Here is a 118,954-nt window from a genome sequence, read left to right as displayed (position 1 = left end):
ATATTCAAGATATTAATGCTTTTACTTACAAGGATTTTTTATTCGATCATTTTAATTACACACTTTGTTATTTTCTATTTCTTGATATATATATATATATATATATATATATATATATATATATATATATATATATATATATATATATATATATATTCAGTTACCATTATATTCAAAACTCAAGCTTACAATTAATTTCAACTAAATATTTATTGAATATATTGGCATGTGATACAATTAGTGGGGACAATCCAAATAAATTGCGTCATTTCTTAATAATTTAAACTTGTCAATATTTACTATATTAATATGTATGGCGTAATATAATTAAATATTAAAAATCGACAGGACTCGAAATTGATAATCCATATCGGTTGAAGAGTGTGGAAAGAAGTCGACTCTGACATTAATATAATATTATTCAATATAATCTTTTAATGTTTTTTTGTGGCCTCTTTTACTATTAAGACAAAGATACTAAATTAAATTGAAGTTTCCAGTATCTATCTCACTCTCTTGTCTTATCAAGCATAGAGCAGCAATTTGCTGGTGGAAGCCGCCGTGGCAGAGAACCCTAGGCTGGCTGCATGGAGCCCGAAGAAGCAGCAGTAGAGGAGCAACATCACAGTCCATATGCTTTGAAACGACGGCCCGTCGTTCGAGCCGAGCAGGAGATGGTGATAGAAATGGGCGCTGACGGCAGCCATGGCAGACGTGGGGCGTGCCGCACGCAACCAGCATGAAGATGGACAGGCGACAGGAGAGAATGCCGAAGCAGGTGAAGAAGGCGATGACGACGGTGGGCGCAACGAGCATGACCACGGTGGCGTCGACGGGGGTTGCCGAGACATGGAGGACCCATGTGGGTGAGGTAGCGGGCCTGTCCGACGGCCGTCACGAGCAGCACCGCCAGTAAATGATTTTGCACAGCCAGTAAGATCAGATGTGCTTAATTAATGAACATCTGAAAAGCATACAAATATCACAAGAAAAATCATGTGAGATTTGTTGCAGAGAAGTCTTTTAAACTCTAAACATTAAATCAAGCTGTGATAAGTGAGACGGGAACTGTTAAACATTACGTGTGTCCTCAGCATGCAGCAACCACGGCCTTCCATGCATCAACAAATGATACCTTGACAGCGTCTTCTTCCAAAACCTTAGCATAAATCTATGATGGGTTTTTGGTCACCGAGTGATGTCAAGTGTTCTGATCCACAGATGACTAGCATTTTTCTACTCTCTTGAAGGTTCATTCAGATTGTATATGACATCAAAACAAGTTGACATGTTTCGTCTATGAGAGAGAAACACGAAGCCCTTCTTTAGTCACATATCTATTGCTCTCATGAAGTGGAGGCAGCAGGTGAAGTTGTTCTTCATTTGTAGGTGAAAACATTGGAAAGCACAAAAAAAGGCTCAGTAAGCATGGTGATATGAAACACCAGGAGAGAGAGAGAGAGAGAGACAGCATACTTACATTGTCTATCTCTTGTTCTTTGTTTCTGGTAGAGGGAGAGAGAGAGAGAGAGATTTCTGTGCCCAACAATGGGAAGAAGTGAGGCTGTCACAGCATGACCTAACAAAGACTAACCTCGATGAACACAAACATTGTTATTGCAAGTGTTCTGGTCATTCAGTGTTAGATCATGCTGGCAGCTTCACTCATTCCCCTGAGCACTTCTCGGTAGGCCTCACTGAACCATTTCTCTGGAAAGATAAACAACACATCACACATGGAAAAGAATCTTGATGGAACAATGTCACACCAGGAAGATGAAAATAACAGCTCAAAAAGATCATGAAGGAAAAGGAAAGATCCTAGTGATGGAGAAGACAGGAAGAGAAGCCAAGAAAGAAGACACACACACAACATGGAACAAGCATGTAAAGCACAATGATGAGAAGAAGAGAAGAGACGAGGGTCAAGAAGCATCAACTCCAAGTATATCACACTCATAAGCCCCACCAACTGGATTTATAGAGGGAAGAATGGAGTGGTGGGGTGGTGGTGCAAAAGTGAAGACCATCACACAAAAACTATATTATATGATCCAAAGACAAAACTAAAGGTGGTTGAGACTCATAAAATAGAGAGAAGATCCGAGAGAGAGAGAGAGACAAGGAGAACAGCTAGCACCAGGGTTTGTGTGTTAGCTAGGGAGGTTTAGGGTTACAGTCTCACCAGTGCTACATGTATATATAGGGGAGGTTTAGGGTTGCAGCCTGCAGGTTGCAGGGTGGAATCCAGCACCACCAAAGGGTTGAAGACAGCCATATGTTTGGGACCGTACTCCCATGCGGATTCAGAAGAGCGATTACTGGCTCTCAAAGCCTTGCTATATAACGTACATGGGTAACCACTACTGCAGCCATGGCATGCATCACAAGATACCAACTTATGTTAAGGCTAATATAGTTTATGTCTTCCAAGGGGGATCAGATGGAGCTTGTGTGCTCCTCGTGAACCCCCTTTCAAAGCTTTGGCCATGGCGAAGACGAAGCTATATATGTGTCTTTTGTGGTGTGCATATATATAGTACACGTCCAGATTAATCTAACCCACAACAAGTCACATCGGCCAAGAGAACAAAAAAAACAAAGAAGGGCTCTGCGGATGAGAACAAAACTGAGCTTATGGTGTGTGACAGCATGTTGTTGGATTGAAGAAAGGGTGGTCTCTAAGCTTGTCAAACTGGAGCTGAAGCAGTGCGAGCGAGTTCCGAGAGGCATGGAGGTCGGTAGAAGAATCACTGCTTAAAAGGAGTGATGATATGCAATAGATGTTGCGATAAATTGATGTTGGGAATTCGTCCGAAGAAGAATTCCGGATGTGATTGAGCAGATACGTGTTGCGTAGACAGACGCAAGAAGAAGTCGAAAGATCTATAACCTATTCAGCTCCTTCAAGCATAGGTTGTCAAATCTTTAGCCTCTGTTATCTCATCTAAAAGCTTCAGCTAATGAATTTGTGTATGTCTTATTCTCGTAGATCATAACTAAGCATAATTAAAATTATTGTTTTCTGCGGTATGAAAACATTATTCAAGTATTCAGCACTCTAATCTACTGGAATGTCACCCATCCTATCAGCTTAGTTCACCAAGTGAATCCCCATTAATTTAAGTTCAAACCTTCAGAAATCCTGAACTCAATTTATATCTGAAATGAGTGAAAATTTTCATCCAAATAACTAAATTCCTAATTCCGAATTATGAAAGGAACAAACTGTAAATGCAAGTTAACATTTGCGGTTTACATTGTTGAACAAAATGTTGAAGAGAATAGAAGATAAGAAGAGTTATTGAAGAAGCTTGAATGCATTAACATCTCTCTCCTATTTATACAGATTAAAAAGAAGGATCTCCCTCAACAGAGTAGAGAGATTTCCTCGTATAGTTGGGGAAATCTTATATGCTGTCACAAAGTCTTTGTCCATTAAGCATCTTAAATAATTAGTAATTCCTATATCCTTTTCGACAAATATTTGTCAATATTAATGTCCTATTCTCCGCTAATTTTTTGAGTTCGATAATAGGTTTTATGATGGAAGGTGAAAGTAATTTAAACCAAGAAGACCTTAAAAAGACTGTTGCTTGGTAATTAGTTCACAAAGCACCTCAAATTAGAGTTGGCATACTTAAAATAACTTTGTATCTGTCTTCCATATTCTCAAGTTTACTATTAATCAAAGTCTTGTCAATGGCAAGCATGGGCACTTCCTCATAAATATTCTCTCGAAGCAGTAGTACTTCAACAAGGCCAGATTAATTCCATCAGGTACACAAGATGCATATTTTGAGAAGCCAACCAGCTTAACATCCTTCAGAATTCTTTACTTCGTCAGTAGCAGTTCTCTCTGAAGCTAAAAACGCATAAAATTAATCAAATTATCATTTTATGGATGATGATTGATTGATTGATCATGTTTCGACTATCTCAATGAAACTGTGTGGCATCCAAATCCTATGTGAACAATTTACATGACATTAACATTTCTCACATGCAATACTTGCAGGCAGTGAAGCAACTCGCTGTTGAGTCCTTGTAAACCCTAGAACAAGAAAACCTGAATTCATGGTCCATGCAATAGTAGTCTTCTTCTGCTTTTCTTGTCACCACCATTGAAGTGGTGACACGACAAGCACAAGCATTGCCGGTCGATAGATCAGGCTTCGATATCATGTTAAGACTGCTTTGATCGAATGGATTGGGACCATAATCATCACAAAACCATTGAAGCCTCGTTATCTTCTGCGTCACTTGCACATGCTCGAATTAAGCATGCTTGACCGCTCAACAAAAGTATGAGATGCAGTTTAAGCGGTCAATGTCGTTTTCCTTTTAGTTTTAGATTGAAATCCTACAGTGGCAAGTAAGTTCTCGATGGGTTTCCTACAGCCTCAAGGCATGCTTTTGCTGATAAAAAGAGAAGAAAAAAAAAACCAATATACCGTTTAGATCAAATCCCTGTGGGAGCTTTTAAAGAAAAGGTCGGCATAGGTTATCTCTCGGCTAAAAGTTTTCAGCAACAATCCTTCAACTGATATTATGAGTTCTTCATACCCTATTATTTTTCAACTCTTTTTTGTTATGAGTTCTTCATAATTGGGAAGATTAGGCATCATCACCACATAATTGACTTACTTGGCCATAATTTTGATATCTTCTCCCTAAGATTTACCATCATATTATTAGATCATGTCAATTAGGTAAGATATATTATAGATAGAAAGAAAATTCAATTATAACAAGATTCCTTAAAAGATTATCTTGATGGGAGAGACTCTCCTAATTATGATCTTGATAGGAACTTCTAGAGATGAAACATTAATCATTGATATTATAGTCTATTTTTAATCTCTCTTAGTCCCTAATCCATCGCTTATAGTGGTCTTATGAAGGATAGAAAGAGAGGAGAAGACGAGTCTAATTCTCTTTATATATCAACATCGCTACAGCTTTCAGATCCGACAATGATGTACCTACATATCAAATAAGGACTTTCTGAATGACATCGAAAGGTATGCATCGTATATTTGATCTATCGTTATTTAATTTTAATTTCTCATAATAAATTTTTCTATATAACAATAGCATAATCATGATATTTATTCTTACAATTATTATCAGAACTAAGTTTTTAAATTAAATACTTTAGATATATTTATTAGCACCCTTCGCTTGTGAAAATATATTATTTAGTTTTGATTTATGATGCTTAAATGATTTATTATTGATATCCTTTTTATCTAATCTATCATATCGCTTACTTACGGACGATATAAAGTTCCACGTATTTGAACGATTGACCACCATCAACAACTTGTTGTTGGTAATAATATTGTTGAGAGCGACGACTTCCAATAATCGTTAGCTTAATTACAGGCAGTGACTATGTACAGGTGCTACTATATGTAGCAAAAGCATCGTTGGATGCGAGAGTCGAAGAAGACCACAAGTAACTACAATAGTATCATTTCTTGCTACCACTACCACACCAACAAACCTACCTTGATCGTAAGCGATTACAATAGAACCACTACAGTGGTTGTCAATTGCTAGTATAAGGACAGTTATTATCTCACGTGTGGTTGCCAATTGCTAGTATAAGGACAGTTATTATCTCACGTGTGTTATTATCTCACGTGTGCATAGTCATGCATATATACGATGATCGATGAGGTTATTGATTGATAGTATAAGGATAATCGTAGGTTTTAATTAGAAGGATTTTTATATTATAGTTTTACCCTTATAAATCTTTTTAATTTTAATTTATATTTTTTAATTCTAATTTATATCATTTTGATAGTTATACTTTTTAAAAAATAACTATTTTCATTATATATTCTTAAAAAAATTATAAAATATAATTATAGTTTAATTTGTTAGAAGATACGATCAAGATAGCTTTTGGATGCTTTCTGATTTGACTCGAATTCAAATCTGATGACATTACACCTACGCATTAAATAATTTTTTTTAAATAACATCAAAAGAGACCCAACATTTATTTTTGATCTATTAAAATTCTTTCGTAGCATAACCACACGATAATTCATATATCTGTCATTGCGAGAATTGTATTCTGACGAGCCACACAATCTTATCAACTGGTAAAGGTGTGAATTCTCAAGCTTTCGTTAAGAGCCATGCAGCTAGCGAGTGTTCGGGAGTCACCATTCAACGCATCAGAACAAAGAAACCATGACCGTGCCGGGCGTCTCGACCTCCAATGACGACAGTGGCGGCTCGATCTCCGAAGGGTTCGGCGGAAGGACCTCGGGAGGAGGTTGGCGTGGCAAGATATCCGAGGGCGGCACCGGTATCTCAGGCTCAGGCGGGGAAGGGATGGGCGGCCGTGGAAAGTCCGGCCCAGGTGTTGGTACCGGAGTCCTCGGCTGTGGCGGGTCGACCTGAGGAGGCGGTACGATCTCCGGCGGGATGTCGATACCTGGCACGTCATCGGGAGGGGGCAGAGGCCACTCCCGCTGTGGAGCCCGCGGCACCTCAGGCGAGAACGGGCCGTGCGTCGCAGAGCAAGAGAGTGGTTTAGGTGTCAGCCGTTTGAGACGGGAAAGAGAGGGCTGTAGAAGCCGCAAGTTTCTGCTGCTGCTTCCTGCTCTCACCGAGTAGCAGTAGAGACGGACGTAAACGGTGGCCTTGAGAAGGCTGACGGTTGACGCCATCGCTGCCTTTGCACGCCCTGGGGCGGTAGCTTTTTCAAGGCAATGTTTTGAGTGGTGCAGTGCATGTTGATTGACACGCGTATGAACACAAACAGTGAGAGTACACGTGGTAAAGATTGGAAAAGGCATGCATGAAGAACGCATGGACACCACGTCTAATGATTTCATCATGTTGTTCCCGACTCGTTAGGTAGCCTGTTGAAATAACTCTCACTCGACTAGAACCACTATTTTATACAATTAATGATTCAACTCCCAGACTTCACCGAACTTTCAACAACAATAGATGACAAATGAAGAACTTGATAGAAATGGAAACAGTTCAATTCCTGGCATTGCTAAGATCCAACATAAAAGCTTTATAAAAAACAAACTCAGACAAGAACGAGCAAAACAAAAGTAAACCGAGTTCAAAATGACGTTCCACATATGGCGTTCCTACCCTTTGCCATGACCAAATCGATCGAATCACCTAATTTGATGCAAAATTCTGTCGTAATACTTGTAATAAAATCACCAAGTGCCGACCACCCAAGTCTCACTGTGTCTCACCAAGCCACTTGGAAAAATTCTCGAACTCTGCGTAATCACTGTCGGAGATCATCGTCTTGTACCATGCCCGCCCGGCAGACTTGATTGCAGCAGCTTCTTCCTGAGAAAGAAGAAAAAACAACCGAGCTCAGTGCAAAAGCATCACCAAGAAAACATGGCTAATTATGTACACAATTCTTGGATGCTTTTCAGCTTAGAATTCCAAGCTGTAGTTGGTATTCCTAAGACGAGCCTTCCCCTGTTCAAGTAGAACGCATCCTTGAAAGCCTCAATATCAGAAATATTCAACGGAATCGAATGGATTTACAATCTACATATTATTTAATATCACATGATTGGATGACTGATTTTGGCCAAAATCAAGTGGTAAGTATGACTGCATTTGAAGTACGGCATGTATGTAACAGTATATAATACAGCAATAAATTCTAGTTATTTCCAAACCACTACAGTATAAACAACAACAGAAAAACAAATTGGACTCCCCGAAACAATTTAACCCACTAATAGACACGTCTTAAATTTATTAAAAATAAGAGATATAAAACTAGATGGATGGGAAAGAACTATATCCAAATTTGGCGCCAAAATATCATGCTTCAATTCTATAAGAGAAAGAATTTGAATAAACCAAGGGATAGTTCCAAAGGAATAAACTAATAATTGGTGAAATAATAATCACATTCTAACACATGTCAATGTCAAATATTGGTTTATATGTTGATATATTGCTTATATGTTTTCTTTAATCAACCTAAGCACATCAGAACAGTGGAAATAACTGCAAACAACATAGGCAGGAATTGACATGTAATTAGCTCCAATATAATTCTATCAGCAAACTATTAAGCAGAAAAATACTGACACTATCTAAGCATTGCCAAATAGATTAATTCTCACATACAGAACTATACATGATGACGACGGTATAACAAATGCAATACCTTGGGGAGTTGGGTCCTCTTCTTGTCGAGCTTCTCCTTCTTGGCCTTGACGCGCTGCGCCTCGGCAAGTAGAGACATCCTCCTGGCGGTCTTGGCGTAGGGGTTCAACTTCAGAAGCGTGTAGAGATTCTTCAGTGGGTTCTTCTTCAGCGTGTGCCTCTTCACCTCCTTCTTGATGGGTCGCACAACCGACTGCACCTCATCCGAGTTGATGATCCTCGAGAGATCAGCATTCAGCATCTTCGGCCTCGGAAGCACGTAACCCTTCTTCTTCTCGGACGGCTTATCGAAGGTTCCATAGATCGAGTCCAGCTTCTCGAAGGCTGACTTGGTCCAGATGATGAACCTGCCGATGTGGCCTCCTGGGGCTAGCTTCAGAAGGTTGAGACGCTCGACATTGGCCACATCGACGCCGGGTATGTTACGGAATGCTTTGACGATCTTGGAACCTTCGGTGCCGTACACGATCAGGGGACCCTTGCGCGAGATGTAGCGGCGGTTTCGCATCTTACCCTTGCCGGGGCGGATTCCCTGGGTGTCCTTGGCCTTCTCGGCGTCGGGGAGGGCGCCGATCTGCTTGAGGATCTTGATGGCGGAGGCGGTCTTCTCCACGCCCTCGGCGGAGTCGGAGACCACGAGGGGGATCTCGGGGACGGATTCGATCCGGTGTCCGCGGGCGAGGACGAGGGACGGGACGGCGGAGGCGGCGATGGCAGAGGCGACGGCGTAGCGGCGCATGTTGATGTTGACGCGGCGGTGCCAGCGGCGCCAGGTCTTGGTGGGGGCGAACATGCGACCACCACGGCACATGTTGCCGAAGGCACCCTGGCCGGCGCGGTGGGTGCCGCCGCCAGGTACACGGGGGATACGGGAGACGGCGCGGCCGGTTCCCCAGGACTCGGCAGAGGTCTGGTGGCCGGCGCGCTTGGATACGGCGTAGGGCTGGCGGCTGTTCTTGGACAGATTTGCGTGGGCGAAGCGGACGACGTCGGGGCGGATCGGGGCCTTGAAGGCGTCGGGCAAGGGGACGGCGGCCGGCGCGTCGGTGGCCATGTCGCCCTCGAGGGGCTGCACGGTAACGAGGGGACGGACGGCGGCGTAGGCCATGGGAGGAGGAGAGCGGTGGCGGCGGGATGCGGCGCTGGAGAATGCCCGACTTAGGGTTCAAGGTGACCAGCGGCGGGACGGGTTGGCATTATATAAGGCGTGAGCGGTGTATTAGGGTTCGAGTAATCATGACCGTCCGTTGGGTTTTGATCGGTGAGTGATATGATGAGATGAGAACGCAAGCGGAGACTTGAGTGAAGGCCCATAGATCGAGCCAAGCCCATACTTAAAAAGCTATTTAAATTTAAATTATGGAAATATGTAACATTTATTTAAATTTTCCAAAAAAAATAAATATTGTGATAATCATAATAATTCATTTACAGTTTCGAGTTGCATTTAAATGGTTACTTAAATGAGATAAACGATAATGAAATACATGTATGTAGGTGTTTATATTTTATAATGATATGTATTTAAAAATTAATTTTTGATGAATAAACACCAAAATATCTCTATTTGGTTACTTCATCAAACATAGGCAATCTGTCAGTCGAATGGAGTGGAGGATAGAATGGTGGGTACTAGAGATGACAAGAAAGAGAATTATGATGTATGGAGGACGGCCCCCTACTAGACTATCTAACCGTGAGATCGGTGGAACTAACTAATATAATTTGGTATTTGATAATTTTTTTCAAATATATATTTTTTTCAAATATAATTATTTTCAAAAATAGATGTTGTATTAGAAATGCTTAAATTATGATGATATCTTAGGATAGCATTAGAATTTCAGTATTTTTATAGAATGTTAATATAATTTTTAAAAAAATTTATAATATTATCTAAAATCATAAAATTATAAATATGATTTAGTGAAAAATCAATATGATTTATGTCTTCGATAAGATGATTTTTTTAAAAAATATTATATATTTATATGATTGTATTTTTTTAATTTATTATATATCTAGATTCTATGACTTTTTAAAGATGGTATACATTCATCTATTTATTTTATTTTTATTTTTTCAGTAAATGTTTAAAAATATTAAAAAGATAAATTTATTATATAATATTTGGTAATCTTTTAAAGTATAGTTTTATCATATAACACTCATATCAATACATATTTAAAATATAATATTGATTTATTATTTAACAAATATTTAAAATATTTCACACCTATATGTTCATTCAGATTCTCTACGCACTAAAAACACTATGAATATGTTTTCAAATATAATCTAAATGAAAAATCACAAACTATATATTTATGGGCTAATTATATATTTTTTCCTATAATTAGTTAGTAATTCAATCCATTGGCATCCATATAGTTTGAAATATTTAATCTCAATTTTTTCTTAAGTCGTTGATTTTACTGATAAAAGATACCACACATGTTGGCATAGGTAAAAATACATAAAAATAATAATAATAATAATAATAAATAATTTTTACTTATCGCTTTCTAATCATGTTTGAATTCTACTTTGCACCTCTTCTAATAAAAAAATTCAAATAATCATATGCAAATGTCTCAAACCCCTTAAGTCAACATAAATTCTCATTATCGCATTTAAATTAAATGTTTTGAGAGCATCGCTAAAGAAAAGACGCATGTGTTAGATATATAGATCAAGACGCTTAAATATCCATTGAATGACTTAGATGGGTAGTGTTTGTAATATTATGGAGATTAATGTCTTGAAAAAAATATAATGTGACTCGAGATAGATAGTTAAGAAAAATACTTAGAAGCCAAAGATTAATTGTAATTTGTGATTGTTGAAGTAATATCATCGAAAGCACTCCTTGAGATCAACGATTATGTGAATGTTATAGACACGATAAAGAGGAGTGAGATTGATGATCAAAACTTTTATCATTAGTGACAACCACACATCATTATCGGAGTCGTCGCCAGATTAATCGTCATCCTCCTCCTTAAGGTGGAGAGAGTTTGGTTGATCGCGAAAGCTAGGGTTAGTCATAGTCGAGTGGAAGGAAAGACCTGCCTCTTTGGTCTTTTATTAAAGCGTCTATCGATTTTAACATTTTTATTAGGAACATTATTTTTTATCTATCTATTTTATGTAATTTTTACATATGATAATACTGTCATATTTTTTTTCGATAACGATGATAACGTAAAGAAAATAAAATTAAATATTTTACATGTCAATGTAATCTTTTTAAGCAAATGAGTTAAGATGCTAAAGATGATATTACATGGGCCCATATGTAATTAGCCTCATGTTTACCTTCACTTAACATATACAGCATAAATTACAATACATAAATATTTGATAGCATACATATGTAGTTACAAACAATTAATATATAGAAAAATTATCATTACTTGAAAATATGATAGATTTAAATGAGTTTATTTTAATTAACTCTTGGCGTGGCCCCCACAGTTTCACGGCCCACATGAGTTAATAATAGAGTTATGTACTCCAATCATATTAACCATACATGTGATCATTTAGGAGTTATATGTGATGAGTAAAGTTATTACACACACACATATATATATATATATATATATATATATATATATATATATATATATATATATATAATTAACAAAATAAACATAATACATATATGTTAATATGTATTATATTGAGTATTTGTTTCTCAGGTTTTTTTTTTGTGGGTGGAGATATCAAAGTTACAATCACTTTATTCAAGAATAGAGTAATTGGATTGATGGCAACCTTTTTGATCTGTTTCTATCAAATATACAAGAAAAGTGATCGAGAACAAAATAAAAATGAAGCGTCGATCCCTTAAAAAAATGGGAAAAAATATAAACAAAGAAGAGACGATTCGTCCAAATTATATAAAGGCATTTAGTTTCGACCTTTGAGTGTTCTGGGCCCACGTGGAGAAGACGTGGGCCGCGCTGCTCCGCTGTACGACCCTCGGTATGACGTCAGCCTCTCCAGACGCAAACGTGTATGGATCCCACGCCGCAGTGCTGTAACCACGGTTTGCCCTCGGAGGTCTTCAGGGGTGATTCGGTCGAGCTTGGCATGGGGCCCACACGATAGCCCAAATATCTGGCGGATTGCCACAGAGACGATGAAGATTTGGGGATTCGAACCAAGACAGCGACTATACTTCATTCGAGTGAGCACGGCTTCCGCCGTTTCTCGTGGGACCCGCTTTTCTGCCATGTTAGCTAGCGGAAACTCCCCCGAACCCCGGATGACCTTGGACAGCTGATCTACATCTACCCCTGGCGAACACCGTCGATGTCCTCCTCCCTCGGGACAGGTTGTGCTAAAACCCAAAGGAAGAAGAAGAAGAAGCGACAGAAGAGATGGCTCAAGCTCTCCGCCTCCTCTCTCCTCCCACGCCCTCCCCCTCTCTCCCCAAATTGTCTTCTCTCCCCTTCCCACCCCGCCCCCTTCCCTGCCTCCCCTGTCCCCGCCGCTACGCCCTCCGCGCCGCCGCCTCGTCTCCTCACCCGGATCTCGACCTCCTCCCCTTCGACGGCGATGCCGGCGGGCCGGCCACCACCTCCATCGACGTGGACTCCGTCACCGAAGCGGAGCTCAAGGAGAACGGGTTCCGGAGCACCAGACGGACGAAGCTGGTGTGCACGATCGGCCCCGCCACCTGCGCCGCGGAGCAGCTGGAGGCCCTCGCCGTTAGCGGGATGAACGTGGCGCGGGTCAACATGTGCCACGGCACCCACGACTGGCACCGCGGCGTCATCCGCCAGGTCCGGCGGCTTAATGAGGAGAAGGGGTTCGCGGTGGCCGTGATGATGGACACCCAGGGCAGCGAGATTCACATGGGCGACCTCGGCGGCGCCGCCTCCGCCAAGGCTGAGGTGAGGTTCTTGGGCCAGCTACACTGAGGCCGCTTCCTTTTATAGGATTTGGATTATTTCCTTTTTCCCGTTTTGGAGTTTAGACAAGGCATGGAACGAAATTAAGTTATGGGCATCGCAGGCTTTGGGAACTAAAGAGTTGAAATGCATCTTTGCAAGTTGACAGTGAAGAACTCTGTTGATGCAAACCTAACTCGTATTCTTTTCCCCGTCTGTTTCCTCGGCAGTTCTGCTACAGCACGAGTGAATGTGTTATGTTTAAGTTCTTGCTTATTTTATATTCCAACAGTGATCGTCGCTTCTCTTAGTTCTTGCTTATTTTATGTTAGCGTGTAACTTTTAGATGAATATTGCAATAAACAATATAATGTAGTCACTTGATTTTACCTGAATAGGATAACTTACTTTCTCTTTCTTTTTCTTCTAATTTTTAACTTTCCTATTGGTAGAGAACCTTCCTCCAACTTCACGTTTGTATGAATTTATTAATAATGAATTCCAAATAAGCATTTTACTTGTGTTTAATTCATATTAAAAAAGACAAAAAATAACTAGATGAAGTATTGTAGAGAGGAAGTAATTAATGCAATTTGGCTACACTGTCAAATTTATTATCATATTCTGTATACCCCAACTTAAGTCAAGCATCGGCACAAGTTGTGCATTTTAGAACCTTGAATGCAATTTATATTACATTGTAGTTTTCCTACTTACAAGAAAATAGTGTAACTCTGAAACTAATGTTGGACCATTCTTGGGTACTTTAAGATCAGGTTTTTGTGCATATGTACTGCAAAATATACACAAAATATAGGTAATTGCATAGATACTCTTTGAGTGACTGCAAACTGGATGTTTTGATGGTGAATGATATAGGCAACCTTGCCAAATTGTGAAATGTTGTTGCTAAATTTTCCTTAGTGATTAACGCTGAAGGTAAATGAACTTTTTTCCAAGGTCCGTAATACCGTACCGTACCGGAGTTTCGACCTGGGCTCGGTACCGGTACGGTACGGTATATCGAGTGGTACACCCAGGTGTACCGCTCGGTATATTTAGGCGTGCCGAGCACCGTAGCAGTGCTGTAGTGCTACAGTGTTGCTACAGTGTCGAAACGGTAACCGATGATCCGCGTACCGGAAGCCTGTAGGACCGGTACGTAACGGTCCGGTACTGCAGACCATGCTTTTTTCACTCTTGATGGCTTGTAAACAGCAAAAAAGTTTGCAATATTAGGATTTAATGCTATGTGAAGGATGGGATTAGTTTCAATTGTTCAAATTGGATTTTGTTGTGTGAATGTCCACTAAGAATCAACTAGGTTTTGTTGGAAATCATCATGAGCAGCAGGAACCAATAAAAAATGGTTAAAATCATATTGAATCAGTTGATCAGTTATGATGTCCAATTCTGGTAGATTTCATCAGAGTCTGTGGCCTAGTCTGGCTAGTTCACTGAAAGATGAAGGAGCTCCAGCATTGGTTTTTGATGGGCGGTTCTTGTAGACCTTGGATAGATATAAGAAAGTTAAAACCAGTGATTCTCTATTGGATAAAATGTCAATGTTAATCCTTAATATACAAAAAATGATATACTCTTCCAGTACCATTTTATATATTTTGACTTTGACCCTTTCCTTATCTTATGTAATGAGGCAAAAGTTTTTGAATCTTAAAAGAAGTTTGTGTTAAGTCAATCACAAGTTTTTTTCATATTATTCATTCAACTAAGAACTTGTGTTACTTATATCTATTGTCATTCTTTTTCATATTTTCTCTTTCCTTTTTTGTTCTTTCTGTCATTATTGCATAGTTAGATTAGCATGTTTGGAATTAGCAAAGTTCATGATTTAAAAGTTGTAGAGTTCCAGATAATTGTGGGCATGATGAATTTAGGAAGAATGACACAATAGTTGAGCACCAACTCTCCCCCTCACTCCGCCTCTTCCTCTGTTTCTCTTTGAAGGTTTGATAAATATGTGAGCGATTACTGTTTGTACGATACATGAAGCAATCAATCTGAACTTTCTTGCATGTCAAGCGTACCCTCACTAACACTATCTTATCCAGGATGGTGAAATTTGGACATTTAGTGTGAGATCTTTCAACTCACCTCTTCCAGAACGGACCATCAGTGTGAACTATGATGGCTTTGCTGAAGGTTGAGGATTGAAAGCTCGTCATTATATATCTTTTTTTCTGAAGGAATCTCTAAATTTCTTGTCAGGCAAAAGAACTGTTTTAGTTATCGTTTGTTCTCTAAAGACTTCTTTCACCTAATGTAGATGTTAGAGTTGGTGATGAACTTCTTGTGGATGGAGGAATGGTCAGATTTGAGGTGATTGAGAAGATAGGGCCAGATGTAAAGTGTCGTTGCAATGATCCTGGGCTGCTGTTGCCACGTGCTAATCTTACTTTTTGGCGAAATGATAGGCTCATTCGAGAACGGAACGCCATGCTCCCTACAATTTCTTCCAAGGTTGGTGCATCCTTAAGCACTAAATTAATGTGGTACCCTTAAAAAACTTCCAAAATCCAAGTATATGTAGATCCATCATGCACTTTATAATCAGGATTCTCTTATATTATTATTAAATTTTGAATTGTACTTAGACTGAAATCACTTGCTTTACAAATGCTGCAGATTGCAAATTTTATCTTCCTTCATTTTAATGTTAATGTCATTACTCAAACTTGACTTCTTGATGTAATGTGTACAAATTAGAATAACAATCTCAATTACTAGAAGGCATGTGCGGTATCAACCTTGTATAAAGATACCGAATCCTTTTCTGGGACTAGGGAAGCACACATGAAATCTTTTCTATTTCTTGTCAATTATATCAGTCAATGTCTTTTTTTTGTGGGCTTTTTGTAATGACAAATGTCTTATTAATCTTTCTTTTCACTGTATGAGGCATTTTCTGGAAAATTTCCCAGTCTCTGCCATGGGCTCGAATGATTATGTCATCAGCTGTTATGCAGAATTTGCACATTATTAGATTATCTCAATTTAGTAATAGTTTCCTTATGCTCCTTGATGGATTGCTATTTCCCAATGCTGTTTTGTATCTGATCTATACTATGTTAATTGCAACGTCTAGTCTCATTCCAATAGAATATCAATATACAATGATTAATAATAAATGTTCTCTTGGTATTTGTTGTCTTCTAGTTTTGCTTTTGATACAATAATAAGTGATATTTATTAAATCAAGGAACATTATGCGATTTAATTTAGGCACAAAAATATATCTGATGAGATTTGCTGGTCTATAGTCTCTTGCTTGCAACTAGAATGTTGAAATAGGAATATCTATGGTAATGGGTAGCTAGAACTTTTATTTGTATTGAACTCTAATTGAATGTGAATAGCTATGTGTACGTTTACTGAATAATCCAACTGATCCGGTGGAATGAAAGAACAATTTGCTTTGTCAAATCCTATCATTAAACTGCACTTAATGCGCCCATGATTTTGATATATGCAGGATTGGCTTGATATTGATTTTGGGATCTCCGAGGGTGTAGATTTTATAGCAGTTTCCTTTGTCAAGTCTGCAGAAGTCATTAGTCACCTCAAAAGCTATATAGCTGCACGATGCCGTGATAAGTAATATAATATCCTTTTCTTTTTTCCTTTTTGTAAATTGGTTAATATTTTTCATTTTACAGACTGGAAATTTCCAGTTAACTTGTGTAGCTGATGATACAATATATATATACAGATGCATTTTATCTTATCAAGATGATCTGATACTTAATAACTTTTGGGCTAATTGAAGTAATATTCTTTAAACACCATGCTTGATCAGGTTCCGCATGTTTGTTTGCTCATATGCACAATTGTACTAAACTTTTTAAATTGTGATAAAATCCATTATTTTGAATCTACTATATTTGACTCTTGCAAAATGATATTGACATTGTTGTGGAAACTATATTTGCCCCTATAAATGAATTTACCCTCTTAATAGTTCAATAAATTAGAGGGGTATATTGGAAATTCGAAAAAAATAAAAATATTAAAATAGGCGGTTCCAATTCGAAATCGGTTTCGAAACCAAAACTGGAACCGGTTCAGTTCCTGCTCCAAATTTGACTGAACCGAAACTGTCGGTTCTGGAAATGGGCTAAGGACTAACTTTAAATCCAAGATTCTCAGACCATATGAAATGGTTGAACACAATCAAACTATTATTATGATAAACCAAAACTAGTATTAAACTCAAACCAAATCCTATGTAAGGTCTTCAAATTTTGAAGTTGATCAGTTAAAAATCATGGGCAAGTCCTACCACTTCATGGTCAATAAGCTTCTTTTCTTTAGCATCACTGATAAAAATATTCTAACAATACTGAAGTGTTGGTGGATTTTTTTGTGTCATCGCTTGCCTTTGACAGCTCTCCTTCTCTGCTCTTCTCTTCTTTGTCGTGATCGCAGGCGAAGGTGCTAGCTAGTGTAACTAGTAAAGATTTTGAAAGTTTATCATAAGGTCCTGGGTTCAAACATCACCTTCGACACTTACTCTTTGCAAAAAGAAAAATATGAAAGTGTCTGTTTCACTGCTTGTTGATGATCTCATCTAATGAATAACTAGGGCTCCTAACTCATCATCTTCTGATGATATTTTGTAAGACAATTTTAGAATATTATTAATTTTTGAATCACTGGTTTTTCTAGTAAAGTCAACTATAGTGTACCATAAGTGTTATGAATGTTTTGGATGTTGATGATTTTATGTAGGGTTCTTGACTTTGATTTAAGTTGTCATCAACTTCCAGGAATATAAACTGGATATAACTGAATGTAACAATTTTTAGTACTTCGTTACATTTTTTTAGTTTTCTTTCCGTATGTGCAGCCTCAAATTCCAAATAGGTGTGGCGACCAAGCCTTGCTACTGTCTTGTAACTTTGTCTCCCACCTCTTTCCATCAATAGTGAGGTGACAATAATGATTATGAGAAAACAATCAACAACCATATTGTTTACTTATTTAAAAAAATAGATTTATCATTTCCTTCTAAAATCTCCTTGTGAACATCTCTCTTGGCATGAGACCAGTTTTAACTGAAGCAAACCTGGCACATTCTATAGTTCAGTTGTATGTTGCTTCTTTTTTTTAAAAGATGAAAAAAAATTTGCAGTCTAGTCATTTTCTGAATAAATTTTACATGTATAAAAAAAAAATGGCGTACCCAGTACACAAAGCTCCTGCCAATGCGGGTCTGAGGAGAGTCAATGTATGCAGCCTTACCTTTAAATATTTAAAGAGGTTGTTTCCATGACTTCCCTGATTTCCCAGGTTGCAAAGGAGCAACCTTACTATTGTACCAAGGCCCGCCCTTTTTTTACTTGATTATAGATTCACTCTTGGTTACATTCTTATGTCATAGCTAATGCTACGTGTTCCAGGGAAATTATGGTGATTGCGAAGATTGAGAGTGTTGATTCCTTGAAAAATCTGGAAGGCATCATTCGTGCATCAGATGGAGCAATGGTAGCCAGAGGAGACATGGGTGCTCAAATTCCACTGGAAGAAGTGCCTTCAGCTCAGCTAAAAATTGTCAAGTTGTGCAGGCAGCTAAACAAGCCTGTAATTGTGGCTTCTCAGCTTCTGGAGTCTATGATTGAGTATCCTACACCAACTAGAGCTGAAGTTGCTGATGTTTCTGAGGCAGTTAGGCAGAGGGCTGATGCTCTGATGCTCTCAGGTGAGTCAGCTATGGGTCAATATCCAGAGAAGGCATTGGCTGTACTTAGAAGTGTAAGCCTACGCATTGAAAGGTGGTGGAGAGAGGAGAAGCGCTATGAGGCAATGGAGCTTCCAGATATTGCATCTTCTTTCTCTGACAAAATTTCAGAGGAAATATGTAATTCAGCTGCTAAAATGGGTAAGCATTTTCATGTTCACTTTTCCCCAATATATATCCAGTTATTGCTTTATTGACCTTTCCAAAATTCTGGCTGCTAATTATTACTTTTTACTTCAGTGCTTAGATACATAATCTTGCATATATTTTGGATTAATTTAGTGATGCTAACTTTTTTTGGCTTTGAAAATTATTTGCACTTGGTTCCACACAACAACCGCAACAACAAGCTGTAATATTTTCAACTATTTGGGATTAACTATATGAATCTTTTGTGTTATTGAGCTTCATGAAAGGTTATATTCTTAACTTAAAAGTATTTAAAATTTTATTTATAGTTTCTAGTAGTCTTTTTTAGGTCTACCTCTACCTTTCCTTGAATCATTAACAATCATTGTTTTATCTTTTCTATCTGTAAATGATCTCTCAAACAACAATGTTAAATAATTCTTTCTCATTTTATCCTTTATTGACACTATACCTAATTGTTCACAAATGAAATCATTCTTTTTCTTATCTACATGGATACATCTTGGTCTACGTCTTCGTTTATAAGACTTATAAATCCACTTGAGATGTAATATCTACCTGAAGGAAACTAACTATTTTTAAAATTATGAAATGATATTTTTGTTCATCATTTCTTGATCTCTATCTCATACTGAACATCTCCTTTCAGCTATTATATTGATCTTTCTAGTTCTAGTTCTTAATTTGTAATGATCTATTTCACTTTTGGTTTACCACCTCTTTTTGCCCTTCAATTCTTTAGCTTTATAGGTCTTATTTGATCTTATCATGTTGGTATTGCTATCTTAGTACAAAATGAACTTAGTTTCGGGAAACAATTTGGAAAAGCGACCTATTACTAAATACCAATTTGCAGCTGTTCATCCTCACTAATGGTTATGACAGAAATTTCAAATGTATATTTGAAAGTACCGAATCTAGTTTCTTCGTGGCAGCTCAGAGAATCATGATAGGTTTCAGGATTAGCCATGATGTAATCTAGGGCAGTTAAGGCCACAACAACCTGAATAACATATTGGCTGAACATAATTAAAAATCAAGAAAAAAATCATAAAAAAACAAAATATTAGAAAAGAGTACAATTGAAACAAGAAGCTTGTGTGAAAAAGAATATGTTTATTTCCCTTTTCCATTGGTCCAAGTCCATATTAACCTTTTTTATTTTTTTGAAATAAACCATATGGAAATTTGATCAGCGACAGTTATTCCTTTATATATACTCTGGTCTGTGGTAACCCATGTGACATTCCTTTAGTTCAATAGTCATTATTGGGCATGATGCTTGTTGGAAGATATTCCTTAATTGGTTAATACACCTCATTTGCAAGGATTGTGATGTTATTGACTTTCTTAGCCAAATTTTAAGTGCAACAGTTTGCCCTTTACAAGAGTGCTTGGTGCTTTAGTTTTGCTTCCCTTGTTTGTTAGTAGTTGCTGTTTATTTTTCCTGACCCAGTTAATTGTGAATTGCAGCTAACAACTTGGGAGTGGATGCACTCTTTGTCTTTACAAGGACAGGTCATATGGCCTCACTGCTTTCACGCTGCCGCCCTGATTGTCCGATCTTTGCATTTACATCCTCAACATCTATGAGAAGACGATTGAATCTTCAGTGGGGTCTTATACCCTTTCGACTTAGTTTCTCTGGTGACATGGAGAGCAATCTTAACCGCACCTTTTCTTTGCTCAAGGCCAGAGGAATGATAAAGTCTGGTGATCTAGTCATTGCATTGTCAGATATGTTGCAATCTGTTCAGGTGATGAAAGTACCCTAGGAGGAAGTTTGCCTTAGATTGTATCCGCTTTATGAAAAGTTGCCTAAGCTTATGGCAAGCTTGGTGGATTTGTTGTCTGCTTTGCTGTATGTCATGCTATTCCTTTCCACTGTGCAGTTGCTGTTACCATGCCTTTATCAGTAGCGTCAAGTGCATAAGGTCAGTTGTGCAGGTTCTGTTTGTGTGTCGTCTGCTTATGATCTGGTTACATTGATCTGTTGAAATATAATATCATGAAGATCAAGAGCTTTATTTCACCTTGATCTGGGAAACAAATTCCTTGCAATTTTTTCTGAGATTTTGTTTCTAAATGTTTTACTCAATTTGTGTAGTTACTTTTTTCTATATCCCTGATTTGTTATTATTTGTGCTCAAAACTGATGCAAGAGACACCAAGATTGATGCACTCTGAGGTCATCTTCAAGAATTTAGATTAAATTATCTACAGTTCCGAGTCAAGTTGGATTAATGTTTTTTTCTTTTATGTTTCTAAATCTTTGAATCAATTTGCAGCCTTGTTTCTACTTGCTATCACAGAATTTTTGCAAGGTCATTACCAGAGTTGTATTTTGAACTTTGAGGCTTGACTTCTGCTGCAAGTCAGATTAGGAACATTATTCCAGAATTGAAGTTTCAAATTACTTACATGATTCGTGATCATAAAAAATATAGGTTTTTCACTTTTCCTATTGTAGATCCTATATGAATGCTATAATTCTCTTGATGTAAAAGAGTGTGAACCAAGTTTCTCAAAATTTAGTGAAATATGGCTTCCTTTATTGAGTATTGTATGATAACATATCTCTTTCATGCATGAGGTCAGTGGAGTAAACCAAACACTGTTTTTGTCTTTTAATTAATTGTTATGCTTTCTTGACTTTGAATACTTGCTATTCGACAGTAGAACCTCTACAAAGATCTTTTGTTCTGCATACATTATCTTTTTGCTCTCTTCAGCAAGCCATTGGAATCATATTTGGAATATTACTATTTTGTATTCACATGGAAAAGTCCACATCAGTCCAATAGCCTTTTGGCTCCAAATCTATCATTTCCACTCATCTTTTTCTTTGGAATACAGCTTCAGACATAACTGTCCTAACAACCAAAACTTTCATTGTTTCTTCTTGTAATTTTCACTTCTATCATCCACTGTATTGCTAAATTGTGGTCTGAAATCAAAATTCTAGCAATCACTCTTCTATTGCTAAACTCTTCAGCATACTTTTATCTCCATGCAAACCCACCTCTCCTCATAATCTGTAGCATCACTACATGTTTAATTCTTATGATACATGCAGCAGGTCTACTACAGCATATGAAATGCTGTTCATTTGAGTGTACCATAGCCTAAAGGACTCCATGAAAAATATTTTTGCTGTAGGTAAGTCACCCTCCTGGAGTAGGGTGATTGGTTATAAATTTAAAGTACCTTTCATTAAAATTCAACCTTGAACAAATCCATGTTTTCATCACATGTCTATCAAAATTTTTTTCCAACATCGTAAGCATTGCAAAGTAAACATCCTTACCATGATTAATCTTTTTACTGTTCTAGCTGGATTTTTCACTTCTACAAAATTCCATTGAGCACTATTGTTATTTGTCAATTCATTATTGAGCTTAGATCTCCAGAGAAGCCCACTTCTGCTCATGGTCTACATTGTACTAAATCTTACATGTACTCCATCGATCCTCCATGTCCTTTTTCCCCGTAGGAAGGTACTCCTACCATCCGGGTGTACAATACATGATGTGCTCCACTAGGTTACAGGCAAGTCACCTTGCTAGAGAACAAGCTGGTCCAAGGTGGTTGGTTGTAAGGTAAGGAGGTGCAACTGATTGATGTTTCTGTATGCAATTAGTGTTTTTCTTTGCCAAATGTTGATGTCAAACTCTTCTTGTTTAATCCAGTTGTGAGTGGACTAGGATCCTAGCTTATTTGTTTATGAACTCAAAATCATTTTATTTAACTCGTTTAGTTAACAATCAGACTGTAACACATCTTCTTCTGAATTTTACATGTTGGAAGGAGCTGCTACTGCAGTGATCTACGGCAGCGGTGGATCGAACTGTTGGTGGTCGAGGAGGATCATCCTGGAACCTGCTGTCACTGTAAGATCTGACACTAAACCTATGATCTATATTTTCTTTTTCTTCTTTTTGCAATCAATTTTTGGATGCTCTCATAAATCCGGCATGGTTCTTAGAGGAAAATCCAGGGAGAACAAACGAATAGATACTGGAAAAGGGTGAACACAAATTGAGAATAGATTCATTAGATATGATACAAGGAAAAAGACAGAAATCTTGAGAACAGTGAGGAGAAAGAAAAAAATAAGTCGAGGACAATACAGTGATACATAAGTCCAAGTCAAACGACTACAACTGTTTATGTGATGACATATGGTTGATCTAGGAGAATCTCTTAAGACCCTATTTGATAGGAAGATTTGGAATGTTAAAATTCCTATGTATATTTTAAATAGAAATTCAATTGTCAGGGATCAAATTATAAAGTTTGCCACTAATGCATTAAAAATTGTAGCATAAAAGCTTATTATATCAAATTTAAAATAGTGCCATGTCTTGAATTTATATTCTATTTTGGTCCTTCCAACTATATTGTATCTTCGGGGGGTTTTACTTACTTGTTCTTGCATAGTCTTAAAACAGCATATTTGCCCTTATAAGTTTTAATCTTAATCACTACTAATTGTGATTTCAGTTGAGAAAAACTTGTTTTAAATATGAAACATCTAAAACATCCTTATTGTTCTTACTACAACATATATTAGTGCCAAACAAAGTTAAACAAACAGTCAAATGACTATCAATTGATTGACAAATTAAATATTAACAATAGGCAAAAATCAGAGTTCTTATGTTTTGTATATATAAATCTTACGCTTAGTTAAGATACATTATCAAAATTGCTGACTTCAATTTTGCGTCTTTCATGTATGGATTTCTTCATGAATAACCATAGCAAAGTTTTTCATGGTTGAAGAGTGGAATCACTTGGTAACTTTAGTGTGCATGCAATGCCATTATAGTGAGATAGACACTCTAAATTAGCATTCACCATATTGAAAACGTCTCTCTCACCGCCCCATGATCATGTTGGGATTTTAAAGCCAGAAGAAACAAGGATAGGGTAGGAAGCTTGATGCTTTCCATGTGTGACAACTTACTGCTTGATAGAAAAGAAATCACATTAACAGTATGTGAAAGCTGACCACCAACTTAAACATGATGAAAAAGAAGTACAGATTTTTTTAATTTTATTTTATGTTAGTGTAATTCCTTTCCCATTATACCAGCACCACTAATCTTAGTCTACAGAAAACACATCTTCTGCAGATCACGATCACAATCAGTGGTGACAAGAACATATTAAATCATGCCTCATCCCATCATATCTCTGTCCTTATCAAGCCTTTGCTCGATCGATGGAATGCCTACTTTGTTCCCATTGATGTCTACACAAGCAAAAGTTGTCTTGCAAGAAAAAAGTAAGTAGACAACAGATACGGTGGGTTGATCGTGTTGTCATATGCCTCTAAGCCTATGAAACAAAGTAGATGATAGACATCAGAGAAAGTTGAATGCAGATAGCCTCATTTGGATGTCGGACATGTGCATCATTTTCCTTTGTGTCATCTCTTGTATAAAGTTTAGGATTCGGTGGACAAAGTATAAGTTTAGCTACAATAGATATAGGTAACCTGTCCTAATCCTTTATTTGATCGGCATAAAGCTTATCTTAGAAATTAGTTTATAAGGTGGCAACATCATCTTAGCCTTTATTGATTAATTTAAGAAGCACTGTAGATCATGACATGTTTATATATATAATTTCTTTGAGGGATCTAATATGGGAGACTACTACACTGCTTCTTTCCCCCAAACCACATTTTGATGCGAGTTCTAAAAATCTGATGGTAGTGAAGACTGCATCCACATATTGTTACTCGAGGGCAGTCAAGTGTCCCCATTGTGCTCTAAAGTGATAGCTAAAGCGAGAGGGTCCACTATCACATCAATTTCATTGGTGATTTGAACCACTGCAATCGATGCTTGTAATGTGGCCCAAATGGTAGGGAACTCATCTTTGAGTGGTCAAGACCATGTTAACATGACTTGGGCCCTACACAGCTCTCATCTTTTAAGAGTGGCTTTAGTATGTAGTAGTAGTAGGGATCTGAATGAGGCATATGCTAATTTATGCTAAGTTAGATGTTTAACTTGGCAAATATTATGTGGTGTTAAGCTAAGAACGAAAGCTTGGGTCCAACAGATGATGGTAATTTTGCACAAGGATGAAACGATGAAGGGATGAATGGATCGACCATTCTAATGGATAAAATGTTCTACATTATTCATTAATGGATAAAGCCAATCCAGAAGGCAGTCGATCAAACATTTCCTGCCCACTCATCATCATCACCATCATCCCCTGTTGGAATATTCCGCGTAGCATTACATTAAGATGCCGAGATCAGGACGCGGAGGGATGTCGACATGGTCACCTCATCCTCACCTTGCCCCACGCCATCACCGCCGCTCCTTCGTTGGTTCGATCCCCTCTCATCGGACGGCCACCCCCGATGCCCGCATCGGAGAAGGCGCTACAGGCTTTTCCGTCCCTTGCTTCCCGATATAAGTATGATTCCTATTTTGTCTTTGATTTACGATGGTGCCACTTAGATGAAGGTGCCTGGTTTAGCGACCAGGTCCATCGTGGCGTGCCTGTAAATAAGGGCTTCGATGAGGGTGGCTTGGGAATCGGGAGCGACGTATGTCGTGCGGATTTGATTTTCCATATTTACCCTTCCGACGTCCTCCAAATGCGATGCCCGGTTCGTATAACGGCAGGGCATTAGATGAAAGTATCTCTGATGATACGGGTATTATGGGCATTGATGTAGCACACAAAACGACAAAGGAGGACGCACACGCGTCGCCATCGAGGACCGGGTTCGAAACCGCTCCATGAACCGCGCCACGTAGCCGAGCAGCAGTTGGTCCAAAGTAACCTTCTCTACTTATCCTGCGTCGACCCAGTTTTCACCTTCAATGTTATTGGACTTCTCCTTGGCCCACGTACAGGTCATCCGTAAAAACGGGGTGAGAAGTCCGGACAGACTGCGGCTGGGCGTGAAAAGGCGACGGTTTTGGGGTGGGGGGGTTTTATCCGGGCCACGTCGATCACACTCCTCGCTCGTTTTAAACCCCGTCCCCTGCTTCTCGACTTCTTCCCCTTTTCTCCAGAGCAACGAACCTGATCTCCCTCGCTGGGAGCGATGGCAGAAATCGCCTCACCGGCAGCATCTGCTGCAGGAATCGCGGCGGAAACCTGATCCTCTTCGCCGCGATGATCTCAAGGACGCCTTTTTCTCGAGCTGTCGTCGTGATCATTTCGAATTAGGAAAACGAAAGGGGAAAGGGCGTACCCTTGTGCCCGTCGGGAGAGCTGATGCACCATTAATTGCAGCGAAAGCAGCACTCTTTAATGACTTGGTGACCGCGATCGATTACTGTCCTTTGCTTTCCATTCGGGAAATTTTTGGGTGTCGGTTTTGTTTGGCGATATCAGCTGTGTTGTTGTCTTGCTTGGTGGTTTGTAGCTTTGGGGTTTGATCTCGATTTCGTGGACTTTTCTAGCTCGATTTGGCGTTTTTTGGTCGGGATTTGAGTGTTGTTGGAAGATGGATGAGTGGTGATTGGCTTGCGATTTGGAGGGAGAGGAAAGGTGGGGTTTTGATCTCCGGCGCGATGCCGTTCCAGATGAAGGTCCAGCCGATCGACGCGAAAGGATCGTTTAGGATCGACGCAGCGAAGCCCGCTGCCAAGTCCCGGCTGAAGCGACTCTTCGAGCGGCAGTTCCCGAGCGTGCTGCGGATCTCCTCGGCAGAGAAGCCCGGGGATGGGAGGGAGAAGGAGAGGGAGGACGACGGCTGCGAGGTGGAGCCGAGCTCCGTGTGCTTGGACAAGATGGTCGTCAGCTTCATGGAGGATGGGGGGAATGAGCGGCCGCAGCGGAGCCGATGCAACTGCTTTAATGTTAACTACGATGATAGCTCCGACGACGACTTCGATTTCCGTGGCAGCGGCGATCCTCCAGGCGCCGGCGACGCCGCCGAGTTCATCGAGGTAGTCTTCGTTGTCGCTCAATTGGACAAACACTCGCGAAAAGTCTCCATCTTTGGCCCCCCTTTCTCTAATTTGAACTAAAATCCTGGGTTTCATAGGGTTTGGTTCTTTGCGCGAGCATCGCCGAAAGGAATCTTTTGGCCGATGCATCGAAGATCATGGAGAAGGCCAAGAATTGGAATGGTAAGAGCGAATGCCGGAGGATCGTGGTCGACGGACTGCAATCGCTGGGCTACGACGCTGCCATCTGCAAGTCTCGGTGGGATAAAAATCCCTCCTTTCCCGCCGGTACCACTGCTTTCCCCTCTGCCCAATGTCTAAGCGTCGTTGCGTCTCTCCCTCTTCCGATCACGGCCTCTGATGGTTGGGTTGTCGGCAGGGGAGTACGAGTACCTCGACGTGGAGGTCGACGGCGGGGAGCGCCTCCTTATCGACGTCGACTTCCGGTCGGAGTTCGAGATCGCCCGGTCCACCAAGTCGTACCGCGCGGTGCTCCAGCACCTGCCGTCGCTCTTCGTGGGCCGGAGCGAGCGGCTGCAGCAGATCGTCGCCGCCGTCTCGGAGGCGGCGCGGCAGAGCCTGCGGAAGAAGGGCCTCCACGTGCCGCCATGGCGGAAGCCCGAGTACATGCGGTCCAAGTGGCTCTCCCCCTACCACCGCACGTCCACCGCCAAGCCCGAGGCTGAACCAGCAAATGATCCCCGTTCGACCTCGGCCACGGAACCGATTCCCGAGCTCGAGAGGGCAGTGGAGGCACCGGGCGACGGCGACTCCAAAGCGGGGGAGGAGGGTAAGGCCGAGGCTGTGGCGCAGCCGTGGCAGCCGCCGCCGGCGAGGCCGAGGTCAGGTGTCAGGGTCGTCGCCGGCTTAGCCGCTGTCCTCTGAGAAGCCTTCCTTATTTTTGTTCCTTTTTTCTTATTTTTCCAGTTAAAAAAAAAAAAGCGAGTGAGTGAGTGATATATGACGTCTTTTAAGAGTCCAAATCATCACTAAGCGTAATATATTCTCCTTTTCTTTAACCCTTTTAAAGGTTTTTTCTTTTTGTAAGATTTTGGGGAAAGGAAGCTTATTCTACTACTGTCGAGAAGAACAAATAATATATGAAGCATTCATTATATGAATTATATGTAGGCGCTTTGATGTGCAAGTTGGCAGTGGCCGGTGGTGGTGGTGTCTGAAACAGAGAGGTAGGTGGATTGCAGGCAACAAGGTGAAGAAGTGAGATAAATCTTCGCTCGACTTCACCTTTCGTCCGGCTCCGAAGAAAAACCTGGGATTTCTTCTTGTTTCACCATCTTTCTAAGCTCTTCTTCTTCTTCGAAGAGCAATGAATGATCAGAGTCTTTTCTGTCACTGACTTGTGGCCAGCAGCAGAGGCCACTGCCCTAACCCAACTTTGGGGTAGCAAAGGTGCCAGTTCTCCAGGTTTTCTGTGCACGGCGAACTGTGGGGGTCCATCCCCACTTTGGTTGGGGACAGAAGACGCGAAAGCATGGGTGATTGCCGGAAGGCCCTCTCACTTGGTTTGCCAAGTGTCTGATGTGGTTTCTTGAGACCGATGCCCCACGATAATGTCAACAATTATCATGCTTGCTTCCCGGAAAGCAACTTCCTACCGACGCTGCTGGTTTCTTTCGAGTTGCTTACCGAGCAGCTGTTGCTGTTGTTGACATCGCAGCTGCTGGTTGTATTGTGGAAGTCTTCTTCTTCTACACACAAAGATTGATGACAGCTTTCCATGCCGTGTTCATGAGAGAGGTCGAATTCATTGCACTTCCAATATTAGCCGAAGAATATGTGGAATGCATGTCTCTGAGCTCCATGATTGAATCATAAAGCTCAAGATGTTCAAGATGGCAGAAACTGCTCATTTTCACAAGCACAATCCAACCATTAAGCTCAGCTCAAACATTTTCATCTCGCCTTACTAGAAAACTTCTCTTCAACGAGTAAGTAATCAGTCTGAACTCATTGCAGTCGTTTCTATTACGCTCAATTTTCTCTGTGAATATGGTTGCTCGGAGATCCATGAAACCTTGATGCATTTGGGGGCCTGTGTTCTTCTTCTTCGCATGAATCGAGAGCTTTTCCTTGGTCAAAACAGACCATTCTTTGATCTTGACTAATCGCACTTCTTGTGATGCTTAAGAAATCTCGATAATTATCGAATAGATCCTATCCTGTCTCTTCCACCCGCTTAACCATTTAGATAGATCGATGATTTCTCGATCACTACGACTTCGACTACAATAAAAAAATGTTTTGTTGGAGCATTAGATGGACTTTTGGCATTGTCATGATCCCAATGGTTCTGAATCACTCAACCAAGAAATGAGCTCATGGCAAGCCCAATAATAATTATAGTGGTTGAATTTTATAAAGATTAAAAATATATATATTTATTTTTTATATTTAGTAACATTATTTAAATTATTATGGGCATGAAAAAAAAAAATTTATTTTTATTTGTTACTCTTTCATCTTCTTAATATATTTTTTCAAGCTTATATTTTTTGTTATATTGAAAAATTGTTTTTCTATTTTTTTAATATAATATATAATTTAATATATATTTGCATATATATATATATGTATATATATATATATATATATATATATATATATATATATATATTCAAATAATAATTTGCAGCTACTCTCATGTATTTTATTGCTAATTCTTTTAGATCATCTGATCCATGTGAGTAAAATTGCTAACTTTAGACCTCATCTACTTTCAAATTATGCTCTAACTAATTAAATATATTATTGATGGCACTTAATCTTTTTGACATCTTTGTAGCAAACATGTCATAATAAGCTTTTTTACTAATGGATTTTTTTCTCCAAAAAGAACAAAAAATTCAGGTAATTCATACTATTATTCTTAATTTCATCATTTTTATTTTTAATTTGTGTGATCTTGCAGCCACATACTGTGATATATTTTCACCATAAATACACATCTTTATGGAGACCAAAATGAATGTAAAATAAAGCTCATACCCATCTATTTTGCATCAAACTATAGAAACATGCATGGATTGGAAGGGTACAAAATTTGTGACATTATTTCCTTCAATGCCTTTTTTGGGACTGTTTATATTACTTTGTTAATCAATCATTTGCCACTCCTAATTTTTGATCCCCCACCATTTATGACTCAAATGATTTAGTGTTATATGTGGCATCAAAATCATGAGCAAAGTCAACTTTCCTAAATAACATCTTCTGTAGTAGGATTCTCATTCAACAACTCAAATCATGCATATTATATTAAAACATGATTTAGTTTCGTTTGACAATTAGCCAAATTTGTCTGCTAAGCCGATTGGCTAAACCAAATCAGCTTTTCTTGATGACATCAAATGCACAGAACAATAATATTAATTATATGTGATGTTATTTTCATTCTGACAGAGTCTTTCTGTACAATAATTGCTTGCTTTGGGAGGCATGAAAGGTAATGGACTAAATACGAAGCCTCGGCCTTGTGCGTCCACAGCCGTCCATCACTTTGAACCCGAATCTTGAAGAGCAAGAACACCGTCGGATTGCCGTCGGGTTCTAATAAGAGGAAGGTTAACGTGGCATCAGAACGGTTCAAATCTCGAGACCTCTCGCTCGCTCCCCCTTCGACCAAGTCCTCGTTGCTCGTTCTTCCCTCCGACGCAAGGATTCCTTCTCCTTCGATCGCGAACTCGCTTTGCAGTTCCCGGATTGGAAAGGGAAAGCGATGCCTATCTTGTAGCTGGTGGAGATCTTTACTCGTGGAGCGCCTCAAAGGGGCGGCTTCCCTGATCTGGTAGCTCGGCGGGATTCGCTGTCGGCGTGGCCCGAGATTGGGGGGTACAAGGGAGGAGATGGGGGCGTCCTTCCGAAGCTTGGCGTTTTGGGTGGTGGTCCTGGGCTTCTTCTTGGCGTCCGCTGCTGCTTCTGATCCGGACGATTTCCGCCGAGCGTAAGTGTGATCTGCTCTCTCGGATGTTCGATTTGCGTTGGTTAGGATTGACCTTTGTGTGCGTGCGTTTGGTGGAAAGGAATAGTTTTGGTGGGGAAAGATGAAATCTTGGAGCTGATTTCTGTTTGTGCTTGTGGATTATAGCGAATGTAATTTCGACTACAAGGGCATTTTTCTAGAGTGAGTTGATGACAATGGTAAAGGAATATGTGTAGTGGATGCATAATGGATGAAACTAGGAAAGAAAAGCCTCTTGTTAATTGTCTAGCTCTCTTTTCTAATCTACTTGAAACAAGTACCAAGGCCTGGAGTTCATCCATTCTACTTATTTGCCCCGCAGACAGAGAAATGTTAGAGATGCTACCATGCACGTGTTCACTGTCCTCCTCAGCCTCCATCTGCAAATTTATCTCTCGTCGCATTTTCGTTTCCGTGCTGTAGACCAAATTCGCCAAAACGAGGGAACTCCGGCGGTTCCTGTCACAGCTTATCAAGACTAGCTTGACGCAGAACACATTGTGATCAGCAGAATTCTATCCTTCTCTGCCACCTGAACCCCTCCCTATCATGATCTCAGCTATACCATTTTCGTTTTCTCCACCCAAGTACATTTCAATCCCTTCATGAACAATATTACTGCACCAGGACTAAACCCCACATTTTCAATGGCCAGGTGTTGCAGTGTTGGGTTTTTTCAGTGATATTGTCTGTAGAAGCTGTTGATCTTTTCTAGAAAATAAATTCAACATTAAAAATTGGTGCAAGCTCAAGACAAACATGATTTGTTTCAGATTAGTGCAACTGTATCTTGTTGATTTTCCTTTTCTTGATCCATTACATTCTCATGTGACTCTGCTGTTACATGGAAACCTCTGCATGAAACTCATCTATAACCAAACTTATGTATGCCAAACACTGGATGTGAAATTAAGTTTGGGTGAATCTTGGTCCAATTAAATATCAAATGCAACAAATTTGCTTAAATTGTTGCATGCTGCAGCCCTTAAAATCCATGAATGATTTTTTGCTTAGACTCACTGATGTCATAGTTTTGTGTACCATGTTATTATCCATTTCCCTTCATTGGAATTCGATGTATTTAAACATATATATTTAGTCAAGTCACCATCTTATGCTTTCTTTACTACCATTATGGTTCAGAATGGTACAATATATTCACATAAGAATCTTCCTTTCAGGTAAGCTCGGATTTTGCTAGTATGCATTTTCATCTTTCTAGTACCAATGTTGGTGCTTGAGGTTACTTTCAGTTTTCAGTCATATCTGCTGATTAGCATGCGACATTGGCCGGACCACCTTGATGGCTAGGTCCTTTATATATCCCTTGACACTTGGGGGAAATAGTAGACATTTTTGTTGCATCACGAAAAATTATACTGTTAAACTTTGAAACGCCCCTTCTGGTTGAGTTAGAAGGAAACTGCAAAGCTTCTTTTGCCTTTGGTTCTATCTTGATAGCTGTTTTTGCAGGTTTCCCATTGTGGAGCCAGATTCTGAACATACTAAAATCCGTCTTGCAAGAGAGGGTTTGGAGGCAATCCAAAGAATCACAAACCCTATAGCTGTTGTTGCTGTAAGTAGAAACTTTATCTCTAGACTCCCTGACAAATTATAAGAAGTTTGAGTTTTTTCCCTTGGTCGCATGGTTCTTTGTATGCAGATAGAGTCATGCACTTTTTATTTTTTCTTATTGCATATGTTCATTCTTATTGCACTCAAGTTCATATTACATGAGTTCGTTATTTTTTAACCTCTATGTTCTATAATTATTGGAGTGGTAGGAAGGGCCATGATAAGGTTATATTTTCCAACTTTATGTATTTCATCTGTGTGAATGTTTCGGCTCTACTTCTACAATACTTGGTCGGAAAACATCTATTTCTTCATATCATTTAGATGTGAACAATTAATTCTCGGTTCTTGATTGTTTTTAGATGTGGCTAGTTAGAAATGTTTGCTTTGGTGAACAATTACAGTTAGTTTTGCCTGATGACAAAATGTGGGGAAAACGATTTAAGATGGGTTGGATATGTCCCTAGAAGACCTTTAAATGCACTGTTTAGCTGCACTTAGATTTGTGGCACAAGATATAAAAGGATTTTTTCATGAAAAATATAACAGGATTTGCTGGTTCTTATTTTGACTAGTTATTGCATTCAGCAAAGCTTAATGGTGGAAAAAGTTGTGTGATTAACACTGACAGTTACTATCACCAACTTGTGTTTAATAATTTGTAAATTTTGAAGTATCCGCAAACTCCTTTGTGATATCTTTATTTAGATCATTCGTTCCATGGTTCAAAATTGACTGGTCCAGGCCAGGGTCGGCCATGAGAGATCTGATCTTGGTTGACATGTTGGACTATGGTTGATCCGCTAGAGGAAGATGAGGCACCTTCTGCTTGTCATAACTGTAGAAGCTGGGGAGGGAAAGAAGAATACTAAGAGTGGGAGGCAGACAAAAGAGAAAGCAGAAAAATGCCTGATTTTGACATCACTATGCAACAGGACCTTTGTGTTCATCATCCACCACCATCACATCATATATCATCTATCAATGCTCCGACTTTTACCATCCGCTGCCACCAAGTATGCATCTGTTCGGAGGTTTCTGAGTCAAGACTGTGTATGTGTGAGAGGATAGAATTATTGTTTAAATAATATACAAAATTACCATTTAGATATCTATTAGCACACTAATTTTATTCTTTGCTTTTGTTTACATAAATTGATTATATAAACTAATAAATAATATAAAGTTTTTATAACTATTTAGAAATGGCTTTTTAGCACACTAATTTTATTCTTTGTTTTTTCTAACTTGAGAAGTTTCTCTATTGTTAGCATATCATGCTAGCTGACTCTCCTTCAGTAAGGTCACATGTTCCTTCTCCTTAAATGTCCTATGGAGAATTTATGTTCTCCCTTAGACAGCAATCTTGTAATGGGTATTAGGATGGATATAACTTAAAGCTTTTAGACGAAGTCATCATAATAGTTTGGTGCTGCGGCAATATTTCCCCATGTAATTGTTAGCTGTCATCATCTTAACTAGTCTCATCATGATCTCCTTTTTCTTCTTGTTAACGTGATCATGATTGCTATCATAGGTTATTGGACCATATCGCTCAGGCAAATCCTTTCTTCTCAACCAACTTCTCTCCCTTTCATGTGATGAAGGTGCATTTCTTATTATTATTGCTTTCTCTCTTTTGATAAATGACTGAAGGCTAAGATTAATTTTTCAACACAAATAAATAATTACATGCAGGTTTTGGGGTTGGACATATGCGTGATACTAAAACCAAAGGTTAATTACACTAATTTTTTTAATATTTGTCTTTCCAGTCTTTATTAAGATTTGTCTTATTTCCTTATAGTAGTCGTCATGAATACTAAATTCACAATATTTCTCTTGTTCTTTTTAAGATTTAATATCCTTCTGTAATCAAGTCTCTTTTGGTGTAGGAATGTGGGTTTGGGGTACACCAGTGGAGTTAGATGTTGATGGAACAAAAGTATCTATCTTGTACCTTGATACAGAAGGATTTGAAAGCGTTGGAAAATCAAATGTATACGATGATAGGTAATATTTAAAATTCATTTATTTTGCCATTAGATATATTCATGTTCATTCTGTTCATATTCTACAGGATATTTGCTCTGGCTACAGTTATGAGCTCTGTGCTCATTTATAATCTCCCTGAGACGGTTTGTTCTCTATCTGGTGGAAATTTTATCAGCCTATAATTGGCACTAGTAACTTCTTTAATATATTCTCGATTAGATTTATTCCCTTATGAATTCATCTAAGATTTGTTTTTGGTGCTTCATGTTGTAGATTCGTGAGGCTGATATATCTCGGCTATCATTTGCTGTTGAAATTGCAGAAGAGTTTTATGGAAGGTCTTTTGAGTTCTGTTAATACAAAAAATTGTATTATAAGTTTGTTGGTTTTTTCCTTTCTAACTACTTCTGTATTTGCTCATCTGCTGCTTCTTGGAGATCAGGGTAAAGGTAATCTACTGATATTATGTTCTTAATGTTCTGGAAAACTAGACCTTCTTATAATTATTGACAATGTTGGGTATTTATACAGGGGCAAGATGTTGCATTTGAGCCTGCTAAGCTTTTGTGGCTTATCCAACGGGATTTCCTGCGTAAGCTGATGTTTTTCTTTGCCATGTGCTTGGAAATAGTTTGAAGTATCGTTAATAATACACATTTGTAATTGTGAACGTGTCTTAAAAGGCTAATAAGTAGGCAACAACAGCAACAATAAAAGATAGGCCATAAGGATGAAATAGTAGTAATTACAGCAAAAAATAAGAATATGAGGCAATAAAATGTTTTGCCAAGAATATGAAACAACGGAATCTTCTGCCGAGTACAGTGTACGGTAGGTAATCACTTCTAAGTTTTGTAAACTGAAACACCCTGTATTAGTTTGCATTTGTAAAATCATAATTATATGTTTTACTTGTATTGGCCATAAAATAAGGCATAAAGTTAGAAAAGAAAATGGCATGTCAAACAGCCTGAGATAATAAGATCAAAGGGCATCTCAAAGAGATTTTATTTCAAGTTTTCTGACATCTCAGCTTTTGTTTGATATAGTGTTTTGACACAAATTTTCTATTTGGAGTAGTCCATTAGGTTGTACGCCAGTTAATATGGTTGCTGCTTCCCAATGCCTGTGGGATTAATTTTTCTCATTTTTGTTACATTATGTAGCTTGAATTTTGAGCACCACTCTTTTGTTGATCATAACTTTGTGATATTGTTTTGTCCTTTCATGTCTGCATTTTCTTTACAATCTTTTCACGCTATGTATCATTAATTTATCTATTTCACCAAAATATATTTATTATGATTACACAGAAGGAAAGTCTGTTCAAGAAATGGTGAATGAAGCCCTTCGGCGGGTACCTAACAATAATGGTCAGTCTTAGCTGATATTCTCTTCATCTGTATTTGATACATATAGGAAACTTATACAATGCCTACTAGTTTAAATTGAAAATTCTTCATCAATTTCAGGAGACAGAAACATTGATCAGGTGTGGCCTTCGGTCAAACTGTAAAGTTAGACTTTTATGCATGAATAAACAATATTAGGATATTGTTCTAGACTAGCAGTTTATGGGCTTCGCGCCCATCTTTATTATAAAACCTTTGCTATCCTTTTCCATTTGGTGCATCAGGTTAACCAAATTCGAGACTCCTTGGCAATAATGGGTGACAATAGTACTGCCTTTAGCTTACCACAGGTAAACTTGGTTAACTTTTCTTGTCAATATCACAGTTGATCTTACGTCAATAATTATATATTAGGAGATTCAGAGATTCCAGAGAAGTCTTCTTTGGTATGCCTTTGTCAACGTTTGTTTTGGCCCAACAACATGAGAACTTCATGTTTGCTTTGAGGGCTTTAAAGAATTTTAGGTTCAAGAAAACTTTGCACAGAGCTATTAAAAACGGAAGAATTACTCTACTATAGAACATCCTAGCAGGAATCAGTGATGTGGATGTTTTAATGCACAGAAAAATATCCTGCTATATAAAACATCTTCTCAACAACTCCAACAGCAAAAGGAAAGATATGAAAAAATGTCAGTATGGTTGTTGATACTCAATAGAAATGTAATAAAACTGCAATGCCGTGGTAAATGCCCAAGAAATCAGATGAGTACCTTATGTCAAGAAATAAGGTAGCAGAGTGCTTATTGCCTCTGGCAGCAATACTTGTCTACAAAAGCAGCTCTTCGCATCAAGATGCTTACGTAAGGTGTATGTTCCATTGTTCCACCGTTAAAAGGTCAGCACACTTAAAAAAAGGATAATCCAATAGTTTCATGAAACTCTCCCCTGATAGCAAAAAGCATGTCTGTGTTTTTTCAATAATTAACTAAAAAGGGCATCTGATGAAGTGTTGAACATGCGTCAAGAGGTATCTAATATTTGAGTATCTATTCCAATGGACATGGTGTGCATTTTGAATTATCCATGTTTCATGTGTGCCTTAGCTTTCTCAATATTCGGGAACTTACAAGCTCTTTTATTTATCTTCTGTTGTTATTTTGTTAGCTGAATTTGGATCCAAAGTTCCATAACCTGGGTAGCATATCAGCTAAGGTCCTATTAGTTTATTGTTGTAATGTGCATCATAATTGTGTTACAATGCCCACACTTGGAAGTTATTTTTCTAAGTTTTTATAAGATAACATATGTGCTGATATTCATTTCATGCAATTTTGCCTTGTGGTGCTTACAAGAGCCTTGAACTTATGACAGCCTCATCTTCAAAGGACAAAACTTTGTGACATGAAGGACAGTGAGCTGGATCAATTGTATGTGGAAAAGAGGGAGCAGTTGAAACAACTTGTTGCAACCATCATACGTCCAAAAATTATCCAGGGAAAACCTCTAAATGGAAATGAGTTTGTAGCTTTCCTAGAGCAGGTGCTTTTGCATAAATTTCTCTTCATTCCCTAAATTATTGATTTGATACTGTCATTATCCTTGGTTATTTGTCATGGTTTACATGCACAAGTTGAGAACATCAACCTGAATTTAAAGTATCCAGAAGAAGCTCATATGCATCATGCTTAATTCTGATTATTGTATCCATTGTTTTTTTTTCAGATTCTTGAAGCCTTAAATAAAGGAGAAATTCCATCCACAGGTTCTATCGTTGAAGTATTCAATAAGGTGATTCTTGAGCGTTGCTTGAAATTATACAGTCAACGGATGGACATTATGCGGCTACCAATACAAGAAAACAGGCTGCAGGAAGTTCATGAAGAATCAAAGGCTGAAGCAGAAAAGTTGTTTGATCGGCAGCGTTTTGGTCGGCATCATGCTGAACAATCTATTGTGAAATTTGATGATGAAATACAAAAGGTACAACCATGTGTTCGATGTTAAAGTTTTGCATTGACGAGTGGTACCAATTGAGACCCTTTAAGAGCGACACTAGCATTCTTCTTCACTTTACAATCATGGATAATAAATAGGTGAAAACATCTATCAACAAACAATAGTTAGAACTGCAAATATTTTTTTAGAATTCTGGTTAATGTTTAGCAGTATAGGAGAGGAGCTGCGAGGAATATCTTTGACCCTTAAATTATGTGATTGGAAGGTGCTGCAATTTAGAAGTGCCAATATCGAGGATCTTTGAAATCTGCATATTAGTGCATACAACTTTAGATTGATGTATAGGAAACCTTTTTTTATATATAAACCATTGTATATGTTAGTCCATTGAGTTAAAATAACCATAACTATATGCAATACTAATACTTTTTTGCCATGGTGAAATCTTTATTGACAAAAATTTCTCTTTATTCCGTTGGAAAAATAGTTCCTGCTATTTCACAAAAAAACCTATGCTTTGTAGTCTTCCTGTCTCTTTTTTAGATCTCTGTTCTCAACTCTAATCCCATAAAAAGCTCTAGAAGATGGATAGGTGTAGAATACTAAACTTTAAGACAGGAAACAGAGTATAAAACTGAAAACAAAACGGTCAAAGGTATTTAAGTAATTGTTGTCTTCATATTTCTCTTGACAATGCTATGGTTTGCTTAAATAGGGACTGGGTACAAGTAACTGAACTTATATCTCAGAGGTTTAATATCTGCTTTCTTACTGAGGGGACTGCAATTGATCTTTCAAAGCAAAAGAAGAGACGAGCACTTGGACCAGAAATCAGTGTTTTGAAATTGGACTTTTGGTGGTGATACTAAAAATATGCTAGAACATGCTCTGAAGTGGATCTGGGTATAAGTAGGACTTGCCTAGTCTGCATCATGTGAAATTTTCAACTTGTACTAAATGAGATAGAACTTCTCTCTGTTCAATAGTGGTCCACTGTAGATATTCATGAATACCTGTTTCTTAAGGATAATCTTTCTTATTTTGATTTTAGGCTTGGATCTTCTGTCATGCTTATTATACTGTTTTTGTGTTTACTTGTTTGAGCACTTATTCAGGTTTACAGAACGTTTCTCCTGGAAAATGAATATCAGTCATCAAAATTATGTGAAGCCAAATACACAGAGTGTGAGGATAAAATGGATCACCTTCAAGTCATGAGACTTCCTTCCATGGCAAAATTCAATGCTGGTTTTCTTCAGTGCAATGAAACTTTTGAAAGACAATGTGTTGGACCTTCGAAAGAATTATATAAACAGAAGATGATGAAGGTTAGATTGCATGCTTTTTCAATCAGTTTTCTCCTATTTTGTGTCAATAGCATTGAGGCTTGGGCGAAATATTGAATGTGACTTGATTGTGTCAGGGAAAGAAAGTGCCATGCTCTCTTGCTTGCATGAGATAAATCTTCCTGGCATCCAACCTAATCTTGAAATGACTCTGAATCTTGTCAGTGAATTAATGAATTGTTTCTGATCTTGATTTCCAGATGCTTGGGAAATCCCGATCACTTTTCATCAAGGACTACAATGATAGACTCTCAAATTGGTTGGTGATTTTCTCACTTACTGTGGCTATGGTGGGCCGGTTTATCATCAAGTTTTTTTTGTTGGAGATTGCTGGCTGGGCGATGTTTATTTTCTTAGAAACATATACAAGAATGTTCTGGTCATCGGAATCAATGTATTATAATCCTTCTTGGCATGTAATCGTATCTACATGGGAGACTATAGTTTACAGCCCTTTTCTTGATTTGGACAGGCAAGATTTTCTCAATTCCTTTCTCATATTGTTTCAACCGAGTGTGCATCAAACCTTTTTCACTGGGCTTTTTTCAATAATATTTTTATTATTGGAGCAGATGGGCAATTCCAATTGGTATATTGCTGTTGGTCCTGCTCCTGTATTGGCGGTGTTGTGGTAGTAGGAAGCCTGGATCTCATTGGCTCTTGCCACTGTACAATAACCGCCATAGAGATGGTGACAGTCGTCCAAGATCAGATTAAATGAAGACTGAGTCCCCATGATGCTCAACTGCTCGGCCTTCCTAACCCAGTGAATCTGTGCACATTCACAGTAGACAGGCTTTCTTTTGGTGAGCCTGGCCTCACATCATTTCTGGCATGCAGAAGAAGGTGGCAGATGAAAAGCTTCAAAGCATTCAGTTACTCAATTTGCAGGTCACTTGACAGATGAATGTTTACTGTATATTCACCATTTTCGTGCTACCCTGTATCCAAATTCTATCATCTTTCTCATTGTTATTTTCATTATCTGGAACCCTGAATCATTTGACATTTGGACTAAGAAAACTAGCTAAATCATTCGGTGGCTGCCCCATCGATGGCTGCCTGGGAAGTCCACAGCAACTGTCAACTGTCGAAGCTCTTCTTTCGGCATATATCTGTATCTGATTTCAGTTAGAGGTTCAATCTGTATGGAAACAACTCGAATTGCTGGACTTTCTTTGTGGAAATGTGAACCCATGCCAAAGTGTACATTGGTGAATGCAGTTCTAATTTTCTCTGTAACGTTCATTTAGACATTAACTTGTTTCAATTGGTGGACCTGAGCAAATGTTTCTTTGTCGGATTTATTTATCGCCAGTATGACAACCTAATCTGCATTTTTAACATCAACCAAGTTAATTGTTACGAGTTTGTTCTCTTATATATATTGATCTGTGAAATTGCATGTTTATTTCTATAATTTTCTCCAAGTCATTGTCTGCCCTTTTTGTTTTATTTGTTTGATTTCAAATAGTTGAGACAGTTACATTTTCATTATTGTGTTATACTAGAGAGACATTTATCTAAATATAAATTGATATTATGATGCATATATCAAGTTAGAGGGGCAGTGCAAAAACATGTGTATGATGAGAAGTTATATATGCAAAAATAAGATTTTCTCTTATTTGCAGTCCATAACATGTTTTTGATTTTATGATGTTTGCTTGAAAATTTTTTGAAATGCATCGACCAACTAAAAAAAATGAAAATAAAGACCAAATTGATCAAACTGTGTGTTTGATAAGATAAACAAATTTCTAAAGAACTATACATGAAAGTATTTTATATTTTATATTTCCTTCTTTCTTTCCTATAATCTTCTCCTTTTTTTGTCTTTTTCCAAAAGACTATAATATCCTCGACAAAGGAATAAGATGACTTGGAACCTAGGGCTTTTAAGTCATTTTGATGATAGAACCAGAATGATTCGGTTTGATTTGGCTGGTTCTTACGGTTTCTATGAACCAGATCGGCCATGGGCGGTTCAATCAGTCCCCGGACGACGACGGACCGAGTCAAGGTCTTGTTGATGGTGGTTCCGGTTCGACTCAGCGGTCCGATCTGTTTCTTACGACGAAATCGGTTGATCCGGTCCATTCGATCAGTAACCCACTCACTCCAATGGTAAGAGACAAAACGAGGAAAAATATCAAGCGTCTTGAAGGCGTGAGTGGACTCCGATACGGAAGGAGCGAGCGAGCTGATCCTAAGATGGCCGCCATGGCGTTTCCTTCTACCTCTCTAATGGCATCCACGCCTCGGGTCCTGAGGAAACCCTCCTCCCTCGCCTCCTCCAGCTCCCTGTTCCTCGTCTCCGGCGGAGGGAGGGCGGCCCGCGCCCCCCTTCTTCGGCGGCAGCACGGGGGCGGCGCCCTCGGGTGCCGCTGCTTGTTCGGACTCGGGGTCCCCGAGCTCGTCGTGATCGCCGGAGTCGCGGCGCTCGTCTTCGGCCCGAAGAAGCTCCCCGAGATCGGGCGGAGCTTCGGTAAGACCATCAAGAGCTTTCAACAGGTTCTTCTCGTTCGCCTCTCGAGCATTTTGGTCGCTGGATTTGCTTCATTTCAGCTTTATTAGTTTATGTTGTTTGACATTATATATTGTAGTGAAACCACTCTGGGATCTGCCGGATCTTGATAAGACCATTTGTTAGAACTAGATTTGGGATGCTGGAACGACTTACAATGAGCGATACACCTTATGGTCAATCGTCAATTGAGATTGACGATGAGGGCATATGGTCGTTCTTATAAGTTGAGCAGACATCTTGATCAATACTGGAGTCCGATTCCCGTGTACAAGTTGCATAAACTAAGCTTGATTTTTTAGTCAAATTAGGAATAGTTTAAAGTAGTCTAGATCGGCCAATCTCTTAAACCTTATTTGGTTAACCTAATTTATTGTTATTGCACTACTGTAATCTTGTGAGTACTCTATTACAAGTGAGTGGTTATGGTATTGGTAAAACTGATGGAAGTTGGAACATGGTCATGGATCATTACTTGACCTTGACCGTCTGAAATGCTACTTTTAGTGTAGATGAACTACTGGACTTGTGGCTCCTGGACTGTAATCAAGTCATCAGAGGTGTTTACAAGGGGGCTTTGTAGAGACTCCTAATGTTGTAATGTGAACAACTAAAGGTTGGTTAAGAATGATATTTTTCTGGCACTCCAAACCTGTGCCAAGAGAAACTATTTGTGGTTATGATATCGTGGCAATCAAATACGCCTTGTGCATAAAGGAACCAATTGGAAGCTGGAACTCTAAGGAGATTGGTAACAGCTGTTAGAATCAGCATTTCGAAAATATCAGAGGGGAAGCAAAGTTGGAACATTGTCAAATGTTAGAACATAGGTACAATTTTTGTGAGCTATATGGGATTGGAAATCAGGTTTTTGGTCATAAATTATATGAGGCATCAGAATTGATTTGAATGAGCTTATAACAAACAAGCATTCTCTGGAGGTGATTGCTCTTTTGGTTGAATTTGTAATTAATTATGAGTGCTGATGATGTAACTGTACTGTACAAGAAGGAACATTTTCTTATTTAATAAATAAATATAGTGAGGTGGGTTGGAAATGAACACTCGATACTGCTGATATTGTTACTGTACTGCACGAGAAGAAGCAGACGATGGCTTAAAAATTTTGGATAAAGTGAAGTGAGTTGGAAACCAACAGAGCGAAAGCATGTTATTGTTCAAAATTTCTTCTACCTGGAAAGCAAGTATTTATCTGTCTGGTTTTAGAGTTGCCTGAGCCAGCAACATTCGAATCAAGGTTAATTGTGATGCAGATGTGACATCCTTTTATGATTACTAATAGGAAGAGACTAAATAGTAAAAAACAGTTCTTTATTTATCAGAAACATTAACAATCAAGCACCAAAGTTTGTTCATTAGTTTGCAAAAGAAATTCATCTGGAACTTTCATTAAAAGATTTGATGAGGCAAAGTAGCCAAAAATCTCATCAACATAAACTAACTGAATCTGAAGGATTAGAATAGCTCAACACTTTTAATGTTTACGTGAGGGAAAGTGGTCAAACACTCCTTTTTTTGTTTTAATGGCTGGTGAATAATTAATAATTTGTCAACATTTTTCTTGGAGACACCCATCCAGGGATTTAAGCATTTATCAAGACCAGGGGATCTTGGTCACTGGCTGGCTCATGACTTCTCATGGCATGGGTGGAGAATTGTCATGTCACACAGTGGTTGTAGGGAAGCCAAAGAAGAAGAAAGAGCACAAAGACAATCAATAACAATAAAAAAATAAAGAACGCATTTTTCGTCCCCTTCTCCAGCCTTCTCTTCCGCCTCCCCCATCCTTGCAGCTGTCTCAATGATGTCTCAGTGGTACCTGTGTGGTTGTGTGCTAGAGGCATCAGTAGGGCTTTTACATAGCCAAGTGAAGTTCTAATCGGTCTTAAAAAATGAGGTGACTGGAGTTTAAAGTTAAAAGAAGAGCCCCGACCACTCCAGTTCAGTGCCTATATATCACTGCTTTGGAAACTTAAATTCCTTTTTTGTTACTTCTTGTCAACTGTTTCCAGAAGAGCACCGGAAATGAAATTATTTATTTTTTGGTTTAGTTAGTGCATACCTTAGACTTGAGTTCTAATTTTGTGCTGCATCTTGACCATGAGTTAGTTATTTCAGTTGAGTGTGAATTTATTGTGTTTCGTGGGTTGGTTTTAAGAATTTATTGATGTTGGTCTCCCATAAAGGCTAAAACTTTTGTCAATACAATACCTTTATGGACCTTTTAGAACATTGTCAATGTTTCCTCTGTCTAATTTACATTGATGATAAAAGTGTAGGGTTCACTATGAGTTATTTTGTTGTATCTTATCTAATAATGCAGTACTTGGCTTTCTTTCTTATCAGAGCTGCGTAAGTCTACAATATCAATATTTATAGTGTTGTTTTCTATAAATTATTGAAGCATGACCTTTCAGCTGCAGTCTGTTTTTACTTGGTTTCCTCGAGAAGTTGTGTAGTTTTTTTTGTGATTTGTCTTGGTTTCCACAAAAACACAGTTGTTCCAGTTATGAAAGTATACATGCAATTCGTGTAAGTGCAACTCAGGCTTTGTTGATCAAGGACTTGATTCACCCAGCATGTACTGGGTAGATGGACCACTTTTTGCCATCTCTCTCTGATTTAAACATGACCTGATTCACAAATGTCTCTGATCCATTTTTTCTTAATTTTTAATGACTATCAGTGTCACACCCAGAGACAAAATACAAACAAATACCAATTAGATTTAATTGCCTTCAACTAATATATTATGATGATAGTAAATTTTTGTGGGTGCTGTACCAGAGACTTATTTACTTTGCATATAGAGGTCCTCGAACAAGGTTGGGATTCTAAAACTGCAGAACTTTGCACTATAATCCTAGGGTCTGTTTTAATTTATCATGGATAGAATAGATGCTGTAATATTACAGCATATCCGAGCTGGTTTTAAGTTTGTTTCCTTCTGAGAATCTTTATTGTGAGTGCTATGAATATAAGCATTTGTGTTGCTCATGGACTGACCATTTATTGTGAGACTATGGTTACTACACGCAAGCATTGTGTCTTTGTGGTAAAAGATATGAATCCTTGAGGGCCCACCTCTGGCTTCTCATCAGTAGTAGTCTTGTTGAACATAGGTGAAGCAGGTGAAATGACTGAAATCCATTTTCTGTGGTTAAATAGCTTAAGTTTCCTGCTAGTAGAAGGTAGTATTCAAAGTCTATCAAACATTTTCAAACTGATAACACATGAAGGAGGGGTATCATCCACTGTAACAGCAGGAAACTGCATAACTTGCACAGTGTGGAGATTGAAAGTCAGGCATTCCACCAGGAGAGTAAGATGACCTACTATCTAAAACAAGGGACGATGGCTAACGCTTCAAGCATATTCCTTCCATTTAAAAGTGTGATTTTCTTACCCATAATTTTTTCTTTTTTCTAGCTTGATTAATGGTATGCATTTCTTTTGTTCATGTTCCACGTGCTATTCTTCAGTTGCCAGATTTCATCAGATCATTATCCATGCAAGAATCACGTGCATAGAGTATATTGCTTTCGATGTTGAACTTCTGTGATCTGTCATACTAAACACCCTATCTTCAATTTTTGTACAGGCCGCAAAAGAATTCGAAACCGAGTTGAAGAAGGATCCTGAAGACTCAAGTAATCCACCTTCGGTGGAAAGTCCCAAAGCAGTTAGCAGTGAAGATGACAAGAAGGAGCTTGAAACCTCAGGCACCAAGGACAGTACATAATGAGCTGTTGACAAAGACCATTCTTGTTCCAATGCTGTATCATTAAGTAGTAACGGGGTTCTTCTCTTATGCAACAGACATGGGACAGTAAGATTTAGCCAAAATTACTTGCTGCATTTCTTGTGCTTCACTAGCTGCTTATATTCCTGCAATATTATGAGTGCCTAGTGATGTATTGCTATTCTGTTAGCTTCTGTTCTTGTCCATTTCAAGTTTGGACTTCTAAAACTCACTGTTGACCTCCAGAGAAAAACTGAGACTCATATCCCAGGATAGAAATTGCAAGACCAATTATGCAGGCAGTGAGACATGGATGAGCTTGTCAAGTAGGTAAGATTGGAGTGTAGTCTACTAGGCTCTTATATCTAAGCCATAAATTGGGCTTAAAGCCTTGATGGAAGTGTTGATTGATGAATAGATGGTTTAATGTCTGACTAAAGAATATTAAGAAGATGATTTGACCACATCAAATGTGTTAAGTAGGATTAGGATAATCATTTGACCTTGTCATCAAATGTGTATTAACTGTTTCCATGGGAGGATTCATGCTCTGCATTGCACACTGCACATTTTGAGAGATCAAAATTAATCACGTTTTAATTTTTTTTCAAGAAGAAAAAGGAGAGGAAATAGTTTTCTTTTTTTTTTGGTTCAGAATTGGAAGTTATATATAGACGGGGTGAATCACCCCTGGAATTTCTTTCAGGGGTGATTTATCTCCCCGAAATAGCACTAAGATTTATTTATGCACCCCCTAAGAAAATGATATTTCATATCACAATTTAGAGTCATAAAAATTAATATCAACCTTTACTATATACAAAACGATAACCAAAAGATCCGTACAGTTACCTGATAATATTTGATGGAAGGGTATATATATATATATGTGTATATATATATATACATATATATGTATATATATGTATATACATATACATACATATAATATACATATATATATATATATACAATATATATATATACAATATATATATATGTATGTATGTATATATATATATATATATATATATATATATATATATATATATATGTGTGTGTGTGTATATATATGTATATATATATATAATATAATATTCCCTTTCAAACTTGCTTTCCCCCTCCTTTATCTCCATATATAATAATAAGAATGATATCTCCAACATTCCTCCGTCTCCGTCACCAAACATAAGCCGTATTCCGCCAACACCCCCACACCCCCCCCCCACCCCCACCCCCATATGGCGAACCACCAGCCGCCGCCGCCGCAGCAGCAGCCCGAGGGCATAGTCGACGATTTCTTCGAGCAGATCTTCTCCATGCCCTCGTCCTACGTCGCGGCCGGGGACACGGGCCTCGCCGGACCCGACGGCGGCCTCGCGGGGGTACCCCTCCACCGCAACTCCGCCGACGCCGCCGGCGGAGGGGGCCCCTTCTCCCTCGGGCTGAGCTTGGAGCAGGGCTCCTCCAGCGGCAAGCGCCACCGCGAGGACCCCGAGGGGAAGACGGTGAGCCCATGATTCTATTCTTATTCTTTCGCTTCCCGCTTCTCCATGTGTTCGTTAATTTCGTGGATTTGAAGCAGGAGAGGGATACGTTTCCGTCGGCGGGGTTGTTTGCTCCGGGCTTCGGGCACCTCCAATCGTATCAAATTCGACCTAATCCTCCTCCTCAGGTCCGTTATATTCTCAAAAATGCTTCCTTTCTGATGTGTAATCCTCCAATTTTATTTAGGTATCCAACTGTAGTTCTTTTACAGGACTATGTTCGAGTTGCCCTTCATCCCCATAAATCTTTAAATTTGCATTCATTTTTGCTTTTACAAGTTTTTTTGGATTTGTTTCTTGCTCTCTATTAAGCAAGAAACAAAGAAAACCCTCTCTTGAAACCTTTGAAATGATCAGTAAGCTGAAAAATCATTGATTGCAAGTCAACTTTATGTTTGATACCTTAAGAAAAGCTTCTATAATTAAGAAGCCTGGATCCTATGTTATCTTGGGTGACAAAGAACATGCAAGAATATGGACTGAGGAAAGCAACTTGTTGTAGCAGGTGCTTGCATAGATATTTGTTCCTCTGATGCTTATTCTGTGGTGGTTTTCATTTCTGAAATCGTTGGGGGATTCATATGTTAGTCATCTTTGTTTATTTGAGGTTCTATTTCCAAATCTTGTAGGCTTTCCATGGTCAAGCAAAGCAAGGTGGAGTTGCTTCGATGCCACAACCTCCAGCGCCACGACCAAAGGTGCGGGCAAGGCGCGGCCAGGCCACTGACCCTCATAGCATTGCTGAGCGAGTAAGTTCTGACATCTCATCAACCAAACTCTTCCTTACACTTGATGGTGAAAAGATGTTGCTATTTATTGAAACTTATGTGATTTTTCCATATCCATCAGCATAATCATCTTTCCTATGTGGGAAATTGTTTCACTTTTCTGTTCTCATTCCTAGTGAAGCCTTATTCTTGAGACACAAGGCTGCAGTGTGTCGTTAATGTCTCGTTGTCAACATCTGATCCTATGAATCTTTGTGAGACTCGAATAACCAAGACCTAAACACTAAGTGTTTAACTTGTTTGTTCGTGTGGTCATTATATACATTAAGTTATTGAGTTTTTTATGGAATTTACTCAATCTTGGTTTATTTTCTCTATACACTACCGAATCAAGTTCATAACTTTTTGTCGATTATATTTTGTACTCTGTTTGGAATTAATGTTTTCTCAGTACATAGGGAAAATACTGTTCTTAAGATGCTATTCTGTTCGATATTTCCTATATGCATATTCACACCTGCCCTACTGCATTTAATTTTTTCCTTTCTGAGTGCAGCTACGTAGAGAAAGAATCGCAGAAAGAATTAGAGCATTGCAGGAATTGGTACCCAACACGAACAAGGTAGTTAATATGAGAATTGTTTACTTTTCCTGTTCACAGAGTTTAGAATATGGACATCTTATTTTGGTGCCATATTATAGTCCTATTCACAAATTATTGTTTGAGAAGTATTGTTTTCTTTAAAGTTCCTCTCAGTCTCAAAATCTGGTTCAGTTACTGCATATTCGGGTCACATAATCTGTCTCCATATTCTTAAGTTTCTATGGGACACAAGAATTTTGACCTTTGTTATTGTTTGTGTATATTGCAAAGGGAAGGACAAAAAAGGTGACTTTTACTACTGAAGCTTCTTCTTCAGTCCACTTGATTTTTTTATGCTTAAAAAATCATATTTGAATAACTTTATGGAGTTATTAAGCTTCTAAAAATCCTCCTTCCAGGTCCATCATCAGTGCATATAACAATTTATCTATTGCTGGACAACTTGCATACACCCCATAACATTTCATGCTCTTCCTTAAAGTAAGCATACATCTCCCTTTCATTCCTGTCTCTTAAAGTTTTGTCTCTAGGTTGTGGGCCTTTTCTGGTTTGAAATACTAGTTTCTTGTGGCATTTGTGTCCCTTGGATTTTGTTCTCCAAAACAAAGATGGTTGATGATGTTTGGTAACATAGTTAAAATTGGAACAATCTGTACTTTAGTAAAAGTTCAAATTGGAACCATCCTTACCTTAGTAATATAGATAAATTGGAAACATTCCTTACCTTAGTAATCTGGGATATTATTAAATAAAAGCTGTATCTCTTTTATTGTTGGATATTAACTAGTATTGTCCATTGTGTATTTCCTGCAGACAGATAGAGCAGCCATGCTTGATGAGATTTTGGACTATGTTAAGTTTTTGAGGCTGCAAGTGAAGGTAAATATATATTTTTGGTAATACTTAGTTTGCTGGAAGCAAAAGTGATACTCATGTTTGAATTGAAGTTGACTAGTCATTGCTTCTTTGAGGCTTGAACTTATTTTCACTAAATTAGTGTAATTTAAGAGTTTTAATGAATAATCATCAGTTGTACATACTTTGATGCAATCTTTCCTACACGGTTGTCTCAAGCAACCATTTATTTCAATTTAGCTGCATATGCAAAAATTTATTGAGTTTCCCTTTTTAGCATATACAAAAATCCTTATCACACATAGCTATAGCTACCACTCTCCTCTCTCTTTCTTTTGGATGTTCATCTGATAAGTACATCACCTTGACACTAATAGCTGAACCAAAAATTATAATTTTCTTCATTAGAAGCTCCTTCCACTTGCTTTATGATTGGCCTACTAAGTTGTGGATTTGGAAGTTGGTACGAAAAATTTTGAAATATTCATAGGTGATAGCACCTAGTTTCTATGAATTATATTTTGTCTAGCCTTTGCCTTACCAACTTTCTCTTTTGAAGTTCATGAAAGTATCAGCTAGTTTAGCTAATAAAGATTTTGACAATTTATCGCAAGGTACTGGGTTCAAATCTTGCCCTCGTCACTTAACCTTTGCAAAAAAAAAAAAAACTCTCTTTAATTGCCATAAAATATGAATTAGCCTATCATTGTCCAATGAGTCAAGATGTACACATGAGGTGCCTTATCTCATACCGACTTTATCAACGCAATTATAATGGATCTACTGATGACTTGACACTTTTGCTGACTTTCTCTCATGTCACTTTAAGTCCAATATGAGTCATTACACTATGCATTAGTTGCAGCTCATTCCAACTTTATTAATGTAATTATAGTAAATCTATTGATGAATATAAGTTGTCAAATATTTCTCATATACAGCCAATACTCAAAAGGCAATGCTAATGAAAAAATAGCAACAAAAAAAGCAAATGCAGCCACTTAGGTTGCTGGGGGATTAATCCTGAATAATAAAAATAGGTTGGTTGTCTCAATTTGTATCATTCAGGGTATGGGTGATGTTCTCAAAGAGGCTTCTAATGGAATGGACCAGTGGTACTAGTCCTCTTTGATGTATGCCAAAACTTGAGTGTTTTCACCATTATCCTGTGGGGTTTTATATACCATTTTAGCAATTCATTCTAATGGCATGCTTCTGGGCTCCACTGATAAAATTGTGTCATAGTCCTATTCATGAAGTATTTCCCAGTAATTCATAGTTCTTCACCTGCTAATTAGAACTATGCTGTTGTATCCATATGATCTATTGACTACTTTCTTTTCAAAGTGCATTTTTAAACTCATCTGATCTTTTTAATGAAAGGTTCTAAGCATGAGCAGGCTAGGAGGTGCTGGTGCGGTGGCACAGCTGATAGCTGATATTCCACTGTCAGTTGAGGTATGGAACCAATACCTGACTTCTTGTAAGATAAAACTTATTTTACTTTTGCACGGGCAATCCTCTTTCAGTTGGTTACTCTGTGTTTTGTATGTGCTCTTGCTTTATATGGCAGCTAACAAAACAATCTTGAATACTTGATGATGTTTGTATGTAATTTATTTATGTTATTTAGTTCTTTCTCATATATCCATCTGTGCATCTTAGTGACTCTTTTCTTTGTTTATGTGATGCTGTTGATGCATGCTGTGACATCTTACTGATTCAGTTCATTTGTTAACATAATGTTTATGTACATTAATGTTTCTGTAATTATGAAGGTGTATTTTTTGATCTGATAGCCTTCCTGCTCAACTTTCATCAGGGAGAGGCAGGTAGCAAGCAACAGGTATGGGAGAAGTGGTCGACAGATGGCACAGAACGGCAAGTAGCAAAGCTTATGGAGGAGGATATCGGAGCAGCAATGCAGTTCCTTCAGTCGAAGGCGCTCTGTATGATGCCAATCTCACTCGCGATGGCAATCTACGACACGCATCAGCCCGAAGCTCAACCAGTCAAGCCTGAACCCAACACCCCTTCATAACAGACGCAATCGACTGCACCAGTCTCATCATTGTGTTAGGAAGGAAGTCACATTCTTGGATCCTCCTAACAGTATGTAGATCATGACCCCAAAAAGTCCCCAGTTTGCACATCTCTCAAATGATGTCTTCATCCTCCGTTTCTCTCTCTTTGGGTCAAGGGTTGTATAATTGCAAGCCTATGGTCAGAAAATATTCTACTCGTTTCTGCTAATATGCTCTTGAATGATCAAAGAAAGTCTGGGAAAGTTCTTTTCCTGCTCATATTTGTAGTGCACTGACCATGCACTCTGTTGTGGGGGACCGCTTTTTCTGTAGTGGGAGGTGGGACTGATAAAAAAGGGGATATTGATAGCTTTGGGGTACTATGAGATACCTCATAGAAATTAAAAGTTGAAATGTCTGTTGATGATGATGGTGATGGTGATGGTGATGGTGATTGTGATGGCTTTATTTCTCTCAAAGTGCTACTCAGAAAGATTTAGTCAAAGGATGGCTGATATGATCATGCACTCAATCTGCTCTCTAGTGGGGGTGTGTCCTGTAAGTGGCCTGTACTTTTTGTGTTTTGATCATGCCATTATGGAAGGCAGAGACTTTTGCCAAACTCTCTCTCTCTCTCTCTCTCTCTCTGATTCAATTCCTTGTTTGAGCTTCAGCTAGGCCTGTACTTCTAATATTTTCTCTTGCCATTATGGATAACAGAGGTATCTGCCATCTCTCTCTCTCTCTCTCTCATTGATTCAATTCCTTGTTTGAGCTGTGCTCAGCTAGGCATGCTATGTGAACACTGATGCCACTCGCACTAATTTACTTCTCTTGTTGGAGGCCCCCACAAGCACTTGACACAGAATAGTGGGGGCGGAGGATTGGGTGTGCTTGGTGGTGTCAAAACTGCTGACTTCTTGGCAATAGGATTACAATGTTCGGAAACGCGTTGAGTAGTCGCAGTGGATCGAAGTGTTTTCCATTCAGCAACTGCACCAGCAAAATGGATGATGTGTTTCTCTCCACTGCTGCAGGTGCAGATCTGGCTATTGTGACTGCTGTGGTGGGTGCCCACCCATCCATGATAGCTGATGAGTGAGTGCATACAATTATTGCTCCACGTTCACCACTCAAACTGCAGCTTCTCACAATTATTGCCGGCTGTTCACCAATCAGCTACTGGTGCTCGAGAACGACCACCAACTCCAATACGCGTGCTCGATAAACAAGGCTCTCGTTACTTCTAGATTTTACGAGAATATTATATATATATATATATATATATATATATACTTTTTTCAAAGGATAAATGATAAAGATGAAATTTAATTCTAAGATTTGCTATCATTGGTTGATCACTTTACCAACTAAGTTGATTGACATCTCAAAATTTATCAAATGAGGTTTCAAAACATCATAAGTAGGTCTAATACACACCGCTAGATCAATGCTAGATGTATAAAATTTATCGAATAAGATTTCGAGTCTTCAACTCTTAATAAGTTGATCTAGTATATCATCATTAGACCAATACTTTAAAACGCATTACCACTATCACTCGACATTAAAGATTAATCATCTAGATAGTAGAGAAGCAATTTTGCAAAAGAGAAAAAGTATTTGATTATCTTCCATTTAAGAAATACACCATCAATTTGATGTTCACTTATTTTTTTAAACTAATTATTTATTAAACATATTGTTACAGGTTTCTCTTAAAAACATGAATCTAGGAACATATTAAAGTTTCTAGGAAATTAAGATTGGCAATTGAACTCAGCTAGAAAGATCTTCACCAATGTGATGTTCACCTAATTTTCGAACTCTCTGTTAAGGATAATATTACAGCTTTCTTTTAGAAACATGAATCTAAGAACATATTAAAGTTTCTAGTAAATGAGGATCTAGCAACTAAACTAACTACTTCTAAATAGAGACAAAGTTTGTTTGATGAAGTCCAAGAACAATTATCTCAATGCCAGTGAAAACAAATGAATTCCTTGGAAAGATCAGATATCCAGGAAAAGAAAAATTCCAGGGAAAACACTTATTCCTGAAGAAACATTTGTCCATAATGTACAGTTCAAAGAGATAACCAATAACAAATTCTCAATGATTTACTCGAACAAAGTAATTAGTGTAAGACATAAATACAATTGGCTTGCAATCACAAAATGCAATGCAAGAAAGTGAACATGGCAAGCTAAGCAATTGAAATCGGTTAATTAAGCATAACTTTCTTTTTTCCAGTCAGAATGTTATCATATTTATTCCTCTGAAGAAAAAATGTCCACAAAAAATACAGCCTGTATCTGATAATGATGTGCAAGAAAAAGCTAACTAGAAGGCAAGAAAATGTCCACAAAAAAATACAGCCTGTATCTGATAATGATGTGTAAGAAAAAGCTAACTAGAAGGCAAGGCGTGTAAGGAAAGCTGTCAGCACCAATTTCACTTCATTCCACCAAGGTAACTCACTTTGCGATGATAATGTTGCTACTGCAAACGAAACAATCGCATAAAAACTAAGCAGTGCAACAAGAAATCTTACTTGAAACAATGGAAGTGACTTGTATACCCAGAACTCCTCATCGCTGATCACAGGGAACCTCCTGTGTCAAGGCCAAGTTACCAAATTGTTCCTAATGTTCATGACAGTTCCAGAGGAATTCAGCAGTAATCTAGATACTTGCAAAGGGGAGGTTTGGGTTCTCCGAGCAAGGTAGTGCTCCCCACAGCTAGTCCCCTCATCCGATTTAGATTTTGCATTCAACCTACATAAAAATAAAAATCATTATCAAGCAAGTACAGAGATCAGCAAAGGATTACTTTCATCACTGACCACTTGCGGTTTTTCTTCCTTTCCCTCAACAATTCATTTTGGTGTGACATTTTCCTGGAGAAACATGACAGGAACTACGATGTGAAAATAACGCCCATAAATATCAGTCACTTGCTCACCTGACAATGACATGATGCACAGAAAATTAATATATAAACCACTGGGATTGTAACTTAATCTGATGTAGATCATTAGATCATTTGCAGTATTGATACTACTTGTAATTGTGCTGTAGCAAAGTTAACACAAAAAGGAAAGAAAAAAAGCAAAAAAAAAAAAGGGAAAGAAAAGAAAGGAGTTTTGTGTAGCATGCAATGAAAAATCAATAGTACCATAATTTAACTGTGACCTGAATTCTTATTACTAGCCCTAGAAGAGCTAAAAGTCAGAAAAGACTTTCATGGTACCCAAATTAAATTCAATGAAAATTTCAGGTTGATGAAAAGGTACCATTCAGCATCCTAAAGTAACTCTGTTTAAAGCAATCTTCCTATTTATGACTTTCTCTATGGTTGCTAACATAAACATGCTCCAAAGTTACCGCACCATCAAGATACCATCCCTTGCAGGTCTGGGAATGCTGTGTGATACAAGTGAACTTCCTAAATTGCAATAGTTTATAAAAAAAGTCAAGAAGGTGAAAAGTGCCGTTAATATACCATGTTTGTTAATGTTTCCATGGAATAGAATGAAGAAAAAGATAGGAAATTTCATATAAGCTTCACAAATATATGATCACATTCTCCTATAGCAAGAATAGTTGGAATCATATTGGTGGTGGCCTTCCACATGAGCTCCTAGGATAGTTATCTCCAACAAGTCAGAAAAGAGTGAACTCGGTACACAAGGCCCCTGCTAATTCAGATCTATACATAGCCTTATTCTTCTATGTAAATAGGTCATTTCATGACTCAAATTGTAGTCACCCATATTGCAAAGCAGCAAACTTAATATACCGAGGTCCTACAAGCAGAGAGACTATTTCACGTCTAAAACCTTGGCCTCTCTGAATCTCCGATCATAAAAGACTAATTTACCATTAAAACAACGTAGTCCTCTATAGCTATCGCCAACTGTTGTTTATTATTGCATGACACTATGCCGAAAACAAATTCATTATCAAGCGGTAAGCATGGATCTTTCGGAAAAAAAAAAAACTCCTGACTGATGTGTAGAATTCATGCAAATATAATCCAAAATTGCTTGACACTAGGCCAAAAACAAATTCATACATCAGACCTAGAAAGTAAATAATAAATTCTCCAAAAGTAAATATTATTGTCACCAGATCTTAAAAGTTACAAAATTGGCAAAGACCTTTAATAAAGACAATAATGTTTTCTTCTCTTTCCCAGGAGTCATTACTCACATTCACTAAAAATTTCTATACACTCTCCTTTACCAAAAATGAACACACATATCAAACATAACAAGAAAACTACAAATACTACAAAAGGAAGTAGATAGTACCATTGCTGGGACATCTAGTTGCCTAACAAGATTAAGCTTTACTTTTGTGGCCCTTGGCACCAAATTTTTGCTAGTGGGTGTGATCTCGTGAAGAAAGATTTATACAATCCACTTATTTATGGTGTAACAGATATCATAATACTACCATGCATGTAATTCTTGATTGCATTTGCACTTCTATAAGAAAGTATGGAAAATTGGTGCACTAAGATCCTGCCTCAATGCCATAGAGATAGCCCAAACCATGATACAAGGAGTTCCAGAAAAGCTGAAACAGGAGTAACAACACAAAGTAGAGGTTGGAAATGTGGGCAGCATAGAGGGAAAGGAATAGATTGTATAATGGAGAAAATGGCCAACTGGATAATATGAAACAAGAGACAGACTTTGGTCCAACAGAGTTGCAGGTTGTTAAAAAGGTTCCATCATCGAATGTTTTTATAAACTAAATCTAGATGGTGCCTGAAACAGGTAAACTGAGGAAGAAGGCACAGGGGTAGTAGTAGAAAGGAACAACAAGGGAGCCATTACTGGGGTAAAGATGAAAAAATAACACAATGTCTTTAGAGTTTCACAGGCAGAGGCGATTACTATGTTAATTGATTTTTGCAGATGATGTGTGTCTCAGGAAAGCTACATTTGAGAGTGATAGTGGTGTTATTTATGATGAAGGCAACAAACTCCAAAAATGAAGATGTAAGAACTGGAAATCCTAGATGAAGAACACAAGATGCAGCAACTGCCCTTCAACCGAAGGGACATTTACCTGTACTTGCTTGCACTCATCATGATTATGAGTCACTGATTGTCAGATCTTAGTTCATAAAATCAGCTAAGACAAAATGCTGGACCAGAATAATTTGAGTTATCCAGCTAGGCTGCGACTAGTGATCTATGTTTTATACCTCTGGGTATGAAGATTTACTAATGCAGCACCTTTATATTTCCTAAGATTATTATTAAATAAGTAGAAGATGTTTGTAGACAATTCTTGTGTTCCGGTGCTGAATAGATAAAAACCATGTGGTGGTTGACTGGAATTTATTGTCTAAGCCTTTTAAAGAAGGTGCCAGTGTATTAAATCTTTACTGGCACGGGACACAACAGCTGTAATGAAGAACCTTTAGTTATGTTCATATGAAGCTCCTTCTTCTAGGTAAAATGGAATCTAATAATAAATTTAAATATAGAAGTATCCGGAGTGATATATCTCCTTAATTAGTCCGGGAATAAACTGCTGAAACTCGGACGGTCTTTGGCTATGTATTGGTAATGGTCAAAGAGTTTTGTGTATGAAAAATGGTTCTGTGAGGGTGCTCTGATGTGACATGTTGATATTTAGGTACCATTGCAGGCTATCGTTTCAGACGTTATCACTAATGGTCACTGGTTTCTACCTACAGCTATCAATCATGAAACTGAAGTTATTTGGGAAGAATTAAGGTAGATTTCAGTGAGAGCACTGAAGTTAAAAAATGTATGATAACCTAATAACAAATGGGTTTTACAATAAAGAGGCATTGGAATGTATCTGAAAGAAAGAAGATTGTGTTTGGCAGTGTTTTCTTGCATTCAATTTTTGATAGCTGTTAGTAAACGAGGCTATCCTCCAGTAGGCTTGCTATGTTTTGTGTCAATACAATGGAAAGAATATTTCAGATCCATCATTTTCTTGTCTTTCAACAGCTATATCTGTAAAGCTCTATTGCAAGATTCCAAGATCACGCTTGGAGGAATTGATAAATTGGTTTTAGTGTTTTACAATAATGTTAACAGCAAATATATGATCAGTGATTTGAGGTGTCATTGCTTGTATTGTCTACTAACCGCGGGTAAAAGGAACATTGAGATCTTCAGAAACAGAGTGAGTCTGATTAGATAGTTATTCATAGTGTTACCCATACCGCTAAAGCTAAGTTTACAGTGGAGACTAAGGTAGCTGATAGTAACATTAATGGGAAACAATTGGAGAATTTGCAACTGTAAGTAGATGATATTTAATAGTGTTTTGTAAATGAGAGTAAAGATGGTCCGTACTATAATTTGTCAGTTATAACATGTATTCACTGTGTGATTTGGAATAAAATGCTCTAAGAAAATCGTAGCCTAAGCCACTCAACCATTTTGGAAGACAAATAATATTATGTCTTATGCTTAGCTGGCTCTAAGCAGTAACCATAAAACAAACAGCAAACTGTAAATATATTCAAGATTCTTCTTTTTAAGTAAAGAAATCCATTAGAAGTTTTACAGGTAAGGAAGGACAAAGAGAACTGACATAGTAATTCTACGAGTATTCTTCTGAGTGCTGGCTCCAGTCAGCCAAAGAGATCATAGGAGCATTTGCACAGCAGCCCTGGGTGAAATCAAGCCTGCAATCAGATAGACAAGGACAGAGAAAGGGAGCATTAATTGTGAAACTTTCATATGGTGGTTTAGGTTATTCTCGATTTAAACAACAAAAAATGAACTTGGCCAATCACTAAAAGAACAACTTAAGTGGTCTACCAAACGAAGCAAGTCAGAAGCACTTGCAGTTGATATTGAATATCAACAGCAATCAAATATAAAAGTATCTGGTAACAGAATCATCACTATGCACTCCATTTTTCCAACTGAAAACACTCTTCCCCTTGTCACTTTTGCAGATATTATGAAGCAAGGATAGTTCAAAGGTAGCATTATAAACCCTGCCCATTGTGCTTCACTCCCAAGTACTTCAGTAAGGCTTTTGAATTCCACGAATCTAGCATACCAATCATGGTGTTGTTCCACAAAACCAGAAGATAATTGCCTACCTGAACCACAAATAATTTTACTGCAGGCAGGAAGCATGCAAAAGTAAATATGATGGCTAAATTGCAGTAATATAGGGAAATATCAAGCAGTTTGAAGCAGGGCAGGATGTTTGGAGAAACTAATAATCTCACATACCTTAATGCAGCGATTTCATACACATGAATAGGTATCACAAATTGAAAACAATAAATAAAATTTATAATTTAAAAAAAGCAGAACATTTTGAATAAAATTGTTCTATCTCAGTGGCAAAAATATAAAGCACACAGAAATCATCATCTCGTTACGAACTATCCTACTAGCCAATGTTGATCGTATATCGTTCACATAACCACTTCAAACATCCAAAACATATTCGCGATTATATATCGAATAGATTTGTCTTTCAGAGGTCTCACCTACTTCGGCGCCGTAGAAAGGGATCTGGCGATGGCAGCATCGTCGGAGTACGACGCGATGTGGAACAAATCGAAGAAGATACCCCTACCGACAGCGACGAAGGCAAAGCTTCGCGATCTCCTGCAGACGCTCGGTCGAGCCGGGCCGCGGCGAAAACATGGGCAAGGTGAGCGATCGGAGAGGAAGCGGATGGCCCAACGAAGACACGGGATAAAAAGGCGAGGTGTTCGAAGAAATGTCTTAAAAAGGAACATATTATCCACCTCAGCAAGCCAACCTGCTCGTACGCTCAAAGGGAGAGATGTGGGCACCATGGACAAGTCCCACGATGCCCCGCACTTCCACCAATCAACGCAGAGGTATAAGACTAGGGTGCCGATCGATTCCCAAAACGGAAACATCGCCATGGTTTCGATGGTTTTGTCCCGCTTACGTTTTTACCGTCACGAGAGGCCGGCGCCATGGACGAGTTCTACTAGGCCCCGCATGATTGCCAATCAATGGACAGGTAAAAGGCCGGGCTAATGAACAATATGTTTTTTAAGTAATTTTTAATAATTACGAGGAGTAGTATGCAAATAAACTTTATCTTCCAGTTATCTCTCGCTTTAAGGGCCCCACTATACTGCCCAATCAACGCACAGGTAAAACGCGAGCGTGATAATGGAGTTCGCAGAGAAAATAAAACCAAGGTTTCGATATTTTCAGGAAAGACGAGGGTTAATGTGCAAATAAATTTCATTATAAATTCGAAATTAGAAATATTTGCACACATAAACTCGTGAGTTGTGACCTAAAACTTTGGTAGATGCATTTTGATTTTTCTTCTTAATCTCGTCGTCGTGATAATAATATTTTCATGTGTAGCCTCAAATAGATAGAACTATTATATCTTAGTAGTTTCTATTATAATCCTTCCTATCCATGTTATTTTCTGGTGTTTTTTCATTTACTTGTACGTTTTTATTAACGTTCCACCGATATCATTGATAATGGTTTTAAATCGGAATGAAAATGCAAAGAATCAAATAGTTTTATCTAAACAATTAATTTTAGCATTATTTTCAATTTGTTATCATCAAATTTCATGGTTTGTCCTTTTAATATATTTTGTTATATCTAAAACTATATATTTTTTTTATATCAATATATAAAGTCTCTTCTATATTTTGAGAATTTTTATTTTATTTTATTTTATTTTTATTTTATCTAGTGTTTTTCTCATAAGCCCCTTTTTTTCGTGTTGCTTGAATTTTTTATAATGATGAATTTATTCTTGTTGATAGCTGAAATTTTCCCTCAAACCTAATTAGGTTCGATCAATTTTCTAACCAAATCAATTTAATGATAAAACAAAATCAAATCGAGTGATAGTGTTTTTAAAAAAGATTTATAATAGCTTTTGCATCGTATAAAGGCATAATAACTCTATCTAAAAAATATTACAATCGGGCTTTAATTGATTCAAATATATACTTATCTTAATTGTCAACCTTGTTATGGGTTTTAGTTCTTTACTAATTTTCTATGAGAGTTTAAATGATCAAAATAAAGATGACACATCTTTATTTTATTCCACTTAAGCTTAAATTTATATCTCTATATTTTGGAAAACATTAGAATATTATTGGTAAAAAAAATCACAACAAAAAGCAAGACATTACCCATTTATTTTAGTTGTAATGGGCTTAATAGTACTTTTCTAAATACTGGATTTTGGTGAACTGATGTGTCATGGGCGATGAGTTAGTTCAGCTTGATCTACATGTCGATGTTAGGAATTCACAATCAGTTGGAGGAAGTGTTGAAGCCAACTATATTAGGAAGTTGGGATGTGGACGCCATCGGAGGAAGATGTCTCTCGGTCGGGATGTTGACTCCGCCAGTGGGAAGGCCTCTCTCGGTTGGGACGCTGACACTGTCTTCCGGGAGAGAGTCTCTTGATTGGGACATCAACACCGTCTTCCCAGGGTGGCTAAGCTCCTACACAGAAGGCCCTTGTCGGGGGTTCCCGACTTTGGCCCCTCGTAGCTTAAGTTAGTAGTTGCCTGTTTCGCTCTCTTTTTTGTCGTCCCCTGGCCAAATGCCCCTCGTAGCTTTTATACTGCTATGCGAGGATCAGTCGTACGCGAATTTAGCGCGACGATCGATCCCCGAGTGGCAAGTTAGTACATTTGTGCGCCCGTTGCCCGGGATGCATGGAACAGTGCCATACGGCGTTGTCCCGAGCTTTTCAGGACGGGACTTGTCGAGGGGTGCCTCTGGTACGGACTTCGGCTCGATGCGGGGAAGTATCCCCCTCGTGCTGATTTGGTGGGGCGTGATGCGACGCGGGTTGTGACGTTGCTGGAGTCCAACATATGTCTTATCACTAGATTAAGACACTAAAACTAAATTTAGAAGAAAAAAAATAGATCGACTCCGTCTAGCACTGAAATAAATTTAATAATTTAATAATTTTTCAATGAGCAATCCGACATTAATGATTGTTCGGGCAAGTATAATTTCATCATAAATCTATGTTAAGGTATCTGATTGATTCATTACATATGTGATAGGTATCGGACTCAAATCTAATTTACATTTTTCTAATATATATATATATATATATATAAGTAAGGTTTAATCAGAAAATTCACTTTATTTTTATCGGGGATCCTTTGGGCGGATGCCAGCGAAAACCCGATCCGGTTCACAGCTCCGCCCCGGTTCACAACTCCGCTCTAGTCTCGCCCTGATCTAGTCTCCCTCTCTCTCTGCGCTCTTGCTCTGTCCTCGTCGTCGTCGTTTGAATCGGCTGAGAGCGCTCAAAAGGAGGCGAAATCTCGGGCCTCTCCTTGCATAGGGAGGGGATGAGGTGGAAAAGCTTGTTTTTTTGGGTTCTACAGCTGATGGTCTTTTCCGCGATCTTCCCTCCTGGGGTTTCTGCGGACGGTGTAACCCCTGCGGAGGCCAAAGAGCTCAGGGACGAGGTACGTGTCGTTGCCGTTTCCTTTTCGATCCAATACTGGATCTTGTTTTTCTTCTTTATTAGATCTGGAAGTGGTAGCCGTTTCTTGGTAGAGTAAGTTTGGGTCTTGAACGAGGATCCGGCTGCCCAGATCAATGCGAAGTTGAAGAGGAAAACACATTAGTTATTTCTCTGTCAAAGATGTGGTTTTGGGTTAGTGGTGAGATTCATCCGTCTCTATCTGGGCAATTGAACTAGACAACCTTTTGTAAAGCAGTGAGGCAACGACGAGGAAAAGGAAGAAAACTTTCGGTTGGAAATAACATTATCATCTACGACTTTGTGCAAGGTGAACAACTTTAAGGTTTGCCATTTGAGATCAACGTCTGGTTTGGAAGGAAAGAATGACAGTTATACTTCTTTATGTATCACAGAGAAGAGAAAGACTGTCATCAGGTTATATCTTTGGGTAGATATTTGCAGGAAGGAATCAGGATTTTTTACTTCTTATCTCATGCAGTAGACAACTTAGGTTATTGATTACATAGTTCACAGGATCTGTAATAGAATTTGGATTGACTAGACATTAAGATTGGGATTGGCAGTATCAGTTGAAAAGGATTTGCAGGATCTGAATCAACCAAGAATCTAATTTTTACAATAAAAATGTAAAACTTGCAGAACAGAGCAAATTACTACAAGAAACTGTAGATTAAAATTATAGAATATAGTTCTTATAATGCTGAAGGATTCTTTCATGTTTCATATTTCATAAAAGCATATGAAGCTGAATTATCAAATATGAAAAAAAAAGTAATGATGAAAATTAATAGAGGATAATTCATGGAAAATAACAATTATCACATTGTGTAAATGATTATGTAAAGATCCAAAACCTATCAACTCGTAGCTTCTATGATAACTACAGGCCCCATTTTGACCCTAATGCTTCTCTAGTCACCAGGCAATTGAAGTGTAAGGAAACTCAGTAAGTGTATCCCTATTTAATAAGAGGTTAAGCTCTATTCTCTGACTAATAACAAAAAGGAAGAACAAGGAATAAAAATTGGCTAGGAATTACACCGTCAAGTATAATTAAGATTTCTTTTGGCCAAACTATAAATTACTTAGGTATATTCAGAATAGTTCATGTGAAAGTAGATGTGTTTTCTTTATTCTTTCGGTTGCTAATTCATATCATTTCTCTTTGATGGAGATTGTGATTCGATTATTGCAACTAGGGAATGCGAGGTTGAATGCTGCTTGAGAATACAATGGCAACATCTCTTTTTTTATAGTAGATGGGTGATAAAATAAGAACATTGCCAAATAGAACTACTAAATTGATTTTTTTAATTCTTTATTGTCACAATTATACTAAGTATACTTATCTCGTACATGTCTGCATATTGACCATGGCAATCAATGTGGATTGATACGTTTCACACCAACGTGAGCATTGGCCAACCTAATGTTTGGTGGCAAAATGCCTGACCTGTCTGTTTCTGTTGGAACATAACATAATTCATGACAGCATGCTATTAGCATGGCCTATACCAAGGTACTAAATTTCTTGAAATGAATAACTCTTATAGGCTCCACATTGAGATCGTCGAATGTTCAGTTAGGAACTGTCTGACGATTGTCACTTAGTTCTGGTCAGTATATTGCAGTGGAGGACTATCGAATATTGTGCTGATATCCTCGAACATTCCTATCCAACATTGGCTATCTTATTTATGCACCCGTATCACATAATTAGTCTTAAGGTAGTGAAGGAGTTTTTGCATCATGAGAAGCTGGTCAGTTTTTCTGGATCATGTCATTGTCAGTGGTTCAGTGCATATCTTGTATGGAGAATGTTAAATATAAAAGGAAGATTGCATTATCATCATCTTTGTCTTTTCTCACAACATCATCATCTTTGTCATTTCTCACAAGGACATTTCAATATAATATACGGATGACAATAGATGGCTATATGGCATTTTATGTATCTAGGGCATGTTTGGTTGCCTGTATTTGCTGATGCAACTGCATAGACTCATGCATGCTTCATTTATTCATTTCTCACAAGGGCATGTTTTCTTTTTTTTGTCTCGAGGTGTGGAATTGAGCATATGGTTGTTAATATTCCAAAGTGTTGCAGCCTTAGTGTCAGGACATCTCAAAGCAAGAAATTATTGTTTCAAGGGCACATAAGGAAACAGAGTAATTTGCCAGAAGTGGCCAGAAAGTGGCTCCAGCAGATAATTGGACTCTTTTATGAGATTATTGTTTTGTTTATCAACAACATAGAGTCCTTTATAGTTAATTTACTAAACAGCATGGGATATTGTCATATTTTACAAAATAACATGACTCATTTTTTGAAGATACCACTCTTTGGATGGCAAAAAATTGTAGCAAAACCAATCTCTTGTGAGAATAAGACCAAGCCAGGCTTGGAGTATCTTAAAAATGTAACTGTGTGTTAGCCTTAAACCTGATAAAAGAGTGTCATATATTGAGGAACTCATTGAGTCTTTGTGGAATATATATTTAGTAATGTTTTCTGATGGAATTATAAGATTCATGCTCAGACGACAATGGAAGAATTGGTTGCTTGTGGTTAATCTTGATCCAAAAATCAAGTTCACGGCAGTTTGCTTGTGCATGGATCTTGGCTTGAGTTGGTTATGCTTGTGTATTACTTGGCTCTCCACAAAAGTCTTAGATACTAAATCAATTGAAGCATAATTCATTACTTGACATCAGTTATGAAACCTGAGCTTGTTAACTCATGGAAAGGTCAACAGGCCCCATATCTGTTTGAAACCATAATAAATATTGGATTACTTTGAAACATAGGCATTTAAATGATGCATGTGCACTATTTTCACAAATTAACCCTTTTCTTAAATAATGTTCCAATCCTAGTAAAAGAATTATGAGTACGTGCTACATCTAATGGTGAGCAATCAATGTGGAGCAAACACTTTCTTTTTAAGATACTTCAAAATTCTTCATGAACAAACTTCTATGTGTGACACTTGGTCTCTACAAGTTGCATCAATTTGAAGCTTGTTATTGAAGTACCTTTTATTTTAAGTTTATTATCAATTGCATCAGATAATAATTTTTCTTTTATAGGTGCGTGATATGTTCTATCATGCCTTTGATGGATACATTAAACACGCATTTCCTCTTGACGAACTAAGACCCTTAACATGTAAAGGAGAAGACTCGCTTGGTGGATATGCCCTAACACTTGTAAGAGCTATTGGCCTTGACAATCTTGTTCAATTTGGTAATTAATATATTTTAATTGTATCATCACACCTCTTTTGTTTATTTGTTCTATCGAGCAGATAGACTCCTTGGATACATTGGCTTTGTTGGGGGATCGTGAAAGATTTAATGCAGCTGTTGATTGGGTCTCTGAAAATGTCCGATTTGATATTGTAAGTGTAATGTTACCCTTATATTGTTTGACTTAATTTCATTAGTTTGGTTATGAATTATGGTGTTTAAATAGTTTTCTTCTTATTTCCAAGATATGATAGTTAAGAGTATGTAATCTCTGCAATAACTTTTACAAATGTAGGATAAAACAGTTTCAGTGTTTGAGACCACAATCCGGATTCTTGGGGGTTTGCTCTCGGCTCATCTTATTGCAAGTGACTATGCCACGGTATATCTTTCCCTTCTAAAATTCAGCAAGGTCTGAGCCTTTTTAAGTTGTTTATCACTGTTACACTTTATTGGTGTTATATGAGCAATGGTCTCCTTGATGGCTATGTGTTGAAAAAAAAATCTTTTATTGACCAGTTATCAAACTAACTATACATTGTGCATCTGCATATTGCATCTTCTGTACTAGATCTTTCAGACTGGCAACTTTTCTAGGATTCATACAAGGAGCCTGCCTTGGCTTGATCTATGGCCTGAAACTAGGAGATCTAAAAGAGTCCACAAATCCCAAGGATCCATAGGATTGGATTCACTATGGTTCAGTACAGATGATAGAATCATTAAGTTGTGTAGCCTTCGATCTTATTTTGTATTTAGATCTTAGTATAATATATATGTAGGTAAGATCTGTATATATGAAAGATACATGCAAACATAGTGTAGGAGGCTCATTCTTTTTTTTACTAATTTATTTGGAAATTTGCTCAAGTTTCCTGGATATGCTTATTTTCCTCTCATGGATATGCTTATTTTCCAATATGGTATTCATTTGCATCCTTAATTTTGTTCACAATATTGCAAGAACAAGAAAATATTGAACTAACAGAGTTCCTTTTTCTGCTTGACTTACTGAGCTCTTGTATCTTTATGTAATATTTGCATGAATAGGTCTGTGTTAGACAATTCATTTTTAGATTGGTTAAGACTTGAAGATCATTATCTAGAAGGATTTTAAAGTTAAATATGTTCTGGAAACTTGAATCTTTTTAGTCAAATAGCTTCCAAAAATTTTCACAAGTTACTGAATATCTTTTTTGTAGCAGTAGCAAATCTGAAATTGGGTGCAGTACTGCTTTCCTCATGTGCCAACTGCAAATAGGAGTTCCAATATAAGTTCTGTATTTTGATTTACTTTGGGATATGGTAAAAAATTTGGATTATGGTGGAGAGTTGGGATGAAAACATTACAACGGAATGAGTTGGACGAAAACATCACAGAAGATAGGATCTGCTTGTTGCAGTGATCTGTTTGACTCCTGAACTTCTTATGTGTTCCATTGTTGTAGGGTTTAGTAACAGGATATTGGAAGATGGACCTTTTGTTTTCTGAATTGACTTGTTGCAGCAAAATAGGATTCCAGATAAAAACCAATTCAGTATAGTATACCAGGAAAGGACACTCATAAATATAAGCTAGGTTGGAATTTGATTACTTATATTTAAAGGTAAATCTTTACTTTGTTTTGTTTGTTCGTCCAATTGCTTCGACGTTTCTCATTCCAAAGTTTAAAATAGGAACTCTTGAAAGAAAAGTTTCGGATGTTGAAAGTAAACAATAGATAGTTTTTCACTTTTGTTGCCATTTATGTGATGCTTAGAAGGTTTCCATTTATTAGAAATATGGTTCTGTATGTAAGAAATGTTACTTGACAGGGGATGAAGATCCAATCCTATGATGACCAATTGCTTCATTTATCTGTGGATTTGGCCCAAAGACTATTACCTGCCTTTGACACTCCCACAGGTCTATAACTCATCCATCTATGTTTATGCAATTTCTTGTATGGTTGCTATATGGCTACATCTCTTTGACCATGGAAGAGTTATCTACTACTGAAAGCTTGGATTCTTGTTTAAAACAACATTGATTTTATCTGATAGTTCAACATAGCTTTTGCCATTCCACTATTGTAAAATTTTTTAAGTGTTTGTCTATGAGTATTTGTTTTCTTCCAAATGGAATTTCACAATATTGGTATCCTTTTGTTTGTGCTTCTCTTTGGATTGCTTTCAATTGATAGTTTCACATAGAGGCTTTTTTGTTATTAGCTTCTGAGTCTTTTATACCCAGAAATGTTTAGTGTTTGTTTGTGACAACATCAGTGTTATAAATAACTTAAGCTCATAGAAGTTTTTGGAAGTAGCAAATCCTTCTGTGTTGTGTTTGGTATCTAGATTTCAGTTCCTTAAAGATGGAATGTCACTGTTAGAAGCATGGTTTTACTCGTGGTACACTCCCACACTTGTGTTGTACAGAAGCATGTGTCATCTCATATGCCCTTGGTAGGACAACTTGTCTATGGGTAGACCTTTGGCACATTCCTTAGCCGTTGGCTCATGTCTACTAGCATTAAATTCATGGAGCAGACAATTTATGTTTGTTAAATATTCTGGCTCTTTATTCTTTTTAGGATCTTTCAGTTTTGTTCAACCGTGACACATTGCAATTACTAGTGAAAGATACTATGTTGCATGGTCTGCAGTACCGGACTGTACCGCCCGGTACGGGCGGTACGTACCGGTCTGACAGGCGTCCGGTACGCGGACCGCTTGTTACCGGTCCTGCTCGGCACGCCTGAATATACCGTTCGGTACACCTGGGTGTATCGCTCAGTATACCGTACCGTACCGGTACCGAGCCCAGGTCAAAACTCTGGTACGGTACGATATTGCGGACCTTGCTATGTTGAACTACTTTTACTCTTTTGTAATAGAATGCTAAAGGGAGAAAATATTTGGCTAAAGAAAACCACTTGCTCACATACTTTGTGGGAGGATGTTGATAATCCAAAATTAAGAAAAAAAGGGGAATAAGAGTATGAACGTTCATGTTTATTTTCATGTCCAAAAACTAGGGATGATTGACCATCCACGAGTTAGGATAATTCAAGTATAACCACGTATCTTCGAACTAACTCAACCTATTCAACTTGTAATTATTCAAAGCAAAATCATACATCTAAATCACATGATACTGTTGGACATCGCATATAAACAAGAGACTAGAAGTAATATACCTAATAGTTTGAAGGGAATAAAAATTAAATAGAAGACCATAATTAAGATGGGATTTGGGAAGATTGTGATTATTTGTGTGAGTAGTGGTAGACTTTGGCATGAGGGAAACGGCGCTCAGGCCTTACCTAAAACCTTGGTGTAACAAGACCTTCCTATTAAGTCCTTGGCTGTCTCTGGGCTTGACCGAGGTGCCACCCTTCTCACAATACATCTTGGGCTGAGGTGCCACCTGTCTTTCAACAGTTGTGGCCCTCACTCGGGCTGAAAGATATTTGGTTTGGCCTAGGAGTAAAATATTTTTTCAGAGACATTGAGGATGTGGCCTCACATGGTCCAAAGGTGTGTCGGTTGCTATGATGAGTAAGACAATGACTGGTTACAGAAGAAAAAGCACTAGATTGGCGGTTCTAGGTGTGACATGCATCACAATTGTGACTATTCCATCCTTAGGCTGTTGTGCCATCCGTGTTCTATGCCCATTGTGAAACATGATGTATCGGTCTAACCTCTATAAAGGTGCTTGATGGGACCCCTCAAAACTTCCTTGAAGCTTTCTTCGCCTTCCAGAAAGAGAGTCTGAGAACCTTACTTCAGGTGAGCGAGACTTGGGCGTTAGATTTACTGGGGTCCCTAGTTGTTAACTAAATGATCCCTCAGAGCATTAGGCATGCCCTTTTTATCCCTTCTCTTGTTTACTTGTACTTTTTTGTTTGTCATGGTTTCTCACCTTTTTCCTGTTTTAATGTTTTTGTTTTTTACTTTGTTTCTCATGCACCTTTTTGACCTTGAAGCCATGAGGATTCCTTCTCTCATGGTGACCGGCTCTCTTCTAGTGTGATCCTAGGATTATTGCCTCAATTCTTTTGGGTCCTACTTCCATTGAATTGACCAATTTCAAGTTTATTAGCACATGCCAATACATGTGTTCTCATAGAATCTTGTGTTTGTCATGCATTAGTTTATTCATGACCTCGAGTAATTGCATGCTGATATTCTTGAGGCATAAGCCATAAAATACGCAAGTTTTTGTCTTGTGCAATCGACCACACATATGTTTGCCTAACAGACACTATCTGCTCACATCACAACATGCCTATAATGGTTTGATGTGCAGTGACATCTTAATCATTCTATCATGGAGATGCCTACCACAAGTGTGTTAGAATTTACATAATGTTCTTGAGGATGCAAATGCCTATTCTCTGGTCAGTGAGCTCCTGTCTTATTTATAACATGCAAATCATGCGTAGAGTTAGACTAACCATGTGACCCTCTATCCCCTAGAAAGAAAATTGATCATTAATGGTTGTCATGTCTTTTGTGTCACATTTCATAGGCATGTTGCTTATTTCTTCTATATATATTGTTTATCTTCTTCTGCTGATGAAAATAAAGAATGTCTTAATTGAAAGTATTCATTCTGTATTGGGTAGATCATTGATGTTTTAGATCATTTAAAATTTTCTTGCAGGAATCCCATTTGGATCTGTCAATTTGTTGCATGGAGTGGATGAAAATGAGAGCAAGGCAAGTCATTTTATTTTGATTGATTATCCAAACTTAATTATGTTCAGATTCATGGTAAGGCTAGCAGTGAGTAGCTGAAAAAGTGTACTGGCATCCATCATCTTTTTTGCTAGATGGACATGGTTTTTTTGTTCTAATCATGTACGACTGTCTACTGGAACATCTTGTTTGTATCATTATTTTATGACACTATGTGAGCTTCAATCTTCATGCATAATTATACAAGGTAGTTCTTTAGTATGTGATCAGCCGAGGGATCCTCTGATAAGAGAGAGCTTTTATTTATCTAATAATCTCTTATATGCAATATTACATTAGAAGTAGATGAGACTAGACAACTGGTTTTAGGAAGCTACATAGTGCGTCTAGTGAGGTTCATTTGCCTTACCTCAGATGAAGTTTTTCTTTTAGTTGATGAAAAGCATTATATGAAAAAGATATAATGACATGTCAATGATTAGCATAAAGGTACAATTTAGATTGAAATTGATGAGGTAGGTAGATGACATGTTTCTGCACCAATGTCTCTTCTAGACATATATGGTTAGCTCCTTTTGCTTTCTTTTATTTTGGGTTTTTTTTCAGGCAAGGTTCTGGAAGTTGACTTTTGTATTCTTCAAAACTTCTTATTCAAACAAGGGACGGAGTTATGAAACTGGTTCCCTTTTTTTTTTTCCCTCAATGACACTCATATGTCAGCACGATGGTTTGTCATGCTATGTTACTAGCATTTTCCATATCAGCCATCGGCTAAATTCTTGGTGCCACCAAAATTTGGAAACTTGGTCTCTGAAACTATGCTGATGTCAAGCCACGGTTTGAAAAATTATGGTACTGAAGCCCATGCCAATCGCTGATTGGACTGGTATGCATCCGTTACAGACTGGCATACAGGCACACAATATGTACTGGCATACTGACACGTTATCATCCTGGAATAGTTAAATTTAGGACATAGCTATAATCTGGTTGTCATTTGATAATTTTTATATTTTCATTTTAATCTTGGTGTTGTTCATTAAAGTTGTTTTTAAAATTTTGGAACTGGTTATAGATAACATCAACAGCTGGTGGCGGTACTTTAACCTTGGAATTCGGGGTTCTGAGTCGTTTAACTAATAACCCAGGTCAGTGGATTTATGCTATTTCCTTAATAAGAAAAAAATCTGTTTTCATAATAAAGAAATAGAGCAGATATTATACTGTCACTGATCTTCCATACCTATGCTACCCCTGCCTGGGTTTTGATGGTCACTTGCATACTTCTGGTTTAACTTTAACCTGCATTTGTAAATTATACATGTATGATACTTTCAGGAACCTTAATGACTTCTTAAATTTCATTATTTCGATGCTATGAGTTAATGACTTAAATCTGTAATAAAAATAATGTTTATCCTATTTTTATATATCTGATTGCTAAATTTGATTAGCCATCTTGCAACCTACTGTGTGAATAATATCAAAATGAACGACATGCTTTAATTTTTCCAGAGAATGTGTGTGGTGATATGTTCATCTAAAGAAGGCTTGAGAAGATTAATAAATGACTCAATCAGGTCTTGCTTCATTTTCGGTGTTGTCCGGATAAAACTGACACAAAGTCCCATACCACAATTAATGCATTACCCATTGATGGTCGATGAGTTTATGGCTCTTTAATCTGATATTGATATCAATACAAATAAACCATGTTATTAGCATCACTGGTTCACTTCTATTTTTTTTTAATCAGATTGTAAACTTCTTTTGGTTAAGCTCATGTGATGACATTCTCTAGCTTTGTATTGGTTAACTCACTTGTTTTTCCCTTTTCATCACTCTGTTCCTAAATTTTTTAGATTTTCAAAAATTCAAACTTTATTCTTTTGTGTCATACTGGATTTCCTGATGTCGTCTCTGCTTAACTCAATTAACCTGTTGTGTCTTATTTCACTGGAGTTGCTTCATTTATGACCATACAGTTTTTGAACAAGTTACAAAGAATGCTGTTCGAGGAATATGGGCTCGTAGATCAAAAATTAACCTTGTTGGAGCTCATATCAATATTTTCACTGGTGAATGGACTCAAAAGGCAATTTCTCTTACTTTTTCAATATCAATAAACAGTGGACTTAAATTTATCATTTGTGAGCCGTATATGATGTTAAAATTTATTCTAGAAGACAATGTGGTGCCCTTGCAGGATGCTGGTATAGGAACAAGCATCGACTCTTTCTATGAATACCTTTTGAAGGTAAGTGACAACTTTCATCTGTATGATATTCGTATCATGATTCGTCTTACCGGTCTGTACCGGTCTACCGACTAGTTGTTAGTATGGTATATATCGAGTCGTACCAAGTGTACTGACATATGGTATCGACGGGCATATCAATGTATCGCCCGTACTGGTCCCCTGTCGGATTGGTATATACCATCCGTACCGAGCGGTATGTCTCCGTATGATGAACCTTGATTCGTATAAGTTTTGAATTTGTAGATCAGAATGTTTTTATATCTCTCAATTTCCCTTCTCTTAAATTGCTCCTTTCAAGCAGACAATGCTTGCACAACTTCATTTTAAAAATCCTTGAATATGTCAATATGTGAGGAAAACCAGAAGTTCACTAACAAGGGCCTCCACAAAATTAGTTGTAAAAGTTGTTGGTATTAATTTACTACAGCTATGAACTACCATGACTTAAGCTTGTGTGGTAACAAAGTAAATGCAGTAGTAGGGCCAATAATAACTCAAAATCCATTATACAAAATACAAATTATATGTTACCAAAAGCTGCTTTCTTGTGCTGCTACCATCACTATTGGTTTTCTTGTTCTCAGTACATTAATATACTTGATAGTGACTTTTCCAAGTCAAATAATAAATTCTGATAAAGAATATCATTTCACAGTCAGAAATGCTTATTGATAAGTACATCTAGTCCCACATCCGAAGCAAAACCTTATAAGGACCCTCTACCCTCATAGTTGTCTTTTGGGATTCACTTTAAAAGGACAAAGACGTATTGGGCCCACACAGAACCATCAAGTTCACATGAGTTCATACTCATACTGATAAACACAAATAATGACTTATAACACCTATTGTGGGTCCCAATAGTCTTCGGCTCCCCTAGTGGGGCACTGATAATAATTATATATCAGTTGAAGCATGGGAACCAAAGTCTTATAAGATTAGTGTCACCTCTATCCTCAAAGGCGTCTTTAGGGTCCACCAAGAGGACAATTCCTCATGAGCCGATGTGCTCACATCAATGAAGATAAATGATGACTTATCACTCATTATGACAGTCATCCCATCCTACTATGATGTAGTGAGGTTGGGATGACCTTTTCCAAGGAGATAAACTGCACAAGCTTGTCATTCAAGGTCATAGTTTTAACAGTTCATTTTCATTTTCTTGAAGTTAGGTCCGTGTTGCCTATTCATGCCGGGAGAACTAGATCATGCTCACTTAGTTTGCCTTCTTGTCCAAGGTGCATAATTTTCATGCCTAACATAGTGCTACATGGAGGGACACTTCTAGTTCTACGGTAGCCTATGTTCAAAGCTGAAATTCTGTAATGAAAAGAAAGCTTTGTTCCTCAAGAGTTAGGAGTGTTTATTTCTTATAGGATTTTGAAATGAAATAACTTTGTAAGTCTCTGATTCCAACGTAGAATGTAGTCTCACCATGTTACTATCCATTAGGTGCTGGCAAGTTTTCTTAAGGAAACCTGAGTTTACTTTTGTCTCCTGAAAATTCATTATTTCTGTACTGTCAGTAGTAAAATGAGTCATTCTTTCACTTGATAATATCTCTTGGTCTACTATTGAATTGCAACTCCCCTGGAACCTTTAACAGGCATATTTGTTGTTTGGAGACGAGGAATACTTGTTTATGTTCCAAGAAGCTTACAAGGCAGCTATGCGCTATCTCCACCATGATCCTTGGTGAACTATAAGTTGCCCCTTTCCTAAGAGTTTTTTCGAATAAAAAATATACTTTGACCTGTAATTTTAATTTCCATGATTTTATGGTTCTATTTGAAGTTTGGTTATGGTTTCCTACGGATTTTGTAATCTTTTTATATTTTCATGTTTCTGCTATTTCATTCTTACTATTTAGTGTTGCATTGAATTCTATTGACTAGTTTTGTTATCCAATTGTAATAAAATATAGGTATGTAGAGGTGAATATGAACTCTGCTGCTACAGTTTGGCCATTATTTAACAGTCTGCAAGCTTTCTGGCCAGGGCTTCAGGTTTAAATTTTCATTGATGGTGAAAATATAGATTTAAATTTCTGTGACCATTGCTGATGGTGTTAATTATAAGGTTTTAGCTGGAGATGTTGATCCTGCTATTCGGACCCATGCTGCTTTCTTCAGTGTCTGGAAAAAGTATGGATTCACCCCTGAGGGGTTTAATCTTGCAACCATGAGTGTGCAGGTAATTGATTTTGTTGATTTTCTTCCTGTTAAAGCATGTTCGGTTAACCTTCTTAGTTTGAAATTTCAGCATGGTCAAAAGAGTTATCCTCTGCGACCAGAATTGATTGAAAGTACATATTGGCTCTTCAAAGCTACAAGAGATCCTAGGTATGTGTTGCAGCTATATGGAAAGTTTCTTATTCATTATTTTGGTTAAAATATCAATGCTATTCTAGAGACAAGATTTGTTCTGGATCAAGTTACAATAGTTTTGGCCAATCAGAGTTTTTGATGTGGTTCTTTGATTGAAAGATATGAAAAGTACGTAGATGAAAATTGATGGGGCATGGATTATTTTAAATTTGCAGATTTAGTAGTTACGGGTTAAAAGTTAAAACTACTGTTGGACCAAAATTAAAACTCAAAAATCTTGTTAGGGACAATGCTTGCTTAAAATACAACAAAATAGCTTAAGGTATCTTGCATTGTTATCGAAAAGTCTTCATACATCGTTTCACATGGGTGATTATGATTATAATCCATGATGAACAGTAAATGGATTGGGTCCAAACTGAAGAAAAAGGAGGATGAAAGAGGACTGAAAAAGAAGATACAAAGATAAGAAAAGGAGAGAGGCAAGGATAGCTGTAGAGATAAGAGGAAGAAAGTGAGAAGACACAGAATATATGTTCTGATTGTGTTTGTGTTGCAGTAATATTCCATCCACCACAAAGCAAAAACACTGCACATTTCAGAAGCCCATGCCTGGCAACCTGACATAACCCAGTTGAATGTGTAACCTTGTGAGTTATTAGAAATAGATAAATGAAGATTAAAAAGAATTCATCATTTGTTGGTTGTCTTTTATGTCTTTCTTCAATATGCCTTTTGTTATCTCAACTCTCAAGCTTATAGATTTATGAAAATTATTCATCTCGAATTATTGTGTGTACTGACAATGATAACTGGCATTTACTGAGGTAGAAGATAGACTAAGGAGGCAGAACCGTCTCCATTGTTAAGATATGTCTTGTCACTATACACTGTTTCTTGTAGCCAGAACTATCCATTCTTTGCCTTTTTTTAATTTTGCAACCTGTTCATCCTTCATGCCTAAACTAAGAAATCTAAGGGTTATTTAAAGGTGCATATCTTTCATCTTATGGGGCCTACACTAATAAATTTAAGAGTTCTGTAGATGCCAGATGGTAAGTTTTTCTACAAAAAGCATGACATATGTCACAGTGAATTAAATGGTAGCTGTGCAGTTATTGCCTCAAAATGAAACTGACATTACATTTCCTTGTAACTAGTGTTGATTTATTTTCTACAATTTAGCTATGTTTAAAATTTCAGATATTAATGCAGGTATCTTGATGTTGGACGGGACATTGTGGCAAGTCTTCAGTATGGTGCCAGGTGTCCTTGTGGATATTGTCATATAGCTGATGTAGAGTCTCACAAGCAGGATGATCATATGGAGAGTTTTTTCCTTGCTGAAACAGTAAAGATCGGCTCACTTATTATTTTTAGCATAAAGGATGATGGTGCTGGTGAAATATTGGAATATCATGGCAGAAGCCAAATTGGGTCTTGTGGTTTAAGAATAGCCTTCTGTGCTTAATTTTTTGTCTAACCTTAATCGGCATCTCCAATGAATATTTGCTTCATGGATCTACACTTCAAACCAACCTTAGTGTGCATTACAGCCATTTCATTGATTTGCTCAACTTAATCTCTATGTAGAGAGTTGCCCCTTTACATCATTTCTGACAGTAATAAATTCCAGGTTAAATATCTTTGGCTGCTTTTTGATTTATCTGTGGGTCCGGACAACATTGTTGAGAATGGGCCATATAAGTAAGGACCATTATCTGCAGCTTTCATATTGTAATTGAAATCAAAGCTTAGCTTGTTAACAAATATTGTTTTCTGAAGTGCAGGTACATATTTAGTACAGAAGGTCACTTCTTGCCTGCAACTCCAGAAATATCTTTGGTCAATGAACACTGCTCATATTTTGGAGCATTTTGCAAAGATAGTGCAAACAATAGATATGGCGTCTTTGAGACATCATTTAATCATCAGAAAACAAATGACACTCATTCTCATGGATTTTTTAGTTCCTCAGTTGCTCAGCCCAAAATCCAGGATTCTTTTTCAGCTTCAGGTTTCGTCAAGGTATGAAGACTATAATCTAGAAGCTAGGGTAGAAAGAGGGTTTTGATCTTTAAATAAGTTGTCACATTAATTCCAGTCCTCTTAAAGTGATATATATGGTAGATCCGTGGTGAAAGCTTAAGATTCTTAATGTCATAGAAGTTTTGTTACTGTTACATGGCATATAGCAATAACAGTTGTTTCATAACATATGGCATGCCAATATCTTTCGGCATGGGATGGTGCCATACCCAGAAATTCCCATTCTAGCATGGCCTTGTGTTGGTATGACATGACATATCACAATGTTATCTGTCATGGCAATGGCATGTCTAAGAAATTGAGTTTTTCTGTATTACATAGTGTGTTAAAATAATGACAAAAAAAACTATATTAACTGACAATGCAATGTGGTTCTCTCAGGATTTGTTTGGTTTCTTTCCATTGTGATTAAAATTGCACCTGATGGAGTGTAAGTGCCTGTACAGGAAAGGAAACCCTTTAAATCAAATTCTTATCACATGTTTGATTATAGATGGAAGAGAGGTGAATGGAGTAGGAAGAGCGAGACGAGATGAAGAGGAGAGGAGCAAAGGAGGGAGATATATACAAGGGGCTGCCAAGGGAGTTGGTGGCTGTAGTATTAAGTGGGGAGGAGGAGAGAGGACATACCTGGGCAAGAGAAGAAAGAGTGAGGCAAGGGACCGTCTCAGTGACTGACCAAGGATTGTTCAAATCTGAGGAACAAAGACGGAGAGGGACTGCAATGGTGGTGAATTGTTTTGGTGAGGCATTTGAGGGGAGAGCGGAGTGGGTTTGTAGGGGGGAAAGGAAATAGATAATGGGGCTTGAGAGATTGCATTTACAGATTTCAACGAAAACTATGAATCCTTCACGATGGATTTGGTGAACATTACTTGGCCACCTATTGTGACTTCTAGGGCACTCTTAACATCTACAAAGAATTCCTTGTTCAAGAACATTCAAGTACCTCACTAGCTGAAAGAAGTGTGACTCTGACATCCAGGCCATATACACTTAGGAACCAACCCATTTTACTTCACTCAACTAGTCAAGAGCATCCACTTATTTGCCCTTGAATTATGTAGCTCTACCAATTGTCATATCAGGCATTTTAAATCTCCATTGAAACCATGTTCTATTCCTGATATCCTTGCACAGAATGACTTGGAGCAATTGTCATTTAATGGCTACAAGATGGTGCAGATTACCTTGCTTTATACTTCCTGCTATCGTTGTTATTAGCTTTTTTGCATCTTTTACAGGGACATTGCCAAGGATTGACCCACGGGCAGAAGTTTGGCATATCATATAGTGAAGATGAAGAAAATACTTACAGCAGTGATGCTAGTCAACCTCAGAGGCATGATGTTGTTGTTACTAATCCAAGCTTGAAACCAGTAGGAAGTGACGATGGTAGCAATAACACTCAGGAACTCAGTGAGGACTTGAAAGTAGTTCATCTTTCAGATAATAAAGATGACAACGATGGTAATCAAGGCACCCATCCAGTTGAGGATACCAGCTGATATGAGATTTGTTTAGGCAAATTCCACACCAGATGGTTTCTTGCTTTGCGAGTGAAGACCAGATGAAGGATTGAGTTTTCAGGATTCTTACAAGAAATCGGCTGAGATGAGTTTCTGAATGATTGTTGAGAATTTAGCATCTTTGCTGATAAATTATGGCTTACCAACTTGTTCCACGAGCAATGATCTGACATCAACTCCACAGTGATGAGATATACTCTGACAAAACGGGCAACAAAACAGGGGACCAGAGCCACTAATTTAAATTGTAGTTGAAACTTAAATTTTAGCAGATGCATTTTGTATGATCAAATTGTAAAATAAGGATAAATTTTACTTTAGGCCAGCATTATGATATGTTTGTACGACTAAGAAAGGAATAATATGTTGGTTCATTAGATTCATTTGGATGTTAAGGATATAAGATTACTTCTTTCATTACCTCTTGATATCAAGGGCTCCTTGTCTCATTATACTGGTGCCTATGGTATGCATAGGATAATGTTAATTTCTAGCTTTGTAGTTTGTCTATATACTATGAAAATACAGGGAGTTTATGAAGCTGATTCTACAGTGGTTTAACACTTGTTGTTTGTTATACAAATATTAGGTATTATGCATCACATATTTTTGTAAAGCACAAATTTTCTGGATTAGTTGATGTTGTAATTGCTTTTGTTTAAATCTGTGCCCAATATATCTATTTTAATATATGTCTGTCTACCATAGCAAACTTATGTTTGCTTGAGCCATTTATTGAAATGTGCAGGAAACTTCTCAGCTAAATTACATTTGCAATTGAATAAGAATCATTAAGTAGCAAATTAGTATGTATGTATGTATGTACCAAATTGCTTGCAATTTTTAGACAACACTTAGCAAGCCTATTACTAATCTTTCTTGATTGTGTATTTCCCTGACCAAGTGCCAAAATCTGATCTTTCAATGGTTCTGATGCTGTACTTGAGCTTCTTGACAAAGGTTCTTAGTGAATCTTGTTCTTAAGCATGGAATTAATCTCTAAAGGGTCAGTGTCTAGTCATGGTCAAATGCACTCTCATTTTCCCAACTTAGAAGTTGTGTTCTCTCAAATGAGATCAATTTTTGGGACTTAATATTTCTGACATTTAGAAAGAACTGCTACGCATGAAAGAAGAAGTACCAAAGCAATCTTTTTTTGTCTAAGCAAGGAAGACATGAGTGAAGTTTCTAAGATATTGGGGACTCTCATCAGGTACCTGCCTAATGCTACCAGACCATCCTTCTCTGGCAATATATTACATCTTCCTTGACTTCTTCTAAACTAAAGTGATGTCATATGAAGCAATCTTAGGCATGGAACTGTCTTTTCTATTTTTGCTAAAGCTCCTAAGTTCATTGAATGTGGATCAAATGCAATCAATCTTCCATCTGCTGTAGACAAGAAGGGAGTCAGAAAGCTGGCATGTTTTAGCAACATGGTTGGTTGTTGCCTGGAATCTCCCTAGTTTTCTTCTCATTCACACACCAATAAATATGGTGTGGAAAGAGATGAGTGAGGTCTTGAGCAGAAGTTTCCTTCCTCTTGTCTGAAGCACTTGATACTATTTTATTTATGCAGTTTGAGTTGGGTCTGCCTACTTTTCCTGTGTGTTAGGTACATGCCCATGCTGCCAGTCTAGTAGGTTGAATTGGTGGTAAGAGCGACATGGTTATGGATGGTTGGGCAGCTTTGTATTTGTATCCCACCTGGTCTTGTTTTATGGGACCATTCTTCCCTCTTCAAGTTCTCATGGGTGAAAATGCAGCATCAGAAAACTACTTTGATTGATCAAATAAATTACAATGATGTTAAGTGAATAAAACATTTGGATAAAGGAACAACATGTCAGCATGTAGGGCATTTAGATACATCATGGAGTAATAAAACAAGAGCTTTTAGTCTTATGAGTTCATGGAGAAGTAATGCTAGGATTCACCGAGCACAAGAAGATGGCTTTGCCTTTTCAAATGATTTTACTTGCTACAACCTATATATATATATATATATATATATATATAGGGCCCTTTTCTAACAACTTCAAATTTTGGAACATATTGTCATAGCCGGAATTGCCTAAGGCATGAGGCACTATTGCAGTCAAGATGCGAACTTAGCTTGCATTGCTTAAGTCGCGAGGCACCCTTGTAGCAAAGACGCGAACTTAGCTTGCGTTGTCTAAGTCGCGTTTTGCCCTTGCAATTTGCGTCCACAAAGATAAGCCCACTTGTAACCTCTCGCAGGTCCCGAAGGACCTGTAAAAGAGAAAGTTGATTAGTTCGAAGAATGAGCGATGAACAAGTCCCAACGTCTCGCGAAAAGGGGAAGCTTTACAAGCAATTCAGCTAGCACCTTGCGTGCACAAGAGAAAAGAGGGAAAGAGGGAAAATAAGGACTTTAGTATGTTGAATGAACAGCTGCAAGTCCACAAACATCTATCACCGGGTGTCGGGCGCGGCAACAAGTTCCCGTCAATGTAACGTGCGAACTTGCGAAAGGTTGTTCAACACCCGATATTATATCGCAGCCCCATCCAGTCTTGTGCCACCCGAGGGGTTCCAAGGGGCTGAGATGGCTGATGTTTTAGTGAGCGAAAGCGAAATGTAGAAAATAACCCATGGCACATGAAAACGGAGCTGTTTTGAGTTGTTTTGGGACTATTTTGTTCGGTTCGGTGAGCGGTCGCTTTATAGCGCTACAACTTGTTCGAATTTATATTTTTATAAGTAAAATGACTCAAAACCAAGATAAAACATGCTACCAAATAGCTGTACATGCAGATGAGAGCGATGAACAATTCGTTAAACGAAGTTGTTGCGGGTGTGCGATGACCGTTCGTGACATTATGATAACCCAATCAATTTTTTTATTAAGAGGAGATGGTAAGACTTGCCCTTTAAGCTTTTAAGACATAAATCTAATCGAATTCTTTATGATAGACAATCAACAAATTTTATCATAATAATCAATAAATCCAGCATAATGTTTCCATATATTTATATTGGCTCTAAAAATTGTTCCCTCTAAAATTGGGAAAATTTTGCCATAAGTGGGAGCTCCCAACATCTCAGCCATGTGTATCACATGCGGTTTGTCGGAAATCTTATTCCTTGCGCCTTTGATTCATGGAATTCGGACTAGTCTTATCAGATCTTGTCACCCACCAAGTCTCTTTAGCTTCACCTCATCACTCTCTCACCCATCATCCTACTTGCAATAACATTGAAGGTGATAAAAATTTCCTCAAGTGATACATAATTTTGCATGTTATATTGGTTTGGAAGGAAAATATATATATGTATGGCTCCTTCTGGATCCAAGATTCATATAAAAAAGATGGAGATGTCATAACAACACAAGAGGGAGAGAGAGAGAGAGAGAGAGAGAGAGAGAAAGGCGAATTTTCCTCTTTCTTTTCCTCAGTTTCAGGTTATTATACATAATATAGGAATTCATAAACAACAAGCCTTTGATTGCTAACAACAACTTGAAAACACAATCTTCTCTCGACATGAAACTAAAAGCAAGCAAACTTCTTCTGTACAATTGCATGGAGAACAAGTATATTATCATCCATTTGGCAGATATCCATTATTTCCAGACATTCTCTCACTTCTTCCTTCTTTGGGCAGTCTCATGAACTTGGAACAATCCAAGCAAAAAAGAGCTCATTCTTATGAGATGATGTGTTGTTAATGTCTCGATCCTAATCCTCTGGCTTCAGATCCCTTCATTATCCTCAGTCTTCTGCAAGAAGAGATGAACATCCTGCACACACCAAATGGAAGAAGAGATGCCTGTCAGCTAAGTGAAGGGAGAAACAAGCAGCATATCAAAGAAAGGAGATGAGATGCTTACTCCCATGGAACATCTCCGACCAACATCAAGTCTCCATCTTTGTCCTCGTAAGTGATGGCGTATTCTGATCCACTGCACCCTTCTTTCCTTGGAAATTCTCCTGCAAGAGATCAACGAAGATTTAGATCATTGCTGTGGTCATATGTTTGCTGCTGTTCTCGGTGGTATCATGCATGTAGGCCTGCATGTTTCCTTACCTAGAGAGAAGCACTTGAACATGTCGTCTAAGGCTTCTCTGAGCTCCTTGTAACCCTTGTAGACCTTGAGATCGATCTTCCTCAAGTAGGGAGCCCCGTCCATGCTAACCTTCACGTACAAGCCGGCGGCCTCCCCCTCCACCTTCCTAGAGTGAAGGCTGTTCTTCCTGTACGACCGGATGGGCGGCCAGCCAACCACCTGCGCCCTGCCATGCACGTCGATGAACAGCCATCAACAACACAACACACATAGTCTCTTCCACCTCGAGAGCGCTAATTCTCGCGAACTTACTTCGCCGCCGGGGGTTCTTGGCAGCACAGGTCGCCCTCCCCCTGCTCCTCCTCCGACGACGACTTGTTGCTCTTGGCGTAACCCTCCTCGTCGTCCTCCGGGAGGGCTCGCTTGCCGCCCCTTGTCACCGTCGACGCCGGCTTCTCAGGCGCGTCGGTGCCTGGCAATCCGAGCCTCAGCTCGGTGTCTCTCAGGCTCTCTCCCGCAGCTTCCATGTACGTAAACTTGTGCGACCTCTGCGTCTTTGCACCCAAAGAAGAGGATTCAAACGAGCTTGTCGATGACTTCACAGGGAAGTCTTTGGGAACGATAAAGATTTATAGACTAATATGAGAGGGAGAGTAGAAGAAGAAGGCAAACTGTTCCCAGGCTTTAATGCATGGGAAACCGAGGGCAATGACAACTAGGGCGGTCGGTTGGAAGGAGGACAGCCACGAGGACGATGCCGGTCGAGTTTAGGGCAGACTGAGGCCGGCCCGGTCGGGATCGTGCGACCGAGATTTGCCGTATGGCGGTGCCGGATAGATCACTGCCGTCGATTTGTCCGGCAGCCCATGTGTGGCCATGTGGTGGAGGCAACCATCACGGCCTTCCTTGGACCATATCATAATGGAGGAGCACATGAGATGTTAGTGCATGGTCGGTAGGCCAAACACCACCTAATTATCATGATACATTAAACATTGTTACATTTGATGATTCGTGTGGGATATGTGCAGAGACAATGTCGATTTTATGCGTGTTTTTCTTTTTCTTTTACCCTTATTTTCCTAAACCTGTCTTAAAAATCTATAATAATATCACATTTAATATCATGCAACAAATGAAGCTCGATGATGGACACAATCAAGTCGTAGCAATGAATGCTGATGTCGAATTATCCATCAACTACCAGTCAAGGACTTGATGACATATCATCTTCTTGACATGTCAGTCATGGTTATCCATGAATCATGCTAATTAATATGATTAGATGTGATTATTAAGAGCATCTTGTTAATTCTCAGAAACAGTAAGTTTCATTTCACTGAAATGGAACGGGAGATCATCCAAGTTTGTTCTCTTGCGAAGACAATCACAGTCTGGTGATGTTTTCATGTTCTCTACATGCAATTATTGGGAAGTTCATGAGTCCCCCCAGCACCGATGAGCTTGGGGGGCCTAATAATATTCTCCTTGTTAGGAGGAGCTGCCAAAAAATTGCAGGAGTGGGGCTGCCAACACTCGTCAAAAACTGAAAGTAATAATAGGAGCAGTGACACCAAATCCTATCCTCTTACCAAATATACTGAGGATGTAGTTTACTCTCCGAATCATGCCAAACTCTGCATTTGGAGCTCGGCTTGTTTCAAAGGAGAGAGAAAACCATGCAGTAAAGAGACAAAGGATATTATGATTCTTGTACAAATGCCGTAGATTTTGTCTCGACATAGGCATAGTTTACAGGAACAACAAGCGTGATGAGGACCATCTATTTGGTTCAGTACCAAGAACACTGTAAATTTTTGCTCGGTCTTGTTCTTGGATCAGGATAGAAGATTTTTTTTTGTTCTGAATAGTTGTTGCTTGATCAATTTCCTTTTTGTTTACTGAACCGCATGGGAGATCAATCAGACAAGCACAAAGTCCGAAAACTCTCGCGCTAGCCCTGCCCTGCATGGAGAGAAGTTAGGTGAGATGATGCATTTCATGTCATCTCGGTGAGGACTCATAATTAGTGCCGAAAGCTGAAAGAGATAGTAGTTGCAGGTCGTCGGAAGTTATTCTCAAGGCTGTGTTATCATCAACACAAATCTTCTACAGAGAAGCGATTAGTGGGTAATCCATCTTCGTTCATCTCTTCCTTATCCAAAACATGGACCACCAATCAACTCGGGTGAGTTAACAGTGCACCTACAACACGAAAGTAATGCAGATGTTGGGAAGGATCGGCAAGCATGGGAGGCAGCGATGTGCAACCAACAGCACTAATGTGTGACATGAGACCTTCATTGAATGCCAACCATTTGCTATCTTCCTCCGTGTTCATTTCCCCCGTGTGCAGCGTTGTTGATTGCCACTGATCCATCTCTGCACTCAGTTTCTCTTGCATCGAGTGGATACGCATGCATGGTAGATGGAAACCAACGGAGATTTCCTTGGTATCATTGCCTCATACCACCAATAGGTTTGCCCCAGATGATGGAAACATCATGCTCTTTCGTGGAAGCTACAGCAATTTCAATAGGTAATTATCCTCCAGCTCATCCGAAAGAGATGTATATGACATATGATTCTCTCTCTCTCTCTCTCTCTCTCTCTCTCTCTCTCTCTCTCACACACACACACACACACACACATAATGCTGAAGACAGAGGCAACGTCTCATTGAAGTGTTGCCTGCCTTCACAAATCGTCGGGCACAGCAGCAGTTAAATGCCTTTCCTTGTCTGCCTTGAAGGTCCTTGTCATCCTGCGCTAACACACCCACATGCACGCACGCTGTCCATAATCAAGGAGAGAGATCAGGAGGTCGACGAGCCACACGGGTGGCTGGCGGACCCGAAAACCCTATTCCGTCCTCTCAATCTCATAATCAGAAACCAACTGTTTACTTGCTGTTCATCAGCACCGCTGTCTTCTGACCGCGAGAAAAACCCTAAGCTCATGTATCTGCTAACCACGTTAATACTCTCAAAACTAATAACCCCACAGATGCGTTTGGCTTCATCTTCTCTCTTTTCAGATTCGATGGGGAGTAGAACAGACGAGTACGGCTGGTACGGATCTACAAATTGCACACCTTACAACCGTAGCAAGGCTGTTCTCCACATTATTGCTGTAGGTCACAGGAACACCTCACACGGCTGCACCAGCCCATGCCACCGAATCATCGACTCCTGGTCCCCAGATATTTCTCGGGGTTGTCACTTGTGACGATGCAGCAAGATCCATGCCTGCTACCACGACGGTGAGCTTCGCTGCGTGTTTCTGTGGCTACGTCGATGTGAACAAAGCATGCAACGTGTAGCCACGAGGGCTACAAACACGCTCTGCTGTCTCGCTGACCAGCCAATGCGGACAGGAAGACGGACGAGAAGCAATTAAGCGGAGGCATGCAACTTCGTGTCAACATGCACGTGAGCTGTCCTTGGACCGTCTTCCTCGAACATCGCTTCGAGTGGGAGAGAAGTCCGCAGTCCCGAACTTTTGTGACTCTTCTGACACTAAACTCTCGGTGATTTCTTCTCCTTCCATGATCAAGTTTAGTCTCGTTAATCTTATGCCAGTAAATTCATTGACCAGCTCATGCATAATCTTCTTCCCCTGTCGGCACCAGAAGTAGACAAAAGCGTGATGTTTGTTTGGTCTTCTAACATATGCAGCGTGGCCGAGAAGCATATTTAGTAAGACATACGGAAGAAGATGAAGCATTTGTCTGTCAATTAGATTCCAAAGTCTTATCAAGTCCAAGATTTGGTCACGTAGCCAACGGAAACATGCGAGAATTCATCTCAAACTCCCTCTTTCTAATGCTAATGCTAATCTGATGAGGTCAGATCGAGGTGAGTCTTATCAAACATTAAGTCCAAGATTTGGTCAGCCAATTAAAGAATGTAAACATGCGATAGTTAATACGTAAAATAAAAGTAAAGGCCCAAACTTTTGGAAGGTTCAAACTCCTCTTATAATGCCAATCTTATGAGGTTAGATTGACATCATCAATCGTTAGGGAATATTTTTCATATACAGTGGTATTATAGCCGATGAACCGATCGATCGAGAGGTCATTTTTATCGTGTCGGGACCTTAGTAGTTTTTAGGTAGCATATAAGCTAATTGGGTGAGAGGTCCCTTGTTAGAGTATAAAAGAATTTTTTTTGTATGGCAAATCATAAATATAGTAAGGCATTGTGAATACTCAACAATCTTCCATATCATTGTTCAAGTCAAATTATAAAAAAATTATATATATATATATATATATATATATATATATATATATATATATATATATATATATATATATATATATATATATATATATATATGAGGTCAGTGACTTTAGGCTTTCATATATATATCGTCCATCCAACCGACATGTTTACCTTTGTCTCGAAGTTAATTGGTTTTGTGATAAGTATGTGCACATGCTTTTGTCTTTAATTTTGGATATAATATATGGTTCTTCACAAGTTTCGCTTCTATATACGATTTTTGGAAATGCTTTGCATCAAAGTTAAAGTCAAATGAAAGAGTTGTGTTGCATTAGACTTAGTTGAAAAGGTAATTAATGTGTTACACAAATATAACAATATGGAACTATCGAAGAAGAAGAAGAAGAAGAAGCATGATAATAATAATAATAATAATAATAAATCGATGTAAGATTAATATGGATTGATCCTTTCAATTTATATCTATGAAAAACATTTAATTTTTTATCATGTGAGATCAATTAGAGGACCGTTTAATTTCCTTGTATATTTTTTCATATAAATCTAAAAAAAAATTGACCTTTCTCTCACCTTCTCTAGATACACTAGAAAGCATTTTTTCTAGACACCCTAAAGAAAAACTTAAGAGGTATTCCTTACATCTTATCATCTCTAACCAAAATCTAAGAATACATGAGATATTTATAGAAAAATTAAACCTTAATTGTTAGGGTTTTCTTCCTTCACGAGGACTCTTTCTCGTATTATGATTCATTGTCTCTTAGGACACTAGTTCCAAGAATCTCAAAATACTTGTCAATCCCAATAATCTCTCTTTTGATAATTATTTTATCCACATTAGCTTTAGGATTTTTTGTCGAGAAAATACTTATGATCCGCACTTTTTCAATTTTCATCGTTTATTTTTATTGAATATTTAATTATCAAATCTTTTGAATATTGATACCACTTGTTGGGAGGGGAAGAATACTTCCAAAACCAAAATAAAAATGTATAGATGAATAATCAAGAACATACTATAAGGCCAACACAAGATTAATGTAGTTCGACACTTTTCAACTACATCAACAGAGAAAATTAAATTCCTTATCATGTGAGATCAATTATAAGATCCTTAAGTTATCTTTACTCAAGCATAACCCCTCTTCTATATCATTTTGCATAAACTCTAAAGGATTTATACCTTTTTCTCATGCTTTCTAAAAACCCTAGAGAATATCCTCTTTAGAAATCTTAGAGAGCACATTTTTTAAACACCTAAACAGAAACCCAAAAGCACCCAAATTATTTTTTACATCTTGCTCTCATGTACTAGAACTTACAAGGACTCATTCTCATACTAGCATTCCCAATCACATATCTAAAAATCTTAATACACTTGTAAACCCAACAATGCTAGACTTTATTAGCCACATGAAGCATGCAAAGTAGAGTACTACATGCAATATGATATAAACAAACAAAAGATTTGTACAACAATTGATTCCCAATTAATTTTGAGAAAAACACAAAATTGAGTTCAAAATAGATTTCTGGAAATTTATAAAATGAATACAATCTTACATAAGTTTTATCCATCAATATTTTGGAGAATCAGTGCCTTTGGCGTGGACTTAGAGAACCTTCAACTCAAACAGCTCAAACCTTCACCTTTTGAGCTAAAATCTAGCTATCATATTCCTTGTACCCAACTTGAAATATTCCTCTCCAAGAGATGATTACTCTGATTGCAACTCTATCCCATCCACCGTCCTCGGTTAATTGAGAACTAAATCTCTACATTTCGTGCAGTATTCAGCATTAAGGCCATTTTGATCTAAGGTTTATAAGCTTAAATGAGCATTAAAGGAATTAAAATCCAACTTCATATGGACGGTTCTCATTTATTTATGTCTTTTTGCACGAATCTCGGCACATGCCCCCTGGGTGTGCCACCGTTTTAACGGCCCCGCCAGTTCTGGGACCCGGGAACTTTACCCGCGGAGGGAGATGCCATCTCGGCCGTCGGATATGTGGTCCCGAATCGCCAGCCGACACGGCGCCGTGTGACATGCGGGTCCCCGACTGCACTACCTTTCTCCGCGCCGTCGGGATCGGCGATTTAGTCGGCGGCGCGCACTTCCACGACGGGAAGCAGCTGGCGACGTCATCGTGCGTCACCCGGCGGCAACCGGATCCGTCGGACACGTGTCGGTCCCATGCCGGGTTCGGTCGTACGACCGACCATGGTAAAAGTTCCCACATAATTAGCCGCAGAGCTGCCTCCGCTGCTCTCTCTCTCTCTCTCTATCTGTTTCGGGCTCTAAATATAGAGTAGTCTCGAGAGGAGTCTAAGGTGAAGCTTGGGAGAATGAAGGAGGCTGTAATGGAAGATTACAGCTTGGGGTTGGAGGAGACGGAGCTGCGCCTGGGACTGCCAGGCGGTGGTGCCGGCGGAGGAGGAGGAGAAGGCGATGCGACGAAGAATTCAGGCAAGAGGGCGTTTGAGGAGACTGTCGATCTGAAGCTCAAGCTTCAGACCACGGTGGACGTGGAGGAGGTGGCGGCGGAGAAGATGAAGAGGTCGCCGAGCCATAAGAACGTTGCTGCGTCTGCCACTGACCCCGAGAGGCCTCCTGCTCCGAAGTAAGTCTCTCAATATTCTCTCTTTGGTTTTGTTTTGTTTTTGTTTTTTTTTTGGGGGGGGGGGGGGGTTTGTTGATATAAGTTCATAGTAATTTCCATGTTCATAAAATTATTCTGAGATTTGATGGTTTTGATTTTTTTTTTCTTTTATTGTTGGAACGGATGAACAGAAGTATGGTGTGTGTAGGTCTTGTCTTTTCCATGATATGATGGGAATCCATGCCTTGCTGTTCTTCATTTCTTTCTTAGCAAAGACAAGCATGATAAATGTTCCATTCGTGGAACCAAGGATGAGAGCACCTCCTTTCTGTGAATATGCTCTCTCTCTCTCTCTTTCTCTTTCTCTCTCTCTCTCTCTCTCTCTCTCTCTCCATGAGAGTCTTGCTTTGGAAGTTCTACTCAAACTTTTTAAGCTTGCCACGAGAGAAAAGCATTCAGCTTTTGAATGAAGTGACAAACATATACTGGAGATTCTAAGGCCGCCGGACACATGCATAACATGTTCCAATGTTATCATCTTCTTGTCAACCAAAAAAAAAGAAAAAAGGTACATCTCAGGAAACTTCACTGTCAATATGAAGATACCAAAAAAAAGAGACAACAGAAGATATAGAAATAGTTGAGACCTTCGAGATATTTTCACAAGATGAGGAATTATCTGCTACTAATCACTGATCATATGTTGCAATCGTATTTATTCTCAGGGCACAGGTTGTGGGTTGGCCACCTGTTAGATCATACAGGAAGAACATACTGGCTGTCCAATCCGAGAAGGCGAGCAAGGAGGAAGGAGAGAAGCCGGGCAACACGGCTGCCTTTGTCAAGGTTTGCATGGATGGGGCACCATACCTACGTAAGGTTGACCTCAAAATGTACAGGAGCTATCAAGAGCTCTCCATGGCCTTGGAGAAGATGTTTAGCTCCTTCACCAGTGGTAAGTGTGGCTGCAGCCTTGACACCATGCGTCGTAGCGTACAAATTACCCCGGTGGATACGTCCCGATCATGTCTATCGGGGAATCATAACGTGTATGAGAGACAGTGCCCATGTGAGTTGCAGAGCTTTGCACCCCACATGGGTTGGTGACCCACTCGGTCATGGAGGCCATTACTGTATCCCATGCCACAATAAAATTCTCATGCTCGGTAGATCAAAATAGAGTTTTGTCTCTGCAGCTCTCATCATCTGCTGTTTGTTTAAGCTGGAAAAAGGAAAGACGAGAGTAAAGAGAAATCATCATCTTATGTTGCATGTTTCTTCCGATCACAGCAAACTGTGGCTCTCAAGGAATGAACGGGAGGGACTTCACGAATGAAGGGAAGCTGATGGATCTCATCAATGGTTCTGAGTACGTGCCAACTTATGAAGACAAGGATGGCGACTGGATGCTCGTTGGAGATGTTCCATGGGAGTAAGACTCGCTTCATCTTCTTCCCATCGATACTGCTATAGATCTGGATCATTTACTCTCGTCAAATCAATAATCCAGGATGTTTGTGGATTCCTGCAAGCGTTTACGCATAATGAAAGGATCGGAAGCCATAGGACTCGGTCAGTGCTCTCTCTCTCTCTCTCTCTCTCTCTCTCTCTCTTTGTGGATTGCTTCTGAGTCGACCGTGCTTCTTCTTACCGCAGCACCAAGAGCAATGGAGAAGTGCAAGAGTAGAAGCTGAGGAATCAAAAGCCGTGATAACAGCTGGTTCTTGATCACAGTCAAAACGCCAACACGAGGCGTGGTCGCCGGATCTGGGACGAGCATATCCATGCTGTCTGCTGTGTTTTCTATATCGTGGTCGCAGTACATGTTACGTGCAGTTGTCTGTGTGAGAGGGTTTTCTTATGTGCCAAGGACATGAAGCGGTGTTAGCTTGTTGGCTATGATCTCAATCTGTCTGCATTGTTTATTACCGGTGTGTGTGCAGGTCCAATAAACTCTTCTACGTGTTAGTGCTGTTGGTGTGCAGTGTGTGCTTTTATTCCTGCAATTATAATGCAAACCTTCCCTGCGAATCTCCTCCCCTCCCCACACCCCCCTCGATTTGTTCTTGGCGTTAGCAAAGCCATGTTGCCAGTGATGGAGGTGTAATTTAAGGCTGAGAGCTGTCGATGGGGAACATGCACAGTGCGATGATTTGATCAAGGCAAGGAGAGTGTTCCCCAACCTTGCTACCATTTCAACATCTCTTATGGGGGATGAATGGGTCAACGAGAAAGAAGTCTGCCACCTTCATGTGGTCCTGTGGAGGAACAGATCTAAAGCTGACAGGGATGGGTTGTGGTTAGAAATATTATTGATTCATTGAATTAGGAAGCAAATAGGTTGAGCCAATCCTGTGGGTAATTGGCTTTGAATTAGGTGCTTGGAGAATTAATTGCTAGTGTTCTTTAGACATTCTACCAACTTCGAATATTGTGATAATGGGAAATTTATTTCTTTGATTATAGTCATGCATGAATTATTAACTGTGACTGCTGAGCTCTGTTGTTGGTTTTATATAGTTTGTATGGCATGTTTGGAGTTGATTCTGCTCTTGCAAAAGCTTCTTACAAGCAAGTAATTTTGTTGAAGATTGAAACATGAAGTTGCTCATATGTGATTAGCTAATTGCTTGCTAAAGGAGATCCAGAATCATTTTCTCTTAACAAACATATAAATGTTGATAAATAGACAACTCAATTTGGATTAAGAAAGATTGAAAAAGAATAACAAATGCAGGGCTAACTAAGATTCTTCAATCTAATCTCCTTTTCACTGCTTATTCTTTAAAATACAAAAAACAAATTAGGATATTTGATAGTGGGTGTTTCGAGGAGGGATGGAAACTGTCAATAATGAAAGTGCAAAGTCATAACTAATGACAAAAAACACTTATCGAAATTACTTGAAGATGACCAGTTGCTAAACAAAAAGAAGATTGTAGTTTATCAACAATTCCCTTAAAGAAATCCTCAAAAAATTGGTCACCAAGTTGCCAAATTTGGCATTCATAAGCCTGACTGACTTCATGAAGTCAACAAATCTAGCACATATTCAGCTAGAAAACCAAACTTTGAGCTCACAGTTTACATATTGGCTTTGTGATGACCAAAAGAATTACTTCAATCAGTATCAGAATGAGCAACAACAATGAGGATCATTGTTTTCCCAATAATGCAGATTGTATAAAGTTGAAGATACATTATCATAAGCCTCATCAGAATATAAGTGGCACAATGTAACACCAAAGATCTATCTTATTTGAAAAGATTGAACATATACCAATGCATATTGATTGGATGGGAACGAAAGTACAGATTCATTGGCATTAGTGAAACTCAAGGTGCAAGAGATAGTGTGTTCTGAAAAACGTATCTTAAATGACACATCATGCTCTTACTCCATCAGTGGGTGGAGATGATGATTCTGCAAAGGTAGAAGCTGATCGAGTTTTCTGCTCTGTCATGACAATGTGATATCATCAAACAATGAACAACCATGACATTGATACAACTGAAATAAAAGATAGCCAATCTATGATAAACTGAGAAAGTGAATTAATTATAAACCATACAGGTACAGTAAGTTTGTTTGGCTTTCAAGGGTAGAAGCTTCCATTCAACATTTATACATTACCCACACTGGATGAAAAACCAAAAAACCAAATCTAAAGCTGAAAAATCATAGTGGTAAGTTAAACTTGCCTGATGCTAAAACCTTTGGAGGCTATTGTCATGTTTAATTGAATCAACATTTATTTTCAAGTGAAATGTAAGATATTGTAAGCAGTCTTATTCCTTTTCAACCCCCCCAACTCCAAAAGTCAGTCTAAAAAGGCAGACATATACTGATTAGAGCAGCCCAAGGCTTAACAAAAAAGAAACTAATTGATTTTGTATGCTATTATTGGCTAACAGATACATATACTAGTTGCTGATTAGACATGATGAACAATGCATTGCGTCATCTGTCTTCTCTTCTGCTTCTTGCCATCAGATATCTGCAAGCAGCATCAAACATCAGACAGTCTATTGGAGATACATTAAAAAGAACACCAGACAGTTGAGAAGCGAGTGTAGCTCTAGAAATACTAATCACTAACCTGCTGAATGAAAAGTGGTACCTGGACCCTTTTTGATCCATCAGCTAGTCTCTTACATGGTAAATGGTTTTCAACAGCAACAAACTCATTCAGTACCTACAAGTACCGGAAATAAGTGAAAAGAGAAATGCAGAAGAATTTTTTTTAATTTTAAGTGCTAAACAATGCAGCAGGGGGATGGATTAAAGCAAAGTGACCACAGCAAGTTTTTCAGATAAAATGCATGTAAAAGAAAGGTGTGAGATCCCCAATACCCCTTTGATACAAAAATTGAACTGAAAAAAAAAAAAAAAACACATCTACTAAACACAACTGAAGAGAGAAAACAAGGAGTTTGTCTGAATTTTTCAGACATGACAAACAAAAAGAAGATACAACATGCAGAATCAGAACAACCTTGTTTTTCTCAGTTAAGTTCAAAGAAGATGTTAAAGCCGGATAAGTTCATCAAACTCCATCACAGGAAAACAATCATGAAGACAAGCTATCTATGTACTAGGTGTACAACATTAGTTTACACCTGCTAATGAACACCTCAAATTGAGAAGGTCCTCAGTTATTGTGGAAGGCTTGTTCAGTTTTCTTCTGCATCATAACATTGTTATAGAATGTCGCCCAGTTTGAGACTCAAATCTTTTGGCTTCACAATATTATCTCTTGAAGGTTTATGCAACAGAATTTTCCTTTTCAACTAACTATTTATTGGGTCATATGTAGTTCAGTGATTTCTATAACCAATGCAATTCCAGGCTTTCTGACAACACACAATACACTCAGCTGCTGGTACATTTTATATTTGCACCAACTGTGTAGGGTAGTTCAGTTGAAATTTTGTTTCCAATCCACCCAACACAATGCCCTCTTTGTCATTCACAAATGAATTAATTGTAGCTTACAAATTTGGTACCTGATTTCGTATTGCTCCAATTAGCATATCCTGACATCCAGAAGCATGTATATCTTTCAAATTAGGGCATCGAAGCAACAATCTCTCTGATAAATTTTACAAAACTTGTTAGCAACCAAGTGTCATTATAACATTTCAAAAAGGTCAATGACAGCATAATACCTGGATGCAAGTTTGTACATGAGTTAAGATTCAGATCATTAAGCTCTGGGCAATTCAAGTATAGAGCCTACGATATTGCAGACAGTTCAAAAGGTATGACAAGAAAGAAAAAATATACAGAATCTAGAGTTGCCTCTACTAGATTATTTTGAATTTTAACTTACATCCAAACCCGAGCAACCCCATAAACTGAGCTTCCTCAAATTTGCATGTTTTATAATCAGTTTTTGGTAGATCCGTTGTGACTTCATGGTGGATAATTTCTGACACATGGTATATTCTCCACTCCTTTCAATATTAGGACATAGTTTTTCTTGGGAACTTTCATAATGATAACCAGTATCACTTATGCTCATCCCGCAGTCGATAAGCTGAAGAAGAGGTAACTGAACTGCAGCAAACTGGATCCCACCTGAAAAAGTATGGACACGGACAAAAAGCAACAGGTACGATTATAGCCAACTAACATGATAGGATAATGCTCATAGTACAGAGTATACAAGCAGCAAAGTGATAATGGAAGAACAAATGCTTACTCGAAGTAATATTTGGGCAAAGTGCAAGCAGGAGTCTGGATAGAGTCTCAGGAAGCACTTTGCATATCATGCGAATCCCACTGTCGCTGATGCTTGACCTGGAAAAATTACAGATCAACATGTAAAAGCAAGAAAACAGCAACACGTGAGTTTATGAAGCTTTAAAGCAGCATGAGTTCAATTAGCTTACAAAAATTGATTCTACAGTTAACTTTATTCCAGCGCATTAAAGATCATAGCTACATTTAAGCACTCTTTGATAACAGAATGAAGCATACCCACTCAAATCAAGCAACTCTAGACTTGTGTAACACGAAACTATAGAAGTCACAGCAGCATCTGTGATTCTGGAACCAAGAACCAATGATAGCATACGCAAACACCTGAGAAAATAAAACTTACACATCAATCTACTGAAATGAGGAACTGAAGAGCAGTATAACAAAAAATGCTGTTGGAATGCCATTTCATCTGGTACAGATGAATGAATCTGTATAAATTAAATTTCCTTATACTTGAGCCTTAACATCTGCTACATAATAGAGAAAAAATACCATGCAAGGCCTACATTTGACATTAGCACCAGTGTCATGTATCGAGCATCTTAATTAACTTTTCTAGAGCATATTACTTACCTCAGGTTTGCACTTGTAAGAGCAAGAACAGCTTCATTGCAAAGTTGTATTGATGCAATATGGATATTTGTTAGCCTTGGACAGCTGCTCCCCAAATTTTCCATCATTGTAACAAGATCTGTCGAATCATTTTCTTGTCGAGTAAAATCAAGAGAAATCTCTCTCAGATTAGGGCATTTAAAGACCTATCAAGAATGAACAGAAGTGAACACATGCAAAAGGACATGAATAAAACCCAGATTAACTGTTACAGAAAACATAGAAGTGCATACCATTTTTGAAATGCAATAAAGATTTGATAGCCAAAGTGTCGATAGACTTGATGAAGAGATATTGAGAAATCCAATGTTGGTGCAGCCTTCAACTTTAAGAGTCGTGAGGCATCGTTTCTCAGAAACAAAACGACTCAACTCATTCCTACAGCAGGACAGATAGGTGGCATATAAACATTCGGAAGAAAAATTGTACGCCATTGCATATGAAATAGGAAAGTAAATCAAATAATGGACCTCAATTTGGTTGAATTTACATGATTATTATACATAAAGCTGGAGAATATATCTAATAATGGACCTTAATTTGATTGAATTCACAAGATTAAAAGTACCACGAAGGTTTTCATCAGCACTTTTGTAAGAAAAGGAATGCATCAGAGGTCTATTGTCAAAACAGTGTGTGTGTATATATATATGTGTGTGTGTGTGTTGTGTTGTGTGTGTGAGTGTATACTGATCAACTGTTGGTTTTAAAGCATTGCATGAGATAATAAGGACTGTTTCATATTAGTGGAGAAACACATGCCATGACCTTTATTAAAATATATATAGCAGTGTTGCACAATCTTATATGCAGATTGTGCACAAATCCAGATCCAAGATGATAAATGCATCCAAATCAAATTAGAACATGTCATTCTGCAGAAAAATGGGCACTGAGTCCCCAAGCCAATGTATTAGATCAGTAACATCACAGTGATGAGACATCTAAAAGATCGAACGCGTAAGAGTAGTAAGATACGGATGAGACACGTTAGAAACTACAAAAAAAAGAATATTCAAAGTCCAACACAGCTAGATGAAGAAATCATATGACAGAATGTGCTTAAAAGTCAGTGGCTTACCCAGTTATCCGGTTGACCGTGTTCTTGGTCATGTTTATCTCAAAAGCTTCTAGATTAGGCAGTGAGAACACAACACAGGCTAGCATTGTTGCATCAACATCACTGCAAAATAAGAGAAAAAAAGAGTATTCCATCAGGCAACGTCCTACTTAACTGTCACACGTATACTGCTACAAAATAGCAACGCAAACAATTAGATATCATTTATAATCTAGCCCCATCAAGCACCTTCAAAGATATCTATTTGTCATAGGCAATTAGCTATCACAGCATTCTTTGTGTTTCACTGATACATATTATAAAAAAAAGGCAAATGTAAAAGCCAATATGAAAAAGAATAGAAGGATAGTAAGAAGTCAACATTTCAGCACAGATCTCTAGATCCCAGATCCGACACAAACAAAAGACTGAAAGAAAGAAACGAGGAAACATAATTGAAAGAAACATAAGTTGCAAAATGTAGTATGCCAATGGTATTAAGGTCTACATACTCCCAGCACGATGCAGATCAACAATGTCCTACCTTTGGTCAATTATACAGCCAAGTTAATAGATCAGCAAAGGCATATCGACAGGGCCTTCCTGATCTATCACAGATGCTGATGCATGTTCGTCCCTCCCGATTTAAAACACATATACACATCAACGTAAAAGCCATAGGATCTGCAGATCTCACAGACAAATTGAAATGAGAGAGTGAGTCTTGCAGGATAAAAGGAATACATCCACTCCTTCGTTAAGTAAAACCCATATCTCGACCATTTTCTTCTCACAGCTCCCTCAAATTTAATCATAACATGTGAAATAGCAATCTAGAACACAGTGCCCGACTTACCTCCGTGGATTGATCTGAAGAAAACAAAATGAAAGCTACGATCAATGATTTCTGATCAAAAATTCATTTAGAAAGCCATCTATGTAGAGGACATATTTTCACTCTTATCATAACTTGCCGCATATCGATCATTCATCCAAGCTCTGGAAGCTTAGATCTGACCCAAAAAACAACGACCTAAGGCAAACCCTAATGTAGTTCATCTATTAGCAATCTTCGGACAAAAGTTATAATTTTTTTATCACCATAAATTAGTCTATTTTAATTTCTATTGCTGCAGTGGCGGAATCCACAATTATCTTCCTTCCCACAGAGAAAGCCCTGACCTTTCCATTCTCAGCGTAAGCCGCGACAATCCGGCGCACTTTTGGAGCAGCGATCCGACGAATCCGATCTGCGATCGAGGCGAAACGCTAAGCCTGAGCTCCTCCGCGGAGCGCCACATCCTCCTCACGCAACCCCTCCACCCCCGACACACCGCAGCCGCTCGCATCAGCTCCATGGGTGACAGCCGCTTCAGGACCTCCACCATGCACGACGTCGGCAGGATCATCGCCTCCTCTGTCCAGTCCACCTCGTCGTCCTCCTTCTCCTCCTCCTCCTCCTCAACCACCTCCGGCACCGGCATCCCAGCCACCTCCTCGTCCACCAGCGCCGGAACGAGGGCGAAGGAGGCCCGGTCCTCGTCGGAAAAAAGAGCGCGGCGGAGGCCGTGGCCGGATCGGGGGAGGAGCGGGGCGGGGCCGCCGTCAGCGGAGGGGCAGGTGTGCCCCTTCTTGGGGAGGCCACAGCGGCCACAGTTGTAGCTGCCCCTCTTCTTGGGTAGCGCCGCCCGCTTGGGCGCAGCGGTGGCGCTGTCGACTGACGGATGGTGGAGCATGCTGATCCAAGGATCGGACTTCGGGTGGCTCAGAAGCGAGAGAGAGAGAGTGTGTGTGTGTGTGCGTGGCGTTAGGGTAAGAGAGAGGAAGGGAGCGTTGTCGGAAAGGGGCGGGAGATCAGAGACAACTTCGCGCCATTTTTGTCATGTGCGTGATACGATGAACGGGGGAAAACGGCTCGAATTTACCATAATGCACCTCATCACGTGCACGAATCTTCCCTTTTTAACGGCAGGGTCGTATCGAACGCCTGTGGGAATATTTCTCACGTGGTATGCCCGTGAGTGAACAGCTAGATTGGTTTCGTCGAGCCAGACTCGGGTCGAATCGAATCGAATGTTTGAATTGTGGATCCGGATCCGATAATTTCTCAAATTTGGATCGGACATTTCGGTTCAACACCACAATTATATACGCCTTGTCAAATGTGACTACAAGATCCGCACTAATTCGACATTGAGCTTTGTTTAGGCGTATTATAATCGTTGATTTGGAGTTTGTCTCTTCTTCTAATATTAATCTTATATAGTCGCGTTACTTAAAGCTTTCTCGTGAATGTATCTATTTATCTTAAATGATCTTTTTCCATTTTATTGTTTTGCAAATGGAGTAATCTTATATGTTTCCTCTATTTTCATTCTTTATTGATTGTTTCTTAATTATCCCACAGTTTGATTGATCTTATTCATTTATCTTAACATATACTTTTCTTTTCTTTTAAATTACTAAAAATCTATGACATACAATCTACAATATTAAATTTATTCGATACAATTCTTAATCACGAATAAAAACTCATTGAAACAAATATCATCTATGACTCTTCTCATTTGCACAAGATGAATTCACTTAGTACAAAAGGGTATTTGAAGGAGTGTATAATTGGTGATGCGTTCATTTAAGATAAAAATGATATCTGAAACATTCAACGTGATCAAAATATTCTCATTGCATGTAATATATTTATTTACTATGGACAAAAAAAACATTGAAGGTGTGTCCATTGCAATGAAAACGTCTCCCCGAGTGTGATGCATCCAACCTAGGCAAAAAGGCAGCTAATGCGTTCGATCAGATCGGAGCATCCCCTTATGCGATGAATCTATCAAGAAACAAAAAGAACCTCGTAGAATCGAATGGACTTGACATTAATAGATAATCCACTTTCGACATGATGCATTCACCTATGGCCAAAGCACTACTTCTCATTTTTAACACAGGTAACGATAATCGAGATAAAAAGTATTCCTTGTAAATTTGATATTATATAAAGTATATACCATACTTGACATCTTAATGTGACCATAGGCATATCATACCCGCAATCAATCAACTAGCCTTGATATCGTTTGATCAAAATTTTTCTTTGATCGATTAAAACTTCTTTTCTTCTGTTGTTATCATAATAAATCGGTTTTTGCCTGTCAATTTGATAATCAAAATCGATCTTATTAGGTATTGATTTATATTTCTGCCACAAAAAAAATGTCTTAATCACTGTCGATCATGACATTATTGCCCGTCATATCTTTGTCCACTAATAGTCATATTTTAGTACAGTCTAGCAATTGAAAAATTCAATCTAATTTTCTTTCGAAAAATAGCCATGATCTAAATCGGCCACTTTTTTATGACATGCACGAACCCCTTTTTTTTCATTGTTCTTTGCATTTGCTTGATGAGGAATAAAAATTAAGTACCGATATATGATTTATATCATGTACACTTATAATAATTTTCTTTTTACAAAAATAAGTGTGGTGAAGATGAGATTTGATCGAACAATCTTGATCCTATAATTAGTTATCTGTAGCATTTCGATTACAATATTTTTAAAATTACATTGAGATCTTTATACCTACGAAAGTAAAATATTGACATCCCTATATAGGTTGAAAATAAATGGTTTTGTTGAAGTAATGGATTATATATTTTACTTTCGTAAGTATAATGATCTCAATATAACTTTTAAAAATATAAATATTAAAATATTAAAAAATTTAATTACAGGGGATAGGATAATATATGCGAGTTTGTTCCTCTAGTTTTGTTAAAATGACTAAATATGACACCATAATATGTATGAGATTTCCCATAACTTTTGAATGTTTGTTCAGTTTTATAACATCCTTTTTGTTCTTTTGATTTCAGAAGATGAAATGCAAGAAAATTTTGTTGAGCAAGTAATAGAGTGCTTTAAACACAACAAGTTCTCGATAGTCGATTAATTCTACCATCAGCCACATACGATACGATTAATAGAACTTCAAATTAGGGAACAGCATGAAGTGTTTCCATACAAGCATTCAGATCATACACCGGTCCTCAACCGAGCATGCATGCTTCCAATGATTTCCATGGAAAAGCCTATATATACGTGAGAGCTTAAAGGGAGAGTGCAGAGTCATCATCTTCCTCCAGGGTGGAAGTGTACACAAAGAAGAGAGCCCAGATGAGGGCAAACACACCCACTAATATCCATCCCAGCAGGTTGTTGCTGATCCCCAAGCTCAGCCCCGTCCCCTCCGTGCTCATCCTGTCGTCCACCAGCGCCAGGACCGGGTTCGAAACCGCCATCACGCTCGCCGCCGCAAGCATCGACGCCCCCGCTCCGGCCGACGGCTTCGCCTCCGTCGAGCACTTCACCCTCCCGCCCCTGCCTCCCATCCGAGGCAAACCTGTTCGACACAAGTACACTACCACTGTTAGCTGACGATCGACGCAGGTATCAGCACCGGGATCTAAGGCTGCGTAGAGCGCTACCGATCGCTGGCGAGGAGACGGCGGTCGGCCGCCTGGGAACGGCGGTGCGGACGAAGGCTGAGGTTGGTGCTGTGGTACCAATGGTAGCCATTATTTCCGCCTTCTCCCTCGGGGGTGGAGCTTCTCTGTGGTACTTGTGAGGGTATTATGGTGTCGTTTAAGGGAGTAGAAGACGGCCATGCACCACAAGAACTAGGGCAAGGCTATTGGATGGGGAAGATGGGGTGGATAGATTTCCTTATCCTTCTGCGGCCAATCAGTGTCTGCCAAGTGGATGATGCTTCATCAGCCTGGATTTTTTGTGATCTGCATTCATCTAAATAGCTCGATAAACTGAATCCATAATATTAAGCTCCAAGAACTTTTTTACAAGATAGATAACATATATACTCTTTTCTCTAACATACTTAGAATTACGGTCTATGCCGAAATATTGCATTACAGCGTTCGACCGGTACCCGCTTCTTTACCAGCCTCCTCATTGGAGAAGGTTCATCTGTTGAGTCACAGGTATCGCCGCCAATTGGCAACGTGTAGGTCGCAGTACCAGAAAAAGAAATTGCATTGTTACTCGTTTATACTTCGAATCTACCAGCCTTATGATTGGATACATCGGCCCGTTTGTCGTGGCGCGCAAGGAGATAAATGTAACCGGTAAACAGACGGGTAGGAGAAAAAAAGTACACTCGCCTCAAGCCAAAGTTCGATTTCTTCCCGCCGTGACACGGCCCGCTTTCCTCTCCTGGGGTTTCATCTCTCCTCCCAATTCCATCGCCCTCTTCGATCGAATCCTGCGCCGATGTAGTCTCCTCCAGCCGGATGCTCACGGCGGGGCCACGAACAAGCCGGCGGCGGCACCGTCTTGGTGGACGGCAGGCAAGCACGCGACGATGCACGAAGTTGGGATCAACGCAATAGAAGAGGTACGAGTTCTGCTCCGATTCCCCTTTCTGTGTTAAAGTTGGGATTTTTACTGTTTTCTTATTTGTCTCGTTTAGTTGAAGTGCGTCCCATTAGCAAGAAAACGGGAGTGGCCAGCGAGAAGAAGAATCTGCCGAAGATTTCTTCTCGTAGGTCTTACCATCTTGGTTGTCTCGAATTTGTCAGGCCAGACGATCGCACAAGATCGATCCAGGCCAGTTTCAGATCGTTACATTTCTTCTTCTTCTTCTTCTTCTTCTTAAAGCCTAAAGCTCCTTAACAAGTTGCCACATCCCGAAAACACACTTTACAAGACATACATACTTCAAATGTGGTCATCCTACAAGAAATAGTAATAGCGCCAAGCTAGCAAACTATAGCTGAAAGTTGTAGTGCTAATGCACGCCGTGTTCTAAAAATCATATTTTGAGTAGCCCCTTAGAGGGAATAAAAAAATCCTTTTCACAATCACCTGTGCCTGAGTGAGTTATGCCAGAATGAAGGATATCTTTCTTATCAAGTTAAACTATCCCCATTTTAAGAGGAAGATCTTGCCAGGGGCCAAGTACAAGGCTGATGTATAGATATCCTACCCTCATGTGAATGATCGGCCCATAGATCTCAAGGCATCCATCAATAGGCTTGATCGTAAAGTTTTCTTATTCAAAGAGTTAAATTTCACAAGTCTATTCTGATACAATTTGATTTTGTGTTCTGCATGAGTAATGATATGTTGGTCATAGGTGAATTGGTTTGGTTATTAGTAAAGAAAATACAGAGTAATTGATATTTCCTGTATCAAATATGACAATACAATAGTATTAGGTGACTTGGTTTGGTTATTGTCGTAGTTGACTTATTTTGGTCATAGTCGATGCATATGTAAACTTATGCAGCGATCCAGTGATGATGGATTTCTGCGTCAGTTTGGTTATAGTTGACTTCTTATGCATGAGTAATGATATGGTAGTCATAGTTGTCTTTGGTTTGGTTATTAGTAAAGAAAATACAAAGTAATTAATATTTCTGCATCAATTATGACAATACAATAGTATTAGATGACTTGGTTTAGTTATTGTCATAGTTGCCTTGGTTTGGTCATAGTTGATGCATGAGCTTAAGTAAGCTCATGCATAAATCCAATGATGACGAACTACAAACATTCATTATAAGCATCCTAATTGCTTTGTATTGTCATAGTTGATGTGTAATGAAAAACCTAAACAAACAACCATCAATTAATAGTAAAGAAAAATCTATATTAATTTTTCAAATTAAATATGTATGCTAGTGGCTAATCTAATAAAACTTAAATGGTGTTAAAATTACATCACATTGAAGATAGTTTCGAGATTTTTCTTAAAAAAAAATTATATTTTGCTTAAGATCTATATTCTCAAAAGACGTTTGGACGAGACAATGCTCGAGTGCCTCATAACAAGTCAAGGTGAGGCATTTAAAAAGGGTGCCACTCTGGTGCTTGCCTGAGCCCAAGCATTAAGCAACTCAAGCGTACGCCTAATCCAATCGAGTCTGGTTTCAATTATTTTGATATAATTGGCTCTACCTAGCCAATTATAGCCAGCAGGCTTTCTCGAACCTAACAATCTCCTCCTACCCAATTTCTCCTCCCTCTTCTCATTATACATATAATATATATATATATATATATATATATATATATAAATTTTAAAATGTGTGATTACTTAGGTGACTCAGTGTTTTGTCACCTTTTAGCGTCTAGTACTTTTCAAAACACTAATCGGTAAATATTTCATTAGCTTTTCTAAGGTTAAATTTGCTTGTGCTTCGTCTGTTGTTGTTTTATGTAGGGCTGCTTGACTTCCAATAATTTCTCTGCTGCTTTGGTTAGCTGGTTATGGTGTTGGCTGATGAGCATTTGAAGATACGCTATCATTTAAGCCTTAACACTTTATCACACTTTGACAGGTAAATAAACTTCAATTGCATTTGAGTTGGAACGGTTCTACTTATTATGTGCTGTGTCCAGAGCTGATCAGGTATGCTTTATGCTTTGTTGTTTGGTCACTTGTAAATCTGGAAACCTATCATATATTTCTTTCTGCATTTTGCTCAAGGAAATTTGTGGATCTAATTTATCTTTGATTTTGAGTTATCTGACTTCTACTGGAATGGGGGATATAACTTACCAGATACCAGTCCTGAGTAATATCTATCAAGACAAAGAAAAGAATCTATCAAGATGGCAGCATAGAGATATGTATTCTAGTAGAAACTTCCATGTAGGAAGCTACTAATGAAGTCTTCCATGACTTTGAACAACTTGGAATAGTCAAATTCCTACATTTCTCAGAGGAATGTGAAACCAAGAAATTTCCCTGATAGCAGTTTCTACATTTACATGGAGGAAGTTTGTACAGAAACTTCTATGCCTTGCACAACACAAAATCTTCTCCAGTTCCATGACATGCGTCAAGAAATTTTTGATCATTCTGATAAGAACAGAGAATTCTTTGCACAGTTCACAAGGTACCTGATTGACAATATATTCCAAAACAAATGTCATTGCAATCAAATTATTATTCCTTGCAAATTGAATGTTGCTCCTTTCCGAGTCTTTGAAGTCTGTTCCAGAATCTACTAGTTCAAAAAGGAGAGGATATGTACTGTCCAGTTGAGCACTTGCGACAGTAATATTCTGATGCTTAATGATGTTATGGAGAACCTGTTTTGTTCCTTTATTTTTCAGTCCTACCTAAATGGAAATGCGACTGCTGCACTTGCCTAACAATGGTTAGATGCTTGGTAGGTAATGAATTTATTATACCTTTGTAATGGAACCTATCTGAATGATAAAAGTTCACCAAAGTGCAGCTTTTCACCAAAGCTATTCTAGCATCTCTATTATGGCAAAGCATAAGCAATCTGAAAGATGCAAGTTATGCTCCTTTGTGAGATGCCAAGAGTAATTGCTTGACCAATTGTGCCTTTTCTGACACTAAAACATAACCAACTTAATTAATCTGGTGATGTATTTGATTAGCTAAATCAGTCTGGATTCATCATGCCCATGAAAAGAATTAATCTTAACTAGAAATATTTACAGATGATCAATGGAAAACGTTGACATATGCATGACTTAGATCAAGGTGCATGTATCTCTTCGTCAAGCTGCATAATCAAATAAATATTTATTAGTCAAAGAGGAAAAGGACTTCCAGATGGACATGGTTGACCTAATTTGCAAACTAATTTCGAGTACAGGATGACAGGGGGGACATGGCAAACATTTCCTAGAGCACCAAAGCAGATCTGTCATGTGAAGAAGAGTGACGATGCTTATTTCTTTTTGGTCAGATAGCACTGTTCTTGTGATAGACAAATCCATGCTGCTTCCTTCTTCAATGCAGTGATGACAGGTGCTAGTAACTAGACGATGGGGTTACACAGGGCAAGCACCTCGAGAAAGTAGACTCCAGATTTCTAGTTCTCTTGGGTGCTTTAGGTCGTCAGCTTTTGTTGTTTAAGTTTATTGCAATCCAATCAATCACTTTTTTTTTGTTTTTCTCTTCATAATCTCATACTGTCTGTCTGACCAACTGGATTATACTGCATTAATTGTATTCTAAGCTTCACAAGGAAGGCTGTTCAGGAATCATGTGTGGTTGCCTGTAGCATTTTGCTTTTCTTCTTTTTGTCTTTTGCGAAAGGATTTCTATCTTGAAGAGAACATACATCATTCTGCATCAGGTCGAGTCTTCTTGAGTTCTCTCAGCTTGCCAAGAAGTTTGGAGCTATCGACAGCAATTCGAATTCTCTCGAGCTCTGCTAGTTTTGAGTCCAATGTCTCAAGCACAGAGCTCAAAGAGTGCAAACAGATGAGGCCTATGATGTCCTTCACCTTCAGGTCCTGAAGAGCGATGTATAAGCAGAAGAAGATGGTAGTCTTTCCTCCATATATGCATTTATATATGCTTTGACTTTATTCGGGGAAGATTGAGACTGACTAATTCGAGTACTTGAAAACACATGAAATCCAATTTAGAAAATATCCAAAAATAAAATTATTATGTACATCATATTTACCTACTATTTTGAAAGACAAACTTTATAATATTATACTCATAAATGAGTATAATATAAAGTTTAGATCCAAACTCTCCTTTACCACTTATCCTTTAAAAAAAATTATATATTTTAGGAGCCTTTATAATTTATTATATTTTATTTTCATTCCATAATTAAGTGTAATATTATTTAGAGCAACGCATAACACCATTAAATTTATCTAACTCATATCAGACTTTCTATAGATTTATTTTATTATCTGAGAAATTTGTAAGTATAATTTGGTGAAATATCAATTTATTCGATTAATACAAAAATAAAAAAATTGACGTGTCAATAGCTTTTTGGTATTTCATGAGATTGGGATGTCCGAGTCGAATTCTAAAAGATATTAAAATCCAATTTGGGGCGAATTTTATGGATTTTTTTTCAAAAATGATAAGAAAAGAATACTATATTAAATGCATAATAGACGCCCCCTTTTCTCTCTCTCTCTCTATCTCTCGCTCCGCACGACACCTCTTCTCCGCCGCTGCCGCAGAAGCATGACCAGCTCCTCCGCCGCTTCTCGCAAGGTGGTCGTTCTCCTCTTCTTGGGATTCCTTCGACGATCATCGTCTTCTGATTCCTTCCCCTCCTGCGATTTCCCCTCTCCCGTTTGGTCCTAAATTTCTCCTCGTATGCATCGGTTGATCGCAGGCCCTGAGCAAGATCGCTTGCAACAGGCTCCAGAAAGAGCTGGTGGAATGGCAAGTCAACCCACCGGCCGGTTTCAAGCACAAGGTCACCGATAACCTCCAAAGGTTGGGGCTCGGTCTTCATCTCGCTCCTTGCTCTCCTCTTGTTTTGACCAGCGTCTTGATTCCTTCTTTTCTTTCTTTCCTTCCAAGGTGGGTGATCGAGGTGATCGGAGCGCCTGGCACGCTGTATGCCAACGAGAAGTACCAGCTGCAGGTCGATTTCCCGGAGCATTATCCCATGGAAGCTCCACAGGTAAGGAAATCGTTGGATCGTCTTGGTAAGGGTTCCTTATTTTCTGTTAGCTGGGATGATTGGAGTATGATTTAGTGGGTTTTGTTCAGGTCATATTTCTGCATCCTGCGCCTCTTCATCCGCACATCTACAGCAACGGGCACATATGTTTAGGTAATTCTCGTTGCTTGAGTTGGAACCCACGATCAATTTGATCTAATTGAATAGTTCTATGTTGCAGCCGTATCTTGTGTGCCAGAAATATTCCTTGCTTGAATGAACAGTCTCTCGTCTTCTTCTATCAACAAACCGTTGTTTTGATCCGCATTTAACTAGGCATCCTTTGGAAGAATGGTGTGGAGATGTGTGCTGAATCGTCTTCTATCTCTATTAATTACTTTCTTATTTAGCTAAACTCTTTTAGTCAAGGAGCTAGTTTGTTTTAGATAATCTTTTTCGGTTACCTTCTTTTTTTTGTTTTCCATAAAAGGCTCCAAAGGGTATGCGCCGTTCGATATGCATGTTTCTTCAATCATCAGTCCTCTGGTGGATTTTTCATGCCGCCTGGTTGCTAATCCGCTCTTGTTCTTTGTTCCAATTTCCTTATTAGTCTTCACACCAGCACTCGGGGAAGAATACCATATAATATCATCCACTCAAGTGTAGTTGTGGCTCAATCTAAGGCATAATGTCCTTGAAATTATAGATATTCAAATAACTCCTAACAAGGTTATATCTTCCGCACCGGACACCTGATTTCTATGTTAATGTTGTGCACAAGATCATTTAACTTATAAAGTTGCAAAATATCAGAACTTCTTTTCTGGATATATGTTATACTGATTTTTTATCATGTAAGAACAGAGACTTGGAAGACTGATAATTACTTTAGACAATCAATATTATCATTTCCTTTATAAATTTTCATAATATTAGAAGCTTGTGACACCAACTAAACGTGGAAAACAAATTTGTAAGAATTGTTGCTTGCTGTTGCTGGTCCATGCTAGTGAGCATGCAGGCACATGATGACATGGATATGATGATACTTCATGGCCTGGAAAGCTCAGGCCATCGCATCTGTCATGTCGATCCAGGTTTCTAGACTATCGAGAAATTTTCCTATCCTTTATTTTTTGCATTGTTTCTGTTAAATTTGGCCAATGTGGTTAGCTGGTCTGCATGTTATTCATCCATATTTATAATGGGAAGATCAATCTCTTCTTTTGCATGACTATCATAAATTAATTTCGATAATCCATTTTTTTTGTGTGAACCCTAGCATTATTGTTGGTTGATTCCTTGATTCTAAGGGATACTTTTTGGGCATGATATGGCCATTTACATAGTTAATTCAAGACTTTGAGTAGTGAGATCCTATGTGTACTCTAATATTTGGATAATGTGAATGATTATATAAAGTAGACCAAAAAGACTTTAAGGATTGGTGTAGTGAACTTCCATAGCTGAAAGGGAACTCTTATGTGCAAGCATCCAAATCACTACTATTGTTCTTCCATTTATATTTGCTTATTTGGAAAAGGTTAATTTCTACATGATGATGACCAACAATCCATTATTTCATTCAGTTCAACTTCCTTTCCTGGACCATTCAAAAATACTTGTGGGCTCCTTAAGAATTTGGTAAATTTATTGAAAATTTTCCAAATATACATTATCAGGTAAAAGAACACAAATATTTCTAATATCTATATATGATAATTTGCGATGAATAATTGGCTGAAATTTGCGTGGGATTAGAACTTGACCTGGCATTGGTTGTGTTCAATGGAAAATATGTTGATTGTAGTTGATCGATTGTTTCTCATCAACTCAGTATGGCAAGGGATGGTGGTTGGAAGATCTGTTGATCCTTCAGACCATGCTTGTGGAACTCCTTTCTAGAGATGTTTAAACTACTCTGTGAATCCAGTTAGTGAAATCTTGTAATTCCTCACCAGCAAAAGTATTCAGTGTGGCATGATTGCATGACTTGTTAATTTATCCAATCGTAGATGTTTTGGTACTGAACAATGCACAATCATCCTTTTGGCCTGTTTTAAGTACATATCATCATTTTATTCCTCTGGTTGTTTTGCATCCCCACTGTCATCAATTAATGATAGGCATTATCAAGATAGGCTCTTTATGTGAGTTTTTAGCAATATTAGCTTACAGAATTTAGATCATAGTTCTTATTTGGATTGTGATACCCTTGTTGAACCATCAGCTAGTTCCTTGTTCCTGTTCACTATACTTTTGCATCTTGGATTACTGTAGTACTACGCCGTATAGGATGTCAAAATTATGTGTACATTCTTGTCAATATCATTTTCTTTACAGGTTGAAGTTACAAAGATGAATAAAATCCACCAACATTTTTTACTCTATAATCCTTTAAAAATGCCTAAAATAACAAAAGCACTAAAAAAATTGATAAAAACAAAATCTGTAACTTTCAGGTGGTCTTAAAGCACTAATATTGATCCTCTTAGATGCATAGATAATTATTAAGATCAAGATATCTCACAAGAGGTCACAAGCAACCTAACTGATTCAATATATAACACAATTCAATTAAGCAATTACTCACCACATATGATGGACTAATCTAAGTGGCATACCCTTATCTGCCAACATATCACATGACCCAAAATATTCAACATTCTTGGTAACTATGTTCATATGTCTAGTTAAAAAGTTTAGATTCCATTTGCTCAGCATTAGGCTTCTGAAAATGTATATCCTACATGTTCGTTTGCGTGTCTTAACCTTATAGGCAATGGTTGATGATTGATAGCACAGCAAAAGTTTTATATTCTTACGAGGATAGGCCACAGGGGGATGATGATGTAAATATTCAAAAAGGATAATGCTGCTTGGTTTGTGGACAATTTAGCAAACACAAACAAATGGGTGTGGTATGTCAGCGCACAAGCTAGAAGGATATAACAATAGAAGTATTAACTAGATATACATGCCAAAATTAGTATATACAGGTTGGAAGCCTCTAGTACCTTTATTAAAAGCAAATAAGTATCAAGTAACAGTAGATTAAGTACTACATGAGCTTTCTTGACTTGTTCATGAAGAACATGCAATTTTTACAGATAATGCATACCTTATATTAAGTTTGAATAATAAAAAATAGTGACATGCATATTAATCAAGCATGACTAAATGATCTGTAAGGTGACATTATAATCATGAGCCAGGGTCCATCTTATTCTTCATAGATAGGTTTAACATTGATCCAGACTTTCCAAATGGTATTTTAGAAGTGATCAGTGGCAACAAAGGAAGAAGGAAGGGAGGGGAGAATTTTAGGGCTTATTTCTGATTTGTCGAGAATAATGAGATCCAATCTTTTCATCGAGGTAATAAAAACCTGATCTCATTCTATCAGACCAGCTAGTCTTTAAGCATGACAGAGCTTAAGGGAATTAAATGAACAAGGGTGTAGTTCAGCGATTTCCTAGGTAGACTAGCAGTTGGTCTTATTAGTTATGTGTAGCTACCATGGTTACTTCATCCAGATTCCGCTATATATCGGACAGTTAATAGGAAAGAACTCTTTGTGAAGAGCAAGGCATGAATAAGTCAATAGACTAATGTCTACTTCTCTGTGTGTGGTTATATTTAGCTTGGTTGTTTCATCAATATATTAGTTATTATCTGTTTATTTTATATTATGTAAGCCTCTCTTTCTTGTATATATATAGCAACTTAACACATTTTAAAGGAACCTTCATGGCTCAAGGTCAGAATGTTTGAGCTGGGAGATTAGAGTATGTCCTGGACAACTAATATATGCATCTTTGAAGATACATATTTCATTTGTTTCTCATCCTTGAAGACAAATTCTATTCACCATCATGTTGATTAACTTGAGGAAACGATATCAGATTTTTTTGAATTGGTGGAATTTTATAAACAAGAAGTGGACGCAAAACTAGTATTATTCTTGTTTCCATCTTGAAGATTTGCTTTCTTAACATATATTTTGGTTTCTTTGGCAGATATCTTATATGACTCCTGGTCACCAGCAATGACTGTAAGCTCTGTCTGCATCAGCATTTTATCCATGCTATCCAGCTCGACGGCAAAGGTTTCATCACATTCCTAGTCGATACATCACTACACATTTGAACATCTTTTTTCTTCAACACAAAGATTGAAATATTTCTTGTGATTTCAGCAACGTCCGCCTGATAATGATCGATACGTGAGGAACTGTAGGAATGGTAGGTCTCCCAAGGAGACTAGATGGTGGTTCCATGATGACAAAGTGTAATACTGATGCTACTGCCCCCTTCAGCTCCACTCTCCACCTAATGAAAGATGTCATGCAGTGTTTCTGCCTTGATAATACCATCTGAATTGGCCATTTGCTTTATCTTTTCATCTCGCTTCTGGTAACTGTAAAGCTTAGTTGCATGGAAGGAACTAATATAAAATTATGAAGTCATGGCATAATCGAACTGGCTGTGTTCCACTCTCAGTCAAACATTGTGGTGGACAACAACCCATTTACCTCTATGGATGATCAATAAACTCATATTGTTCTGCACATATTAGACTCATGTTCCTCTCATAATCTGTATCCAAACACCCCATCACCTCGTTTCATCCCAGAGAAAGATAAAAAAGGAAAAGTGGGTAAAACCAAAGAAGAATTTGCCACATACAATTGTTTGTGTTTCTTTATATCTTTGATGATTGCCGATACTGATGTTTTAACTTGACACTTGTTAGATGTTGCAGTCATCCAGTAAGTACACCTCAGAAACTTGGCCCTAATTGGAAGACAACCAGGTTTGAGTTGGCTTACTTTTTCCCTTCAATTACTTGCCAAGCACGTCGATGCAATGTATATGACTCATTCTCACTGGTCAAATCAATATACTATCTGGTCAAATATTGTAGCCAGGAAAATAACCTTCATAGATGACTTATTCTCGATGCAAATAAAAATGACCCAAGAAAATAACTGGGCAAAATTATTTTCCTGATTGCTTCAAAATAATAATACATTAAAATATGTAGTTCAAGTTTGTAAGTGCAAGCAATTACATATATTCACGAATAACAAGCTTCTCTACCCACACTTAGTAAAATTTATATCCTCTATTTATATTCTTACCCAGTTGTTTTGGATGCCACATCATTTAGGATTGGTTGTATCTAAAAGTTTATATAAACTTTTAAAATAAGCATAAGTGGCTTTGAATGACTAGTGATTTGGAGCATTAATGTTCTTTGTTATAGAGTCAATTTTTTTGAAAACTATTTTAGAATTGACTTACTACCTTGCACTAGCTACACCATTGAAACCTCATTCAATCGACTCTTGGGTAATGTTTTTGATATCTTAACGATCGACCAAATAGTATGCAGCTCTATGAAGGAGACAATCTAGATAAAAACTCTTTTTGCATTATGCTTTGTTTTGCACCTCTATGTGGCTGAGGTGTCAATACGGTTTGTCCCGTCCGAAGTATGCAAGATCTCTAAGCTAGAGTATATTAACCCAAGATTTGGTTAAGGGGGGCATAGGCCTCGTTCTCCCAGGTAGAGACTGAAGATTACTCATTTAGCTATCCGTTAGGTGCTCAGATCGGAATCGGGAGAGGGATTCTTGACTCTACTCCTTCCATGCTTAAGTTAGCAAAAGTTGGAGATGAGAGAGTTGGAGTATGTGTATGAGGTCCAACCCTAGTGTTGTTCCTGGGGGTGGCTTTTATACTTGTTTCTACATGCGATCGTACGTAGCAACTTTAATAATCTCTGATCATCATCGTATGCGAGTGTTTAATACTTTATAACACCATAGGCGATCGGCTCGTGTGTTGGGTGCAAGGGTCTTTTGATTTGCTCGATTTAGTTTCGTTTGACGTTGCTTCCTGCCTCTTATGTGGCCCGGTACATGATCACGTCGCCCCGTACATCCTCGAGTGAGTGGGTGCAGGGGGTGGCATCATATGACTAGTTGACCTCGGGCTCATGATGTTGGGATGGCTCGATACGACACATCGACTTAAAGATGTCATGCCGAGTCTACTATGATAGCTAATGTGTCACGTGGGTGGATGTCAAAATATACTATATCATACTAGTTATTATTTCAACCTTCATGTTCTCGAAGATTAAAAATGATGGGCTTTTTCTCAATCCTACCCTCTCTCCTAATATTATTTGGTGCAAAGTCCAAGCCCTTTTTTTTTTGTGTGTCGATGGCAAACTCACCTCCAAGCAATTTGAGGAGGACTTCACCACCATCATCTCAAAATCTCCTGCTACGATTGTTCTCCGTGATTTTATTATAAAATGCGATGGTTCATTTACTATTAACACTTCTTCAGAACAAATTAATTATTTAATCTGTCATTCAGTGAGAGTCTCTCTTGCAGCTTCGAACCCATTATTACATGCTGAATGCTAGACTATCTGAGATAGTCTTTGTACTACAGTAAATCTTCATCTCAAAAAATATTCTCAGTAGCTCGAACAACTTACGCTTCATCTATCTTTTCAACTCCGTAAATGAAACTCCTAGAATATAAGAAACCTTTGCCATGACATTTTAGACATGACTTTTACTATACGACTTGTCGAATGGATGAAAATTCATTCTATTTCTTTTTATATATCAAAAAAGAAAAAAGCTTTCCCTAAGATGAGAAAATAATATAAATTACTTATCTCAATACAATTAATCAACGTAATATCAAATAAGGACAAACCGTCATAATTAGCACAAATTGGTTCATTCAATGGGTTTCAATATCAAAATTGGCATCTTCGAAACGCATCTTCTTTGGACATTGTTTCACACACCATTCAAGAGGATATGCACCTTCTAATTTACTTCCTAAATATAAATTAAATGCCTACAAGTGCCGACTCATTCATGAACTTTTCAAATAATTAATGACATATTTTAGCTAATCATCCAAATTCCTTGAATGTAGAGGCAAACTTAGAGGATACCAACCAAGCATCATTTTGGGAACCTCCAAAATGTTCTTCATGAGTGGTTGGGTGGAATCAACCTACACTTTTATTTATTATTCCCCAGAATAATAAAGAAAATAAAGGAAGAAATCTCGAGAAACGTGTGGTATGAGTTGGATGAAAGCAACCTGATATGAATGCAAGAATTAAGTCCTTTTCAGTTCATACTTCATACATTTAATCGCATGTATTAAATGTTTTTTCTTCCATTTCATAGCCCTTTAGGAAAATGCAACTGAAATTTATTGTCAAAGCACATATGACTGTTTCTTTAGCTTTTCGTATAAGTCTCAGCCTTCTTTGAGATCATCTTCTTTTAATTAATTAGAAAATTAACATTATGAATAGCCGAATGGATCGAATGTTAAGATCAAGTTAATACTTATGTTTATATTATTTGTGTATCAGATTTTTTTTCACTGCTCGGATCAGAATTAGAGGGCCAAATTAATAATATATATACGTATTCTCTTAAATCTAAGTTTAGGTTATAAAATTATGTAATTATTGTATTTGCTAGTTTCGATTTAAATTCTTGAAGAAAATATCTAAAAATACTTTAGATAATTTAATATTTTATAATATCAAGTAACATTCCAAATTCACTGAATGAATACTAAGCACATATATATATATATATATATATATATATATATATATATATATATATATATATATATATATATATATATATATATATATATATATATATATATAAGGCCCAAACATAAAGAGGAATATAAATATATTATATTAAAATTTAAAGGCATCAAACGTACTATTTCCAAAAAAAGAAGAATCTAATTGGCACATTCAATATCTTACTTTAAAAAAATAAAAGAATGCTGAAAAATAATAATAAATCAATAAAGGAAAAGACAACTCAGCAACAGATGGTGTGAATGGTGGCAGAAGTGAGGAATCTGACACCAACCCAAAGCCATATGTATCTTCCAACCTGCGGTAGAATCGGTAGAGTGGTGACATCCAAGGAAGGTGTTAACCGGCACAGCTGCTGTGCCGGAGATGATCTCATTGGGCCATCCTCCCTAATCTTAGTGCTCTCTCTCTCTCTCTCTCCATTGGACTTTGCGTGGTCGGCGTCCTCCCAAGAAATAGTCCTCCATCCTCTTTCCATCGTGAGACATGACCTAAGGAAGAGAGAGAGACTATAAATTCCAGGATCTTATCTCTCCCCCTCCGCCTCCTCCTCAGACGCCTCTATCTCCTTCTCTCTCCTTTCATGGCCTTCCTTTGGGACGTCTTCTGAGGAACGCTTCCCGCACTCGTATCCATCTCTCTTTCCTTCACGCTCGCAGGCATTTGTGCAGGGAGGAGGAGCGGGGGGAAGGATGGCGAAGTACGTGGAGATGCTGGACATGGGGGTGAGGATCGTGTGGCGGTTCCATTCCCACTGCCCTCAGACCGCCCGCATGTACTACAAGCCGCCTCCCACCGCCACCGACGGTGAAGCTAACCCCGCCGACGACGCCTCCAAGACGTGGGCGTCTTCTTTTCCTTGTTCCTCTTCTTCGTCTTCGCTGTCGACGTCGGCGTCGTTAGGCTCCGCGCCATGGAGATCATTCTCCGTTCCATCGTTTGAGCGAGAGCAGTGAGGGGATGCAAGGAGAGGCTTCATCTGTTCTTGTGATGTCTTCCTGTTCTCGTCGTCGCCGATGTCACCCATTGCTCACAGGCTAAACAGTAACGCTTGTTGTTTGGTTTTGATTCCTCTTGTTGTTTTTTGGCACTCATAAAGAGGCTAATATATCAGCTACATGGATTCGATTGGTTTGGCTCCCTTACCGCAAAGGAATCAATCGTGTTCATAGGTTCTGTAATTTATTTTTACACCTTAATAAATCTACGGATTGTCACAATTAAGCATGTTTTTAGAATTAATACTCATTCCCATCAAAATTTTTCATCTCGTGAGTCCAAAATCTATATCCACCTCTCTTCATTTCATCTTGTATTTGTACTTGTATAATATCTTTCTCCGTAATTATTTTGTATCATCACGAGGCTCATATCTTAGAGAGAGAGAGAGAGAGAATGAAGAACCTATAATATGTTAGGCCTTTTCATGAAATTTGAAGTATTTTTCACAGAGATCTCTGTCACCTGACAACAGATTACAGAGCAGGGGATTTGATTGCTCAATCTCTTTTCTACTGCATAAACACCAGTGTTAACGATCACCTCCGTGCAAGAAAGCATGCCTTTGATAATAAACTGTTGAAGGAACGCAAATGGGAGACTACTCCATGGGTTCTTTCTTGAATCATTTCTTTGGCATCATTTCGAGGTTGCTGATATTTGTTTGAGTCACGAAAATAATTTTATATATTTAAAAACAAATTTGACGGAATCTCATGCAACTTATAAATGCAATTCGAGATGGAGTTGGTGGGTTATAAACATTCTTCTTCCCAAATGCATGCATCCACTCGGGCAGCATTTTGTCATGCATCTGACTTGACTACGCGACGACGTATACCAGCTTGGGTGGGTGTCACCTACTCGGCTTTTGTCAAGGGTGTATGCCACCAATCTTCCTCTGTGTCATTGCTTATTCGAAATATTTAATATGGTAAATTTTGGTAGCAGAAGGAATCTTATTATTATTATTATTGTCCTTGGCGTTCTGAAACTTAATAGTAGGACTGTCCTTGTTATTCTTCCTTCCTGTGTAATCAATCCATTATTGTTCTTGTTGATTGGTGTTGTCACCATTTTGATTGAAATTTTTGTTTATCTATTTTTTTTATTTATGATTATCTTGTCTTTGGCTCTTTTTTTTTTGGAAAAAAAAAGTTAATATGTTAATCAAACGAGTGCAAAAATATTTTTCATTAGAAGGTTTCCTTTTGCAAAAATAAGAGACGAAAACAAGATAACCTTCTAACATAATCATCTTAACACAACGCATGAACGCAAGAGAAGAGACCAAATCGAATCACGCTACCTCAAAAATATTGAACTGCAATTTGGTCCTCACGGCAAGCATCACATCACAGGCTTCAGATTCTGATACTATGTTTGCAGAAGAGAACACGCCAAATGGACTTCAAATCCCACGGCAAGCATCACGAAAGAAACATGCATTATTGTCTGTTCCATGTTGAGTTCGTTTCATCCGTGAAAGGAGGGAGGAGGAAGAAAAGGTCAAAGGCAGTGCGTCGACGACGGAAGGAAGAAGAAGGTGGACGGCGTCCGGTTTCTGTGGTGGTGGCCAACGCACAACACATGTAGCACGTTGACCGATGGAGGAGGAGACTTCATTTCAACTAACTCGTTTGGTGAGGTCAAAGAAACAACAAGATGGTGTTGAAAACATGTTTTTGCACAAAATGATAATGATGTTATTTTAATTTCCTTTATGTATAATTTGAATCAAAAACTTGTTCGTATTACACAAAGGGGAGAAATTATTAATTTTCACATATATGTATGTATAATTAATTGAACCCAAAAAATATTTTTGTATTACAAACCAATATTTTTGTATGATTAAAATAGTAAAACTTAAATTAAAAATTAAATAATTATATTATTCTAATTTACAAAATAATAAAACAATATATTTTTATATTAAAAATGATAAGATAATAATTTTATAAATAGATACTATAGGATCAAAAATAACAAAATGTTGTTTATCACATCTAATAAAGGATTATATCAAACTCTTAATGGGATGTTTGCATTTACTTTAAAAGAAATCCTTCTTATGACACTAACTCGTAGAATCTACAAGTAATTTGTTTCAATTTTCTTCTTCGACTTATTCTCCTCGAACATAAAGCGTCGAATCAAATAACAATTCCTAGTAAATTATCTTGCTTTGCTTCTCTGCAAAGTCCTCCCATGATTAATTGCGAAGAAGAATCCGTCGACTTGCACTGTGTTTCAAGGAATGACGTACGCACAATGTCTTCTCTTTCTTCTCCTTATTTGGCACACCCTCCACATTTGCTTCTGTTGGGTGATGGAGAAAGACAAGTCACAGTTGTGATCTACGTGCTGTTGTGCTGATTGTAAGCAGCTATAAGAGCAATAGCATTGATGCCATCTGTCTTTCTCCGACACTAAACATCCAAAGAAGATCTCTCTTCCATCTTTCTTCTGCTAATATTTAGAGAGAGAGAGAGAGAGATGATGGGGAGGTACGTGGAGATGTTGGTGAGGATAGCGGCGCGGTTCCATTCCCACTGCCCTCAGACCGCGCGCATGTACTACAAGCCACCTTCCACCAACACCACCACCACCCACGGAGACTTCAGCTCCGCCGGCAACAGTTGAAGACAGCCACAACCACCACCATCGTCGTCGTCTCTTCAATGGAACCACAGCTTGGGTGCCTCCTCTTTCTTTCCACGCCACTGAGATCACTCTGAGCTCAATTTCTTGAGCTCTAAAATGTTCGGAGATCCGAAACTTTTAAGGCCCATAAATATATTGAGTCACTTTACGATTTAAGCCTTTGGGTTTTGTCAGCTAATCATGAGATGGTTGACTAAGTAGGAGTGGTCGGAACTAAATGTTCTTAGGAATAGATTGTTATGCTTGATGGCTGTCGTCTTTGTATTCATCTGATATATATATATATATATATATATATATATATATATATATATATATATATATATATATAGTTACCTAGTGTTCAATATCTTCTCTCAACCTAGTCGAGTTACCTAATCCACATATGATAAATAAACATAACAAAAGTGGTTATGATCGATTCATTCACCTATGAACAAACGAGGTAATGACTCTCCCAAGCACCCACTATCAGAGTCGCACAAATACACGCAAGATACACTAAACAATCTTAAATCTGTCTTATTCGATTAGATTATTGACTTAAGCATTAAAAGAATTTTATCGGGATACCCCCGATATAATTTTCTAGACTTTGGATATTCGACCTGATAAGTTCCATCTTGAGATACGTTTGAAGAAGAATCAAGTTGGATTTGAGTTAGCTTCCAGCTTGAACAACTTAGAAACTATTCTAACAATTTGGTGCTATGAGGGCTGACTGATATGTCTCAAAGAAACCTCACATATTTATCTTTGATAAAACTTGAAGATTTGAATCCCTCGACTCCAACAACCATGAATACTCCCTTGCCAAATCCCCTAATTTTGATGATCTTGAATCAGGGACAATTTGGGGTATCGACTAGTCCGAATCTATTCCCTATGTTGGACCATAATATATTTTTTTATGGTATTTTTAAGACACAAATGCTAATGTCCTCTTTCCCTAGTAACCACCTCATCATTAATTCATAGCGATAATAATTCTATTAGATTTATAGTATCTACATCGTTGATGAAGGTAACGAACCATATAGGGCGACCGAGGGTCCC

The 118,954-nt window shown here is 38.2% G+C and overlaps 13 protein-coding genes and 1 long non-coding RNA gene across 17 annotated transcripts; 9 read left to right on the top strand and 5 right to left on the bottom strand.

The window, feature by feature from the left end:
* Window positions 1-6,994: 6,994 nt before the first annotated feature.
* Window positions 6,995-9,357, bottom strand: LOC135636990 (large ribosomal subunit protein uL4z-like). The gene is made up of 2 exons (XM_065149263.1): window positions 8,189-9,357; window positions 6,995-7,344 (listed from the first exon to the last, which is right to left on the bottom strand). Exons 1-2 carry the CDS (start codon window positions 9,293-9,295, stop codon window positions 7,231-7,233), a joined length of 1,221 nt encoding a protein of 406 aa, XP_065005335.1. The 5' UTR covers window positions 9,296-9,357; the 3' UTR covers window positions 6,995-7,230.
* Window positions 9,358-12,460: 3,103 nt separating this feature from the next.
* On the top strand, window positions 12,461-21,028 carry LOC135584796 (pyruvate kinase isozyme A, chloroplastic-like). Its single transcript, XM_065149973.1, has 6 exons — window positions 12,461-13,091; window positions 15,161-15,251; window positions 15,376-15,569; window positions 16,582-16,703; window positions 18,509-18,987; window positions 20,470-21,028. Exons 1-6 carry the CDS (start codon window positions 12,576-12,578, stop codon window positions 20,769-20,771), a joined length of 1,704 nt encoding a protein of 567 aa, XP_065006045.1. The 5' UTR covers window positions 12,461-12,575; the 3' UTR covers window positions 20,772-21,028.
* A 4,955-nt stretch (window positions 21,029-25,983) lies between these two features.
* LOC135637309 (uncharacterized) lies at window positions 25,984-27,946 on the top strand. The gene is made up of 3 exons (XM_065149970.1): window positions 25,984-26,927; window positions 27,026-27,215; window positions 27,307-27,946. Exons 1-3 carry the CDS (start codon window positions 26,487-26,489, stop codon window positions 27,810-27,812), a joined length of 1,137 nt encoding a protein of 378 aa, XP_065006042.1. The 5' UTR covers window positions 25,984-26,486; the 3' UTR covers window positions 27,813-27,946.
* Window positions 27,947-28,196: 250 nt separating this feature from the next.
* LOC135637310 (uncharacterized) lies at window positions 28,197-40,352 on the top strand. Its single transcript, XM_065149971.1, has 18 exons — window positions 28,197-28,876; window positions 30,348-30,888; window positions 32,380-32,482; window positions 34,019-34,088; window positions 34,180-34,218; window positions 34,377-34,494; window positions 34,562-34,619; window positions 34,750-34,814; window positions 34,919-34,925; window positions 35,008-35,068; window positions 35,790-35,849; window positions 35,949-35,968; window positions 36,113-36,178; window positions 37,203-37,370; window positions 37,554-37,811; window positions 38,903-39,115; window positions 39,334-39,605; window positions 39,706-40,352. The coding sequence occupies exons 2-18, from the start codon at window positions 30,791-30,793 to the stop codon at window positions 39,848-39,850; spliced, it is 1,821 nt and encodes a 606-aa protein (XP_065006043.1). The 5' UTR covers window positions 28,197-28,876; window positions 30,348-30,790; the 3' UTR covers window positions 39,851-40,352.
* Window positions 40,353-41,283: 931 nt separating this feature from the next.
* LOC135634791 (sec-independent protein translocase protein TATA, chloroplastic-like) lies at window positions 41,284-45,553 on the top strand. The gene is made up of 2 exons (XM_065145393.1): window positions 41,284-41,647; window positions 45,283-45,553. Exons 1-2 carry the CDS (start codon window positions 41,348-41,350, stop codon window positions 45,421-45,423), a joined length of 441 nt encoding a protein of 146 aa, XP_065001465.1. The 5' UTR covers window positions 41,284-41,347; the 3' UTR covers window positions 45,424-45,553.
* A 1,087-nt stretch (window positions 45,554-46,640) lies between these two features.
* Window positions 46,641-51,460, top strand: LOC103983120 (transcription factor UNE12). The gene is made up of 7 exons (XM_009400289.3): window positions 46,641-46,931; window positions 47,009-47,098; window positions 47,600-47,719; window positions 48,255-48,320; window positions 49,116-49,181; window positions 50,541-50,615; window positions 50,980-51,460. The coding sequence occupies exons 1-7, from the start codon at window positions 46,665-46,667 to the stop codon at window positions 51,196-51,198; spliced, it is 903 nt and encodes a 300-aa protein (XP_009398564.2). The 5' UTR covers window positions 46,641-46,664; the 3' UTR covers window positions 51,199-51,460.
* Window positions 51,461-53,416: 1,956 nt separating this feature from the next.
* Window positions 53,417-58,902, bottom strand: LOC135635983 (uncharacterized). The gene is made up of 5 exons (XR_010495774.1): window positions 58,694-58,902; window positions 57,775-57,868; window positions 54,027-54,145; window positions 53,763-53,958; window positions 53,417-53,683 (listed from the first exon to the last, which is right to left on the bottom strand). It is a non-coding gene; the product is annotated as an uncharacterized LOC135635983 (long non-coding RNA).
* Window positions 58,903-61,404: 2,502 nt separating this feature from the next.
* LOC103983122 (alpha-mannosidase I MNS4) lies at window positions 61,405-78,217 on the top strand. The gene is made up of 17 exons (XM_009400291.3): window positions 61,405-61,666; window positions 64,777-64,896; window positions 64,995-65,087; window positions 65,231-65,317; window positions 66,751-66,841; window positions 69,587-69,642; window positions 70,697-70,769; window positions 71,607-71,716; window positions 71,828-71,878; window positions 73,491-73,579; window positions 73,809-73,890; window positions 73,964-74,077; window positions 74,147-74,226; window positions 75,427-75,562; window positions 75,848-75,918; window positions 76,002-76,239; window positions 77,505-78,217. The coding sequence occupies exons 1-17, from the start codon at window positions 61,547-61,549 to the stop codon at window positions 77,766-77,768; spliced, it is 1,875 nt and encodes a 624-aa protein (XP_009398566.2). The 5' UTR covers window positions 61,405-61,546; the 3' UTR covers window positions 77,769-78,217.
* A 2,961-nt stretch (window positions 78,218-81,178) lies between these two features.
* LOC135635572 (auxin-induced protein 22D-like) lies at window positions 81,179-82,465 on the bottom strand. The gene is made up of 4 exons (XM_065146737.1): window positions 82,135-82,465; window positions 81,843-82,048; window positions 81,646-81,745; window positions 81,179-81,555 (listed from the first exon to the last, which is right to left on the bottom strand). Exons 1-4 carry the CDS (start codon window positions 82,347-82,349, stop codon window positions 81,480-81,482), a joined length of 597 nt encoding a protein of 198 aa, XP_065002809.1. The 5' UTR covers window positions 82,350-82,465; the 3' UTR covers window positions 81,179-81,479.
* Window positions 82,466-88,347: 5,882 nt separating this feature from the next.
* Window positions 88,348-90,648, top strand: LOC135634783 (auxin-responsive protein IAA30-like). The gene is made up of 5 exons (XM_065145378.1): window positions 88,348-88,697; window positions 89,402-89,631; window positions 89,967-90,108; window positions 90,187-90,248; window positions 90,333-90,648. Exons 1-5 carry the CDS (start codon window positions 88,423-88,425, stop codon window positions 90,368-90,370), a joined length of 747 nt encoding a protein of 248 aa, XP_065001450.1. The 5' UTR covers window positions 88,348-88,422; the 3' UTR covers window positions 90,371-90,648.
* A 1,041-nt stretch (window positions 90,649-91,689) lies between these two features.
* Window positions 91,690-97,978, bottom strand: LOC135584781 (F-box/LRR-repeat protein 17-like). Of its 2 annotated transcripts, XM_009400294.3 has the most exons (11): window positions 97,298-97,975; window positions 96,137-96,238; window positions 95,289-95,433; window positions 95,017-95,201; window positions 94,660-94,764; window positions 94,382-94,479; window positions 94,010-94,257; window positions 93,846-93,912; window positions 93,684-93,769; window positions 92,777-92,872; window positions 91,856-92,674 (listed from the first exon to the last, which is right to left on the bottom strand). In XM_009400294.3, the coding sequence occupies exons 1-11, from the start codon at window positions 97,849-97,851 to the stop codon at window positions 92,612-92,614; spliced, it is 1,749 nt and encodes a 582-aa protein (XP_009398569.2). In that variant the 5' UTR covers window positions 97,852-97,975; the 3' UTR covers window positions 91,856-92,611. The 2 variants fall into 2 exon arrangements, with proteins under 2 accessions (XP_065003711.1, XP_009398569.2); XM_065147639.1 differs by lacking the exons at window positions 93,684-93,769; window positions 93,846-93,912 and having other exon boundaries at window positions 91,690-92,674; window positions 97,298-97,978.
* A 2,124-nt stretch (window positions 97,979-100,102) lies between these two features.
* On the bottom strand, window positions 100,103-100,786 carry LOC135636632 (photosystem II reaction center W protein, chloroplastic-like). Its single transcript, XM_065148502.1, has 2 exons — window positions 100,616-100,786; window positions 100,103-100,530 (listed from the first exon to the last, which is right to left on the bottom strand). Exons 1-2 carry the CDS (start codon window positions 100,704-100,706, stop codon window positions 100,238-100,240), a joined length of 384 nt encoding a protein of 127 aa, XP_065004574.1. The 5' UTR covers window positions 100,707-100,786; the 3' UTR covers window positions 100,103-100,237.
* Window positions 100,787-100,975: 189 nt separating this feature from the next.
* LOC108952564 (uncharacterized) lies at window positions 100,976-105,156 on the top strand. 3 transcript variants are annotated; one of them, XM_065148501.1, is made up of 4 exons: window positions 100,976-101,538; window positions 103,369-103,404; window positions 103,487-103,557; window positions 104,783-105,156. In XM_065148501.1, the coding sequence occupies exons 1-4, from the start codon at window positions 101,215-101,217 to the stop codon at window positions 104,877-104,879; spliced, it is 528 nt and encodes a 175-aa protein (XP_065004573.1). In that variant the 5' UTR covers window positions 100,976-101,214; the 3' UTR covers window positions 104,880-105,156. The 3 variants fall into 3 exon arrangements, 1 of the variants encoding a protein (XP_065004573.1); XR_010495980.1 differs by lacking the exons at window positions 103,369-103,404; window positions 104,783-105,156 and adding an exon at window positions 103,711-103,986 and having other exon boundaries at window positions 100,988-101,538; XR_010495979.1 differs by lacking the exon at window positions 103,369-103,404 and having other exon boundaries at window positions 100,992-101,538.
* Window positions 105,157-106,009: 853 nt separating this feature from the next.
* On the top strand, window positions 106,010-111,128 carry LOC135636630 (probable ubiquitin-conjugating enzyme E2 16). Its single transcript, XM_065148500.1, has 6 exons — window positions 106,010-106,161; window positions 106,286-106,389; window positions 106,477-106,579; window positions 106,669-106,732; window positions 110,578-110,666; window positions 110,757-111,128. The coding sequence occupies exons 1-6, from the start codon at window positions 106,048-106,050 to the stop codon at window positions 110,850-110,852; spliced, it is 570 nt and encodes a 189-aa protein (XP_065004572.1). The 5' UTR covers window positions 106,010-106,047; the 3' UTR covers window positions 110,853-111,128.
* The last annotated feature ends 7,826 nt before the right edge of the window (window positions 111,129-118,954 follow it).

The sequence above is a fragment of the Musa acuminata genome, chromosome BXJ3-4 (assembly GCF_036884655.1).
Source record: "Musa acuminata AAA Group cultivar baxijiao chromosome BXJ3-4, Cavendish_Baxijiao_AAA, whole genome shotgun sequence".
NCBI lineage: Eukaryota > Viridiplantae > Streptophyta > Magnoliopsida > Zingiberales > Musaceae > Musa > Musa acuminata.
Note: the sequence above shows the minus strand (reverse complement) of the source record. Positions and strands in the feature narration are given on the sequence as shown.

What these genes read in the sequence shown, in the direction of transcription:
- LOC135584781 (XM_009400294.3), bottom strand. Translation starts at nt 97,851, where the DNA reads ATGCTCCACCATCCGTCAGTCGACAGCGCCACCGCTGCGCCCAAGCGG. An exon ending in CTTACGCTGAGAATGGAAAG is followed by an intron (nt 96,239 to 97,297) that starts GTCAGGGCTTTC and finishes CTTATTTTGCAG; the next exon opens with TGATGTTGATGCAACAATGC. An exon ending in TACCACTTTTCATTCAGCAG is followed by an intron (nt 92,675 to 92,776) that starts GTTAGTGATTAG and finishes TGCTGCTTGCAG; the next exon opens with ATATCTGATGGCAAGAAGCA.
- LOC135637309 (XM_065149970.1), top strand. Translation starts at nt 26,487, where the DNA reads ATGAGTGGTGATTGGCTTGCGATTTGGAGGGAGAGGAAAGGTGGGGTT. An exon ending in ACGCCGCCGAGTTCATCGAG is followed by an intron (nt 26,928 to 27,025) that starts GTAGTCTTCGTT and finishes TGGGTTTCATAG; the next exon opens with GGTTTGGTTCTTTGCGCGAG. An exon ending in AAATCCCTCCTTTCCCGCCG is followed by an intron (nt 27,216 to 27,306) that starts GTACCACTGCTT and finishes GGTTGTCGGCAG; the next exon opens with GGGAGTACGAGTACCTCGAC.
- LOC103983120 (XM_009400289.3), top strand. Translation starts at nt 46,665, where the DNA reads ATGGCGAACCACCAGCCGCCGCCGCCGCAGCAGCAGCCCGAGGGCATA. An exon ending in AGGACCCCGAGGGGAAGACG is followed by an intron (nt 46,932 to 47,008) that starts GTGAGCCCATGA and finishes GATTTGAAGCAG; the next exon opens with GAGAGGGATACGTTTCCGTC. An exon ending in TGGTACCCAACACGAACAAG is followed by an intron (nt 48,321 to 49,115) that starts GTAGTTAATATG and finishes TATTTCCTGCAG; the next exon opens with ACAGATAGAGCAGCCATGCT.
- LOC135636632 (XM_065148502.1), bottom strand. Translation starts at nt 100,706, where the DNA reads ATGGCTACCATTGGTACCACAGCACCAACCTCAGCCTTCGTCCGCACC. An exon ending in CGTCTCCTCGCCAGCGATCG is followed by an intron (nt 100,531 to 100,615) that starts GTAGCGCTCTAC and finishes TGTGTCGAACAG; the next exon opens with GTTTGCCTCGGATGGGAGGC.
- LOC135635572 (XM_065146737.1), bottom strand. Translation starts at nt 82,349, where the DNA reads ATGGAAGCTGCGGGAGAGAGCCTGAGAGACACCGAGCTGAGGCTCGGA. An exon ending in CAAGAACCCCCGGCGGCGAA is followed by an intron (nt 82,049 to 82,134) that starts GTAAGTTCGCGA and finishes CGTGCATGGCAG; the next exon opens with GGCGCAGGTGGTTGGCTGGC. An exon ending in GTCGGAGATGTTCCATGGGA is followed by an intron (nt 81,556 to 81,645) that starts GTAAGCATCTCA and finishes TGGTGTGTGCAG; the next exon opens with GATGTTCATCTCTTCTTGCA.
- LOC135636990 (XM_065149263.1), bottom strand. Translation starts at nt 9,295, where the DNA reads ATGGCCTACGCCGCCGTCCGTCCCCTCGTTACCGTGCAGCCCCTCGAG. An exon ending in AGAGGACCCAACTCCCCAAG is followed by an intron (nt 7,345 to 8,188) that starts GTATTGCATTTG and finishes CTTCTTTCTCAG; the next exon opens with GAAGAAGCTGCTGCAATCAA.
- LOC135637310 (XM_065149971.1), top strand. Translation starts at nt 30,791, where the DNA reads ATGGGGGCGTCCTTCCGAAGCTTGGCGTTTTGGGTGGTGGTCCTGGGC. An exon ending in TTGATGATGAAATACAAAAG is followed by an intron (nt 37,812 to 38,902) that starts GTACAACCATGT and finishes GCACTTATTCAG; the next exon opens with GTTTACAGAACGTTTCTCCT. An exon ending in CCTTTTCTTGATTTGGACAG is followed by an intron (nt 39,606 to 39,705) that starts GCAAGATTTTCT and finishes TTATTGGAGCAG; the next exon opens with ATGGGCAATTCCAATTGGTA.
- LOC108952564 (XM_065148501.1), top strand. Translation starts at nt 101,215, where the DNA reads ATGATTGGATACATCGGCCCGTTTGTCGTGGCGCGCAAGGAGATAAAT. An exon ending in GGATCAACGCAATAGAAGAG is followed by an intron (nt 101,539 to 103,368) that starts GTACGAGTTCTG and finishes TGTTTTATGTAG; the next exon opens with GGCTGCTTGACTTCCAATAA. An exon ending in CTGTGTCCAGAGCTGATCAG is followed by an intron (nt 103,558 to 104,782) that starts GTATGCTTTATG and finishes TTTCGAGTACAG; the next exon opens with GATGACAGGGGGGACATGGC.
- LOC103983122 (XM_009400291.3), top strand. Translation starts at nt 61,547, where the DNA reads ATGAGGTGGAAAAGCTTGTTTTTTTGGGTTCTACAGCTGATGGTCTTT. An exon ending in TGCCTTTGACACTCCCACAG is followed by an intron (nt 66,842 to 69,586) that starts GTCTATAACTCA and finishes ATTTTCTTGCAG; the next exon opens with GAATCCCATTTGGATCTGTC. An exon ending in TCTATGAATACCTTTTGAAG is followed by an intron (nt 71,879 to 73,490) that starts GTAAGTGACAAC and finishes AACCTTTAACAG; the next exon opens with GCATATTTGTTGTTTGGAGA.
- LOC135634783 (XM_065145378.1), top strand. Translation starts at nt 88,423, where the DNA reads ATGAAGGAGGCTGTAATGGAAGATTACAGCTTGGGGTTGGAGGAGACG. An exon ending in GAGAGGCCTCCTGCTCCGAA is followed by an intron (nt 88,698 to 89,401) that starts GTAAGTCTCTCA and finishes ATTTATTCTCAG; the next exon opens with GGCACAGGTTGTGGGTTGGC. An exon ending in GTTGGAGATGTTCCATGGGA is followed by an intron (nt 90,109 to 90,186) that starts GTAAGACTCGCT and finishes TCAATAATCCAG; the next exon opens with GATGTTTGTGGATTCCTGCA.
- LOC135636630 (XM_065148500.1), top strand. Translation starts at nt 106,048, where the DNA reads ATGCATAATAGACGCCCCCTTTTCTCTCTCTCTCTCTATCTCTCGCTC. An exon ending in ATCCCATGGAAGCTCCACAG is followed by an intron (nt 106,580 to 106,668) that starts GTAAGGAAATCG and finishes GGTTTTGTTCAG; the next exon opens with GTCATATTTCTGCATCCTGC. An exon ending in TATCCAGCTCGACGGCAAAG is followed by an intron (nt 110,667 to 110,756) that starts GTTTCATCACAT and finishes TTGTGATTTCAG; the next exon opens with CAACGTCCGCCTGATAATGA.
- LOC135634791 (XM_065145393.1), top strand. Translation starts at nt 41,348, where the DNA reads ATGGCCGCCATGGCGTTTCCTTCTACCTCTCTAATGGCATCCACGCCT. An exon ending in CCATCAAGAGCTTTCAACAG is followed by an intron (nt 41,648 to 45,282) that starts GTTCTTCTCGTT and finishes ATTTTTGTACAG; the next exon opens with GCCGCAAAAGAATTCGAAAC.
- LOC135584796 (XM_065149973.1), top strand. Translation starts at nt 12,576, where the DNA reads ATGGCTCAAGCTCTCCGCCTCCTCTCTCCTCCCACGCCCTCCCCCTCT. An exon ending in CTATGATGGCTTTGCTGAAG is followed by an intron (nt 15,252 to 15,375) that starts GTTGAGGATTGA and finishes CACCTAATGTAG; the next exon opens with ATGTTAGAGTTGGTGATGAA. An exon ending in GCTGCACGATGCCGTGATAA is followed by an intron (nt 16,704 to 18,508) that starts GTAATATAATAT and finishes TACGTGTTCCAG; the next exon opens with GGAAATTATGGTGATTGCGA.